This window comes from Cibotium barometz, chromosome 22, assembly GCF_041138505.1.
Source record: "Cibotium barometz isolate CiBa-2024 chromosome 22, ASM4113850v1, whole genome shotgun sequence".
Classification (NCBI taxonomy): Eukaryota; Viridiplantae; Streptophyta; class Polypodiopsida; order Cyatheales; family Cibotiaceae; genus Cibotium; species Cibotium barometz.
Genome location: NC_141067.1, coordinates 49,673,883 through 49,818,061, shown reverse-complemented (window position 1 = coordinate 49,818,061; position 144,179 = coordinate 49,673,883). Strand labels below are relative to the sequence as shown.

Here is a 144,179-nt window from a genome sequence, read left to right as displayed (position 1 = left end):
AACATAAGTAGGGTAGCAATAGGGCCAAAGAATCTATCTTGCATGATCTTCTCACTTGCTTGAATAATCAAAGGATTTGATATTACAGTAATTGCAAGCAAGGAGGTTTTTTTGCTGAGAGCATCTACTAAGATCATAGCCAATGAGAGGTTCTCCCACAGCATTGCACGGCGGTTGTAAGAGGCGTGGACATATTGCCCTGCAAACCACTTATGCTGAATTCTCTCCACTGGGTTAGGAAAATATAAATCCTCAAAATGGCGTGCGAGTCTTGTTCGGCTTATTCGAGTTGAAGCGGAAGAGATGAGATGCTCGAAGGCAAATGCAATCATATCTTGAGACTGGGTGAGGTCGGGAATACTAGATAAATAGGGAACTTCCATCTATAAAAACAATTTCTTTGATTAAAATTTCTTCATTAAAGAAGCTTACGGAATGAAAATACATTATGAAAATGCTTTTCTGAGTTCTCTTTATCATTTCAGATAAGAATTTATTTATCCTTATTAGCTTTCAATTTGGCTCTGATACCAACTCCCTCTGCCCCTCCGCGCGAGGCAGGGTTTCTCATTCGGGGCCTCGCCCTTGAATATCCGAGCACGAGACTAAGCTAGTGGTCACTCCAAAAAAAACAAAACCGAGAAAAATTCCCATGCCCAGAAAGCCGGGACGATTCCAACTTTATGAATTTTTTTAATAAAATAAATAAATTTTTCTAACGTGAACAATTCTACGCTATCCTTCAACTGAATAAATCAGATAGAAGGAAACTATCACTAATATAATTTGATCATTTTAGTAAATTCAACGCTTTTTCCTTGATCAAGGTCAGGCACAGCCGTTGATCCACTTATTTGAAAAATTTATCAGGGAATTGTCTAACTATCCGAATCTTAGCATAATTCTAATATTTTTCAGTTTGATTATTAAAACTCCACTAATTTCAGCCTAACCCCATCCGGCCCATGGGTTAGCCACCACCCTACCACTGGAATCGGTGGAACCAAACAAGTACTCACCCCCCATAATTGAAATGCCTTTCTTAACTTTAGCTTTAGAAAACAGATACGCACACACTCCTCTTTATTAAACTTTAATAAAAACAATCCTTGATAAAAAATTTATGGGTTATACATGTCATACTTAAAAATTTCTCATTGAGTCTTTATTTCTCAACAAAACAGTATCACTCTAGACTCTCCGTTTTGAGACCAGCGAGTCAACAACGAGATCTAGTAATAGATTACAAAAAACATAGGTCCATCATATAATATCTTCCTCAACATACGCATGGATGTCCTCGGCACCGCGAGCCCATGCATCGCCTGGTCAGAACCCTCCAGGATCCTCCTTAGGTGTCCTGGCACTTCACTCAGGGACCACTTCGTTGGCCCTCGTCCATCATACCGGAAGCGCACCATTTTAACCATACCGGGGCTGGTCAAGACCTCGGCAAGCCTTGCCGCGTGAGCTGTCCCTCGAACACTCCCCGTCAGCTATTGCAACCGAACTTCCCTTAGATAAACATATATGCCAAATGCTCCCTCCAGCATTCTGGCGTAAGACAGTCTTTTAAGAAGACAGGGTTTCTATGCAAGTTTACAGTTTTGATTTTGTTTGAATACCATGAGTATCTTAAATCCGTATCTCATTACTTCTAGATCCAGTTCTCAATTCTAAACAGAATTCCTCGAATTCTGTTAACTTGATCCTTAGATCAAAATCACAAATCTTAACTTAGTTTCAGATTCGGTGGGTGATTTGGGTACATTTTTCTTGAACTGGTACATCATCATTGATTGAAACTGATGAAGGAATTAGTTCTTGGTCAATAGTCTGAGTCAGAGTTTAGGACCTAAAATTATCTTTCTTGAAGGTACTATCTCAATTTCTCTTTTTTTTTCTAAAGTAACACTTTTAATATATAAAAAATTATCCTTTATTCATACTTCTATGCATGAAAATTAAAAATGATAAAAGTAACACTTTTGATATATATAAAAATTATCCTTTATGCATACTTCTATGCATGAAATTTAAAAATTGATAAAAGTAACACTTTTATGTTAAAATAATAATCTTTTATGCATACCTCTCTGCATGAAAATCAATTATGCATAATATAAAAATCAATTTCTCTATGATTACAATGAATATCTTTCAATTAATCTAGGATGATAATTCCTAGAATATGGTAGGAAGTCCTCTTTTCATGCTTTGAATGAAATGATTTTATGCATAATTTTTATAAAAATTTTGCCATAGCTCCGCTGCTATGACTGATAAATCTCAAATTTTCTAAGGGATAAAGCTTATCATTAAGAAAATAAATAGAATGATCCCTAATTGGATCATTAATCCATAATGTATTGAATCATCAATATTCATGAAATACATAAACTAAAAGCATAGAAAAAAGCCATTAATTTGGCCTCAAGCATAGATCAATCTTGGATTAAGGAAAAGCTTTATGAAAAGCTTCATTTGGATTGAGAATGGGTCATGAGTATGACCATTTCTTGAGTGAGAGAGAGAAATTACATAAAAATCATTAGAATTAAGTATAAATTAAAATTTATGTAATTCTTAATTATCATTAATCAATTTACTTCAATAGCATTCATCAAACTATGTAACTCTTCACTACCATTCATCAATTAACTTCAATAGCATTCAAAAAACCATTTCAATTAAGCTTCTCAAGCTTGAGAGGGGTTGAGAAGAGAGAAACATTGAGAAATTATAGAAAAGAATCAAAATTCACCATTTACCTTACAAATTACTTGATTCTTTATTCACGATAGAGGTCCCCAACCAATCAATTGGTTTAGTATGTTGATGGAGCCACCAATGGGGATTGAAGAAAGAGGGAAGTGTCAAAAACTAGTGAATTATTATTGAATTCACAGTTCTTGGCTTAGGTGGAGTAGAGTAACAATGCATTAAACATTGTTGATTTTCAATAAGGGGGAGGCTTCTATTTATAGGAAAAATTGAGCTCCTAACCAAACAAATTGATTCTAGAATTTTCCAAATCAGTTTGGTTGAATTTTGGACTAGATTTGGATCTAGTTTGGTTCCTTTTTTATTCGGTTTGGTTCCATTTTGATTTGGTTTGATTCAAGAGAGAGGAGAGATAAAAATATCACAATTTTTATGAGTTTAAAACTCATTCAAGCATGTGAAATATGCACCTCCTTTAATGGACTCCCCTTCCTTACATATGTGTCAAAATGGAATCATTATATCCAAAATATCTCATATTTTTAATATTGCTCATAGTTTTTTACTAATAAACCTTGTACATTTTGAACTCTTCATCTTATGTGAGCATTTACTCATTTTTGGATACCCAAAATATCTCATATTTTTGATATTACTCATAGTTTCTTACTAATAAACCTTGTACATAGTCAACTCTTCATCTTATGTGAGCATTTACTCATTTTTGGGTATCTTCTTTTACAAATTGGATTTATCTCCTCCCTAAACATGGATTGATGCTATTGGCCCATAGGAACCTTAATTGGACCATAATCCAAAAATTTCTGAAAATCTAGACCCTTAGGCTAAGGTCCTTTATACCTATTTCCAATTAATTCCAATTGCACATTGGAAAATTCTTTTTGAATTTCTGTTTCAAGGGAACGTATTTTAATAAGATGAGTTATTTTTCTATCCAAAAATATTCATAATCTGAATATTCTCTCTCTAGAATAATTTTCTCTCTCTAGGCTAAAACAGTTAGAAATAAGATCTTTTATATTTCTGAAGAGGGATTTGATTACACAGAAAGATGTTGGACATCTTGAGAGGCTGGGGAGGAATCTTACAACTTTGAAAGAGACAGGAGGATTTACTTAGATACTACCCTGGCTCGCGAGATGAGGACATCTTGAATCTTTTAAGTGGGGGAGATTGTAAGGTCCCTCCCAAGCCATGTATGTATGTGTCTATTTTAATATAGATTTCAATAAGGAAAGAGAGTGTAATTAGAGAACAGTGAGACAACAAGGCTAGAAACATTAGAAAAGTGTTAGAATAAAAATATTAGCTCCAAAAAAAATCCTAAAAGAAATAAGAACATAAGAATAGTTCTATTAAGAGATAAGTATCCCCAAAAATAGAATTTCGAATTTAGGTGATAAGAGGTCATATTTAGAGTACTTTTACACATTTAGAGTCCATGCATACTAAAAATGTGGAAAAACAACGCGTTTCTAAAGATGGTGTGTTTGTGGCTATATATACACATTTTTGCCTATTCTGCCCGCGATGGTTTGTAGACTAGATGTCTTCCCGTTCTTTTGATTGGTTATACGACCATATTCTGAGATTTTATCAGAGACTTATAACCGAAACAATTTTTTGTTTTTGTCAGGGTCTCTACATAGAGAAAACTGTGAGAAGGCAGCAAGTAGCCTCAAGGTAATCCTAGAGTTTGAGATGTATATATCCCTTCATTCTTATCTAATATCTTAGAAAAAAAGCTTAGATTGCTATGGTCTTTCGGAGGAAGAGACCAAAACTCCATAGCTTTTCTTTTAGAGAAAGAATAGTATACCGTAGTCCTATGTAAGAGAAGGCTATTTTAGGTACATAAACTCCACAATTGATTATAGACTTTTCTATGAGGTTGGTACAGAGATACAGTTGCATGGGTACACAGATGCTGATTGGGTTGGTAGTATTGAAGACATGAGATCTACCAGTGGTTTTATGTTCTCATTTGGGAGAGCTACTGTGAATTGGAGCAGTAAGAAGCAGCCAACATTTGCCTTGGTGTCGAGTATAGAGGCAGAGTACAGGGGTGCTGCTATAAGGCAGCTTGTGAGGTAGCTTGGTTTCCGAAGCTACTTGGTGACATGGAGAGCCCGTGGATAGGGCAGTTGTCATATATTGTGACAACATGAGTAGCATACAGTTAGCGAGTAACCCAGTATCTCATGCTAGAACAAAGCACATTAAAGTGCATTATCACTTTGTGAGGGAGAAGGTTCTAGCAAGAGATGTAGATCTGGTATATGTCAGCATAGAGGATTATGTAGCTAACATCTTCACAAAGGCATTGGGCACAGAGAAGCTCCACAAGTTTAGGAGCTTACTTGGAGTGCAGTATGTGGAGTTGATCTCAAGAGAGAGTGTTGAGATATCGAGCTCAACTAGTGCTACAACGGACATTAATGACCCGCTTGGGTGATAGCTTCCGCATCTACAGCACTGGCATGGCTGGTGAGATTATGGGTGATATGCGGCCAGTGGAATGACAGCCTGTGTGATAGACATTTTGGATTATTAGAGACTGGCATAGTTATAGCGCCAGCACATTTAGTTAGGTTCACATTATGGACCAACCCTTGTATGTTGTAGTAGTTGAGTACTAACCCATATAGTGTGTACTCTTATCTTTATGTTATGTTGGTTAAGTAGAGAAGAAGAAGATAGCAAAAAAATTAAGCTATCCATCTCTCTCTTGTGTCTTGCTCTCTCTTGTGTGTGTGTGTTTTGCTTGCTAGGGATTGAAGCTCTCCCTCTCCCCCACATTCTCTTTAATTTGGACACACTTTTCCTTGTTCTGGCATTCTTTCATAATGAGGCTTTAGCCTATATCCATTCACCAGTTTTCTTAGCCTTTCACCATCTAGACTTACCAGCTCAAAGGTTCCTGTCCCCATTTTTCTAACAATTCTGAATGGGCCAGTTTTCCAGGGGTGGGATCCTATTCTTGATGAGAAAAGCAGGACTGCATCTCCTTCTTCAAAGATCTTGAATTTCATCCATCTCATTTTCAATTTTCCTGGGTGTAGCTTTTCCAAAATTGGGCTTTTACAAAATTGAACCATAGTCGAACACTTTTAAAGTATCTCATAAAAAATAAACCTTGCCCAACATATGTACAATGGGCCAAACCATAAAAAATTAAATATTTAGCACACATGTGCTCGACTAGATAATCTTGTCCAATGTCCACCTCGGTTGTTCTCCAAACTCGTGATCTATACTCAACAAAGTCCACAATGTTAGATCAAAATTACTTTGAAATCACTCACAAAAATAATTCTAACAAATGGAAAACATTTACTAACGTTCTTCACACATAAACCATGTATGACATAATTAATTGGGTTCACTCCCATTATAAAATATTTTGAAAAATCTCACTCTCATGATAGTCCTCCTATTTGAGAAGACCACCGTCGTCGGTTATAGCTATCTGCACACACAGGAGATTAAACACATTAATCGTTCCTACATTGGATTCACTCATCACAATGTCTTTTACATGCATCACACATGTCTTAGAGTTGATCGAATTCACTCACCATTAAACTTACACAACCTTTACACGCATCACACATGTTTTAAAATTGATTGGATTCACTCACAATCAAATTCCCACATTACTTATGTGCATCACACATGTCACAGTTGGTCAGGATTTAAAAAACTTAAACAATACATAATTATGAGTTTTAGGCTTACCTCTCTAGGGGTAGAAATCATGATTGGGAGTACCGTCTTGTTTAGGTTGGTCGCCGTTGTCTTCTTCTTTAACCATATTCGTGATCGCAGTTTGATGCTTTGTCTTCTCAAGACACTCCTATGCATAATGCCTTTCTTTGTTGCACCTATAGCATGTAATCACATGAGGTTTTCAATCTCCACCACCATTGATTGTCTTCTTTGTAGCTTCATTTTTCTTCCCATTCACTTGTGAACCATTGTGCTTCCTTGGCAAAAAACATGGCAACATAGGCTCCTATGTTCTCCTTTTCGAGCTATCTTAAAATATCCCATTGTTGTTTGGCTTTACTCTTATATGACAGAGGTAAGAAATTCTTCTTGATCAATTTTTGAAATTCTTTCCATGACTCTGGTTTGTGTTTTCCCTGTCTAATAACATTCCACCAAAGAGCTGTACTGCCTACCAAATGATTAGTGGAACATTTCACCTTACTCTTCTCATAGAATTTCTCTAGAAAAATAATCACCATCAAGCTAGCTCAACCATGCGAGTATGATGTGTGCTTCCCTTTTTCCATCATAATCTTGAAAATTAAAAGCCTTTCTGCTGATCTTACGTCCCTTTCGAGACTCTTGAGCTTTGAGAGTAGCTCGTACAGTCCTTTGGATAGGGTCCTCTCCTCGTAATCAAAAGAATTAGATTCCAAAGATGCATGTCTTTGCTTCTTGCAATAATTTTTTTGCCAAGATCCTCTTTACCTCTTCTCACTCAACAATTGAGCTTGAAGTGCGTTTCATTGATCTTGGACAGTAGGTGGTTGTGGAATTGTAGTCATGATTAAAGAAAAGAAGGAAAAATATTGAGATAGTATGAATTGCGATAAAATAAATAAACTTAGCTATTATTTTCAATGTTCCATGTCAAGTCAAAGTCGATGGCATCCACCAATCAAGAATAAAAATAATAATCCAGTAATGCCTTGATGTTGACAATAAAAACTCGTTGAAAGAGTCTTTAAAAGAGTTGAAAGAAATGTCTTAGAGGAAAACCCAGTTAATCGTGCTGAATTTCTTTTCTCCCAAAATCTAAAAAATTAATAATATTTGATGTCCACAAACTGCACTTTGAAACCCTCTTTGATGATATGTGAAAGCTTTAAAGTTTTAACTTTTAAAGCTTTAAAGCTAATCTTTTAATTAACAGTTTAGTAACCTTATTAAATCTTTGTAAAAAGTTTCTCCAATGAATGGAATATGGCCCTCAAGACGATGCACAATAGAAAATCTTCCAAGTGCGTAGTGCCATTTGGAGAGAAAAAAAGAGAGCAGTGCGTAGATGAAGTCATCCAGGAGGGTAGAGAGGAAAAAGAAATATAATTAAGCTTTGAAAAGACAGATCCAAATTTTTTTAATCTTAGTCTCCCTCTCTTGAAATTGACGCAAAGAGCTTTCTTCCCATAAGGATAATTGGAATATCTTTGATTTGTAGGATTATACAAAGTCAACTTAGTGTAAGCTTACCAATTTTGAGAATGGGTTCTTGATCTCCTCAATGAGTTTATTTGATCCATCAGGATGTATTATGGAGAGAATTAGAATTGAGAAAGGCGATTTTGAGAGAATAAGGGTGGTTTTGGAAAACCATGGATGGTCTCTCCTCAAAAGGTGGCTTTATTTCTAGCCCTTGATCTTTAATCACATCCAAGGGTGTAAAAAATTCACATAACCATGTCTTCTTTTGCCCAAAAATCTTCAACACCTTCTCTTCCTTTATCTCTTATATTTTTTAGTAAACTCTCTCTTTTTCCCAAAGTATTTGTATTCTTGCTATAGGATTTTTACAGATTCTCTCTTCCCATGCAAGTATTTTGAATTTGTTAAAAAGTCTTCAAATTTTCTCCAAGTCAATTACCTTTGAGGAAAAATCAATTTCTTGATTTTTCTTCAAGTGTCTATGACCCAAATTCAATACTTGATTTTTTCGTGCTCTGATACCACTATTACAGGATCATGGTACATGGAGATTAGAGTATTCCACAAATTGAATAGTAGAAGAAATAAACCATAAACACCATAGTATAATTCATGAGAATAAAAATAAAAAAACACAAGATTGGGTGCAATCTTCTCCCCGACATGCGTGGCTCCACTCCCACACACGGTATTTAAATCATATTATCATAAATTCAGCCCTTGGATCCATAAATAGCATAGCTTTTTCAAAATTGAGCTTTTACGAAATTGAACCACCATAGTCTAATGCTTTTAAAGTATCTCATAAAAAATAAACCTTGCCCAACATATGTACAATGGGCCAAACCATACAAAAATCAAATATTTTGCAGACATCTACTCAGCTAGATAATCTCGTCCAATTTCCACCTTGGTTGTTCCAAACTCATGATCTATACTCAACATAGTCCACAATGTTAGATCACAATTACTTTGGAATCAGTCACAAAAATAATTCTAACAAATGGAAATCATTTACTACCATGCTTCACACATAAAACATGCATCACACATAATTAATTAGGTTCACTACCATGATAAAATATTCTGAAAAATCTCACTTCCATGATAGTCCTCCCATTTGAGAAAACAACCATTCTTGGTTATAACTGTCAGCACACATAGAAGATTAAACATATTAATCGTTCCCACATTGGATTCACTCACAATGTCTTTTACATGTGTCACATATGTCTTAGAGTTGATCAGATTCACTCACGATTAAACTCACACAACATTTACATGCATCACATGTGTCTTAAAGTTGATTGGATTCACCCACAATAAAGCTCCCACATTCCTTACATGTGTCACACATGTCATAGTTGGTCGGATTCTCAAAATTGGTAAGCTTAAACCATGTGAGATTGACTGAGTGTGACATGGACACTGTATTTGGAGAATGCTAAAAATCAAGGGAAAGCTTTCACCTAGGTGACACTATAAGTTGAAAAGCTAGTCCCAATTCGTTAGCTCTTTTCTACCATGTTTCTCGTCAATCTTTAGTTTTACATCTTGACTATCCGAGGTGGAGGAAATGTCTAGGAAAATGGGTTCCCCATACTCTAAAGAAAATTGTCTAGAGTTTGAGCTCAAGATAAAGGTTTCACCATTCTTAGACCCTAGGAAGCTTGTTGTAAATCCCAACTGGACAGCCAACTGGACATTAAAAGATATAAAACACTCACTGGAGTTTCTTGACTGTATAAACTCTAAGTATAGGTTCAAGCTTAATGGCATAGCTGTTTGTAGTTGAAGGGTTGAGAAAACCATATCTTGTTTGAAATGATTGTCCCCAAACCATTGTACGTTTTGAGCCACTATCATCAAGAGTAAACTAGGAGATTTCATTGTAATATTCTTATTAAAATTCTCAAATGAAATCAAACGTTTCAAATTGTCACTCCATTTGTCATCTTGATAATGAGTAAACACAAATGCAAGATGGGAGGAAGGTGATCATTGCAAAAGCTTCAATTACACAAAATTTTAGGATTTTGATAACACAAGGGAATAGGGTTTGTAATTACAAGTGAAAGAATTGGCTACAATGATACAAAATAGGCATGACAAAAAAAAAATTATATATCAACAAAGGCTTAAATGTTTATGAAGCCTCATGTTATTCTTCTATAGGTTTCTAATATGCATCTGGACCTATGGAACTCACTACTTTAGGTGCCTTATGTGGACCTGGAACTGGACCTATGGAGTTTGGTGCTTTAGGTGCCTTATCTACACTTGGACCTGTGGAATTTGGAGCCTCTCCCTGCAAACCTAAACTTGATTCCTTGTTACTAAGGGATTTTTCAAAATCAACATGCCTTTTTGCTCGTGAAGGCTTCCTTGTCTCACTATTCTTGTTGATTTGCCTAGTGTTCCTTGTAGACTTCTTCAAGTTTGTGAACTTGAGGGGAACACCTTTGTCCTTGGGGGTGTGTTTCACTGATTCCTTGGGGGACTTTGTATTTTGTGTGTCAAAATTCTTATGTGGGGAGAACATAGGCATCCCCTTGCTTTGTTTCTTCTTAGATTTCCTATGTGATGTACGCTTGCTTGGTGCAAGAGAGTGCTTGCCTGGTGCAGGAGAGTCCGAGTCCACTAGTGTGATAGCATTATTTAGAATGAAAAAGATGCATTTTCTATCACCCACCATACCCAAGACTCAGGATAGTCAATCATCTATAAATAAAGTCAAATTGGCCCAAAAGTAAGAGAATAACATCTGAGAAATGAGTATGGGAAAAGTGCCATTGGTGATACTTAGAGCCAGTGTCTGCTTACTATGTTGGGATTCTATGAATCTCTAAGAATTTGCAACTTTTCTCCATCCACAAGAAGTTGAATCTTGTTGAAGAGGAACCTAGAACAAATGAAATATGATAATCAAGCAATAATTAGAAGACCAAGATAATGGGGTCCTAAATAAAGTCATTTACCTCTTGTTTAAAAAACTTGTAAGGACTTTCATTTTGAAGATCCTCATACTTCTCTTATAGGAAATCGATTGTTGCCTTGCTTGCACTGTTTTGCAACTTCCCATTGATGAATTTGGCATTCCGCTTGAATCCTCCAACCATCAAAATCAGCCTCAATCAGCTCCTGTAGGTTTATTTGGCCATCTGCTACTATGAAAATGTGACACCAATATGCAAGAAACCTACTGAGATGTATATAAACCAAGTTTGCTTTGAAATCTGAAAATTTCATAAAAATCTTGCAAAGAATCTGCATATAATCCTCTGGAATCCTCTGAACCTGTTTAGATGCGATTTGATCCACAAACCATAAAAACTGATCACTATGCATCCTATAATGCATTCTTCGTTGCCCAATCAGCAACTTCAAAGTCTGCAACACATGAAAATATGAATTCTGAATCCTCCTCCCTGCACTTCTCAGTCTATGATCTGAATCTCCTTGAAAAGAAGAAGTTTCTAAATACTTCCAAAACATGGGGTGGAATTTTCTGAACACCTGAACACCTGGTAGAATTTTTGTCGAATCATTCGGTAAAATCTTTTTCTTAAAATCCTCCTGAATCCGATTTAACACTTTTGCATGATCTAAGATTGGATTAGCAATCCACAGACTATCCTCCACCTTTGAAATAGCACATTTGAGCTTTTCTGTCCTCTCCAAAACTAGGTACAAGTCTGCCTTGACAATCAAAAAATCCTCCAAGATCTGTTTTTTCTGTCTGAAATGATCTGACATTAGTTCTGAACTATACAAAGTGTCATCTACATATTTCACACCTTTGTGCAATTTTTCTAAACCTGACGGAATTTCCTCCTCAACATCCTTTGAAATTTGACTCTGAAAAAGTGAAATCTGATTTGAAAATAGTGAATTCTGATCACATTGCACCTTGTAATTTTAAACCCAACTTGCAACCACAAAATTAGAAACATATGAAAATCTGAATTCTGACAACCTGTCATCCACATCTGATAACCCATTCTGTAAGAATCCACTTCTATTGGCTCATTAGCTTTAAAACACACATCCTCTGACAAAAGTATGCAATATTGCATATGGTCTTAATTGGCATGGTATAGCTCTCCATACAAGTGAATAGCATGAATAATTGTACAATTGCATGCAATCAAGGTTCCTATTATGAAAGGCCCAAATTGATAAATAACCTTCTATCTTAGCATGACAAGGCTCATTTAAAGGTTTATGTAGAGTATTAATCAAATCTTACTCATGATTAGCATCTTCGTTAGCACTTAATTAGGCCACATTGTGCACTCTCTTCTCAAAAAAATCCTAAGAAGAAAACACACAGCCATTTTTTGCCTAATTGTAGCTGGAACAAACTTTCAAACATGAAGAGATGACATTATGGAATAAGCTTGAGAGGTTATGAAAGGTTTATGAAGCTTGAACCTCCTGATTTTCTAGATTTTTTTTCTCAATTGTTGGCGATGACCTGTGTGAGTTTGCCATGAGGAAGAAGGAGTGTATAGATGTCATTTTCCTCGATTATACTATCTAATCAATGTTAAATCCCTTCCACAAGTCATGAAAAGCTTCAATGGTAGGTATTTGGCTCCAATAGATGAGAAGATGCACATAGCTGTCGAGCGGCCTCACGGGTAGAAATCCTCAATGAAGGTTACCAAAGCTAGTCTCATTGTGAAGCTTATTACCTGGCAAGTCAATGCCCTAAGATATGGCAAGCTGTTGACTAGACATTTAAGTCTTGTATCACTCAAAAATCAAGCAAGATATAGGAGGAAAGGGGTAAAACATATTTGGATTAGCATTAATCTTGATTAGCAAATGTTTTCCCAATTTTGGTCTTGGGATTTGAAATTAGGAGCGGCCTCAAAATTTGGCCCTTAGCAAATGCATGGCCCCAAAAGCTTAGAAAATGAATCAAGAAGATTAAATTCACCCAATCAAGATCACCATGTCCCTCTTCTTGATCAAGAAAATAAAAAAATCCAAGAATTTCTCAAATTTTCTTGAAACCAAGAAGCAAGTGGATCAAAAACTAAGCTCTTATACCAATGAAAGAAAAGAGCTTCTAGATTAGCCTTGGATTAACCTAGTTATCCTAGATTAGGATTATTAGCCTAGGTTTAGAGAGAGAAGCGAGCAATTGAGTTATATTATGTTGGTTATCAACAAAAGGTACCCCAAATATGGCCTATTTGACATATATACATGACCACCCCTTTCACACTATTATAAGTGTTGTCCATGGACATTGATCTTGGGTCCATTATTCATTATATGAGACCATTTCACTTTATTACAAATAGAGGCCTTAAAATTTTAATCTTGTTATATTTTGTAAACTCTTATTATGCCTGTTATTTTGTTGTAAATATGGTGGCTCTTAATATGTCTATTATAATAGTATACAATTAATACTAACTTGTTTCTATTATAGATTTATTAATAAAAATTCTATTTACTAAATTTATTATTTTATTTAAATAAAAAATGTTTAAATATTAAATAAAACATATCAGAGATTGAAAATGATATTCATCCTCTCATTATTATTTATAAATCTTACCCTTTCACAAAGTTCTTGAGCTTCATCTTGTAATAGTTGCACCTACATCATTGAACATAGAAAAAATTTAACGTTAAGAAAATAATGATATTTTTACCATATTGAATAATATTTTCACATACCATTCAAAGATAAAACTTGTAATAAAATGTAAACAACACTTACCATTCTTTCTCTTATCTTGTTAAGTGTAATAACCATTCTATTTTCAATATCTTCAATCTCACAAAGATTCAAGGGCATGAGACTCTCACCCAACATGTAGCTGTAAAAGTTTTTAGAGGAGGTGTCACATGATTTTAAGAAAAGTGTCACATGCAAAATTTTACGCAATGTATATCCAAAGTTTTAGCACTATTGAGTAAACTTTCAGATCTACTAAGAGTACCTTTGTAGATTCTTTAAGTGGTCTATTTTCTCCCTTGTTGTAAGATCTTTGCACCTCCAATACTATTTTAACAACCGTTGCAAATAAATGAAGATAAAAAAGTTATTTAAACAAGAAAGGGAAAAAAAATATTGTGTGACTTTAGATACGTAAACATAGTTCTTAATGATCTACTACATGTTAAAAACAAGAGGGTTTCTTAATGGTGGACAAACAAATTAAGAAATAAGGGTAGATTAACAGTCACATAGAGTAACTCACACAAAGTGTTGATTAGCAATAAGAATAATGAGACTAACCATAATGAATGTGACTAAGCACTATGAGTAACTCATAAAGACAAGAGAACTTAGTTGAGAAAGGAAACAATTTTTTAAAACAAAATCTAGCCAAAGTTTACATGGTTTAGACCTAAGAGGAGTCCACACTCTCTCTCTCTTGTGTAGGAGAGACGTGTAGGAGAGACACAGCAAAGAAATATTTAAAGCTTCATTTGATTAGTAAAATGATTATATCCTTGGTTAGATCCCATAGTTGGTATTTATACTTCCTACCTTTATATACTACCACATATTGATGCACCCCATACTTGGGCAACTTCCCCCAAGCCCATGGCCTTGACCCTACTATTATAGATGGTCCATAAGAACTTTCTTATAAACCATCCCCACCTATAGGTTTCATCTGTGAAACCTTGCATCGATTAGATAATCCACATGGGTAGGATCTCCAATCATAAGTGCTTGGGTACCAATCATCCACATGGGTAGGATCTCCAATCATAAATGCTTGGGTACCAATCATCCAAAGGTGAATGAATGAATCTCATATTTAATCCAATTGTGAGAGCATCATTATACTTCGCAAGCATGGTTGTATATGATCTCCAATAGCTATAACCTTCATCATTTTCCCTCAAAACAACCCAAAACTTACTCTCCAAGAAAGTACATCAAGTTTGCTATCTTAGCAATGCAAGTATCTTCATCCTCAAGTGGTATGAATCTCTCTAACAATGATTTATAGGAATTTCTAGCAAGTTGAATCAATGTTGTTCCCCTACATTTACCTCACCAAATGCATCCAAAATTTTCTCACATGACCTTCTAAAATTGTGGCGGGTTTCCATGACACTTCTTAAGTAGGTAAACCCTTCTATTTGATGAGGTATTCCACATTCTGTAGCACCCTTTCTCTCGTACCCTCATAAGTGGGCTATTTCTTGTACAATACTTAATCTAATATTAAATGCATAAAGTTCATTCACAATTGAGACAACCATGTTGATAGTGTCATCCTTAGTCTTGCATGACTTGAAGTCTTCTTTATGCCACTTCTCACCACATTTATACCAAAGACCTTTGTTCCTCAACTAATTGTTGTGGCTACTATCAAAAGTTCCTCTATTTTCCTATGTTGGTAAGATCAATGCTAATAGAAACATTATAAAGCCCTTTGGCAACCAATACAATGGGTAGTTGATTCCCTTAATCTTATTCCTAGTGGTGGAAAGCATCCTAAATACATAGTTCAAACCATTTTATTTTGTAATTAATGAATCTATAACACAAAATGCAAATATCCCAACCTACTGTTAAAATTACAACAATGTGATGAGCTATGGTGGATCAAATGCTAGAATCAACATTATTAACAAAGAGATTAGAGAGTTAAGATGTGATTAGTGAGCAATTAATTGATAGCTTAATGTAGGCATGGATAATAAAAGCCCAACAAATTCTCATTAGGCCAATGCCTCAATTTATAGAGTTTACATCCAAGCATCCAATCCCACTGATTTCTCCTTGATTCACTCCACCTCTTTTGCTTGATTCTCTCCACCTCTCCCAGAATATCTCCACACCTCCTAAATCTCCTCATGCTACCCTTTATTCTCTCCTAGTAGATACTTCTCACCTTTTCACAGGTTCTCTCACATTTACACATTCTCTTTTACAGCCTCTTGCCACCAAGGGCTTGTTCTCGCACACACCCTATTCACTTGTATATTTCAACACCTCCCCTCAAGTGAATACTCCTAGCACACCTGGACCCTATACCAAGTTTTCCTCTTACTTGAAAGTCCGCGACCAGTGCCTCAAGTCCCTAAACTCATAGTCCTTGACACACTCTCTCTCTCTCTATGTATCCAAGGCTACTACAAGTGCCCGCGATACATCTACCACATGGCCTACATCATCGGTGGCTCAGAGGTGGTTTTACTCTGTTGGGGCAGGTTACATTGGGTTGTGGGGTTTCTCTCTCTCACTCTCTCAGAGATTTTCACATGGCTTCTCACTTCTTGGAGCCTCACATCTTCTCTTGTCTTCAATCTTCTTGTTGTGGGGCAGCTTCTCTTCACGCGTCCATGTCTTCCTTCAATGCTTCCTCTAGCTCTTTTTCTCGGTGTGGATCTTCCTCTTGGAAAGAAATGTTCTTCTTCTTTCATGGCTGGGGTCATGAGCTTGATCGCCGTCAGTTCTTGCTCCATGTGAGCAACATGTTTTAATGTATTGTTGACAGCTCTTTTGGGCTCTTGATGTTTATCTTGTGTCATTATGCAATGAAAACCCAAATCTATGTGGGAGGTCATGCCTCTTCCCTTATTCAGGACAAGGGTAGTGTCTGATCCCATTTTTACAATGATGTAATGTACCCAATACATAATGCATATAGTATTCATTCGTATGCACTTTCCCAAATGCAACTCTAGCTGTGAATAATCTTGAATTTGATTGTGATTTGCAGGCATTAACCAAGGGGTAAATGCAAAATGATGATTACCATAAATTTATCAGCATAATTTTACCACCAGAAATTACATTAAATCAAGGGTAACCAATTTGTACACGGAATGGTTGGAGTATCAAACCATCTCCGAATTGCAATCTGAAGTTATAGGGATCTGCATCAGATACCTAATTGGTTAATTTGAACCCTCAATTGCACCAAAAAATAGTGATTAGCACTGATTAACAAATTAATCATTTACTTTATCTGTAAAAAATAGAGTATGCGAGGAGTCCAGATCTGAGGCCTTAGAGTTCAAATGAGGTTGAATCCTTTCAAAGCCATCAATAGCAATCAGTCTAGTAGAGGATTAAGCCAAGAAACACAAGATTTGACCAAACATTGAATGTTTAATCTCTGTTTTACCAGTCACCTGCTTGGATCTCACTGTAGACTTGATCAAATCAAAATCTGTCTTCACCAGCTTGTAGAGCACCCTTGAAAACCTCTAGGGCCAAGAGGAATTAGAGCTATTTGATCTAGAGCAGCAAAAATATCAAATTATCTTAAAAAAAGATACACTTGCAGAATTGTGAATTTCGTGAGCTGTAGAGGACGATTTGCTGCGCCAATTTGCTTTGCCTGGACTGTGGGGAGGGGGGATTTTTTTTTGCGAGCTTTTTTTGCCGAGCTTTTTGGAGCAATGAACAAGTAGTCCGAGCTTTACAAAGGACCAAGAACTTACTATGAGCTTTGTAAAGGACCAAGAACTTACTTACATATAAATAACAAGCTTTGAAAGACCAACAATATAAATTTTAGTCTTTTAAAGATCTAGTCCATAAAAATATTAATTACAAAGTCTTTTGATCCACATCATACTTATTGATATAATTACATATATACATATACCTATCTAAATTCATGCACCTCATACATATACACATACAAAATATACATATACATACATACATGCAAGAGCTACCTGCATACTAACATATATACATACATACATACATACTTTCTTACTTACTTACTTAAATATAAAAAATAATCCTTTAAAGATAAAAAATGTATATACCAATCTTTAAAGTTCCAAACCATGAAAATCTCAATTACAAAGTCTTTTGATCCACATCATACTTATTGATATAATTATATATATACATATATCTACCTAAATTCATACACCTCGTACATATACATATACATACATACATACAAGAGCTACCTACGCACTAACTTATATACATACATACATACTTTCTTACTTACTTAAATATAAAACACAATCTTTTAAAGATCAAAAATATATATATCGATCTTTAAAGTTCCAAACCATGACAATCTCGATTACAAAGTCTTTTGATCCACAAACTATAGCAATCTTCTACGTGTCATCCCGACCTATCCTCTAATGAGAAATCTCCCAGACATGCTCTGGCTACCTCCATGTCATTCTCTATCCCCATATAGTACCTTTTTAACCCTTGGCATGCACGTCCCAAGCCTCCACATCCCGCAAAAACGTCCAAGACACCATCTCCTTCACTTGAGAAGGTCTCCACTAGCCACCTACAATGAAATGCAATCATAAACGTGCATCTAAGTATTTTGAAAAAGTAGCTATGAAAATGAACAGAATGAAAATTGTCTCACCTAAAGAACATAGGAGATCTTTCTGCACCACCTCGAATGTAGCGCTCCAAGACCATCGTGCGTTGGAATGAATGCTTCTTATTCTTCTCAAAAATGAAATTTCGTTGAGCGTTAAATAACTTCTTTAAAACATTTTGCCCAGCCTCGCGATCAATAATAGGGACATGGCAATTTACTCGATAGAACATACTAAGCGCCAATGTATCCACCTACCATAACGAGAAAACATTATGTTTGGATATCCATACCACATAACATGTATACATAAAGGGAAATATTTGAGAGATTATGACTTACCCGTTCTCCATTCTCATACAAATAATTGCTCTGATTGGAATGAACTACTGAGTTACAAAGTTGGATGTTACCTTTAGGTGAGACCTGCTATGATTGGAATAAACTCCTGAGTTTCAAAGCTGGATGTTACCTTTAGGTGAGAAGTGCTATGATTAGAATGAATGTGACTAAAAAAGCATAGTTTTCCTAATATAGTTTTTTTAATGGTTAGTAACTTCATTACTTGGAAAACACTATGTATGTGTAACAAGTGCAAAATAGAGAGGTACAACTAGTTACAAGCAATATAAAGAGGCCTCTTGCATTTCTTAGGCAAGAGATAACATTGATGTTAGATGATCCTCTAACCAAGATTTTAATCCACATGGTAAAAAGCTTAGGAGGAGATGTGAATACTATGTAACATGCAAGCAATGTATTACCCCCCCACATCCTTGAGATTGTGGGGTCGTTATGTACTAATCACCATCTTTAATTAATAAAAATACTTTTTAACTTTAATAAAATTTATGATTATATTTTAATTTTTAGATTCTTTGAAAATAGATCAGTGTTTAATGTGTAGATTCTATGAGAATTATAATTATAAGTATATCTCCAAGTCACTTTATTTGTAAGTATAAATATAAATATGAATGGTAGTAAATATAAGTATAGTTATGAGTAAAAATATTATAGACATAAGTATAGTTATGAGTATATCTATTAAGTATATTAGTATAAATATAGTACTAGTATGGTTTATTAATTTGCTCTACACTCCCTAGCTTCTACCCTCCTCTCATGTTATCACACTCATCATGCTATGATCGAGATGCCTTTTGATGAGTGGATTAGTAGAACTCCTTACCCTCACCCCTCTCATAGATCATATTTACCATAGATTCTACAAGACCATAGAGCTAGAGTGCTTGGTATCCAACCTAGAGACAGACAACTTTGTCTTGGCTACATTATTCTTAGGATGTGATGAGTTTGCCTTCTCCATCCCTAATTCTATGTCTAGGTGTGTCCTTGTAGATAGTCATTACCTTGGGTTTGGTAATACCCAAATGACGTATGGTTTCCCCCTGTGGGCTTGGTAATGCCCTTAAATCAAATCTTAAATGACTAGGCTCATGACGACGATGAGTTATAAGGATAGCCTAAATGCATTCTTCCAATATGCTTGGTTGGTTGTACTATAGGTCCATCTTGGCCACCCACCACCCTAGTAGGACTAGTCTGGATAGATTGAACAACCGATTACATCACCTTAGTCTAGATAGGTTACTTATGTTGACCACACATCAACTAGTCTAGATAGACTGAAATGTATTGTAGGTCCATCTTGGCCACCCTAGGACTAGGCTGGATAGATTGAACAGCCGATCACATCACCTTAGTCTAGATAGGTTACTTATGTTGACCACCCTACAACTAGTCTAGATAGACCGAAATGATCACATCATGCGACTAGGATAATAACAGACTAAACAAGAGACCATAGGCTTTAGCATAGCTTCTAAGTCCATCCTAGGTTACTTATGTTGACCACCCTGATAGACCGAAATGATCACATCATGTGACTAGGATAATAACAGACTAAACAAGAGACCATAGGATTTAGCATAGCTTCTAAGTCCATCCTAGGTTATGTAGGTGCTCACTTGGGCTCCACTTCAGGGTCCACAATCCAAAGATAAGGTTTCTTGGGAGGATCTCCTTCTACCCATGTGTGTGGTCTTATTGACCCACACTTACATGCATACTACTTGACAAAATGTCAAGTCTATCCCACAACAATTTGCAGCTACCTAGCATCGAAACTAGTCATTTTTGGGTGCTTGGGCATATAAACTAGAGCAATATGTCACATGCATAGTCACCAAAGGTGAACAAGACTTATTAAGTTCTATCCCCAAGGGCATCACTCTTAAGAAAACCTCCATATATAACTTGCATGAAGAGAGTACTAAAAAAGAGGTATGTCTACATGGTTTTTGTGAATACACATATCATTTCTTGTATGTATACAAAACGCGCTGGCGAGACTAATAAATAGGCCACATCCTATAAATATAAAAAGTAAATAGGACAATGGCGAACTAATAAATAGGATACCTCCTATAAATGGCCTAATTAAAAATAGGTCTCGCTATGCACTTATGTCATATCATACATTTTTTTTAGTGATACCCTTGGGGCTCTATCATTCTTCTCTATATATAATTTTTTATACCTTAATATGACATGTACTCTTAATGAGTATGCATGTCCATGTATGCATTACATCTTTTTTTGCTAAAACAAATGCCTACCCACAAGCATTTATAGGTAGTGAAAAAATGGTAACTACGAGAGGATCTGGGGAGCTATGACCAGTTGGGAAAAGAAGAAAAAAAAGTAGTCATGCATTCTAATTATCGCATCTGATTCCAGAGAAGATATGGTCTCTCTAGATGAGTTCAGCCCATTTCCATGTGGCAATCGTCAAGAGATCTCAACCATTGACCAAAAAGTGATGCAATCGTCAAGAGATCTCAACCAATAACATTTGCAATAGCAAGTTTCTACAAGAACCAGATATATCTTTGCTTGCCTTTTGTAGCCCAATAATCCTTACATTGACGAGACCCATCTTTGAATCATACTCCAATCAGGCTGTGAAAGACAAGGTCGACATTTTGAGCCTGTCCATTGGTCCAGGTGGCACGCCAGCTGGGGTTGCTACATACTTCAGCACCTTTGATATGGCAATGCTTTCGGCAAACAAAGCTGGTGTATTTGTGGCTCAAGCTGCAGGGAATGCAGGCCCTTATCCCCAGTCAATCTTGTCCTTCAGCCCTTGGATATGCTCAGTTGCCGCCAGTGTTCATGACAGGACCTATCCAAACTTGATGATTCTGGGCAACAATGTGACAGTCCAAGGAATAGGGCTTGCATGTATGTAATTCCTTTGCTTTCACTATCATCATCTTATGGTTTGATTAGACAGAGCAAGTACAAGAAGAGGGTTCTTAGGACAATACTGATGTGTGCGGATGGGTGGGCATGATCAGCAAGTACCCCTGGCAAAGGCATGTATAGTCTGATACTCGCAAGCGATGCTCTGGATAATGATAGTAGCACACTTCCAAATGCCAACGAATGCCAGGATGCGAGCTTGTTCAAGAAGCCAATGGTGCAAGGCAGAGTCTTGATTTGCAGCTATAGTATAGATTTCCTCTTAGGGGGATCCACATTGAGCAATGTTGTTAGCACAATCAAAAATTTGTCTGCTGTGGGTGTGGTGATGGTTATAGCAGCCAAACTCGATAGCCAGTTCAACATTCCATTAGCTCCAATCCCAATCCCTGCTATAATTGTCCCAACCACGAATGGCACAAAGGTAATCTCAATTTTAATAGTGCTAAAGCTGTTAATGTGTGTAATTAGATGATCATTTTATGCCTTGAAGATCTTGTCTAATTGGCATGCACAATGCAGGCTGTTTTGGACTACTACACTAGTGCACCCAATTTCACTGCAACCGCACAAATTCTGGGGGGTGCGAAGGCCCAATTCAGCCATGAAGCTCCCAAAGTTGCCAAGGGGACATGACTCTGCAAACGATAATTTCCAAGTAGCAGAAGTTTTGAAGCCAGACATAATGGCTTCGGGCAGTATGATATGGGCAGGCTGGTCCTCCATTGGGATGGACTCTTCAGCCTTTCAAGGTCAGTGTGCTTCACTATTTGCTGGTGCCCATGTTGGCTAGTATCTATTGACCCAATAATCCTTACAAGAACCAGATATATCACAGAGTCTAAGCCCTCTGATGGTGCCGCTTTCTTGGAACTTGGAGGTATCTTGTGTTGATCAATAGGTGTTCTTTCACAATTGCAAAGAGGAGAGAGGCAAGTGGGCAACTAGTACCATTCACTCAGCTCTCAGCCGCCACACGTCGAAGTCTGAGCTCTCAGCCGCCTCCTCAGCTCTCAGCCGCAACGTCCAAGTCTGAGCTCTCAGTCGCCTCCTCACCATCGCTGCCACCTCCACCACCACGTTGCTCCGGCCAGTCTCAGCTCTCAGCCACCATCACTGCCACCTCCACCCCCAGTTGCTTCGGCCAGTCTCAGCTCTCAGCCACCATCGCTGCCACCTCCACCCCGAGTTGCTCCGGCCAGTCGAGGCATCCGGCAGAGCCGGGGGATGGTCTGCGCCGCTAGATGGACACAAAGATGGATCATTCACATTTGAAATTCCTATTAAGGTTGACAAACTTGGGTTCACAAATTAAGAATAAAGGCCCTTGACCTCTTCAAGGAGAATTCGATTTAATTGAAAACTCTATGCTCATTATAAAATAAAAAAATCAGATTGGTTGCTTGCATTTCAATTAAAAATTTCATGTACGTAATGACATAAAGAACCAAGTCGGAAGATTTTTCCTATTTGATAGTGTTGCTTCATTAACATGAATTTATAAATCTTTTTAGGTTGAAAGGTTATACACATCTTGTCTAGCGCAGACCATCCCCTGGCTCTGCCGGGTGCCTGGACTGGCCGCTTTCCTGGAACTTAGAGGTATCTTGTGCTGATCAATAGGTGTTCTTTCACAACTGCAAAGAGGACAGAGGCAAGTGGGCAACTAGTACCATCAGCTCTCAGCCGCTACCTCCACCTCTCAGCTCTCAGCCGCCTCCTCACCATCGCTGCCACCTCCACCACCGCGTTGCTCCGGCCAGTCTAAGCTCTCAGCCGCCTCCTCACCATCGCTGCCACCTCCACCACCGTGTTGCTCCGGCCAGTCTCAACTCTCAGCCACCATCGCTGCCACCTCCACCCCCCGTTGCTCCGGCCACTCCAAGCACCCGACAGAGCTGGGAGATGGTCTGCGCTAGCACAGACCATCCCCAGGCTCTGCCGGGAGCCTGGAGTGGCTGGAGCAACGGGGGCAAGGGAGGCATCATGACCGGTTAAAGATGCTCAAAGATGATTTGATATGGAGGTTATTGTGTATATGTAAAGGTTATCTTAGGTATATGTACTCAACAATGCTCAGATATGTTGGGAACCCTAGTCAATTTTTCACTTTGATTCCAATTCCCAGATTACTCAATATCATCACACATGAAAGTCGGAACCTCCATCAACTACAGTCATCATGTATACTTTGAAAATACATTGGAAAATAGGATTCAATATACCATTTTCATCCATAGCATCTACATTGTCATCATTCAATCCATCTACCCTTGAGTATTAAGAGACTTAGCTAATTGATCGCTACAACAAAGCGGTCCCACACATAATCTTGCAAGCCCCCAATTCATGCGCTCTTACATATTCCTAAGGTTACTATAGAGGGAAGCTTGGACTTGAAAAAAGTGGCATGCATTTAGATACATAGAAAATAGTCCTATGAAATTGTAAGAGCATCTTTTTAGAAAAATTCCTTGTAAGATCAGTTACATTCTATATTATTTAAGGCTTTCACAATTTTTTTCTATTAGCCATAACAATCCATATTGGGGAGACCCTTAAACACCATTATTTATATGAAAGGGTATCATCGTACGGTCCTTGAATTATCATAGATCAGTTGACCTCTATACTCTTTAAGGCTTTCATAATTCTTTTATGATAGCCATAAGATCCCATATGGAGGCTATTATGTTTTTCATGAAGGCTGCCTTAGGCATATGTATTGAAGGATTCTTCAATATGGATGTTATTATATGTATTTGAAGGTTATCTTAAGTATATGTACTCAGGCATGCTCCAATATGTTGGGAGTCCTAGTCAATTCTCCACAATATTTAGATAACTCAATATCATCAAACATGAAAGTGGGAGCCTCGATCACTTGTGATGACCATGTGTACTTAGAAGGTACATTAGAAAAGTAGATTTATTACCATTTTTATTCTTACCATCTCCATTTTCATCATTCAATTCATCTACCCTTATGTACTATGAGACCTAACAAGGTGGTCCAACAAATGATCTTACAAGCCCCCAATTCATGTGATCTTATCATCGTGCATATTTCTAAGGTTACTCTAGAGGGATGCTTGGACTTGGAAAAAGTGGCATGCATTTGAAAGATATGCAATTGTAAGATTATCTTTCTAAAACTTCCTTGTTGTAAGATCAATTACCTTTTGTATTCTCTAAGGCTTTCATAATTTTTTACTAACAGTAGGCATAATAGTATATATTAGGAAAACCCTTCAACAACATTATTTACATGAAAAGGAATCACTTAATATATAGTCTAATATATCTATATATCCTGAAATAGATAAAAGGCTAGTCTCTTTGTAAATACACACACACACACATGTCTATATTTATATATTATATTGTATATATTATATTGTAAATACACACACACACACTAAAATACATATATCCTAATAGATTCTTAGCCTAAAATATATACAATATAATATATAAATATAGACATGTGTGTGTGTGTGTATTTACAAAGAGACTAGCCTTTTATAAAAATAATATTTACAAATAAATGTATATATTTGTATATTTTTTTACATATTTGTAGATACATATATATTTGTATATTTTTTATAAAAAAAATTTATCGTGACCATTCTCAATCGTGATTGCTCCACCTTGTTTTATCATTTCAATCGCCTTCATTCTCAATCGTGATTGCTCTACCTTGTATTATCATTTTAACCGCCTTCATTCTCAATCGTGATTGCTCCACCTAGATACCTGATCTTCTATTTTTGTTTCATAAACTCCACCTATTCCTTCGTTTTTATATTTTCATTTCACATTTTCGTCTCTCATGTCCTTTCTGCATCTTCGTATTGCCTTCCCTATGGAGCACACTGTCACCTTTGAGTGGGAGCTGTAGGTATTCAAGTAATAACCATGTATTAAGTTTGTCGCACCCCATGCCTTTTCATAGATAGCTAGTGTAGAACTCTGTCAAAACTGCCTCAAATTTCTCAATATCCCTATCTTCAAACCTAGATTTTTGCAAAACAAAGGTGCTAGGCAATCAAGTGCCAACCACGCTTTGGCCTTTACCACCCTTGCTCGTCCTGAAAATGGTTTTGGAATGGGAATTATTGTTTTTTTTCAAGCTTAGAATTGAAACCTTCTGTAACTTTATTAAACAACATCCTGTAAGACTTTGTGCTTATGCTAGCCATGTCACATATACTGTAAGATTCCTCCCCAGCCTTCGAGGTATACAGGAGTAAGAATCTCTCTCTCTGATCTTATAATTATTCCCTCTCTAAAATAAAAGAAAGTTTCTGTTTAAAAAAGGAAGACCCTTTCTCTAGAATACTTCTCAGGAGTCCCACCTGTTTTAAGGATTTAGAACAATGAGTTCAGAAGTGAGAATCGGTGTTTTGGATACCAAGGTTTTGGTTTTCATTCGAGTACGGCTCAAAAGAAGTTCTTTATCTCTTGGGGAGTATAAGAAGTTATCTCCCAGATATTGTGACCTTATATCTGAATTCAATGAAAGTAGATGACTTAGCCTACAAGTTTCTTTTATCTCCTCATCTCAAAATTCTTAATACCTTCTATAGAAAAATGTATCAATCTCAAATCATGGAAAGACGGTAAAACTTCAGTGGTGGCAAGTTACCGTTGGCTTCTAGGTTACGCTAGCTCCTTCCTTTATATAGTCGTAACTTTACTTGTCGCTCACAGTAATCTTACTCCCATCGATCTCCTTTCTTTCTTAATCTCCTTCATGGCTTGGCAACAAGAACTAGTTTTATCCATGATGATTTCTCACCTTCAAGACGCAAGAGAGTCTTTGAAGAAAGACTTTATAGAACAGTATGAGCGCTCACTTTTTCCTCACCTGAAAACTTCTGTAGCGCAGACCAAATGGCGGACCTATCAAAACATAACTAGGGTAACACCTTGGGGTCAGCAGCACTTTCGTAACAATGTCCGCTTGGCCATGGTTATTGAAGCTTTGGGTTTGGGTCCCCGATACTACTGCGTCATGAGATCAAGGCATCTTGGGTTTTCTAAGCGGGTCTTCTTACTGGCGTGTTTTCTTCCTCATGAGAAGATATGCCTTTATCCTGTTTTTGGCTTGCCTCTCAGAGGTCCTTTTGTTAGATCACCTCATACCACTGAGATAGGTGCGGCAATAACCAGCAGAATCATTCCCATAGATGAGTTATCCTATACTTGTGCAGCTTGTGAGTGCTGCTTTTGTGACCATATGATGGACGGGCTTATGAAAGTGTAAAGAGTTCTTCTATCTTTACTATATAAGTTTCGAGAATGAATAAAGTTTAAATCTTGTTCTATCTTGCTTTCTTTAAGACTTTTCTTGGTGGTTAATCTTGATTAAAATTTTTCTCTAAGTCTCATATTCGTGCATCTTGCGAAATTATCCCAGTTTGCGAGATGAGGACATCTCGTATTTTTTTAAGTGGGGTAGAATGTAAGATTTCTCCCCCAGCTCCTTTTTGATGTCTAGTATCTTCCCCTATAATCAATCCCTCTTCAGAAATATAAAGACCTTGTTTCTAACTGTTTTAGCTTAGAGAGAGAAAATTATTCTAGAGAGAGAATATTCAAATTATGAATATTTTTGGATAGAAAAATAACTCATCTTATTAAAATAAGTTTCCCTAAAACAGAAATTCAAATATAATTTTCCAATGTGCAATTGCAATTAATTGAAAATGGGTATAAAGGACCTTAGTCTAAGGGTCTAGATTTTTAGAAATTTTTGGATTATGGTCCAATTAAGGTTCCTATGGGCCTATAGCATCAATCCATGTGTAGGGAGGAGATAAATCCAATTTGTAAAAGAAGATACCCAAAAATGAGTAAATACTCACACAAGATGAAGAGTTGAAAATGTACAAGGTTTATTAGTAAAAAACTATGAGCAATAAAATTTTGACACATACGTAAGGAAGGAGAGTTCTTTAAAGAAGGTGCATATTTCACATAAGATGAAGAGTTGAAAATGTACAAGGTTTATTAGTAAAAAACTATGAGCAATAAAATTTTGACACATACGTAAGGAAGGGAAGTTCTTTAAAGAAGGTGCATATTTCACACAAGATGAAGAGTTGAAAATGTACAAGGTTTATTAGTAAAAAAACTATGAGCAATAAAATTTTGACACATATGTAAGGAAGGGGAGTTCTTTAAAGAAGGTGCATATTTCACATAAGATGAAGAGTTGAAAATGTACAAAGTTTATTAGTAAAAAACTATGAGCAATAAAATTTTGACACATATGTAAGGAAGGGGAGTTCTTTAAAGAAGATGCATATTTCACATAAGATGAAGAGTTGAAAATGTACAAGGTTTATTAGTAAAAAACTATGAGCAATAAAATTTCGACACATATGTGTAAGGAGGAAGGAGAATTCTTTAAAGGAGGTGCATATTTCACATGCTTGAATGAGTTTTAAACTCAAAAATAATGTGATATTTTTATCTCTCATCTCTCTTGAACCAAACCAAATCAAAATGGAACCAAACCGAATCAAAAAGTAACCAAACTAGGTCCAAATCTAGTCCAAATTCAACCAAACTGATTTACTTATATTTAATTCTAATGGTCTTTCTCTCTCTCACTTAAGAAATGGTCATACTCATGACCCTTTTCAATCCAAATGAAGCTTTTCATAAGGCTTTTCCTTAATCCAAGATTAAGCTATGCTTGAGGCCAAATTAATAGCTTTTTACTATGCTTTTAGTTTATGTATATTGATGATTCAATCCATTATAGATTGATGATCCAATTAGAGACCATTCTAATTATCTCCTTAATGATAAGCTTTATCCCTTAGAAAAAATTAAGATTTATCAGTCATAGTAGCGGAGCTATGATAAAATTTTTATAGAAATTTTTGTAGAGGTATGGATGTGAGTGTGAATGTGGAGGTGGATGTATGCATGGAGATGTGGATGTATGCATGTAGAAATAGATGTGTAGATGAGGATGTGAATGGAGATGTGGATGGATGCATGTAGATGTAGATGTATAGATGTAGATGTGAATGGAGATGTGGATGTATACATATAGATGTAGATGTATAGATGTAGATGTGGAGGTGGAGGTGGATGGATGCATGTAGATGTAGATGTATAGATGTAGATGGGAATGGAGATATGGATGTATGCATGTAGATGTAGATGTAGATGTATAGATGTAGATGTGAATGGAGATGTGGATGTATACATGTAGATGTAGATGTAGATGTGAATGGAGATGTGGATGTATACATGTAGATGTAGATGTATAGATGTAGATGTGGAGGTGGAGATGGATGGATGCATGTAGATGTAGATGTATAGATGTAGATGGGAATGGATATATGGATGTATGCATGTAGATGTAGATGTATAGATGTAGATGTGGATGTGGAGGTGGATGGATGCATGTAGATGTAGATCTATAGATGTAGATGTGAATGGAGATGTGGATGTATGCATGTAGATGTAGGTGTATAGATGTAGATGTGGATGTATGTATGTAGATGTAGATGTATAGATGTGGATGTGAATGTGGAGGTGGATGTATGCATGTAGATGTAGATGTATGGAGGTGAATGTGAATGTGGATGTGGATGTGGATGTATGCATAGAGATGTAGATGTATGCATGTAGATGTGAATGTACGCATATAGATGTGGATGTATGGATATGAATATACGATATGTGATGTGAGGGAATCTGAAGTGATGAGATGAAAATGATGTGATAGGATGAGTATACATATAAATGGAATATGGAATAAGTAATGTAGATTGATGAGGGATAATGTGGAAAAATGAAAGTTAAAATAGAAATTGTATTGTAAATTATTTGTAAATGCTGTTTGCAAATGCTGTTTGTAAATGATTGTTTTATGTCAAGAATGCTGGGGGGAGCATTTTGACCGTCTTGTGATTAAGGTCGTGATGATAAAGTTGCAACTGCTGACGGGGAGTCAATGAAGGACGTCTCGCGTAGTAAGGTCGACCGAGGTCTTGACCAGCCTCGGTGCGATTAAAATGGTGAGCTTCCAGTACGGTGGATGAGGGGCCAAGGAAGCGGCCTATGAGTGAAGCGCTAGGTCACCTGGTGCGAAGGATCCTAGAGGGTGCTGACCATACGGTGCTTGGGCTCTAGGTCGCCTAGATACCCACGCGTCGGGCATGGATCTGGTTAATTGACCTTGCTGGTCTTCAATGGATGAGTCCATGGCTCTTTATATGGATCTGTTGGTTGATCTTGCTGATCTTCAACGAGAGTCCATCTTGATAAGTGATTATATTGCCAAGTATTATGGGCTAGGGATTAGGAAACGGCCCCTGAGTGGACAGGTGGTGAGCGTCCTAGTTGCCAATGATGCCATAGATACTCTGATGAAGGAATGATGGGAAAATTAAGAATCAAATGGATAAATTGGAAGATGGTGATCAGTGATACTATGGTTTTATTAAAGGATTGTTTTAAACTGGTTGAATCTGTGAAAAGGCAATTTCATATTGGGTGTGTGAGTGGTGTGACTAGTTTTATTTTGCATGAACATCCGGCTATGGGACCTTGGAACTCTTTTCCTTGGTACCCAGGACAAAACCTAACCAAATTCTTAATTGGATCCCATCACTACAGTGGTTGGGCGATTGGCTAACCCATGGGATCGGATGGGGTTAGGCTGGACTGATGGATCCATAAATCGAGACTCAAACTTTTGTTTTTACGATAGAAAAAAATAAATCCCGGACAGTAACTGTTCTATGGATAGGAATCAACGGCTGTGCCTCTTGAATGGGGAAAAAAGCGTTGATCCCAATGATCCAAGTGCAAGTTTCTTCCTTGATCTGACCAAGTATCTTTTAGATGTAATTGGATCAACTTGATCAGAAATGATCTTGACTACGTTAGAGTAAAAAGTTATCCTGGTGGAATCGCCCGTGCTTTTCGGTAAAGGAAGTTTTTCCGGGTTCGATTTTGGAACAACCGATGGATTAGTCTCTTATCCGGATATCCGTGGGTGAGGCCCCGAGTGTGGGACCCCTGTCCCGCGCGAGAAGTACTACTTCCGCTGCTAGTATCCCGAATACAGTTGCTCGGTGGGAACAGGGATCTTACATATACCTTGTACATCTGCAGCAGGAGTGAATGCTTCACTCACCTTCTGCAAGGATTTCTTTGCTATGTCTGATCGAAGTCTTGCAAACTTAGGATGATGTATTGCTGACTCCACGATGTCTTTTGTCATAACTTTGCTAAATATATCATAACCTTGCTCTTTTGGACCCACATCTATGACCATCCTGAAGCAACAAGGATAGCTATTGCAGTCCATCATTCATCTAACTATACCACTCCCACACCCAATCTCCCATCTCCAAAAAAGGAACTAAAGATTAAAATGAAAAGTGAGTGCTCAAAGAAATTATAGATCGCATAATACCTGCAAGCTTTTACACGACGCTTCCATTGGCCACCTCCAACATTGAGTTCTTCCAATGGTTTGAACTGTCTCTTGCCTAATCGAGCACCCAATGGCATGTCTTCCAAATATTGTCATTTTTTGTTAAGCTTTTCAAGTTGTTTTCTAAGGTGTGCATTCTCACTCTCCAAAGTGAAATTATTGATTTCTCGAACTGCCAAAATTTTATTCTCTTTAATAGTGGCCTGCATCTTACGAATAGTCTGCTTCTGCTGCAAATGATCAATCTTTTTTTGTAACCCAGAACAAACTTTTGCTTTGTCCTCATATGAAGCTTGCAAAGCTGTTGTGATCGATGCCAACAAGTAAAAATTCGCGTCTTCAAGCATTTTTATTCTGGCATCATCTCTATCACTCAAATGTCTTTCAAAGTTACATTGAATAATACTTTGACATTGGCCAAACAATCTTTTGCAATATCCAAGCAATCCATTTTCACCCTCACACAAAAACTTGAAGAAACTTATTAACCCAAAGAATGATGGAGATTGAGAGGAGGTTGGATCTGGTGGGTAAATACTACCATCCAACCATAGGTCCATATTTTTCTTTCCTTCATTTCGAAGCTCAATAATGTGGACTTTGCATGCTGGCCTAGACCAATTTCTCTTACAGCAGCAAGGAACATAATCGGCTTCTACTTGGAAGTGAATGTCCACCTTTTTCTTCTTTTCTTTCACACGTTCCATTGCATTATTTTGTGCTTTAACAATACCAAAAAGCATCATGAACTCACACTTTAACCAAAAGAAACCAAAGATATTACACTTATCTCCCGTGAAGAAGATTGCTTCATTAAAACCAAAAAATAACATCACTATTAAATAATACCTCCTTGTCCCCATCAAACAAACTTGTTGGTATCCTGGATGCACCAAAATGTACACAATACTTGTAAACACAACCCTCACTTGAAAAAGGTAAGAAATGAGATTGTTATTCATGCACAAGCAGGTATGGCGCATGAAGAACAAATTCTTTTCCATCCTTTTTCAAAACTTACTACCTCAGTCTCTCCTCAAACCTTGATGTATGATGAATCAATGTTCCATTGAATGTGCCACGAACTTGGAGGTAGACAAGCACTCATGAGATGGAGAGGAAGACTGTGGCGTGAGAAAGACACGGGAGGCTATGAGCTTCCAAAATGGAAGGAATGTGAATGAGAAGATTCGAGCATGGCCTATTGAATATGGTAGGTTTATGATACTTAAGCTTTATCATAGCCCATGCTTTAGCCTCAGTAGCCATAGCTTTGGAATGGCTCCAAAGGCAAGAAAGCATGGGGTGTGGCTCCAAAGGCAAGAAAGCATGGGGTGTGTCAACACATCCATGCTTTCTTACCTTTGGAGCCAAGAGAAGCTATGGCTTCATAGGCCAAAGCATGATCTTTGATTTCCCCTCCACCATCTCTCTACATGTACAAGTTTAAATGTTGAGCCAAGGCCTCCATGTGACTGGCACACACCCCACCATGTGGTCCCACAATGAGCACATCATCATCATATCCATAACCTATGTCACTCCCTCTGGGGACCGTTTCTCACCGATTTCCCTCTCGGTGGAATAGCAAGACAGCAGTCTAAAGTAATAGACCAGTCAGGCAATAACATGGGAGGCAAGTAGCCACTCACCAAAGCTTCTCCGTCTCAACTGTTGCAACTTTAACAGATAGGTCTCCACGACCTCATTCACAAGACGGTCAAAATGCTTACCCAATATTTTTGACATAAAATAGTCATTTAAAAACAGGTCAAATACAATTTCTATAACGAACTCTCGTCTTTCCATATTGTTTCACATCAATCCTCATTTATTTCATATGTATTCCCATTCTCATCACATCATTTTCTATCTCATCACATCTTTTCTCATTTATCCGCATCAAATCTCATCCACTCGCATCTACCCATATCCACATCTCATCACATCATATGCATTCACATCATACATCAAATCTATCTCCATTTACATCACATCATATTCATTCATATCCATCACATTCAATCGTTCATATCCACCATATACATTATCATAACCATCCCATCACATACATTCTATCCACATTATATCACATCACTTCTATCCACATCATATCTCATTCATACACATCGCATCTCATTCATTCACATCCATCCAATTTTTCTCATGTATGACTACTCACATCTATCCATACATTCATATCTATCACTTCACAGCCACATATATTCATGTCACATCACATCTCTTTACATCACATCACATTCTTTCACATACATATCCACATCCATTCTTTCATACTCATTCACATCCATTCTTCACACATTCACATCCATTCTTTCACATACTCATTCACATCCATTCTTCACACATTCACATCCATTCTTCACATACACATTCACATATCCATTCTTCACATCCATTCTTTCATATACTCATTCACATCCATTCTTTCACATACTCATTCACATCCATTCTTCACACATTCACATCCATTCTTCACATACACATTCACATATCCATTCTTCACATACACATTCACATCCATTTTCATCACGTTCACATCCATTCTTTCACATACGCATTCACATCCATTTTCATCACATACACATTTATATCTATTCTTCACATACACATTCATATCCATTCTTTCACATTCTTTCACATCATCTCATCACCTCTATTCACATCACATCCATCCATTCATTCACATCTATCTGATTCACATCACATCTCTTCACATCTATTCACATCACATCGATCCATCCATTCATTCACATTTATCTGATTCATATCACATCTATTCACCTCACATCTCATCACCTCTATTCACATCTATTCATAGAATTTAAGAGAATTCTAATTTTGATATAAAAAATCTTTACGCATCTATTTATGCATAAAAATCAATTTTAATGAAAATAACACTTTTGAAATAAAAATAATTCTTTTATGCATCTTTTTATGCATAAAAATTAATTTTAATAAGAATAACACTTTTGAAATAAAAATAATTCCTTTATGCATCTTTCTATGCATAAAAATCAATTTTAATGAGAATAATACTTTTGAAATAATTCCTTTATGCATCTTTCTATGCATAAAAATTAATTTTAAAGAGAATAATACTTTTGAAATAAAAATAATTTCTTTATGCATCTTTTTATGCATAAAAATTAATTTTAATGAAAATAACACTTTTGAAATAAACATAATTCCTTTATGCATCTTTCTATGCATAAAAAAAATTAATATCAATGATATCCACCATGCATATTCATAGGTGAATATGTACATGGAGTAATCAGAATATTTCTTTTAGATGCAAAAATGGTGAGAATTACTCTTTGGAATACATAAAAACAAACTTTCTTTTCCACAAAATTCTGAAAAATTTTACCATAACAACCTTTGATGGTTAACTATTTCTCATTTTTATCATTCTTCAATTGACTTAAATTAACCCAAATTAGATTCATAGAAATCTAATCTACACAATTTTTTAAATTCAAGAGAGTAAACAATAAGAAGAGTTTAATTAATCTTTTAGTTAATCTTTCTAGGATTAAGAAAGACTGGAATGTAAAGAAAAGAAGGGGGTGGCCTTTTCATCAAGGCATAGCATTTGAATTTAATTCACTGCAAAACATAAAAATATGTGACTGACAAACAAGAATATGTAACTTAATTCATTTATATCAATTAAGACTCATCCAAAGAAAATTTCAAATTTATGCAAACAAAACAAAGATGAAATATTTAGTGTCTAACCTTGAATTCCTTTATTATTGACAAAACAATGATGCAATATTTAGTCTCTACCCAGCTTGAATCCCTCTATTATTAACAATATCATTTGATTAAGGCTTTCCTAGAAGTCTCTCAATGTCCTTGCATAAGGTATGATAAAGAAGAGGTTAGAAAAAAAGTAACTATATTGTATCTTACTCGCTAATTAATATGTGGGAACATGGAATCACCAAATAATCCATCACATCAAATAGAGGTAGTTAATAAAGCTTTAATAAGAGTAGTCACATACTAGAAGAATATCCTTCAAGAAGAATATTCTAGTCCATATTTACACATTTTGGACGCTTTCTGTGGCTTGGATGCATTACATCTATGAGAGGGATAGCATGTCGTATTACTCCACATTGGATGGAAACAACTCCAACCTAAAACCATGGAGATAATGGTGAAATATTAGAAACATGGTTCATTAGCTTTTTCGACTTGTGAGCATGGAAATAATGGAGATGTTTAGAAACATGGTTCATTACTATATTAGATTTTATTAATTAAAGTCTTCAAAATACAAGTAGAAGACATACGTACCCAAGATACAGAGAAGTCACAAATTTATCTTCTTAGGTTGATTTTGGAGATTCTTGGGTTGATTTAGCAACTTCTATTTCTATAGAGTGGGTGGAGGATAAGTTGTCACTTGAACACTCTTGGATGGTATGAGTGCTCAAACCCAATAAGGGAACATTGTCCCTTATAGAAATAGCCTTGGAAAGCTACATATGTCAATAGAACGTTCATAAGATCACCTAAGTTTCTTCATCACACAACTTTGTTAAACAGTGAATCATAACTTCTTACCTCTAGTTTGAGAAGATTGTTTTCTTCTTGAAGAAGGACTTCCTACAATCAAAAATTCAAAAACAAAAATGCAACACACTACACAAATTACTTTCAAGATTTTTAACAAAATCCACATCTTTACTAAATTTCAAGATCTTCAACAAATTCTACATGATGTTGAAGCTCTCACAACCAACCACATTGATCACCCACTCATGTCACTCAAGTCACACATTCAAATCATGTTCATTATGAAAAATTATTAGAATCCCATGCACTTTCCTAAAATCTCATCCACTTCATACCTCTAATGCATGCCTAGTCGTGCGCTCACTGTCTTGCCACAATAGTTTGGTATTGGGAACATTAAAAGTATTATAGGTATCATTTTCTCACATAGATAAAGCAAAATAGAAATGTAATACACAAACTTATTTGAGACAAGAGCTAGTGAGGGTATGGTTTACTCAAAAAATTATGGTGCATATAGAGTTTTTAGTGGGTATGCTATGGCACATCAGTCTATAGTATGATAACTCCTCATAAGGTAGTAATTGGTTGTTGTCATGATTCTAGCCACTTTGCAAGGTAATGCCTTAGGTGGGTATCAAACTACTCTAAGAACTACAAGAGATAAGCTAATGACAAGTGTTTCTATGTTCATGTCTATGGGTGGCATTCTAAGGGCATGCTAGTCCTTAGCTTAAAACTCAAAGTTGTTTTCCAACACTAGAATATTAGGGCCCCTATATGCTACAATATAGAGTAAGTATTCCTAAACATGTTGTAAAATCAAATTAAGCCTAAGAACCAAGAACCTTAGAGCATCTAGAAGCTATACTCTTAAAATGATTGTAATCAAAGACCAAGGATGTTTTTTTATAATTATTAACAATATATTGGTTTTTAAAAAAACTAGCTTTAGGTCCAAGATCCCCTCATAGTTGCCATTTTTCACCACCCATAGTAGGCACCTTTTATTCACTTGTCGGCGATGTCATTGAGGAAAACATTATCAGGTTTGAACTAAGGACCTCCTAGTCTTAGGCATATACCTTCACAACTTGGGCTATCACCTAATTGGCCACATAGTAGTCTTTTAGAAAAAAATTTACCTAAATGATGCTTGTGAAAAATATGGCTTGGAAAATAGGTCTATAAGGAAAGTCTATAAATCGGGATGACATGGATCTTCTTACAGATTCCCCCTAAAAGAAAATGAGATGGATACGACTTAATATAAGTTTTTTATATTTTATATTTTTGACACTCATACCACATGAGAAAAGAATATGTAACACAATTCATCTTTATGGCTATATGTACAAATAAGAAGTCTCTCACTAAAAATAGACATCTAAAAAGAATATGCAACACAATTCATCTTAATGGCTATATGTACAAATAAGAAGTCTCTCACTAAAAAGAGACATCTTACTAAGATGTCTATTTCTAGGAATGTAACATAGTTGGACCTAAGGTTGTTTTGGAAAATTTTTATATAATATTTTTAGATACTATTTATTTCACTCATGATAAATTTATAGTCCCTAAAAACATCATCTTTTAACCCATTTCATTCCCTCAATGGCATATGTTACACATGATGGTCAAGTGTTATTTACCATGCAATATTCAAGTTAGAAGAATATTGAAAGAAAGGAGCTTCTAGATTACCCTTGGATTAATCTAATTAGACTTGGATTAGCCTAGATTAGGATGATTAGCCTAGGTTTAGAGAAAGAAGAGAGAAATTGTCTTGTATTATGTTGGTTATCAAAAGGTACCTCAAATATGGCATATTTGACATATATGCACGACCACCCTTTTCACACTATCATAAGTATTGTCCATGGGAATGGTCCATTGTCCTTGGGCCCATTATTCATATAAGACAATTTCACTTAACCATCCCCACCCAAAAGGTTTCATCCTCGAAACCATTGATATGTACAACCACAATCCACATGCATGGAGTATATGTTAATGGACTCATGTCAAATATGAAGCTCATGCTCACATAATATATGGGAAGCCCAAATTGCATGTATATGGATATAAAATAGTTAATAAACCCTCAAAAAACAGGCCATAACATCTACTCCATAATGGCGTGAAAACCTTGAGTAGCTTCCAAACATTATGCATCGATCCAATTTCCAAGGGTGTAGGGATGCTCACGGTGAATTTACGTGAATTTCCAAGGGTGTAGGGATGTTCACGGTGAATTTACGTGAATTTCCAGTAAGTTATCTAACTATTCTTGACCCTCCTTGGAGTTCCGAAATGCATCCAATAACCCTTAAAATACTTTCAATGTACAGGAGGATTTCCAAAAAGCTTCTTTCTTAGGTAGCCCTCACCATTTGACCAAGTACTCCACTAATGTACAGTTGCGAAAAACTCTTTCTCTTGTACCCAAAATTGCTTCCGACACATACTCAATCATCCCCTGCTTATTCACTAGAGATGATTCATCTTCCAAGGTAATATTTGAGTATGACACATGAAACACATCATGAATCTGTGAGGTTAATGGAAGTGCCAATTGATAAGCAATTTCACCAACACGCCTCACCACCTTGTATGGCCTATAGTAACGATGAGCTAACTTGGTATTTGTGTTGTCCTTGAGAGAACCATATCTTGTTTTGGGAATCCTCAAGAATACCTAATCACCCTTGATGAAATCCGATGGCCTCCGATGAGCATTTAGCATAATAATTCACTCTTTCTTGAGCTTGCTTCATATTAGCTTTTCATTGTTGCAAGAGTGCATCCAACTTTTCCATCTCCTCTTTTGCATTATGATTCACCCCCTCTTGCTTTCTAACCATCATTGACATATTCAGTTTATACCCATAGAGTGCCTCAAAAGGTGACATGCCAAAGCTCTCATGATGCATACTAGTATGATATCCTCAAAATGAACTCATAATCTTCACATCCTAATCACACTAACAATTTGTTAGGACACTCCATGCAACTTGAAAACATGATCCAAAAACTATTTTACAACCATGGATGCTGAAAATTTTACCTCAAAAGAAATAAAATGAGCCACTTTTGTCAAAAGCGATCTACGAGGAGGATGCAAAGCTAAAGTACATGACTGTAGAGAGAGTAGGTACTTTCCTGTTAGCATTGAGATTGGAGATTCAAGTTGCAAAAGAGACGATGACATCCTTGCCTCCAAAGATTCTATTGAGAAATCCAACCTTGTAGTGAAAATATCAACACAACCAGGCACTTTGGAGATGATTGGAGGGGGTTCAGATGAACTGGATTCTATCTTAGCATGACAAGGCTCATTTAAAGGTTTATGTAGAGTATTAATCAAATCTTACTCATGATTAGCATCTTAGTTAGCACTTAATTAGGCCACATTGTGCACTCTCTTCTCAAAAAAACCCTAAGAAGAAAACACACAGCCATTTTTTGCCTAATTGTAGCCCGAACAAACTTTCAAACATGAAGAGAAGACATTATGGAATAAGCTTGAGAGGTTATGAAAGGTTTATGAAGTTTGAACCTCATGATTTTCTAGATATTTTTTTCTCAATCGTTGGCGGCAACCTGTGCGAGTTCGCCATGAGGAAGAAGGAGTGTCTAGATGTCACTTTCCACCATTATACTATCCAATCAATGTTAAATCCCTTCCACAAGTCATGAAAAGCTCTAATGGTAGATATTTGGCTCCAATAGATGAGAAGATGCACGTAGTTGTCGAGCGCCCTCACGGGTAGAAATCCTCAACGAAGGTTACCAAAGCTAGTCTCATTGTGAAGCTTATTACTCGCAAGTCAAAGCTCTAAGATATGGCAAGCTGTTAACTAGAGATTTAAGCCTTGTATCACTCAAAAATCAAGCAAGAAATAAGAGGAAAGGGAAAAAACATCTTTGGATTAGCATTAATCTTGATTAGTAAACTTTTTTCCAATTTTGGTCCTGGGATTTGAAATTAGGAGCGATTTGAAATTAGGCACCATGTCCCTCTTCTTAATCAAGAAAATAAAAAAATCCAAGAATTTCTCAAATTTTCTTGAAACCAAGAAGCAAGTGGATCAAAAACTAAGCTCTTATACCAATGAAAGAAAAGAGCTTCTCGATTAGCCTTGGATTAACCTAATTATCCTAGATTAGGATGATTAGCCTAGGTTTAGAGAGAGAAGAGAGCAATAGACTTATATTATGTTGGTTATCAACAAAAGGTATCCCAAATATAGCCTATTTGACATATCTACATGACCACCCCTTTCACACTATCACGCAATAGACTTATATGATGTTGGTTATCAACAAAAGGTATCCCAAATATAGCCTATTTGACATATCTACATGACCACCCCTTTCACACTATCACAAGTGTTGTCCATGGACATGGTCCATTGACCTTGGGTCCATTATTCATTATATGAGACCATTTCACTTTACTACAAATAGAGGCCTTAAAATTTTAATCTTGTTATATTTTGTAGACTCTTATTATACCTGTTATTTTGTTGTAAATCTGGTGGCTCATATTATGTCTATTATAATAGTATACAATTAATACTAACTTGTTTCTATTATAGATTTATTCATGAAAATTCTATTTGCTAAATTTATAATTTTATTTAAACAAAAAAATATTTAAAATGTTTAAATATTAAATAAAACATATCAAAGATTCAAAATGATATTCGTTATCTCATTATTATTTATAAATCTTACCCTTTCACAAAGTTCTTGAGCTTCATCTTGTAATAGTTGCACCTACATCATTGAACATAGAAAAATTTAACGTTAAGAAAATAATGATATTTTTACCATATTGAATAATATTTTCACATACCATTCAAAGATAAAACTTGTAATAAAATGTAATCAACACTTACCATTCTTTCTCTTATCTTGTTAAGTGCAATGACCATTCTATTTTCAATATCTTCAATCTCACGAAGATTCAAGGGCATGAGACTCTCACCCAACATGTAGCTGTAAAAGTTTTTAGAGGAGGTGTCACATGATTTTAAGAAAAGTATCACATGAAAAATTATATGCAATGTATATCCGTTTTAGCACTATTTAGTAAACTTTTAGATATACTAAGAGTACCTTTGTAGATTCTTTAAGTGGTCTATTTTCTCCCTTGTTGTAAGAGCTTTGCACCTCCAATACTATTTTAACAACCATTACAAATAAATGAAGATAAAAAAGTTATTTAAACAAGAAAGAAAAAAAATATATTGTGTGACTTTAGATATGTAAACATAGTTCTTAATGATCTACTACATGTTAAAAACAAGAGGGTTTCTTAATGGTGGACAAACAAATTAAGAAATAAGGATAGATTAACACTCACATAGAGTAACTCACACAAAGTGTTGATTAGCAATAAGAATAATGAGACTAGCCATAATGAATGCGACTAAGCACTATGAGTAACTCATAAAGACAAGAGAAACTTAATTGAGAAAGGAAGCAATTTTTTTTTACAAAATCTAACCAAAGTTTACATGGTTTAGATCTAAGAGGAGTCCACACTCTCTCTCTTGTGTAGGAGAGAAACACCAAATCAAAGAAATATTGAAAGCTTCATTTGATTAGTAAAATGATTATATCCTTGGTTAGATCCCATAGTTGCTATTTATACTTCCTACCTTTATATACTACCACATATTGATGCACCCCATACTTGGGCAACTCCCCCCAAGCCCATGGCCTTGACCCCACTATTATAGATGGTCCATAAGAACTTTCTTATAAACCATCCCCACCTACGGGTTTCATCTGTGAAACCTTGCATCGATTAGATAATCCACATGGGTAGGATCTCCAATCATAAGTGCTTGGGTACCAATCATCCAAAGGTGAATGAATGAATGTCATATTAAATCCAATTGTGAGAGCATCATTATACTTTTCAAGCATGGTTGTAAATGATCTCCAATAGCTATAAACTTCATCATTTTTCCTAAAAACAACCCAAAACTTACTCTCCAAGAAAGTACATCAAATTTGCTACCTTAGCAATGCAAGTATCTTCATTCTCAAGTGGTATGAATCTCTCTAACAATGATTTATAGAAATTTCTAGCAAGTTGAATCAATGTTGTTCCCCTACATTTACCTCACCAAATGCATCCAAAATTTTCTCACATGACCTTCTAAAACTATGGCGGGATTCCATGACGCTTCTTCACTACGTAAACCCTTCTATTTGATGAGGTATTCCACAGTGTGTAGCACCCTTTCTCTAGTACCCTTATAAGTGGGCTATTTCTTGTACAATACTTAATCTAATATTAAATGCATAAAGTTCATTCACAATTGAGACAACCATGTTGATAGTGTCATCCTTAGTCTTACATGACTTGAAGTGTTCTTTATGCCACTTCTCACCACATTTATAGCAAAGACCTTTGTTCCTCAACTCATTGTTGTGGCCACTGTCAAAAGTTCCTCAACTCATTGTTGTGGCCACTGTCAAAAGTTCCTCCATGTTTCTATGTTGGTAAGATCAATGCTAATAAAAACATTATAAAGCCCTTTGGCAACCAATACAATGGGTAGTTAGTTCTCTTAATCTTATTCCTAATGGTGGAAATCATCCTAAATACATAGTTCAAACCATTTTATTTTGCAATTAATGAATCTATAACACAAAATGCAAATCATCCTAAATACATAGTTCAAACCATTTTATTTTGCAATTAATGAATCTATAACACAAAATGCAAATATCCCAACCTACAAGTATTGGCAATGCCCATTTAATGAATTGATAGTGAAGAGACATGCAAATTGTATGTGAAAATGACACAATGTATTGTAGAAATGTTACTAGCAAGGATGCAAAAGTAGATAACAATGATGACAATGATACCAAAGAAGTTAATGATGAGATCAAACATGCAATGTCAATGATGACAAAGAAGTGATGATGAGACAACCTTTTTACACTTATGGAATATGCACACCATGTCGGAACAAAAAATTTATGTCGTTACACTACTTGAAACCTAAAATTCAATAAAGACAATTCAAACGAACACTCCCCTAGGATGTTTGTTGAAACATTATAGCATGCAAATAGGTCATGAAATCTGACAAAAATGGCTTGAAAGTTTTAAAAATCATGTTACTTTATTAACCAATAAATTTATTAACTTATATGATATACCTTCTCCACCTCAAATGATAGCTCAATCTAAGACAATTAGAAGAGCATCTTGAGAAGGTGATAATGAGAGAAAATGAGAAAGGTGAGAGCCAAAAGCACCTACTCAGAGGATAGCTCAATTTAAGACAATCAAAAGAGAATCTTGAGAAGGTGATAATCAGATAAAACGAGAAAGGTAAGATCCAAGAGCACTTACTCTAATATCAACTATTATGCAATGCCCAATCATCATGTGAATGATTCGCTAATTCCCTATTTTTAGCACTTGGTGCTAATGAATTAGCTATAGTCATGGTTGACTCTTTCTTCTTCTCCATCTCAAACCTTTTTTTCTATATATATTAATATAACAAGTTGGATTTTGACAATAGTTGAATTTTCCTTTCTTCTTAGGATTATCACCCGGGCCCTTCTTGCCATCCTTGCCAGAAGACTAGGTTGATTCCTACTTTAGCTTATAACCACCTTGAGAGAAGGCTTTACCTTTACCTTTAAAACAGGCACTCCTATACTAATTTTCTTTTATCGATATTTATCTTCTTACAACAATACTGCAACCAACTCATCAAACATAGGAGAATTTTGGTTACCCTTTATCATAAGAAGATTTGTGGATGAAAAATCTTGGTGTGAATTTGATAAACCCTACACCAATCTCTCTCAGTTCTTTAATACTTGTGAGAAGCTCATATATCAAGTCTCCTTTATTAATATTATTGCACTCTAACTGCATGCTTGCGTAAGAAGGCTAGCTGGAGGCGTGGCTCATTACGCACCTAGTAAAGGAAAGCAAGCACATCCCCCAACGTACTTGGTAGCTTTACATCAGTAAATATAAGGAGTAATGGTTAATTTCATGGAAATTTCAAGCAATGTATGTGCATATGTTAGTCGTAACCTCTTTGGAGATGCCTATTATTTTATTTTGGGATGTTGTATTCTTACATGCTCCCTTTTATATCATCTACAAAGATTAATGTGTTTAATCAAGCTGTGTGAGTTATTACGCTGTCTGCCAAAATTAATGTGCTTAATCAATCTATGTGCACTAGTCTGATATGGTCATGATTAATGTGTTTAATCAGATGTGTGCACTGACCATTACTATTTTGGATGTAGGCGAAGAATGAGTGGTGGATTATGTGTTAATCGTGGGTGAAACATGTGTTGGACCACTATGAGATATTTTGGAAGACATGTGAACACCTTTTATGATTTCATATTTAGGCATCTATATCTTGGTAAGGCTAAGATCGTATACCTTTGTACATACCAAATAGTACTTTATACTTTTGGTAGGCCCAATACTTTATATTAATACTTACTATCTTTTAGTAGAGCTTGCATACTCATAAACTTAAACGCACTTACTTGTGCTTTATTTTTGGAATTATCTTTTTAAAAATTAAGCACTTTTTCTAATACATATAAATAAAGAAAAGCTCTTGCTTGTGCTCCGTTTTTGAAATTAGCTTTTTGGAAAGTAAGCGCTTTTTCTAATACATATAAATAAAGAAAAGTACTTGCTTGTGCTCTGTTTTTAGAATTATCTTTTTGGAAAGTAAGCACTTTTTCTAATATATATAAATATGGGAGACTTGTTTTACAAGGATCACACTCTAATGAGGAGGGATTCAATCCACTCTTGTGTTGACGGTGACTTCTACTCCATTCTCCATGTTTTTCTTTGTTTGTTCAATTTGGTTTATTAAGGTTTATGCAAATATATGTTCTAATGTAATTTTTGTGTTGAGGAATTAGAGTCTCCTTCTCTAAGTGACTTAGAGGTCATGATAGTGGTATCAAAGATTTGGCGGCCACTTAAGGAGAAAGACTTTTGAAGAAAAAGTTAAAAAAATCGAGGTTTATGCAATTTTATTTGGTGCAAGGAAGGCCAAACATTTAATTTTTACAATATCTAAAGCTTTTAAAAATCAAGGAGGAATATTACGAAAGAGGAAAGGCCTTCAAAAAGCTACAACAAGGGTACAAGTACTTGGACAAAGAGAGGACATCATCAAAGATCCAAAGGATAAAGAGAACTAACTATGAGGTCAACAAAAAAATCCTATGAAAATTTTATGGAAAAAATATTATGATTTCAAAAGAATAAACATGAGAAATTCTAAAAGAATATTTTTTCATGGTTATTATCTCAATATAGTGTACACAGTTTTTTTCATGCTTTGGATTAGAACATAGTTTACACAAATTATTGTTTCTTTCTTTTAAAACACTTCAATTATTGTCTTTGGTGTGGTATAAGCTATAAAAACATCTGGACATCATTAAGGATAAAGCGAAGAAGGCTGTAAAACCTCTAGGCAAAAGCTTGGATGGTTTATGGGAATCTTATGAGCCGTTAGATTAAGATCAAGATCAAGAACTAGGGTTCAATACCAACGTTTTCACAACAACTTCTACAAAACCCAAAAACCACCTCTTTTTTTGTAAAACCACTTTCTTCAATTCTTAATTCCTTAATAATCAAGCCATATGGATGTGATTTACTAGTAGGGCAAGGGCTCCAACCTCCTAGTCTTGGATTCTAGAGTCAATTTCCATAATCGAGGGCCATAATAACTTTTTATTGATTTTTCAAAAAAAAAAAAAAGAAGAAGAGATGAATCACAAAATTCACCCTCCTATGCTACGTGGGGTTCTACATTAAAAAATTTAAAAAAATGCTTTAAAAAATACACCGACTGCGCATCATTCGCCTGCTAAAATTCTCGTCACTGCCAATTAATTATTTTCCCCTCATCCACCTGGTGATCACCTAGCCTCCTACTAGCAGCATTACATCACCTCATGTGAATGGCATGCCATCTCCATTGTCTATGTAAGCGCTACGTGCTACTGCCATACGCTTTCTTATAAAGCTTTTGGTAAATCATAATTAATCTTTAAATCTAAACACGCTTTACTATTCTTTTGTTAGAAAAGCATTTGATCTCCAAACCTTGTATACCAAATCTTGATATTAAAAGCTTTCTATTGCAAGCTTGGTGTCCTCTATTCAAAGCTTACCAATCCAGTTTTCCAAGTTTTAACCTCCCCTTCACACTTTATGACAAAAACAAGAAGAGATAAAATCTAAGTTTAAAGGCTTCCAACGATCCAAGGGTTGAAAACAAATAAACTTTAGAATTATTTTAAGCAAAAATGTCCAAAAAAAACATGTTTTAAATTAGTGATATATGTGCCCAAATGAAATTGGAGTGTAATATGATACAAAATAGAAGATTATCAATGGCCTAATCAGATATTTAAACCCTTAAAGATTAATATTAACACTACATTAACTGTACACTCTATTTGTAGGTAATGGTTTGCTATAAAACAAAGAGTACATTGAAGATTTGAATAGGTTAGAGAGCAAATCAAGCTATAAGAGTTGATGTGATCATGGATCAATGATAGCTAAATATTCTTATATCTTGTACCCATGCCCTTATCATCTCTCTTGATTCTAGGTATACCTCCCCCTGATCTTCTTGTTGATTAAATACACATCATGTGCATGCCCACTTGACGTAGGTGTCTTCATCCTAGGAATCTACCATGCATGTTGAATACCTTTCTAGGTTTACATTGCTTCCTAACATTTACTAGTTTGATTTCCACATAAACTTAGCAACACTTCTATCTCTAAGGTGTATCCTCTCCTTCATCACTTATTTTCTAACACTCCCCCCCCTTAACTGTTGAATTCCTATCAGCATACATGTCTTAGGTCTACACTCTTACTCATTTTATAAAGTGGTCCACCTCACTTTGAATCTTGGCTACAATTTTGACTTTGACTTGAGTCTTCACACTATTAGGTGGAAAAAGGGTTACAAGTATGGGTGAGATTCATGCTCCTCATTACTCCCTTTTAAAAGAGCATATATGAGTCCTAACTACCTTCCTAGGAAGTATTAATATCCTTTTCCTTCTCTTTAGTCTTATCATGTCTACTTCAACTCAAAGTCCATGCTAGGAGTCTTATCATGCCTAGTGGGAACACCTTTCTAGGTTTATAATTTACTAGTGCATTTTCTCATAACCTTAGCAACACTTCTATCTCTAAGGTGCATACACCCCGTCATTTCAAATTACCCTTGATCACCTACTTTCTAACAAAATAGTCATATCTCCTCTATAGTGTCTATTGACTATCTTGAAGAAAACAAAAACGAGTGTGCAAAGACTTATAGCTCTAGGGTTTTAATCTTTAATATACACACATAACTCAAGAACTTCTTAAAACTTATTGGTTGAAAAATTTATATAGCATTTTGTACATAATATTAAACTCGTTGTAGTGTAGCTAGTACTTTTCTAGTTGTTTTTACTACAAAATATCAACCAAGCATAAGCAAGGTTCCATTTCAAAGTTGGGAAAATTTTGTGAAATGTATATGGACATTTTCAGCAAACCAAAAGGCATAATAACATACTTCAAATTCAAACTTGGAATTATTGAGATCAAAGAAATGAGTTAATGTTAAATTCATGTAAGATGTTTATAGTATTTAGACATGGAAATATTAATGTTATTCATATAAGATGTTTATAGTACTAAGACATGGAAATATTACGTAATATGATAACTAAAATCCATATAGCAAGATGAGTTTTAAATTGTTCACACTTTTAGAATCATTTTAGATAGAATATGCACAAAGTTAAATATTTCTTAAAAATTATAAGCCTTCAATATCCAAATGAGAACACATGCACTCATATAAATAAATTTAAGCATCAATGATTAAAATTTATATAAATACAAAGATAGAAATAAAAACTAAAAATTTTACAAAACTAATACACAGTTTATTTCTAATGGATGAATACAAATTTAAAGATATAGAGGAAACATTAGAAAATAAAAGAGACTAATTATTATGTATTTTTATTGGATGAAATATAAGTGTTATCGTCTTAGTTTTACCTACCTCGACATCCTGAAGAAGACACTCTTTGGAGTGTTTTTTGTCTGCATGCTCTCGATATCTGTCCACACCATTCGGCATGCTAGAGATATTATAAAGAAATAAATCATTATGTTATGATCTAGTCGTGATTAAAAAAGAATAATTTAGCTAATCTAATAACTTTAGATTTCTTAAAACAAAGGAAAATCCTAATTTAAATATTTAATAGTTTTGAAAAGAGCATAAAATCTTTTCTAATGGTACTTCATTTTGAGTGCTAAGACTTGTACTATATTTTAAAAACAAAGTGTTCAAGTATATGAATAATGTAGAAATTTGTAACCTTAATAGTCTTACTGTGTAGGGGTAAAAGCATGCATAAACACCTATGATTCAAGATAGAAAATTTTACATCAATGGAAAGTCCATGTTGTTTTTTCAACTTCACAGAAAACCAAGGTTGATCTAGATTCCATGTGAATCTACTGACAAAGCTTCATAATATCAACCTAATCATCTCATAATACAAACAAAAACAAGTATGAAATTTCACCCATGTCATCAATGTGCAAGTGTATGTATAGTGTATACAAAAAGATATGGCACTTTTGTAAACAAATCTTATTTGATAACCATTAAAAAGTATTAACATGGTACCTCATTGGAAATTTATATTTCTTTGGATAAAAAGAGTTGATATGAGCCAATTTAACACAACTTAGACAAATACTTTAAAAGACATTCGATTAAGTGCATGCATAAACAAAGAAGTCTCCCTTTGAGGTTGTGAGTTGATATAAGCCAATTTAACACAACTTAGACAAATACTTTAAAAGACATTCGATTAAGTGCATGCATAGACAAAGAAGTCTCCCTTTGAGGTTGCATATGGTTGTCTGATTCCCACAAGGAATTATGGTGTAGACCAGGTTGTTCAAGGTTTGGACTAGCTATTGTGACAAGTTCTAGAAGAAATATAGAAGGCACAGACAAAGAAAATTGAAGATGGTAACAAACATCATCACGATAGCACTTTCAAAAAAGAGATTGTGTTTTTTTGAAGACCATGAATCAAAGGCTCAAACATCGTAGGGAAGTTGCTTCCAAATTAGCTCCAAAGAGGAACGACCCATTGACTAGGGTTTTATTAAGAAGCTCAGTGATGTAGTTTTTAAGCTAGAACTACCAAGCCATTGGAGGATGCATCTATTCTTTCATTCAAGAAACTTTATATAGTATCATGTAGCACTCTATTGAACGAGGATAAACTTGAGTTGGTGGATGACAAATGCTTACATGAGGTCATACTACTAAAGAATGTCGTTTTACACTAGTACAAGTGGGGTTCTAGTCAAACATAGCTCTAGCATCTCCTCAAGTTTTAAAAGGCTACCTAATCCAATAGTCAGTTAGGTTTTATGAGGATCAGTTAGGTTTTATGAGGATCAGTTCAGAAGATCTTTCCCATTGTTGAGAGCTTATCAAAAGGCCAAGTAGCTGAGGACATCTGTAATGCATGTACGAGAGAATGTGACACCTATGAGTATGCATGACACACTCATACATTGGATAGCAACTCACATGCAAAGTTTGACACTCCACATAACATGTGGCACTACCTTGTGGTAGTGGGGAAGTGGAAATCAAGTACATGTGGCCAAGAGAACTACTTTTGGCTAATTAGGAGCATTGGTGCATATAAATACGTGGGCCCGTAGCTAAACCATCATATTCATCTTCTTTTCTCAATTTTGGACTTCACATAGCATTTATATGTTACAGTAGATGATGAGTGTATAATAGGTCGTAAAGCTCAGATTACATCTTATACTTGAGTTTAGTTTGTACTACTTCTTCCTTTTGCATTATATAGAGTAGTATTTTAGGACTCTGATGTGTGCTATATTTCTACAAATATAGATAAAGAATTTAAGGAGGGACTAAGGATAGGGTATAATATTAGAGTAATGAGAAAAAAATGAATTATTGTAATGATAATAAAAATGCAACTTGCCCTCAAAGGGATGTCCACATCCCTTTGAAGTTTGCACGTTGTAGTCTACCACTTGCTCCATGTAAACACTCAAGTGTGTCATCTTTGGGACATGTAGGTAGTCTTTTTCTACTTTCTTTTCCTTGCCTTGTAAGATGTAGTTTATGGTAATATAAATAATGAACATTCACCCATCGGAGAATGCTGTGAGTTTTCTAAGTGTAGACAAAGGCTACAAATTCAATTCATAACTATTGAATTTCTATACATGTTTTGTGTGCCATGAAATTTCCCTACTTCTATTTTGTGAATAAATGCAGAGATAATGACATTATATTTCTGATTTATTCACTTAGGCTCACCTCAATAAACATCCATACGTACTTTTCAATGCTCAATAATGAGGTTCTGATCTTCATGGTTATTAATCTTTTTTTTAATCTACAAATATGACTATTGATCTTTACAATGAATTACAAAACTATGTCACATAGTATTTTGGTCAAATATAGAAACTACATTAGGTAAGAATTCTCATTGAGATGACTTCAATTTCAAATTTCATCTAAAACATACAAGGAAAAATAAGTAAAAATAGGATAATAATCTTGAGTGTAAAGAAAATGTAAATATTGTTTTGACCATGCAATAATGGTCTCAAGAACATCTTCTTGCAAGATAAGATAAGATTTTCCATGTTGATTTCTATAGCTCACACACCTTTGTCTAATGTCCTACATATTATTATAGAAGTGTTTACTTACTGTTAATGTTTCAAGGTCAAATTAACTATGGACAAAATATTTCCTATGATAATGATAATGCATTCTTCTTTTCAAACTTATGTTAATAATATCATGATTTTTAGTAGCCCCTTAACTCTATGTCCAAGATTCTAATTCTTAATGAATGCATGACATCATGAGTATTACACATTACATTTTGATTGACTTAATTTTATGAGTTTAAAATCACAACTTATAATATTACCATTCTATTGAAGAGATACAATTTTTGCATGCACATCACATCATTTTGTACCCTAGTTCTTATAGCTCATGTGCCTTTTTCCAATGTATTACATATTTGTAGTGAAGTGTTTTTGTCAAGGTTAGTGTTCCAAGACCAAAGAAATGATGATATGCTATATATTCTTATACAACTGTTTTTCTTATAGTTAGTGTTGCAAGAACAAAGTTTAAATGACTGCATGACATCATGAGAATAGCTCATCGCATTTTTATCTACTTAAGCTCATCACATTTTTATCTACTTAAGCTTTGCAGCTTACAATCACAATTCAAATTATAACAAGCTATTAAAACAAAACACTTACTTTTTAAGTAACAAAATGGTATATATAGCTCTCCACTCTTTATACTTCTCTTTGGGCACCTTAAAATAGTCTCATAAGAGAAAATCAAATTCTTTATCTTTCGTAGTTTTTTTTTTGTCATGCTTATTTTGTATCATTGTAGCCAATTCTTTCACTTGTAATTACAAACCCTATTCCGTTGTGTTATCAAAATCCCAAAATTTTGTGTAATTGAAGCTTTTGCAATGATCACCTTCCTCCCATCTTGCATTTGTGTTTACTCATTATCAAGATGACAAATGGAGTGACAATTTGAAACGTTTGATTTCATTTGAGAATTTTAATACGAATATTACAATGGAATCTCCTAGTTTACTCTTGATGATAGTGGTTCAAAAAGTACAATGGTTTGGGGACAAGCATTTCAAACAAGATATGGTTTTCTCAACCCTTCAACTACAAATAGCTATGCCATTAAGCTTGAACCTATACTCAGAGTATATACAGTTAAGAAACTCGAGTGAGTGTTTGATATCTTTTAATGCCCATTTGGCATTTACAACAAGCTTCCTAGAGTCTGATAATGGTGAAACCTTTATCTCAAGCTCCAACTCTGGACAATTTTCTTTAGAGTCTTGGGAACCCATTTTCCTAGACATTTCCTCCACCTCGAATAGTCAAGACCTAAAACTAAAGATTGACGAGAAACATGGTAGAAAAGAGCCAACGAATTGGGACTAGCTTTTCAACTTATAGTCACCTAGGTGAAAGATTTCCCTTGATTTTCAACATTCTCCAAATACAATGTCCATGTCACACTTAGTCAGTCTTCTTTTCTGCCACATATTCTTTGTCTTTTGCAAGTCCAAGGGACTAAAACAAGCCACAAAGATGTGAAGAGGTACAAACCATGTAAGCCTTACCCTTCGTGATATCCTTCCTGGTGTCATTGTGTTATGAATAATAATATTAACTATTTATCTAGGGTGACCCAAGTGTGATCATTAAAGAATTAATTGGTTGTGAATGAATCCGGCCAACTCTAACACATGTAAGGAATGTGGGAGTTTTATTGTTGTGAGTGAATCTAATCAACTTTAAGATGTGTGATGCACGTAAAGATTGTGTGAGTTTAATCATGAGTGAATCTGATCAACTCTAAGACATATGTGACGCATGTAAAAGACATTGTGAGTGAATCCAATGTGGGAATGATTAATATGTTTAATCTTCTATGTGTGCTAACAGTTATAACCAAGAATGGTTGTCTTCTCAAATGGGAAGACTATCATGGGAGTGAGATTTTCTAGAATATTTTATCATAGCAGTAGTGAACCCAATTAATTATGTAAGATGCATGTTTTATGTGTGAAGCATGGTAGTAAATGATTTCCTTTTGATAGAATTATTTTTGTGAGTGATTCCAAAGTAATTGTAATCTAACATTGTGGACTATGTTGAGTATATATCATGAGTTTGGAACAACCGAGATGGACATTGGACGAGATTATCTAGCCGAGTACATGTGTGCTAAATATTTGATTTTGTATGGTTTGGTCCATTGTACATATGTTGGGCAAGGTTTATTTTTTATGAGATACTTTAAAAGCATTGGACTATGGTTCAATTTTGTAAAAAGCCCAATTTTAAAAAAGCTATACTATTTATGGCTCTAAGGGCTAAATTTATAATATGATTTAAATACCATGCGTGGGAATGGAGCCACGTATGTCGGGGGAGAGATTGCACCCAATCTTGTGTTTTTTCATTTTTATACTCATGAATTATACTATGGTGTTTATGGTTTATTTCTTCTACTATTCAATTTGTCGAATACTCTAATCTATATGTACCATGGTCTTGTAATAGTGGTATCATAGCACGAAAAATTCAAGTGTTGAATTTGGGTCATAGACACTTGAAGAAAAATCAAGAAATTGAATTTTCCTCAAAGGTTATTGACTTGGAGAAAATTTGAAGACTTTTCAACAAATTCAAAATACTTGCATGGGAAGAGAGAATCTGTAAAAATCCTATAGCAAGGATACAAATACTTTGGGAAAAAGAGAGAGTCTAATGAAACATCTAAGAGATAAAGGAAGAGAAGGTGTCGAAGACTCTTGAGCAAAAGAAGACATGGTTATGTGAATTTTTTACACCCTTGGATGTGATTAAAGATCAAGGGCTAGAAATAAAGCCACCTTTTGAAGAGAAACCATCTATGGTTTCCCAAAACCACATTTCTCAATTCTAATCCTCTCCATAATACATCCTTATTGATCAAATAAACTCATTGAGGAGATCAAGAACGCATTCTCAAAATTGGTAAGCTTACACTGAGTTGAATTTGTATAATCCTACAAATCAAAGATATTCCAATTATCCTCATGGGAAGAAAGTTCTTTGCGTCAGTTTCAAGAGAGGGAGACTAAGATTAAAAAAATTTGGATCTTTCTTTTCAAAGCTTAATTATATATTTTTTCCCTCTCTACCCTCCTCGATGACTTCAACATCTACGCACTGCTCTCTTTTTTTCTCTCCAAATCGCGCTACGCACTTGGCAGATTTTCTATTGTGCATCATCTTGAGGGCCATCTTCCATTCATTGGAGAACCTTTTTACAAATATTTAATAAGGTTACTAAACTTTTAATGAAAAGCTTAGTTTTAAAGCTTTAAAAGTTAAAACTTTTACCTTTTTTAAAAAAGGTTTAAACTCAAAAGACTGACAAAAGCTTTAAAATAAAGCTTTCACATATCATCAAAGAGGGTTTCAAAGTGCAATTTGTGGACATCAAATATTAGTAATTTTTTAGATTTTAGGAGAAAAGAAATTCAGCATGATCAACTGGGTTTTCCTCTAGGACATTTTTTTCGACTCTTTTGAAGACTCTTTCAACGAGTTTTTATCGTCAACATCAAGGCATTACTTGATTTTTATTTTTATTCTTGATTGGTGGATGCCATCGACTTTGACTTGAGATGGAACATTGAAAATAATAGCTAAGTTTATTTATTTTATCGTAATTCATACTATCTCAATATTTTTCCTTCTTTTCATTAATCATGGCTACAATTCCACAACCACCTACTCTCCAAGATCAATGAAACGCACTTCAAGCTCAATTGTTGAGTGAGAAGAGACAAAGAGAAGATCTTGGCAAAAAATTTATCTCGCAAGAAGCGAAGACGTGAATCTTTGGAATCTGATTCTTTTGATTACGGGGAGGACCCTATCCAAAGGACCGTATAAGCTACTCTCAAAGCTCAAGAGTCGTGAAAGGGACGTAAGATCAACAAAAAGGCTTTTAATTTTCAAGATTATGATGAAAAAAAGGAAGCACACATCATACTCACATGGTTGAGCCAACTTGATGATTATTTTTCTAGAGAGAAATTCTATGAGAAGAGTAAGGTGAAATGTTTCACTAATCATTTGGTAGGTAGTGCAGCTCTTTGGTGGAATGTTATTAGATAGAAAAAACACAAACCAGAGTCATGGAAAGAATTTTAGAAATTGATCAAGAAGGATTTCTTACCTCCGTCATATAAGAGTAAAGCCAAACAGCAATGGGATATTTTAAGATAGATCGAAAAGGAGAACATAGCAGCCTATGTTGACATGGTTTTTGCAAACTTTATTGTAACTTCAAGCTATAGAGAAGGTGCATGAGAGAGAGCAAAGAAGGAAGTTCATAGCAGGTCTGAAGCCAGTTATTAGAGCAAAAGTGAACATGTTTCATCCTCGTTTCCTTAGTGTGAGAAGAAAAATGTCTTTCCAAGGGACACTATAGTGACAGATCCTCATATTCCTCAATTTCTCAATATAAAGATTTTGAGAAGTTTCAGCACAAAGATGAAGCAGGAAAGCACAATGGTTCACAAGTGAAGGGGAAGAAAAATGAATCTACAAAGAAGACAAACAATGGTGGTGGACATTGAAAACCTCATGTAATCACATGCTAAAGGTGCAACAAAGAAGGGCATTATGCATAGGAGTGTTTTGAGAAGACAAAGCATCAAACTACGATCACGAATGTGGTTAAAGAAGAAGATGACGACAACCAGCCTAAACAAGACGGTACTCCCAATCATGATTTCTATCCCTAGAGAGATAAGCCTAAAACTCATAATTATGTATTGTTGAAGTTTTTTAAAATCTGACCAACTGTGACATGTGACGCATGTAAGAAATGTGGGAGTTTGATTGTGAGTGAATCCAATCAATTTTAAAACATGTGTGATGCATGTAAAGGTTGTGTAAGTTTAATCATGAGTGAATCCGATCAACTCTAAGACACGTGTGATGTGTGTAAAAGACATTTGTGAGTGAATCCCATGTGGGAACGATTAATGTGTTTCATCTCTTGTGTGTGCGGATAGTTATAACCGAGGACAGTGGTCTTCTCAAATACGAGGACTATCATGAGTGAGATTTTTTAGAATATTTTATAATGGGAGTGAATCTAACTAATTATGTGTGATGCATGGTTTATGTGTGAAGCATGTTAATAAATGTTTTTCATTTGTTAGAATTATATTTGTGAGTGATTTCAAAGTAATTTTGATCTAACATTGTGGACTTTGTTGAGTATAGATCATGAGTTCGAAACAACCGAGGTGGACATTGGACAAGATTATCTAGTCCAGCACGTGTGCTAAATACTTAATTTTGTATGGTTTGGTCCATTGTACATATGTTGAGAGGTTTATTTTTTATGAGATACTTTAAAAGCGTTTGATTATGGTTCAATTTTATAAAAGCCTAATTTTGAAAAAGCTATGCCTATTATGGCTCCAAGGACTAAATTTATGATAATATGATTTAAATACCGTCTGTGGGAGTAGAGACACGCACGTCGGAGGGGAGATTGCACCCAATCTCATGTTCTTTGATGTGTATGCTCTTGAATTATGTTATGGTGTTTATGGTTTATTTCTTCTATTATTCAATTTATGGAATATTCTAATCTCCATGTACCATGGTCCTACAACACATTGCCTTCTGGATGTCTTGTGAAATCTTTACTTTTAAGCTTGCCAGTGTTGCTATATCCGAGACCTCCCAATTAAGCAAATTGAGGCATGGCATGAATAGATCTTCAAGCTCACTATATGAAACTGCCTTTGTGAGACAAAATGAGAAAAATTTTACCTCAAATGTAATGATTTTTGGGTTGAAGAATGGTCCAAACACATTCCAAAGGATGATTTAAGAAATATTATATGATTATTTAACCACTTTCATGACAGTCTTCGTGGATGACTTCAGTGTGCTTGAAAAGAAAATAGACCACATAACACACCTCTCATGATGTGCCTGGGAGAAGTTCAACAAAACTAGACTAAGCCTAAATCCTTCCAAGTGCACCTTTGATGTATAATGAGTGGATCCCTCTTAGGACGCATAGTATTTGCAAAAGGACTAGCGGTAGATCTGACCAAGGTCGCGATTATTGTGAAGCTACAGCTGTAAGATTCCTCCCCAGCCTTCGAGGTATATAGGAGTAAGAATCTCCCTTTCGGATCTTATAATTATTCCCTCTCTAAAATAAAAGAAAGTTTCTGTTTAAAAAAGGAATACCCTTTTCCTCAAATACTTCTCAGGAGTCACGCCTATTTTAAGGATTTAGAACAATGAGTTTAGAAGTGAGAATCGGTGTTTTGGATACCAAGGTTTTGGTTTTCATTCGAGTATGGCCCAAATGAAGTTCTTTATCTCTTGGGGAGTATAAGAAGTTATCCCCCAGATATTGTGATCCTTATATCTGAATTCAATGAAAGTAGGTGACTTAGCCTACAAGTTTCTTTTATCTCCTCATCTCAAAATTCTTAATACCTTCTATAGAAAAATGTGTCAAACACAAATCATGGAAAGACGGTAAAACTTCAGTGGTAAGTTACCGTTGGCTTCTAGGTTACGCTAGCTCCTTCCTTTATATAAGTCGTAACTTTTACTTGTCGCTCACAGTAATCTTACTCCCATCAATCTCCTTTCTTTCTTAATCTCCTTCATGGCTTGGCAACAGGAATTAGTTTTATCCCTGATGATTTCTCACCTTCAAGACGCAAGAGAGTCTGTGAAGAAAGACTTTATAGAACAGTATGAGCGCTCACTTTTTTTCTCACCTAGGAACTTCTGTAGCGCAGACCAAATGGCGGACCTATCAAAACATAACTAGGGTAACACCCTGGGGTCAGCAACACTTTCGTAACAATGTCCGCTTGGCCGTGGTTATTGAAGCTTTGGGTTTGGGTCCCCGATACTACTGTGTCATGAGATCAAGGCATCTTGGGTTTTCTGAGCGGGTCTTCTTACTGGCATGTTTTCTTCCTCATGAGAAGATATGCCTTTATCCCGTTTTTGGCTTGCCTCTCAGAGGTCCTTTTGTTAGATCACCTCATACCACTGAGATAGGTGCGGCAATAACCAGCAGAATCATTCCCATAGATGAGTTACCCTATACTTGTGCAGCTTGTGAGGACTGCTTTTGTGACCATATGATGGACGGGCTTATGGAAGTATAAAGAGTTCTTCTATCTTTACTGTATAAGTCCCGTGAATGAATAAAGTTTAAATCTTGTTCTTATTTTGAATCTTGCTCTCTTTAAGACTTTTCTTGGTGGTTAATCGTGATTAAAATTTTTCTCTAAGTCTCATATTCGTGCATCTTGCGAAATTATTCCAAGTTGCGAGATGAGGACATCTCGCGTTTTTTTAAGTGGGGTAGAATGTAAGATTCCTCCCCCAACCCCCTTTTTGATGTCTAGTATATTCTCCTGTAATCAATTCTTTTTCTGAAATATAAGAGATCTTGTTTGTGACTGTTTTAACCTAGAGAGAGAAAATATTCTAGAGAGAGAATATTCAGATTTTGAATATTTTTGAATAGAAAAATATCTCTTATAATTCAGATGAGTTTCCCTGAAGCAGAAATTTAAAAAGAATTTTCCAATGTGCAATTGGAATTAATTGAAAATAGGTATAAAGAACCTTAGCCTAAGGGTCTAGATTTTCAGAAATCTTTAGACTATGGTCCAATTAAGGTTTCTATGGGCCAATAGCATCAATCCATGTGTAGGGAGGAGATAAATCCAAATTGTAAAAAGAAAATACCCAAAAATGAGTAAATGCTCACATGAGGTGAAGAGTTGAAAATGTACAAGGTTTATTAGTAAAAAACTATGAGCAATATTAAAAATATGAGATATTTTGAGAATAATCATTTTATTATGACACATATGTAAGGAAGGGGAGTCCCTTAAATGCTCACATAAGATGAAGAGTTGAAAATGTACAAGGTTTATTAGTAAAAAACTATGAGCAATATTAAAATGATTCCATTATGACACATATGTAAGGAAGGGGAGTTCTTTAAAGGAGGTGCATATTTCACATAAGATGAAGAGTTGAAAATGTACAAGGTTTATTAGTAAATAAACACATATGTAAGGAAGGGGAGTTCTTTAAAGGAGGTGCATATTTCACATAAGATGAAGAGTTGAAAATGTACAAGGCTTATTAGTAAAAAAACTATGACACATATGTAAGGAAGAGGAGTTCTTTAAAGGAGGTGCATATTTCACATAAGATGAAGAGTTGAAAATGTACAAGGTTTATTAGTAAAAAACTATGAGCAATACAATTTTGACACATATGTAAGGAAGGGGAATTCTTTAAAGGAGGTGCATATTTCACATGCTTGAATGAGTTTTAAACTCATAAAAATTAAGATATTTCATCTCTCCTCTCTCCTCATTCAAGTCTAGTTCCAAAAAGTTAGCTTAATTGACCTAAAAATGGTCAAAAAGTGACCAAACTGACTTGGAAAATTCTAGAATCAGTTTGTTTGGTTAGGAGCTCAAATTTTCCTATAAATAGAAGCCTCCCCTTGTTGAAAAAAATATAGTCTCTTATGCTTTGTTACTCTACTCCACCTAAGCCAAAATATATAGTCTCTTATGCTTTGTTACTCTACTCCACCTAAGCCAAAATATATAGTCTCTTATGCTTTGTTACTCTACTCCACCTAAGCCAAAGCATATAGAGTCTTAGGCCTTGTTACTCTACTCCACCTAAGCCAAAGCATATAGAGTCTTATGCCTTGTTACTCTACTCCACCTAAGCCAAAGCATATAGAGTCTTAGGCCTTGTTACTCTACTCCACCTAAGCCAAAGCATATAGAGTCTTATGCCTTGTTACTCTACTCCACCTAAGCCAAAGCATATAGAGTCTTATGCCTTGTTACTCTACTCCACCTAAGCCAAGAACTGTGAATTCTTTAATAATTCACTAGTTTTTGACACTTCTCTCTTTCTTCAATCCCCATTGGTGGCTACATCAACATACTAAACCAATTGATTGGTTGGGGACCTCTACCGTGAATAAAGAATCAAGCAAATCATAAGGTAAGTATATTGAATTTTGATCTTTTCTATAATTTCTCAATGATTCTCTCTTCTCAACCCCTCTCAAGCTTGAGAAGTTTAATTGGTATGGTTTTTTAAATGCTATTGAAGTTAATTGATGAATAGTAGTGAAGAGTTACATAATTTAATAAATGCTATAGAAGTTAATTTCCATTTATGTTTAAATTCTAATGGTTTTTATGTAATTTCTCTCTCTCACTCAAGAAATGGTCATACTCATGACCCATTCTCAATCCAAATGAAGCTTTTCATAAAGCCTTTCCTTAATCCAAGATTAAGCTATGCTTGAGGCCAAATTAATGGCTTTTTGCTATGCTTTTAGTTTATGCACATTGATGATTCAATCCATTATGGATTGATGACCCAATTAGAGATAATTCTAATTGTTTTCTTAATGATCCAATTAGAGACCATTATGGATTGATGATCCAATTAGAGACCATTCTAATTATTTCCTTAATGATAAGCTTTATCCCTTAGAAAAAAAATTGAGATTTATCAGTCATAGTAGCGGAGTTATGGCAAAATTTTTATAGAAATCACGCATAAAATAAATTCATTCAAAGCATAAAAAGAGGACTTCCTACCATATCCTAGGAACTATCATCCTAGATTAATTAAAAGAATATTATTATGCATGGAGATATGGATGTTTGCATGTAGATGTAGAGGTATGGATGTGAGTGTGAATGTGGAGGTGGATGTATGCATGTAGATGTAGATGTATAGATGTAGATGTGGATGTGGAGGTGGGTGGATGCATGTAGATGTAGATGAATAGGTGTAGGTGAGAATGGAGATGTGGATGTATACATGTAGATGTAGATGTATAGATGTAGATGTGAATAGAGATGTGGATGTATACATGTAGATGTAGATGTGGATGTGGAGGTGGGTGGATGCATGAAGATGTAGATGTATAGATGTAGATGAGAATGGAGATGTGGATGTATATATGTAGATGTAGATGTGAATAGAGATGTGGATGTATACATGTAGATGTAGATGTATAGATGTAGATGGGAATGGAGATGTGGATGTATACATGTAGATGTAGATGTATAGATATAGATGTGAATGGAGATGTGGATGTATGCATGTAGATGTAGGTGTATAGACGTAGATGTGGATGTAGAGGTGGATGTATGCATGTAGATATAGATGTATAGATGTGGATGTGAATGTGGAGTGGATGTATGCATGTAGATGTAGATGTATGGAGGTGAATGTGAATGTGGATGTGGATGTATGCATAGGGATGTAGATGTATGCATGTAGATGTGAATGTACGCATATAGTTGTGGATGTATGGATGTGAATATACGATTGTGATGTGAGGGAATCGGAAGTGATGAGATGGAAATGATGTGATGGGATGAGTATACATATAAATGGAATATGGAATAAGTAATGTAGATTGAGGAGGGATAATGTGGAAAAATGAAAGTTAAAATAGAAATTGTATTGTAAACTGTTTGTAAATGCTGTTTGTAAATGATTGTTTTATGTCAAGAATGCTGGGGGAGCATTTTGACCGTCTTGTGATTAAGGTCGTGATGAGAAAGTTGCAACTGCTGACGGGGAGTCAATGAAGGACGTCTCGCGTAGCAAGGTCGGCCGAGGTCTTGACCAGCCTCGGTGCAATTAAAATGGTGAGCTTCCGGTACGGTGGATGAGGGGCCAAGGAAGCGGCCTATGCGTGAAGCGCTAGGTTACCTGCGAAGGATCCTAGAGGGTGCTGACCATACGGTGCTCGGGCTCTGGGTCGCCTAGGATACCCACGCGTGCGTCGAGGAAGATATTGGAACAAAGTTGGAGTTGTTTTCTGAAATCGAGCATGGATCTGGTTGATTGACCTTGCTGGTCTTCAATGGATGAGTCCATGGCTCCTTATATAGATCTGTTGGTTGATCTTGCTGATCTTCAACGAGAGTCCATCTTGTTAAGTGATTATATTGCCAAGTATTATGGGCTAGGAACTATCGAAACGGCTCCTGAGCGTTCTAGTTGCCAATGATGCCATAGATACTCTGATGAAGGAATGATGGGAAATTAAGAATCAATTGGATAAATTGGAAGATGGTGATCAATGATACTATGGTTTTATTAAAGGACTGTTTTAAACTGTTTGAATCTGGTTGAAAAAGGCAATTTCATATTGGGTGTGTGAGTGGTGTGACTAGTTTTATTTTGCATGAACATCCGGCTAGGGGGCCTTGGAACTCTTTTCCTTGGTACCCGGGACAAAACCTAACCAAATTTTAATTGGATCCCATCACTACAGTGGTTGGGCGGTTGGCTAACCCATGGGATTGGATGGGGTTAGGCTGGACTGATGGATCCGTAAATCGAGACTCAAACTTTTGTTTTTACGATAGAAAAAAAAAATCCCGGACAGTAACTGTTCTATGGATAGGAATCAACGGCTGTGCCTCTTGAATGGGGAAAAAAGCGTTGATCCCAATGATCCAAGTGCAAGTTTCTTCCTTGAACTGACTAAGTATCTTATAGATGTAATTGAATCATCTCGATCAGAAATGATCTTGACTACGTTAGAGTAAAAAGTTATCCTGGTGGAATCGCCCGTGCTTCCGGTTAAGAAAGTTTTTCCGGGTTCGGTTTTGGAACAACCGACGGATTAGTCTCTTATCCGGATATCCGTGAGCGAGGCCCCGAGTGTGGGACCCCTGTCCCGCGCGAGAAGCGTTACTTCCGCTGCCAGTACCCCGAATCCGTTGCTCGGTGGGAACAGGGATCTTACAGTTGGTATCAGAGCATTTGGTTAATAAAGATCAACTGAGAAGACAAATATGTTAAAAATTTATCAAGAAACACAAAAAGGTTATAATTGTGTGATATAATTCATACAATTTGATATTCGTAATTTTGGTAATTGGGTCTTCAGATGGAAGTACCGCAATTATATAGAAACCCTGACTTGCTTGAGGCCTAGACATGATAGTATTTACCTTATAATTCCAAGGGCCGTGACTACCCGTATATACCGAGAGTATACTGCAGCTCTTTACTGACAGTATATACGAGTAAATCTAAGACTTGAAATTATAAGCGTTAATGCTATCTAGATGATGATTTCGAATGTGATTGATATGATTTTTAATTCTGTTTGAGAATGAATGAATTGATTTGGATTCTGATTGAAAATGCTGATTGAAAAATGTTGATTTTTTAAAAATTAGTTGAAATATAATGAAACCACAATGAGGGGGAATGGGACGAGTCCCTGTGATGATATTCATAACTAGAATGATGATAACGAATTCAGCAAATCACTATGAGATTAGTGGATTGTGCTGTCAGATTGCTACTGTTAATACTTGACCGGTAGATCAAGTTAAGGGATGTCAAATTGAGAACTTGCTTGACTGAAATTTCCGTGTGGAGGAATGTTCCGAAGAAAACTTTTCGGTCTAATGGACCATTATCATGTTAAAGATATGAATGATATAATCTGAATGAATTGTTATTTAATGATGAGTTCTATATAAGGGATATTTACCCTAGTGTTCTGTTGGGTTGACTAGAATATAAGGAACCCAGAATAAAATTGGATCTTAAGAAAAAGAGCTGTCCTCTACCTTGCGAGATGAGGACATCTCACACTTTTTAAGTGGGATAGGATGTAAGATTCCTCCCCAGCCTTCGAGGTATATAGGAGTAAGAATCTCCCTTTCGGATCTTATAATTATTCCCTCTCTAAAATAAAAGAAAGTTTCTGTTTAAAAAAGGAATACCCTTTTCCTCAAATACTTCTCAGGAGTCACGCCTATTTTAAGGATTTAGAATAATGAGTTTAGAAGTGAGAATCGGTGTTTTGGATACCAAGGTTTTGGTTTTCATTCGAGTATGACCCAAATGAAGTTCTTTATCTCTTGGGGAGTATAAGAAGTTATCCCCCAGATATTGTGATCCTTATATCTGAATTCAATGAAAGTAGGTGACTTAGCCTACAAGTTTCTTTTATCTCCTCATCTCAAAATTCTTAATACCTTCTATAGAAAAATGTGTCAAACACAAATCATGGAAAGACGGTAAAACTTCAGTGGTAAGTTACCGTTGGCTTCTAGGTTACGCTAGCTCCTTCCTTTATATAAGTCGTAACTTTTACTTGTCGCTCACAGTAATCTTACTCCCATCAATCTCCTTTCTTTCTTAATCTCCTTCATGGCTTGGCAACAGGAATTAGTTTTATCCCTGATGATTTCTCACCTTCAAGACGCAAGAGAGTCTGTGAAGAAAGACTTTATAGAACAGTATGAGCGCTCACTTTTTTTCTCACCTAGGAACTTCTGTAGCGCAGACCAAATGGCGGACCTATCAAAACATAACTAGGGTAACACCCTGGGGTCAGCAACACTTTCGTAACAATGTCCGCTTGGCCATGGTTATTGAAGCTTTGGGTTTGGGTCCCCGATACTACTGTGTCATGAGATCAAGGCATCTTGGGTTTTCTGAGCGGGTCTTCTTACTGGCATGTTTTCTTCCTCATGAGAAGATATGCCTGTACCCCGTTTTTGGCTTACCTCTCAGAGGTCCTTTTGTTAGATCACCTCATACCACTGAGATAGGTGCAGCACAATAACCAGCAGAATCATTCCCATAGATGAGTTACCCTATACTTGTGCAGCTTGTGAGGACTGCTTTTGTGACCATATGATGGACGGGCTTATGGAAGTATAAAGAGTTCTTCTATCTTTACTGTATAAGTCCCGTGAATGAATAAAGTTTAAATCTTGTTCTTATTTTGAATCTTGCTCTCTTTAAGACTTTTCTTGGTGGTTAATCGTGATTAAAATTTTTCTCTAAGTCTCATATTCGTGCATCTTGCGAAATTATTCCAAGTTGCGAGATGAGGACATCTCGCGTTTTTTTAAGTGGGGTAGAATGTAAGATTCCTCCCCCAACCCCCTTTTTGATGTCTAGTATATTCTCCTGTAATCAATTCTTTTTCTGAAATATAAGAGATCTTGTTTGTGACTGTTTTAACCTAGAGAGAGAAAATATTCTAGAGAGAGAATATTCAGATTTTGAATATTTTTGAATAGAAAAATATCTCTTATAATTCAGATGAGTTTTCCTGAAGCAGAAATTTAAAAAGAATTTTCCAATGTGCAATTGGAATTAATTGAAAATAGGTATAAAGAACCTTAGCCTAAGGGTCTAGATTTTCAGAAATCTTTAGACTATGGTCCAATTAAGGTTTCTATGGGCCAATAGCATCAATCCATGTGTAGGGAGGAGATAAATCCAAATTGTAAAAAGAAAATACCCAAAAATGAGTAAATGCTCACATGAGGTGAAGAGTTGAAAATGTACAAGGTTTATTAGTAAAAAACTATGAGCAATATTAAAAATATGAGATATTTTGGGAATAATCATTTTATTATGACACATATGTAAGGAAGGGGAGTCCCTTAAATGCTCACATAAGATGAAGAGTTGAAAATGTACAAGGTTTATTAGTAAAAAACTATGAGCAATATTAAAATGATTCCATTATGACACATATGTAAGGAAGGGGAGTTCTTTAAAGGAGGTGCATATTTCACATAAGATGAAGAGTTGAAAATGTACAAGGTTTATTAGTAAATAAACACATATGTAAGGAAGGGGAGTTCTTTAAAGGAGGTGCATATTTCACATAAGATGAAGAGTTGAAAATGTACAAGGCTTATTAGTAAAAAAACTATGACACATATGTAAGGAAGAGGAGTTCTTTAAAGGAGGTGCATATTTCACATAAGATGAAGAGTTGAAAATGTACAAGGTTTATTAGTAAAAAACTATGAACAATACAATTTTGACACATATGTAAGGAAGGGGAATTCTTTAAAGGAGGTGCATATTTCACATGCTTGAATGAGTTTTAAACTCATAAAAATTAAGATATTTCATCTCTCCTCTCTCCTCATTCAAGTCTAGTTCCAAAAAGTTAGCTTAATTGACCTAAAAATGGTCAAAAAGTGACCAAACTGACTTGAAAAATTCTAGAATCAGTTTGTTTGGTTAGGAGCTCAAATTTTCCTATAAATAGAAGCCTCCCCTTGTTGAAAAAAATATAGTCTCTTATGCTTTGTTACTCTACTCCACCTAAGCCAAAATATATAGTCTCTTATGCTTTGTTACTCTACTCCACCTAAGCCAAAATATATAGTCTCTTATGCTTTGTTACTCTACTCCACCTAAGCCAAAGCATATAGAGTCTTATGCCTTGTTACTCCACTCCACCTAAGCCAAAGCATATAGAGTCTTAGGCCTTGTTACTCTACTCCACCTAAGCCAAAGCATATAGAGTCTTATGCCTTGTTACTCTACTCCACCTAAGCCAAAGCATATAGAGTCTTAGGCCTTGTTACTCTACTCCACCTAATTAGAGACCATTCTAATTGTTTTCTTAATGATCCAATTAGAGACCATTATGGATTGATGATCCAATTAGAGACCATTCTAATTATTTCCTTAATGATAAGCTTTATCCCTTAGAAAAAAAATTGAGATTTATCAGTCATAGTAGCGGAGTTATGGCAAAAGTTTTATAGAAATCACGCATAAAATAAATTCATTCAAAGCATAAAAAGAGGACTTCCTACCATATCCTAGGAACTATCATCCTAGATTAATTAAAAGAATATTATTATGCATGGAGATATGGATGTTTGCATGTAGATGTAGAGGTATGGATGTGAGTGTGAATGTGGAGGTGGATGTATGCATGTAGATGTAGATGTATAGATGTAGATGTGGATGTGGAGGTGGGTGGATGCATGTAGATGTACATGTATAGGTGTAGGTGAGAATGGAGATGTGGATGTATACATGTAGATGTAGATGTATAGATGTAGATGTGAATAGAGATGTGGATGTATACATATAGATGTAGATGTGGATGTGGAGGTGGGTGGATGCATGAAGATGTAGATGTATAGATGTAGATGAGAATGGAGATGTGGATGTATATATGTAGATGTAGATGTGAATAGAGATGTGGATGTATACATGTAGATATAGATGTATAGATGTAGATGGGAATGGAGATGTGGATGTATACATGTAGATGTAGATGTATAGATATAGATGTGAATGGAGATGTGGATGTATGCATGTAGATGTAGGTGTATAGACGTAGATGTGGATGTAGAGGTGGATGTATGCATGTAGATATAGATGTATAGATGTGGATGTGAATGTGGAGTGGATGTATGCATGTAGATGTAGATGTATGGAGGTGAATGTGAATGTGGATGTGGATGTATGCATAGGGATGTAGATGTATGCATGTAAATGTGAATGTACGCATATAGTTGTGGATGTATGGATGTGAATATACGATTGTGATGTGAGGGAATCGGAAGTGATGAGATGAAAATGATGTGATGGGATGAGTATACATATAAATGGAATATGGAATAAGTAATGTAGATTGAGGAGGGATAATGTGGAAAAATGAAAGTTAAAATAGAAATTGTATTGTAAACTGTTTGTAAATGCTGTTTGTAAATGATTGTTTTATGTCAAGAATGCTGGGGGAGCATTTTGACCGTCTTGTGATTAAGGTCGTGATGAGAAAGTTGCAACTGCTGACGGGGAGTCAATGAAGGACGTCTCGCGTAGCAAGGTCGGCCGAGGTCTTGACCAGCCTCGGTGCGATTAAAATGGTGAGCTTCCGGTACGGTGGATGAGAGGCCAAGGAAGCGGCCTATGCGTGAAGCGCTAGGTTACCTGCGAAGGATCCTAGAGGGTGCTGACCATACGGTGCTCGGGCTCTGGGTCGCCTAGGATACCCACGCGTGCGTCGAGGAAGATATTGGAACAGAGTTGGAGTTGTTTTCTGAAATCGAGCATGGATCTGGTTGATTGACCTTGCTGGTCTTCAATGGATGAGTCCATGGCTCCTTATATGGATCTGTTGGTTGATCTTGCTGATCTTCAACGAGAGTCCATCTTGTTAAGTGATTATATTGCCAAGTATTATGGGCTAGGAACTATCGAAACGGCTCCTGAGCGTTCTAGTTGCCAATGATGCCATAGATACTCTGATGAAGGAATGATGGGAAATTAAGAATCAATTGGATAAATTGGAAGATGGTGATCAATGATACTATGGTTTTATTAAAGGACTGTTTTAAACTGGTTGAATCTGGTTGAAAAAGACAATTTCATATTGGGTGTGTGAGTGGTGTGACTAGTTTTATTTTGCATGAACATCCGGCTAGGGGACCTTGGAACTCTTTTCCTTGGTACCCGGGACAAAACCTAACCAAATTTTTAATTGGATCCCATCACTACAGTGGTTGGGCGGTTGGCTAACCCATGGGATTGGATGGGGTTAGGCTGGACTGATGGATCCGTAAATCGAGACTCAAACTTTTGTTTTTACGATAGAAAAAAAAAAAATCCCGGACAGTAACTGTTCTATGGATAGGAATCAACGGCTGTGCCTCTTGAATGGGAAAAAAAGCGTTGATCCCAATGATCCAAGTGCAAGTTTCTTCCTTGAACTGACTAAGTATCTTATAGATGTAATTGGATCATCTCGATCAGAAATGATCTTGACTACGTTAGAGTAAAAAGTTATCCTGGTGGAATCGCCCGTGCTTCCGGTTAAGAAAGTTTTTCCGGGTTCGGTTTTGGAACAACCGACGGATTAGTCTCTTATCCGGATATCCGTGAGCGAGGCCCCGAGTGTGGGACCCCTGTCCCGTGCGAGAAGCGTTACTTCCGCTGCCAGTACCCCGAATCCGTTGCTCGGTGGGAACAGGGATCTTACAGTTGGTATCAGAGCATTTGGTTAATAAAGATCAACTGAGAAGACAAATATGTTAAAAATTTATCAAGAAACACAAAAAGGTTATAATTGTGTGATATAATTCATACAATTTGATATTCGTAATTTTGGTAATTGGGTCTTCAGATGGAAGTACCGCAATTATATAGAAACCCTGACTTGCTTGAGGCCTAGACATGATAGTATTTACCTTATAATTCCAAGGGCCGTGACTACCCGTATATACCGAGAGTATACTGCAGCTCTTTACTGACAGTATATACGAGTAAATCTAAGACTTGAAATTATAAGCGTTAATGCTATCTAGATGATGATTTCGAATGTGATTGATATGATTTTTAATTCTGTTTGAGAATGAATGAATTGATTTGGATTCTGATTGAAAATGCTGATTGAAAAATGTTGATTTTTTAAAAATTAGTTGAAATATAATGAAACCACAATGAGGGGGAATGGGACGAGTCCCTGTGATGATATTCATAACTAGAATGATGATAACGAATTCAGCAAATCACTATGAGATTAGTGGATTGTGCTGTCAGATTGCTACTGTTAATACTTGACCGGTAGATCAAGTTAAGGGATGTCAAATTGAGAACTTGCTTGACTGAAATTTCCGTGTGGAGGAATGTTCCAAAGGAAACTTTTCGGTCTAATGGACCATTATCATGTTAAAGATATGAATGATATAATCTGAATGAATTGTTATTTAATGATGAGTTCTATATAAGGGATATTTACCCCAGTGTTCTGTTGGGTTGACTAGAATATAAGGAACCCAGAATAAAATTGGATCTTAAGAAAAAGAGCTGTCCTCTACCTTGCGAGATGAGGACATCTCGCACTTTTTAAGTGGGGTAGGATGTAAGATTCCTCCCCAGCCTTCGAGGTATATAGGTGTAAGAATCTCCCTTTCGGATCTTATAATTATTCCCTCTCTAAAATAAAAGAAAGTTTTTGTTTAAAAAAGGAATACCCTTTTCCTCAAATACTTCTCAGGAGTCACGCAGATTTTAAGGATTTAGAACAATGAGTTTAGAAGTGAGAATCGATGTTTTGGATACCAAGGTTTTGGTTTTCATTCGAGTATGGCCCAAATGAAGTTCTTTATCTCTTGGGGAGTATAAGAAGTTATCCCCCAGATATTGTGATCCTTATATCTGAATTCAATGAAAGTAGGTGACTTAGCCTACAAGTTTCTTTTATCTCCTCATCTCAAAATTCTTAATACCTTCTATAGAAAAATGTGTCAAACACAAATCATGGAAAGACGGTAAAACTTCAGTGGTAAGTTACCGTTGGCTTCTAGGTTACGCTAGCTCCTTCCTTTATATAAGTCGTAACTTTTACTTGTCGCTCACAGTAATCTTACTCCCATCAATCTCCTTTCTTTCTTAATCTCCTTCATGGCTTGGCAACAGGAATTAGTTTTATCCCTGATGATTTCTCACCTTCAAGACGCAAGAGAGTCTGTGAAGAAAGACTTTATAGAACAGTATGAGCGCTCACTTTTTTTCTCACCTAGGAACTTCTGTAGCGCAGACCAAATGGCGGACCTATCAAAACATAACTAGGGTAACACCCTGGGGTCAGCAACACTTTCGTAACAATGTCCGCTTGGCCATGGTTATTGAAGCTTTGGGTTTGGGTCCCCGATACTACTGTGTCATGAGATCAAGGCATCTTGGGTTTTCTGAGCGGGTCTTCTTACTGGCATGTTTTCTTCCTCATGAGAAGATATGCCTTTACCCCGTTTTTGGCTTGCCTCTCAGAGGTCCTTTTGTTAGATCACCTCATACCACTGAGATAGGTGCGGCACAATAACCAGCAGAATCATTCCCATAGATGAGTTACCCTATACTTGTGCAGCTTGTGAGGACTGCTTTTGTGACCATATGATGGACGGGCTTATGGAAGTATAAAGAGTTCTTCTATCTTTACTGTATAAGTCCCGTGAATGAATAAAGTTTAAATCTTGTTCTTATTTTGAATCTTGCTCTCTTTAAGACTTTTCTTGGTGGTTAATCGTGATTCAAATTTTTCTCTAAGTCTCATATTCGTGCATCTTGCGAAATTATTCCAAGTTGCGAGATGAGGACATCTCGCGTTTTTTTAAGTGGGGTAGAATGTAAGATTCCTCCCCCAACCCCCTTTTTGATGTCTAGTATATTCTCCTGTAATCAATTCCTTTTCTGAAATATAAGAGATCTTGTTTGTGACTGTTTTAACCTAGAGAGAGAAAATATTCTAGAGAGAGAATATTCAGATTTTGAATATTTTTGGATAGAAAAATATCTCTTATAATTCAGATGAGTTTCCCTGAAGCAGAAATTTAAAAAGAATTTTCCAATGTGCAATTGAAATTAATTGAAAATAGGTATAAAGAACCTTAGCCTAAGGGTCTAGATTTTCAGAAATCTTTAGACTATGGTCCAATTAAGGTTTCTATGAGCCAATAGCATCAATCCATGTGTAGGGAGGAGATAAATCCAAATTGTAAAAAGAAAATACCCAAAAATGAGTAAATGCTCACATGAGGTGAAGAGTTGAAAATGTACAAGGTTTATTAGTAAAAAACTATGAGCAATATTAAAAATATGAGATATTTTGGGAATAATCATTTTATTATGACACATATGTAAGGAAGGGAAGTCCCTTAAATGCTCACATAAGATGAAGAGTTGAAAATGTACAAGGTTTATTAGTAAAAAACTATGAGCAATATTAAAATGATTCCATTATGACACATATGTAAGGAAGGGGAGTTCTTTAAAGGAGGTGCATATTTCACATAAGATGAAGAGTTGAAAATGTACAAGGTTTATTAGTAAATAAACACATATGTAAGGAAGGGGAGTTCTTTAAAGGAGGTGCATATTTCACATAAGATGAAGAGTTGAAAATGTACAAGGCTTATTAGTAAAAAAACTATGACACATATGTAAGGAAGAGGAGTTCTTTAAAGGAGGTGCATATTTCACATAAGATGAAGAGTTGAAAATGTATAAGGTTTATTAGTAAAAAACTATGAGCAATACAATTTTGACACATATGTAAGGAAGGGGAATTCTTTAAAGGAGGTGCATATTTCACATGCTTGAATGAGTTTTAAACTCATAAAAATTAAAATATTTCATCTCTCCTCTCTCCTCATTCAAGTCTAGTTCCAAAAAGTTAGCTTAATTGACCTAAAAATGATCAAAAAGTGACCAAACTGACTTGGAAAATTCTAGAATCAGTTTGTTTGGTTAGGAGCTCAAATTTTCCTATAAATAGAAGCCTCCCCTTGTTGAAAAAAATATAGTCTCTTATGCTTTGTTACTCTACTCCACCTAAGCCAAAATATATAGTCTCTTATGCTTTGTTACTCTACTCCACCTAAGCCAAAATATATAGTCTCTTATGCTTTGTTACTCTACTCCACCTAAGCCAAAGCATATAGAGTCTTAGGCCTTGTTACTCTACTCCACCTAAGCCAAAGCATATAGAGTCTTATGCCTTGTTACTCTACTCCACCTAAGCCAAAGCATATAGAGTCTTATGCCTTGTTACTCTACTCCACCTAAGCCAAGAACTGTGAATTCTTTAATAATTCACTAGTTTTTGACACTTCTCTCTTTCTTCAATCCCCATTGGTGGCTACATCAACATACTAAACCAATTGATTGGTTGGGGGCCTCTACCGTGAATAAAGAATCAAGCAAATCATAAGGTAAGTATATTGAATTTTGATCTTTTCTATAATTTCTCAATGATTCTCTCTTCTCAACCCCTCTCAAGCTTGAAAAGTTTAATTGGTATGGTTTTTTAAATGCTATTGAAGTTAATTGGTGAATAGTAGTGAAGAGTTACATAATTTAATAAATGCTATAGAAGTTAATTTCCATTTATGTTTAAATTCTAATGGTTTTTATGTAATTTCTCTCTCTCACTCAAGAAATGGTCATACTCATGACCCATTCTCAATCCAAATGAAGCTTTTCATAAAGCCTTTCCTTAATCCAAGATTAAGCTATGCTTGAGGCCAAATTAATGGCTTTTTGCTATGCTTTTAGTTTATGCACATTGATGATTCAATCCATTATGGATTGATGATCCAATTAGAGACCATTCTAATTGTTTTCTTAATGATCCAATTAGAGACCATTATGGATTGATGATCCAATTAGAGACCATTCTAATTATTTCCTTAATGATAAGCTTTATCCCTTAGAAAAAAAATTGAGATTTATCAGTCATAGTAGCGGAGTTATGGCAAAATTTTTATAGAAATCACGCATAAAATAAATTCATTCAAAGCATAAAAAGAGGACTTCCTACCATATCCTAGGAACTATCATCCTAGATTAATTAAAATAATATTATTATGCATGGAGATATGGATGTTTGCATGTAGATGTAGAGGTATGGATGTGAGTGTGAATGTGGAGGTGGATGTATGCATGTAGATGTAGATGTATAGATGTAGATGTGGATGTGGAGGTGGGTGGATGCATGTAGATGTAGATGTATAGGTGTAGGTGAGAATGGAGATGTGGATGTATACATGTAGATGTAGATGTATAGATGTAGATGTGAATAGAGATGTGGATGTATACATGTAGATGTAGATGTGGATGTGGAGGTGGGTGGATGCATGAAGATGTAGATGTATAGATGTAGATGAGAATGGAGATGTGGATGTATATATGTAGATGTAGATGTGAATAGAGATGTGGATGTATACATGTAGATGTAGATGTATAGATGTAGATGGGAATGGAGATGTGGATGTATACATGTAGATGTAGATGTATAGATATAGATGTGAATGGAGATGTGGATGTATGCATGTAGATGTAGGTGTATAGACGTAGATGTGGATGTAGAGGTGGATGTATGCATGTAGATATAGATGTATAGATGTGGATGTGAATGTGGAGTGGATGTATGCATGTAGATGTAGATGTATGGAGGTGAATGTGAATGTGGATGTGGATGTATGCATAGGGATGTAGATGTATGCATGTAGATGTGAATGTACGCATATAGTTGTGGATGTATGGATGTGAATATACGATTGTGATGTGAGGGAATCGGAAGTGATGAGATGGAAATGATGTGATGGGATGAGTATACATATAAATGGAATATGGAATAAGTAATGTAGATTGAGGAGGGATAATGTGGAAAAATGAAAGTTAAAATAGAAATTGTATTGTAAACTGTTTGTAAATGCTGTTTGTAAATGATTGTTTTATGTCAAGAATGCTGGGGGAGCATTTTGACCGTCTTGTGATTAAGGTCGTGATGAGAAAGTTGCAACTGCTGACGGGGAGTCAATGAAGGACGTCTCGCGTAGCAAGGTCGGCCGAGGTCTTGACCAGCCTCGGTGCGATTAAAATGGTGAGCTTCCGGTAGTACGGTGGATGAGGGGCCAAGGAAGCGGCCTATGCGTGAAGCGCTAGGTTACCTGCGAAGGATCCTAGAGGGTGCTGACCATACGGTGCTCGGGCTCTGGGTCGCCTAGGATACCCACGCGTGCGTCGAGGAAGATATTGGAACAGAGTTGGAGTTGTTTTCTGAAATCGAGCATGGATCTGGTTGATTGACCTTGCTGGTCTTCAATGGATGAGTCCATGGCTCCTTATATGGATCTGTTGGTTGATCTTGCTGATCTTCAACGAGAGTCCATCTTGTTAAGTGATTATATTGCCAAGTATTATGGGCTAAGAACTATCGAAACGGCTCCTGAGCGTTCTAGTTGCCAATGATGCCATAGATACTCTGATGAAGGAATGATGGGAAATTAAGAATCAATTGGATAAATTGGAAGATGGTGATCAATGATACTATGGTTTTATTAAAGGACTGTTTTAAACTGGTTGAATCTGGTTGAAAAAGGCAATTTCATATTGGGTGTGTGAGTGGTGTGACTAGTTTTATTTTGCATGAACATCCGGCTAGGGGGCCTTGGAACTCTTTTCCTTGGTACCCGGGACAAAACCTAACCAAATTTTTAATTGGATCCCATCACTACAGTGGTTGGGCGGTTGGCTAACCCATGGGATTGGATGGGGTTAGGCTGGACTGATGGATCCGTAAATCGAGACTCAAACTTTTGTTTTTACGATAGAAAAAAAAAAATCCCGGACAGTAACTGTTCTATGGATAGAAATCAACGGCTGTGCCTCTTGAATGGGAAAAAAAGCGTTGATCCCAATGATCCGAGTGCAAGTTTCTTCCTTGAACTGACTAAGTATCTTATAGATGTAATTGGATCATCTCGATCAGAAATGATCTTGACTACGTTAGAGTAAAAAGTTATCCTGGTGGAATCGCCCGTGCTTCCGGTTAAGAAAGTTTTTCTGGGTTCGGTTTTGAAACAACCGACGGATTAGTCTCTTATCCGGATATCCGTGGGCGAGGCCCCGAGTGTGGGACCCCTGTCCCGCGCGAGAAGCGTTACTTCCGCTGCCAGTACCCCGAATCCGTTGCGCGGTGGGAACAGGGATCTTACAACAGCTGCCCAAGAATGCCAAAGAACTTGCCGGATTCCTTGGACTAATAAAGTGACATAGAATATCCATGAGGTTCCTAGAAAATGTGAAAATACTCCTGCATAACCTGATGGTGAAAGATGCAAAATATGTCTAGTCAGGATCTTATACGGAGGCATTCCGAAATCTCAAGAGGAAACTGTCATCATCAACATCCATCCTCCAACAACCGAACTTTGATCTGATATTCCACATATTTGTTGATGCCTTTGATTTTCCATTTGTAGTGCTTTGATGCATAAGGTTGGTTCATACCAATTAACTATCCAAGCAAGAGATTATCTAAGCCAGAAGTAACTACTCTATCGCAAAAAAGGAGTCATTGGGGATTATCTACTTGATCGAGAAGTTCAAGCACTATCTATTGGGAAAGGAGAGATTGATGGGAGTGTTGGATCTCTATGCCTAACTCATGATAGTGCACATGAGGGACTATGTTTCATGGAGTGATGATGGGGCTTTGGAGGAATGCACTATGATTAGAAAATTCCTCGAACTCATGTATTTTTATGTAGAGCTATGCTCATAGGAGCTATGCTATTGCATTATGTTTTCATGTTCCATGTATGGATCAAGGAGGGTGTTGGATATGCTCCATCACATGCACACATTAACATCCTCTTGGTGTAGTTCAAATCTCAAAGGTTATTGAGGCATTAGTCTTGGCCCTTTTACTCTTGTTAAAGCTCATAGATGTACCACAAAAGACACACCTTACATTGGAGATATTCTTGGCTACACGCCTACATTCGAGATATTCTTGGCTCCCAATCAAGCAAGCAGTGGAGATAATCATGGAGATAATTATGAAAAAGGTTAGTACTTAATCATCATTAAAGCAGCCAAGCTAATGCGTGTATCTCTGCCTATTTAAAAAGACATCAAATCAATGCAATGTGTGGTCTCTATTTTCAATCATCTGTAGTATTATTATGTTTTCATTTAATGCTAATTGTTATTATCATCCTCCTTAATCAAGACTTACATGTTGCATGGTTGTATTGAGAAGTGAGAGAGAGTGATTCCCTTGTGTGGTGGTGTGAGCAACTCTACGGTGAAAGCGAGGAGGTGGAGCTTGGAGGATTCGAGCTTCTCAAGTGAGCTTGAAGACCTCAAGGGACACAAGTTCGAAACATTGGTAAGTGCCCTATGACAGTTGTGTTCTATTGTTCTTCCCTAAGGTAAATGCATTGAGTTTCCTCTTGGAGGTGTGGTAGCCCATAACATAGACATGTTTTGTGTACCGTGAAGTCTCACTTTTTTTGTTATGAAAAAATGGTGAGATAATGGCAGTATTTTCTCGATTTATTTACTTAGTCTTACCTTAGTAAACATCTATTCGTACTTTTTAATTCTCTTTGAAAGATCTATGGTAGGTGAAAAAATGAGGTTCTGATCTTCATGGTTACTTTTCTTCTTTATTTAATTTACAAAGATAATTATTGATCCATACAATGAAATGCAAAACTATGTTACATAGTATTTTGGTCGAATATAGAAACTATATATGATAAGAATTCTCATTGAGATCACTTTAATTTTAAATTTCATCTAGAACATGCAAAGAAATTCAAGTAAAAGAACACACAATAGGATAATAATCTTGATAGGATAAAGAAAATGCAAACATTATAGTAATGATCTCAAGAACATTTTCTTGCAAGATATACTACATGTCACAAAATTTTCCATGTTGGTTTCTACAGCTCACACAACTGTCTACTGTCCTACAGGTTCTTATAGAAGTGTTTACTTATTGTCAATGTTTTAAGGTCAAATTAATTGTGGACAAAATATTTCCTATGATAATGATAATACATGATTCCTTCTTTTAAGATTTATGTCAATATTATCTACGATTTTAAGCAACCCCTTAACTCTTTATGTTCAAGATTTTGATTCTTAATGAATGCATGACATCATGAGTATTACAAATTACATTTTGATCAACTTAATCATATGAGTTTAAAATCACAACTCATAATATCACCATTTTGAAGAGATACAATTTTTTCATACACATCACATCATTTTGTACTCTAGTTCTTATAGCTCATGTGCCTTTGCAGTATGCTACATATTTGTATTGAAGTGTTTTCGTCAAGGTTAGTATTGCAAGATCAAAGAAATGATAATACATTTTGATCAACTTAATCATATGAGTTTAAAATCACAACTCATAATATCACCATTCTGAAGAGAGAATTTTTTCATACGCATCACATCATTTTGTACTCTAGTTCTTATAGCTCATGTGCCTTTGCAATATGCTACATATTTGTATTGAAGTGTTGTCGTCAAGGTTAATGTTGCAAGACCAAAGAAATGATAATATACTAGACCTATTCTTTCTTTCTTTTTCAAGTGGCCTTTGGCGCAAGATCATCCCATAGTTACCAAATTTCACTGCCCATAGGCAGCTGCCCGTAGGTCCTTATTTATCCACCCGTAGGTCCACCGAGGAAGCAAAAGGGAGGTTTTGAGCCTAGGACCTCTTGGTCCTAGGCAAACACCTTCACCAGTTGAGCTATCACCTCATTGGCAATATACTACATATTCTTATGCAAGTCACCTCATTGGCAATATACTACATATTCTTATGCAAGTGTTTTGCTTATAATGACCAAAGTTTTAATGAACGCATGACTTGATGAGAATAGCTCATCACATTGAAGCTTACAATCACATTTCAAATTATATCAAGCTATCAAAACAAAGCAATTCCCTTTTAATTGAAAAAACTGAATATGTAGCTTTCCACTCCTTAGACTTCTGAAAATCAAGACGCAAATTAAGGCCCAATATTTATATTTTGAGTGAGATTACTCATCAATAAAATCTTGATAAACTCCACGAGTTCACGAACCTTGAGCAAGGACACGTGATGTGCAAATTTATGGCTATGCAAACATTTTCATAGTCACTGGAAAATATTATTTTTAACAAGAGATAGCAGCTTTCCTTGGGGCTTATTAAGGGAGAAAGGAGAAAGCCGTTTATTTTTACTCTCCAAAGCTAATTTCATCTAATCTTGAGATTCCAAATATTGGTTTCTAAAGCTTTAATTCACGATACAATGGAGAATTTACCTGGAGCTGGCGAACTCGAAGAGCTTTCCAGTGGCGGCGACGTCCACCTCCGCATCGAAGAGGGCGGAGAGCTCGTAATCCTCCTTTCGTAGTCTGTTGCGGCGCTTGGAGAAAGTGAGCCGGCGGTTGATGGGCTTCTCGATTCGACTGATGGGGTTGGTGGCGCGGCCCTGGGTGGCGGACAGCGGCCCCGATGATGGTCGGTTTTCCGCAGGCGCAGGATCATCAACCAACAGATAAAGGGGAGGAGCCATATCGGCGGCTGCAGCTGCTTGGGAAATAGTGGTGCGGGACGACGTCATTTTGGCTTGGCCGATCTTGCAAGTGAGCGCGGCAGGCTGCAGGGAGTGTTAAAAAAAGAGCAGGTCGTGTGTTTTATTTCTATGAGAATCGCAAGATTTCCTGTTTTGAGGAGGGGGAGGACGGGTTACGGTAAAAAACTAGAAGGGAAAGCACTCCTAGCTCCGTCACGAAGGTGAGATCATTAATGGCGAGGCTGGCACGGGTGGCCCAGCACCACCCTCTTAATCCCTTACGGTTTCCAAATTCCGACGTGCTTGACGTACCTGACGGTGCTGAGTACACTGCACGGGCCAGCTCTAGATTGTGCTACAGCGCACTCATACACGAACCAACTTTTATTAAAGCCTACTTTTTATTCTCTCTCGCTCTCTTTCTCTCTCTTTTCATCCACTCCCTAGTTACATCTCTCTCTCCAGGTCTGCCCCATCTCACTCTCTCTCAAGCACATTTTACACATAGATGCAGATGTACGCACATGCATGCATATACACACACTCTCTCTTTCACTCACTCACTCTCTCTCTCTCTCTCTCTCTCACACACACACATACACACACACACATGTACACACTATACATACACTAATGCAAACACATACTCTCTTCTCCCATACAAACTATCTCCTATGTAGAAATTCTCTCTCTCTCTCTCTCTCTCTCTCTCTCTCTCTCTCTCTTTCTCCTCCACTCTCTCACACACACATACATGCGTGCGTGCGCGCTATCTCTCTTCTCATACACACTCTCCCACATATAGAAACTCTCTCTCTCTCTCTCTCTCTCTCTCTCTCTTACATACATTCATGCACACACATAAACACACTTCTTTCTCATGCACATGTGCACTCTCTCTCTCTCTCTCTCTCTCGCTCACACACACACACACATGTAAATATATATTATTTATAATATTATGTTTTATTATATTTAGAGACGTATATCTATATATACATGTATATTTGTAAAATAAATAAACACATATACATATATATTTTTAATTAATATTAAATTTTAATACGTGGAGATACATAATGAGGTGTGTTCACTCTTAAATAAGTGTATCTTATATACAATGTCTTTTGTCTTCTCTTTTGCATAGATATGTGTGTGATTGTGTGTGCACATACACACGTATGTGTGATTGTGTAATGTTTTCACGTGTGCATTTATCGTGCAAGTGTCTTAATTGTGTGTATGTGTTAGTGTATATTATTGTGTGTGTGTGTGTGTACATGGTGTGTATATTTTTATTTATGTGTATCCATAGCGAGTGTCTACATGTACGTGTGTGTGAGCATGTGGATACACTCGTGTGTACATCTATGTGTGTGCACATATGCAGGTGCATATGTGTGTGTGAGTGTGTGCACGTCCATGTGTGTACACATGTACTTATGTATGTGAGTGTATTTATGTGTTTATGTGCATGTATACACATGTGTGTATGTGTGCAAGTGTACATATCTCTATGTGTTGCACGTGTGTCCATGCATGCGAGTGTGTATATGTGTTTGTATGCGTGTGTGCACGTATCATGTGCTTGTGTATATGTGTGCATGAACATACATGTGTGTGCGTCGATATACATATAAATCTATTTATATATACATGCTTACATACCTATAGATACACATACATACATAATATATATACGTGTGTGTACGTATATTCTCTCTCTTACACATGCACATAATATATATATGTGTGTGTGTGTATATTCTCTCTCTTACACATGCACATAATATTAGATATATATGTGTGTGTGTGTGTGTAAAGAGGAGGGGGGAAGGGTGGGCAATTTGCTTTCTAATGTATTATATATATATATATATATATATAACCCATTCAATGAGTAAATGGTTTGATGGTGATAACTAATTGTGAACACCAATGCATCTACGCGTGTGGGAAAGAAACCCCCAAACACTTATCTTCTCTCCTCCTTTCTTTTTGATGATGGTCGGTTTTTCGCAGGCGCAGGATCAACCAACAGATTAAAGGGAGGAGCCATATTGACGGCTGCAGCAGCTGCTTGGAAAATAGTGGTGCAGGACGACGTCATTTTGGCTTGGCTGATCTTGCAAGTGCGAGGGTTTAAGCGCAGCAGGCTGCACGGAGTGTTAAAAAAAGAGTAGGTCGTGTGTTTTATTTCTACTAGTATTGAACCCGCGCATTGCTACGGGGCCGACCAAGGTTCCAGAAAAGAACTATTCCCTCTCTACAACCATCTCTCTCTCTGTATCTCTCTCTCTCTCTCACACACACACAAATGCACATGCACATGGCCCTCTCCCTCTCTCTGTCACGTACACACTCTCAAATGTTGAAACTCTCTCTCTCTCTCTCATTTGCACACACATATACACACCTGTTCTCTCTCTCTCTCTCTCTCACACACACACACACACACACACACTCTCTCTCTCTCTCTCGCTCACACACACACACATGCCCACACTCCCTCTCTCTTCTTACACTCTCCCACACATAGAAGCGCTCTCTCTCTCTCTCTCTCTCACACACACACACACACACACACACAAACACACACACTCTCTCTCTCTCTCTCTCTCACGCACACATACACATATGTAAATATATAGTATCAATAATATTATGTTTTAGATACATGTACCTATACATAGACACATATACTTATACATATATACATGTATTTAAAAATATAAATACAAACATCAACATAATTTCATTAATTTTGATTAAATTTTAATGTGCGAAGATGGGTGATAAGCCATGGTCACTTTTAAATATATAGATAGATATATCATACACACGTCGAAACACACACACACACATATATATATACATATACATACATACATATGTATGTATGTACTTATAAATATAAATAAAAACACACACATGTATACACATATATACATATATGTTTTTTATTTAATTTATATTTCTGTTTATATTTTAAAAAAAAGAGCAGGTCGTGTGTTTTATTTCTATGAGAATCGCAAGATTTCCGGTTTTGCACGGAAAATACAAGAAGGGAAGGAACTCCTAGCTCCGTCACGAAGGTGATCATTAATGGCGAGGCTGGCACGTGTGGCCCAGCACCACCCTCTTAATAACCTTACGGCGGTTTCCACGCTCTTAATAGCTTACGGTTTCCGACGTGCTTCGAGTACACTGCGCATTGCAGTGCACGGGCCGGCTCTGGATTGTTCTACAGCGCACTCACACTCTCATACAAAGGGGTGAGCGCACTCACACTCTCATACAAAGGGGTGAGGACTCCTCCTTGTAATAGATAGATGAGAATCGCAAGATCTCCGGTTTTGAGGAGGGGGAGGACGCGTCACGGGAAAAACTAGAAGGGAAAGAACTCCCATCTCCGTCACGAAGGTGATCACTAATGGCGAGGCTGGCACGTGTGGCCCAGCACCACCCTCTTAATAGCTTACGGTTTGCGACGTGCTTCACGTAGCTGCCGGTCCTCAGCTTTATCTTACACGGGGTCTAAGGCATGGGATCAAGGGCGCCCACCAAAAGACAACCCCGTCGCTTGATTTCGTCCGTTGATCCTGGAAAAATTAATCTCGGGATAAAAATTAATCTCGGGATCCCGAGATTAATTTTTAAGTTTTGAATATCGGGTTGAAAAGGCGGCGAAAGGGTACACACAATCATTAAAGGCTGAGCATTCAGAAAAGATTTCATTCTCTTAAAGAATATTTGGTGGAATTTAATGCCAAGACCTATGGAGTAAATGCCACGAACTACCAAACTAATCTCGGGATCCCATAATCTCGGGATCCCGAGATTAATTTTTACAGGAAAAAGTTTCCTATTGCGCTTTTCTTTTTTTCTCCTTCATTCTTCTTCATGTTTGTTGTAGGGTTCTTACAAGAAGCTAAGAGGCCCATTATGGTGGTATATCTACATACTCATAAGGTACTTCACTAAATAGCATTCGTTGTTCTGTTTACATAAATGCAACAATGGATTATGTATTTGAAGAGGAGAGTAGTGATGACAACACTTCGAATGAATCTAGTGAGGATTTTAGTGATGAAGAGCTTGGGTTAAATGACACCCTAAACGAACATGAGAGTGTGTCAAATGATGAGGGTCCTCATAATGACACCCACCATGGGCATGACTCTTATCAAAAAAATTGGGTCGATCCACTTGCACATGTATCTCAAACTTATTTATATTTTAATAGAAGTACGTATGAATTAATGATAAGAGCATTACAGCATGATGTTTCCCTATCATTAGAAGATCTCAAGGTTTGTAGTCCATTGCTTGATTTGAAAAAGTGGCGAAGATTGAAAGATGCGTTGGTCCTTAGAACTAAGGAAGACAATAGTCATTGTCTTTGTCTAAAAGACACGCCTAATCTGAGGATCTCATGTATTGAGGATTGGGAGAGTATTGTTGTTGGAGCACATCAAAGTGAAAGTGATAGTGCTCACCGCAGTCTCAGTGATACAATAGACAAAATCAAGTCAACATGGTACATTGGTATTCAAAAGCATGGAATTCCCCAATCCTACATTAAAGAGTTTATCAATGCATGCGGATGTAAACGCCCTAAATGTAATACCGTTCCACAATCTCAGGATCTTTCAAAAGTAATAAGCACTACTAAATTTAAGGTACAGGAGCAGTTAAAGAGTATAATGATTGAGTACAATGCTAGATTAATAATGGTGAGATCAACAAAGACATATGGTTCTTCTAAGACCATGGTAGACTACATTTGTCATAGAGGAGGCAAGCCAAGAAGAAGTGGAAAGCAAAAGCGCCTGCGAACATCCAAGAAATGTGGTTGCACATTCAAAGTGCAAGTGGAGTATATAGAAGGGATGGAAGATGTTCATTTATTTGTATATCCATCACATAACGGTCACACACCGGGCACAAGAAGTGATTTATATCACCTTCCAGTTCATCCATCAGTGATTGAGTGCTGCATTCAAGATTTGTTTGATGTGGGAAGCTCTAGACATGTTTCTCAAATATCATTATCTAAACAGCGACTCCATATGGAAAAGGCTTCTCTTTTGGATTGCAAAATCTATAGGTTTTTCATGATTCCTCAAGAAATTGCCATGTTGTCATATCAAGTCCGTCACCAAGGTACTATCTTCTCCCTACAGTTTACAACCTTTGTCATAATGTTTTTGGATATTCTCTAAATTGAATACATTGCAGCTAATGTGTCAACTGATGATTGGACATCAATGTTCATGGAGGCTTTGGCTCTACAGCAACAAAATAAGGTACCACTAACTATTATTATATTTAAATCCAATATAGTCATTGATACCGAAAGTATTATTATATTTAAATCCAATATAGTCATTGATACCGAAACTATCATCAAGTTCGCTTCGTTTCTAAATGTGTAGGTGGTTTACTGTCAACCATATAATCCCCATGCAGAGAAGATCAAAGAAAGGCCTTTCATACTTATCATTCAAGATGATTGGATGTTACAAATGGCTATTCGATTTTCTCACAATAATGCATGGGCAATTGATAGTACTTTCAAAACCAACATTTATGGATTGCCTTTATTTGCTGCAGTAATACCAAATCAACTTGGTGTTGGCATGCCAATATGGTTTATGATGTGTTCATGTGATCCAGGGTCTCATCATGAGGTCATTGCTCTAGAGATGACACTAAAAATAATTATGCAAAGGATGGGTAGTGTAAGGCCTAGTGCTTTGGTTATTGATAAATGCCAACAAGAACTTGAGGCTATAACCCAAGCTGTAAATGAAGATCCTCACTCTTGGATTCTCGATGATAATGGGATTCCAAGACAAATTGCATGTCATGTGCTACTTTGTTGGTTTCATGCAAAGAAGGCATGGGTGGAGAATCTACTTCCACAAGTATGCAAGCACAACTTTCGTCGCTCTTCTTTGGAGTTTGTTGAAGTAATACTTACTTATCCTAACCCATTTTGATATCCAGGTCCCAAAAGAGAAGCGAAATGAAATTTATTCTTTGATGTCTAATTTAATGCAATGTGCTACCATAGAAGATTTTGAGGGACGCTACCAAGATCTCCTGCGAAGGTATTCATCTCATCCTAATGTGCTTCGATATGTCACAAATGGTTGGTGCGGACCTAATTGCATGTGGAAAACACGGTGGCCAAAATTTGGACGAATGTTCAACTATGGCAATGTTGATACAACAAATTTGATTGAAAGATTATGGCAATATATCAAATACACTCTTCTAGAAGCTCGTATTAATCGATCAATTGTCGAGCTACTACATGCGCTCATCGGTGATTCAAAGACTGGCAACCGCATGGGTGGAACATTAACAAGGTTCTTTAGGCAAAAGCAAGAAATAGGTGAGTCGTTGATATCGAAGTCCCATCTATTTAGTCAAAAGCATGGAGTTGAATGTTATGATTTACATACATTAAGCCATTTCTTATTTATTATGCAGCTGACTCAGGTCGATTTTCAACCCGTGGCTCCTCAAAAAGACATACCTCAAGATTGCATGCCGGAGAGCAATTATTACAGAGATTCAAGGACAATCCATCATGTGTGGAGGTAGTTAACTCTATGTCATTATTGTTCAAGATTCAAAGTGTCTCTACTCCGAGCTTATGGTACCATGTGAATTTGCAAAGCAACTACTGTGATTGTCCTGATTGGAGCTCCCAATGCAAGCACATTTATGGTATTCGCTTGATAGTATTACAACATTTTCCAGAATTACAGCAATTGCTTCCTACAGTGGATAATGGAGATGAAAACCCTTTTGAAGTGGTTGATGATGTCAATACTGCAACGTGTCATGATACACATGACCATGTGACAATAGAGGAATTGTCCAAGCATATTGGAAAGCTTAAAGAAATCCTCTCCACAATTGAGCAAGTAGCGCCTACAAAAGATCCAAGGGAGATGAAAGCTGCTCTAGCACAATTGAGGGCTACTGAGGATCTACTCTTATCCGTGATGACACCAGGGAAAATCAACATGCCAGCTCGAGGAAATGTCCGACTTATTCAAGCGCATGTGACTCAAACGCGTCTTGGCCACGGAAAACCACGCAATGAAGATGATGATGTGATTACTATGGATGTTGTAGCCTCTTCAAGTCAACCAAAAAAGCCAACATGCCAAAGTGGTGTTCTTCGAAAAAGGCATCAACGTGGTAGAAGTCGAGTTCGTTTTGATAGATTTCCTCGCATATGGTGTCCACATTGCTGCACCAAAACACTATTGGTGGATCCTATAGCTATCTTCTCATGCCATACCTGCCATGCATTACTACCTTTGTCTAGGAGACATGTTAGTGAAGGAGCAGAGAAGTGTCTTCTTGGAAAATCTATTCAAGTATGTAATGATAATGATAGTTTTATGGGTATCATTTCTTCATGTCAGTATGGGTCTTCCAAAGATGAAGAGAGAATATTCATATTAAGTTCTAATGTTGCACAATTGCAACAAATCAGGGCATCTCAATTTAGAATCATACTCATGTACACTGGACATGTACCTCAAATTTTGGATTTCATCTAAACATATATTTGACTTGATCTCAATTTTAAAGTTATATGTGCATCTTTTGTCTCTCTACTAATTTCAATTCTATTACAAAGGTTACAAGTTTAATTCATCGTTGGTTAGGGTACTTTGCTTGCATAGGTCTTGTTTAATTATGATTATGACCTCTCTACAACTGGTTTTGGTTTAGGGTCTATAAGTATTAAACAAGACCTGGTTTTGATGACTGTTCTCTGGAAAACTTAATCTCGGGATCCCGAGATTAATTGTTCCAGAGAATAGCCATGAGCATTATAGTGGTTCTGGAAAAATTAATCTCGGGATCCCGAGATTAATTTTTCCAGAGAATAGCCTTAAACAACATTAAGACTCTGGCAAAATTAATCTCGGGATCCCGAGATTAATTTTTCCAGAGAATAGCCTTGAACAACATTTAGGCTCTGGAAAAATTAATCTCGGGATCCCGAGATTAATTTTTCCAGAGCCTAAATGGATCCCGAGATTAATTTTTCCAGAGCCTAAATGTTGTTCAAGGCTATTCTCTGGAAAAATTAATCTCGGGATCCCGAGATTAATTTTTCCAGAGCACAACATTAAGGCTCTGGAAAAACTAAACTCGGGATCCCGAGATTAGTTTTCACAGAGAACAGTCATCAAAACTAGAACCAAGTTTAATACTTATAGACCATAACCAAAACCATGTGCACACTTATTACCCTAACCAGAAAGACCATAATCCTCACTAGACCATAATCATAGTCCTAAAGAGACCATAATCATAAGTAAACAAAACCATAGTCATAGGGGGATCGTAATCATAGTTGTAGAGAGCCCATAATCATAATTAAACAAGACCTATGCAAGCAAAGTATCCATAACCATAACCATATTTGATCATAACCATAACCATACTTGAGACCAACAACATAACCATATTTGAGACCATAACCATATTTGAGACCATAATCATAATCATAATTTAGTGATTTCCTCATTTTGGCTTGATTTCATGCTACCTTTGCTAAATCACTCGTACAAGTCTTTTCCATTGATAGTTTTCGCCCAAAAGTATATCTGTAGAACCAATTGAACATTTCTTTGAGGTAATTTATACGAGTCTTTCCTCCTCCATGTCGGGAATTCATTTTCTTGCCATAGCTTCCCTGCATTTTCTATGAAATGAGAATGCTCAAAAAAAAATTTTAATATAAAAATTAATTTGTGCATAAACCTTCATTTTCTAATGATAAAAATTTGCCATAGCTTCCCCGCATTTGCTATGAAATAAGAATGCTCAAAATTCTACTTTTAATATAAAAATTAATTTATGCATAAACCTTCATTTTCTAATGATAAAATTTTGCCATAGCTTCCTCACATTTTCTATGAAATGAGAATGCTCAAAATTCACTTTTAATATATAAATTAATTTATGCATAAACCTTCATTTTCTAATGATAAAATTTTGCCATAGCTTCCTCTCATTTAACATAAAAATTAATTTCTGCATAAACCTTTTTTTTCTAATGATAAAATTTTACCATAGCTTCTCCACATTTTCTATGAAATGAGAATGCTCAAAATTCACTTTTAATATAAAAATTAATTTATGTATAAACCTTCATTTTCTAATGATAAAATTTTACCATAGCTCCCCCACATTTTCTATGAAATGAGAATGATCAAAATTTCACTTTTAATATTAAAATTAGTTTATGCATAAACCTAAGCATAAACATAAACATTACTTCATCGAAACAACAACATAAATCAAGAAGGACATGGTTTTAAGAGGAAACCATGAGATAAAATGCTTGCCAAGCATGTAGAGAGGTTGGGAAGAAGATTAACATCTAAAAAGAGAGTAAACATCATTGTTTAGGCTAATGATTGTGTCAAGTTTCAAGTATACAGGCATTTTGCAATGCTAGCCTGCAACCTATTGCCCACCATTTCACACAAAATGCTCTGTTGGATAGTCATGCTGATAACCGTTGTAGTCGTAGTAGAGCCTCTCACCCTTGGGTATGTCTCTGATTGCAATGAGCAGAGCATGAGCCTCCCCATCTGTGTTGAACCTCACACATCTCAGGTTCTGTTTCTTCCTTCCATCTCTGTAACATGAACCCAACTCTAGTGCACATCAAGGGACAGTGGCTAAGATTTTAACATTTGAGCTTGTATCACTTTTGGACATATTTACTTAAACCTAGACAAGTGAGATGGGCATTGCTTACTGAGTATGATTGTTGATGCCGGACACAAATCGAGCAATGTTACCCCTTTTGTCCGGGCAAATCACGAGGTCGTTGGTGGAGCATTCAGCAAAAAGCAAGCCCATGATACTATCACCTTCATCATTCTCTCTGTTGCACATGTAGTCTACATCCCCGGTATACTCAGCTACAATGGTTAAATCCTTGATGGGGGCATCTGCTTCAACCACAAACCTGCATGAAAAGAGGTCACCCTCCATCAGACGACAAAGTTTGACTTCTTCTAACCCAAAGCTTAATTCTGTTGCCCTTGATGACAAGTCCATTACCCTTCTCGAGGATCATAAGCCAACATTAAGGGAGGGCAAGCACCCCTGCTACACATCTCCTTGCAGAGATCAAATGCAGCTTTGTCATCTTTGCTCATGATCTGGAATCGTTTAAGGGACAATATATGTACAATTTCAGCAAAACAATACATAAAGCTTAAGTAAGAGTTTTAGTTTGCAAAACAATACATATAGGTCAAGTAAGAGTTTAATTTGCAGAAGCAAGAAAGAATCAGGACAGCAGACAATCAAGGGCCCAAAATTGAATGATCATAAGCAGCAGAGGTTTTAGCTCAGATCACAAGAAACACAGTAGAATAGCAAAAATAGCAGTATGATAACAATGAAACACGCGCAAACATAAGGTGCATAGAGCCAGGAATGAATTCAGAACAGGAGGATATTAGCAGAAAAAAGGAGGGATTAGATCAATTCATACAGGGTTTAAGAGCCAATTTGCAGGCCGAAAGGAGGCATAAGATCAAATCACGATGGAGCCCATGAAATATATTACCTGCATTCCACCTTTCTCAAGGCTGGGATCATTGGCCGATTGCGGGGGGCGAGTCCGGCAATGTAAGTCAGGTTATCGCTGTACTCCACCCCTGAGATGGTCATGGCGGTCGCAAGTGAAGCCATCTGCTCTAGCCTCCTTGAGGCGTCACTTGAAGGTGTGAAAGGAAGCAGCCTCCTGCTTTTTTTCTTCACACACAAGCTTGACCCTGCCCTTCTGCGCTTCTTCCCGCCTGCAGCTTAGCCCGAAAAAATTAAAAAAAAAATTCACATTTGAGCTTGCTACTTCACCCATCTGGAAAACCCATATCAGTGATTGAAATGCATCTAGGCCCATCTCGAAAACCCACCTCTGATTGAAATGCATTGATTAAATCTAGCATATCTGGAAAACCAACCTTAAATCGATTGAAATGGCCTCCGAATCTTAAAGAAATCAATGATTTTCATCTGCACCAATGGAAATCCTGGCCTCCCACATAAACAACCCAAATCAGATTCTGCCAAAACTAAGAATTTTCACAGCTCAATTAGACGCAACTTCCAGCTGAAACCTAGACGAAGTTAGGCATGGATTAATGTTTCCATTGCCGAATTCAAACCACCAAGCAGTCTGCACAGATTAATGTATCTTAAGGGGCGGGATTGGATGCACGATTTCTGCATCCAATCCACTCCTACAGGCATAGCGGGTGCAATAAAATACGAGGGAATACAGCGATTTGAAATTGGCCCAAACAATGTTGGCAAACCTGAGATGCGTTTCTCCTTCGAGGCGCAGACGGCGTGCTGCACAAACTCCATGGTGATGGAGAATATCCGCTTGCTCTTTTGCCGCTGTTGGGCAGCCATAGCTAGTAGCTCGCGCTCGCGCTCTCATCTCGTCTCCCCTCCCCCGTAGCCTCTGTTCGTCATCTTCAAATCTTCCCTTTTCCCACTCAGGCGGGCGCCCACCCAGTCAGCGTCCGACCTCCCGAGATTAAAAGCTAATCATCGGCTCACATTAAAAGGCGCCCCCCCTTTCTCTATATGCCGTTGATCCCATCCCTCCCATCCCGTGTGACTTATAGGGGAGGGCTGCCGGTGCTGAGTACACTGCGCATTGCATACTGCACGGACCAGCTCTGGATTATTCTACAGCGCACTCACACACTCTCGTACACGAACCAACTTGGCCAAGCACCCAACCGCCTGGCGAAATTTAGGGGGCAACTTGCCCGCGCCACTGCCTGGGAGTTTGATGCCTTTGCAACTTTTTTTTTTTCAAAAAAAAAGGCGTGATTTGAATTATAGCCTTTGCAACTTGCAGTGGTAGAGTCGCTAGTGCACTTATTTTAACGCGGCGGCGACTTGAACGCAAGGGTGCTTCCATAACTTCCAACCCGCACCAAATTTCAAAACTTATAATATTAGTATGGAGAAACTGTACAAAAGGTACCAAAAATACCATGGGCCAAAGACTATGAGCTAGAGACTATTCCAACTCATTAGCTTACATAACATATCCTGTCGATCATCTTCCCACACAAATGAGGATAGGCTCCAAGACACAGCTGCATGCATGCAATCATCATAGCTTCAGTGGTGCATCCTTTAGGGGCCAACCTTTCCAACACATACTTGCCAGTCCACACCTTGACCACTGGTCTGGTCCCCTGGGGATTCTCAGTGAAGGCCACAAATGTTTCATTAGGGTGCTTTTCCTTGAGGTACCATCTTTTGGTCTCACAATACTATTTCTAGATACCCATATTTCCCATAAGCAGCCATATCTAATAACATTAAAAACTAAGTTAGTGACATCTTCAGATTCCACCCCCTACCTAGAACCCAGTCCCCCTAGCGACCCTGAACACCTAAGGACTTGGCTACCTATTTTCCAATTCTAACCCAAGAGTCCCAGATAGTAGAGCGATCCAAGAAAGCATGCCTTCCATCTTCCAGAGCTGATCTGCACCTGGGGTAGCAACCTAAAGTGAAGCTCCTTTTTGAAGGAGTTTAGACCCAATGGGAAGGGCTAGAAAGCAAAGTCTCCATAAAAAGACCTAAAATTTCAAGGGAATGTTTGACTCCTAAATGAGTTTCCACCTCTTCCTCCAAGTTCCTGCTCTCTAGTTTACTTTCCACGCTCTATTGCAGACTTCAGTATTGAGTTCAGTTTTCCTCAATTCTAAGTAAAGGACCTTAGTTGTCCCTTTATCCAGCTTTATACAAACCATTGAACCACATCCAGTCTTTTAATCAACAAGAGTCATCAAAAGCAGTAGGCACCCATACTTTTTGTACTTTTGCCATCATATGTCCAGCCAGATGCCTTTCTCTAGATAGTAGGCCAAAGACTTGTGACTAGATGATCCAACTCTTTCCAACCTGCCAGAGACCAGTCCCAATAGTTAGCTAGTCTTCTTAGTCCGCTATTGTTCAGTTTCTTTGCAAGAGCAATATCTAGAAGAGCTAGAGGAGGTTTAAAGTTATTGGACCACCAAATCCCTAGGATGAGAAAATAATTTCAAGTACCTTTGGGGTAGCCATCGCAATAGGACAGGTTCAACACTTCCTTCCATTTGCCATTTAAAAAGCTACAAAAAGGGGATTTTGAGATCTGGATGGGAGCAAAAGAGAATAGTTTGTTTCTCCAGTTAAGTCTCAACCAGCTACTTTTCTGAAGGACAAAAGAGTCTTTCACCACATCTTTGAACATTCTACACCATATTTCCTCCTGAAGTAGACATTTGGGGAGAGGAAGAGCAATTGTGGCAAGAGCATGGGTAGGGAGATGCAAAATCCCCTAGGCCTCCATCCATTTTTGTGACAAGTTTACTTTGTCCCAAGCTAGCCATGCTGTCACTCTCTTGTTACTGCTCCTGTTTCTCCATAAGAAGTTCCTAACAGGACCTATGATTCTGTACCATTGAGCTTCTTAAAATTTCTTTAAAAACCTTCTCAAATTGAGAGAAAAAGGAAAAACACTTCCTCAAAAATTTCAAGATTTAGTTATATTTAGATTTTCTAGCATTATATGGTAGTGATGTGTGTGAACACACTTAGGACCGTCGGGGTACTTTTTCCCTCACTAGGAGGTTTTTCCCCCGTGCGTATACGTACACCTTCTTATCTACTCATTTTAGGGTGTTGTGTAATTATCTTTTGTATCTGTCACACATTTGTTCATTCTAATCTAGTGAGTTCGTATGCTCTCAAGCTTCCCTATCTTGTGTGTGTGCATTGCTGCAATCCTAACCCTAATTCCAACAATTGGTAGATCAGAGCTAGCTTCCTTGACACTTGGTCTAGTAGTCGGCCTCCCTCCTCATCATCACACGACCTTGTTTTTCTGTCTCTGATTGAGATACCCTCTTAGGAGAAGAAGGTATATACTATAATGTGTGATGTATACAAAGTATACGATGGTTTCAGGGTCCGCGGCGTGATTCGGGCGCATTTTGGGCACCGCAAGGTTTCTGGAGACGTTCTGGAGAGGCATCATTTTGGATTGGTTCTGCTCGATTTTGGGTGTTTGGACTGTGCACCAACAAAGATTTGGTGTGCAGTAGCATCTATAGTGTCTTCATCAACATTGACCATCATACTTTCACCAGTAACACTCTATTCTCTACTTTGTGTTATTTTTCATACACTTTGCAGGTGATTCAGTCAGTTGGTAGCCATGCAGGGTTGCATTCAGTGAATACTGAGTACTTGTAGTGTGTTGAAATATTTTGCATTTGGTAGACAGTCGTGATGTATTCAACATGTTGTCTGTTTTGAGGACAAACTTGATGGGACTAATTACCCATTGTGGTCGTATATGAGGCATGTACTAGATGCTAAAGACCCTTGGAATGTGGTCAATGGTAGTGAAACTCGTCTTGTTTCACAACTACTAGTGCAACCAGGTGCTGCAGGTACATTTGAAGAGAATTTGATACAGATGTGGCTTCTCCACATGCACCACGAGTACCTCCCACTGCTGCTCAAATGAGATGGGATGGAAGAGATGCACACGCATATGCATTGCTTGCACTTTCTGTGAAGCGAAGCACTATTCCTCATATTCAGTCATGTAAGACTTCAAAATAGACATGGAATGCACTTACCAAGTGCGCAATGAAGCACGTGTTACTTATCTGCACAAGCAATTGGAGTCTGAGCACATGAATGAGGGAGACTCAATGGACAACTTCTTGACCAAGATCAAAGATTTTAAGGAGCATCTCGCTAGTGTGGATGAGATATATCCTGATAATACATTAGTGCCAACAGTTCTCAATGCATTGTCAGATTCTTATTAGAGTTTTGCCTCTACCTTAGACTCATGATGAAGGGAAATCCAAATGCCCTTACATTTGATGAGCTGGTTTCATAACTCTTGCAAGAAGAGCAGTCTAGGCGAAACAAATCTGTTATGCGTGTTGGTGACCAAACTTTTGTTGCCAATCAGAAAGGCAAAGGTAAAGCTTCTTCGCATGGTGGCTATAAGCCAAAATCAGAATCCTCATGCAAGGATGCAGAGAAAGAAGGTGAAAAGCCTTAAAAAAAGGGCAAGTGTCACTATTGTAGGAAACCAGGGCACTACATAAATGAGTGCAAGAAAAGGCTAGAGAAGGAGAAAAAGAAATAATCGGGTATGGTTGGCTAATGCATCTGCACCAAGTACAGAAAAGAAGAAATCTGTAAGTTCTGCTCAAGATGATTGGGCATGGACTATACATTGTAGTTATGACCCTTTTGTTCATGATGTATACCTGTCAATGGTAGAATCGAATGCTTGGTACTTTGATAGTGGTGCTAGTAAGCACATTACTTCACAAAAAAAAAAGTTCTAATCTTTGGAATCTATCGCAAGTGCAGGAACCATCACATGTGCGAATGGTTCCTTATATACTGTCAAAGGAGTTGGTAGAGTTGTTCTCACTACTGCAAATGGTACTCTTTCTAAAGTTTTATATGTGCCAAGAATTAAGAAGAACTTGCGGTCAGTTTCAGCCTTAGCCTTGTGAGGCTTGATGGGGTGAAATTTGTGGATACCAGATGTACAATTCTGGATAGAAATGATGGTTATTCTATCATTGCCTCAAGTACCTTGTTTCATGGCTGATACAAGATGGAGGTATTTGAGAAGTTGCAGCATAATGCTTGCTGAGTCACTATGACTTGTGCTATGAGTGATACAGAATTATGGCATGCTCAATTTAGCCATCTAAATTATGGCAGTTTATTACACCTTCAAAAGCATGTATGGTGTCTGAGTTGCCAACTCTTGAGACCCCTGCTAGACATGTATGTGACGGGTGTATTCTTGGTAAAATGCATCGGGCGTCATTTTCAAAGGATGGATCTGTGAGAGCTATTAAGAAATTACAGCTTATACATAGTGATGTATGTTGTCCTATGAGAGGACACCATGGAGAATATCTCTACTTCGTCACATGATTACTCCAGATATAGCTGGGTGTATCCATTAAAGCAGAAGTTATAGGTTTTTATATGTTTTAGGCACTTTGTATCCATGGCTGAAAATGCATGTGAATGTAAAGTTTGCACCCTTCATTCAGATCGAGGGGGGGAGTATAGGTCCAAGGAATTTCAGGCATATATGGCTGAAAAAGGCATAAATGTATAGTGCCATATACACCCTAACAAAATGGTTTGGCTGAGAGGAAGAATATGTCTCTCATGGAGATGGCAAAATATATGGTAAAAGCCCAAGATTTACCTCATGGTTTTTGGTTAGAGGCAACTATGTGCGCAAACTATGTGTTGAACAAATGCCCTACCAAGGCCTCGTAGTCTAAAACTCCTTATGAAGCTATAAGGCCAGACTTGTTGCAAAGGAGTATGCACATTAAAAGGGCATTGATTATGATAAGACCTTTGCACCCACATGTCGTATGACTACCATTAGGTGTCTCATTCCTTAGGTAGCACATCATGGGTGGAATGTACATCAATTGGACATTAAGACTACATTCTTGAATGGTGATTTATATGAGGAGGTGTATGTATCGCAGCCTCCTAGTTTTGCTATGAAAGGAGAAGCGTCTAAAGTATGCTGGTTGAAAAAGGCTCTTTATGGCCTTAAGCAGGCTCCTAGAGCATGGTATGAGAAGATTCATGCATACTTGATTACAAAACTATTTTTGCAACAGTCCAACAGAGAGTACCCTCTATGTGAAGATAAGTAAGGATAAATTTTATGTCATCGTTCTATACATTGATGACATGCTGCTCTCACGAGACCCGATATATATCATATTTCAGCCTTTAAGGCAGACTTGCAGTCATCGTTTGAGATGTTAGATTTGGGGCCCTTGCATTATTATTGGGGGATTCAATTTATGCAATGCAATGATGGCATTTTTATGCTGCAATCTAAATATATACAGAAGCTATTGAAGAGGTTTAATCTTGAAGACTGTAAACCTGTGGCTAGAACTATGGAGACAGGTACTCGACTTAGTCTTCAAGATGCATGAGACTCTTTTGATGCTAGTTTGTATCAGCACGCTATTGGATCCCTTCTTTATATGTACAAGGCCACAGATATACATTATGTGGTCTCACAGTTGAGAAGATTTATGCATAGCCCAAGTACAAAGCATTGACAGGCTGTTTTTAATAGGGTTTTTTGCTATTTATAGGGCACTCAATATTTTGGATTATTTTCTCCAAAGAGGGGTGAGTCACAACTGCATGCTTTCAGTGATTCAAATTGTGTTATGACACACGACTAGTGGGTTTTTCTTTTGCCTTGGTGATTCATGTATATCATCGCTCCACAAGAAGCAGCCTATAGTGGTCACGTCTATCTGTGAAGTTGAGTACAAGGCAGCTTTTACAGCTACAGTTGAGTGTGTGTAACTCAAACGTTTTATGGTCATAAGCTTTGGGCTTACTGCCTTTTCACGATTGATCGACCATACCTTGTACAAGCTCACATCATCACTCCAAGGGGGATTTGTAGCATTATATGGTAGTGATGTGTGTGAACACACTTAGGACCGCCGAGGAACTTTTTCCCTCACTAGGAGGTTTTTTCCCCCGTGCATATGTACACCCTCTTATTTACTCATTTTTTAGTGTGTACTTATATTTTGTATCTGGCACATATTTGTTCATTCTAATCTAGTGATTTTGTGTGCTCTCAAGCTTCTCTATCTTGTGTGTGTGCATTGTTGCAACCCTAACCCTAATTTCAATAGATTTAAGTATAAAGAAAAAACATGTTCAAAATTACAATATCCTCTTGAATTCATGATAAAAGGATTGATGTAAGGCTCAGTAAATGGAATTTCTCGAACCATTGCTTAAAGGGCCAGCACAGGCAAGGATTCACTTAATTAGTAGGAGGGGCAATGATTCACTCTAATTAGTAGGTGAGGTAGGAGAGGCAAAGTTTCACTTTAATTGAGAGGTTCCTCCTTTCTCACTAGAGCCTTCAAAGCCCCATTGAAATTTTAAAAAACAAAGGTCCTAGGCTACATTTATTCTATCTAATCTCCCTCTTTAATTTATGCCTCTAATGCCTCTACTTTCTTTGAAAACTATTTTCTTCCAATTTACTACATGGAAGAGAAAAGTGTCACTATACAAGTTTCTAAAAATTCATTAAAAAATTCTATGGAGTAAAAATATGTATAAAGAAATTGTGATTATTAAAGGTTCAAATAACCAAGCAACAATGGTGACCCAATCCCAGCCTCTCGCATCTACGTCATGAGAGAGAAGAGTGCTTGATAAAAATATTAACGATGAGATGGCTAGCTCAAGCGCTGCTTTGTCCAAACACCAAGTCTCCCTCTCGCTCTTGAATCAGTAACCCCAGCTCTCTACACAATGCATCTTCTTCTCTCCAGATGGTAACTTGTTTTCCTTGGCCGACTGTCCTACATATGTCTCAATTTCTCTTTCCTCCTAGACTACTCTAATGCAAGGGCATTTGTGGCTCAAACCCATGTACCTCCTCATTGTAATTGCTAATTATGCACATAAGGCAGACCCACACTTTCTCGTATGCTTGAAACATCGTGAAACTAACCTAGCCTCATTTCTTTGTTTCCCTGTTTCTCAACCTTAGTCGGACTAATTTAATAGTCTCCCTCTTCCTCTAATTAATTAATTGATTCTCTTTTTTACTCATTGTAGGCCCCTATTTTTAGTTTCTAGCCTCCAATGGAGTTCACTAAATCTACCTCTAATGGAGTTAACTGAATCTGGTTCGCTTGTCTTGTCCTCAATCTACCTCTAATGGAGTTCACTAAATCTGCCTCTAATGAAGTTCACTAAATATGCCTCTAATGGTGTTCAATGAATTTGTTTTGCTTGTCTTGTCCTAGAACCAAAAAGGTTACCCCTCTCTCCAAACCCTCAAGAGGGACCTCCTCGTCCTCTTCCTTGCCCCTTCCCCCCTCCCCATATCACCTTGGGAGATGACGCATCTCGAACCTCTCACCTACATTCTCATCATAATTCTTGATCATAATTCTTGCTGCATATTTGACTAGATATACCTTACACCACAAAATACCAAAGAGTTAGACCTAAATTTAGAGAATGCATAGTGTTATTCTTTGTTGTTTAAAACTCACAATTATCTACTATAGAAATGTCGTTTGCATTGTGCATCACAAGCCCATTGTTCATGCACAAGAAAAATGTTGACATTTGAAACCATCGGTGAAGCTCACACTCTGAAAAACAATGGTATTGGATAATTGGAAGTGATTTTGAAGGTCTTCGATTGTATTTTAATGTTGTTTTACATGCTTTTCAGATTTAGGCTAATTTTTATTGCATTAGAGTAGAGAAATTGCAAGAAAAAGAGCAATTTAGGAAGAGGGTTTATGCTTGAAAAGAGAGAAATCTCTGATTTTTGCATTAATCCAGTGTTTTTTGTTGTTTTAGGTGCATAATCTTGCGCAGAAAGTGTATAACGTCATTAGGAATGAAAAACATTACGTAAAACCTCCACAAATTGCTTAATTTTTGCTAATTACTTGTTAGTTTTTGGTTTTTAGTAGGTAATTAGTAAACTTGAAAAAATAAAAAAAACACATAATTGGACTCAAGAAGTGATGAGAGTGCCAAAGGGATTAGTCATAGTCCAATTTTATCATCAAATCATCAATTCAGACCCTAACCTATACACATTAAGTATAGATTAAGCTTTTGAAGCCCCAAATTCCCTCTTCAAATTAGGGAAATTAGAGACCAAAAACACCCGCACTCTCACTCATGAAATATCGCACACACTCGCACTCCCACATGCACACACTCGCACTCTCAATCTCTTTTTCAATTTTTTGTGTATTCCTCTTCTTCATGTCAAAAGATAAAAGTAGCCCTTTTGGATCTTTCTTGATCCGTGTTCTATATTTTTGGCGATGTTCCCCTTTTTGGAAAAAAGCATGTTCGGGAAGCTTTCTTCACACGCACGATCATCATTCCCATGAACACTGGGAAAACAACCCTTTTCCATGATGCGCCATTTGCGCCTTGGTGATCTGATGAGAATGCTCAATAGCTCATCTCGAACATTCCATTCACCTCTTCGACTTTGTATCTCTTCGTTCGAGGCTAAATCTTTATCCTTGACCTCCATTTAGGACTTGCAATGTCTCGACACAAAAATCTAGGCACATTTTTAGCACAAAACCACTCAAAACTCACTTTCGAGTCACCAAACGGATGTGAAATAATGTGAATCACAAAGATTTCACTTCAGCAAAGTTGTTCTATGTACAAAACGAAAAAACTCTGTCATACAAAACTTCTCCTAATTCCAACTCTAACCTAATCAAAACTCACCCACAAAAATGGCAACTACGCGAAGGACCAAAACCAAAAATTTCCTGTAACACAAAATTTTGTCAAAACATGTTAGATGTCCTAACAAAACATTCTACACACTTTCTACAACATGAATTCATGAAAAACATTTATACAAAATTATGAAGCATCACAACACGTGTCATAAAGGTTGTCCATGAATGGGGACTCTAGTTGACTTACATCCAATTCAGAATTGAAAGAATCTTCCCACATGTGTACGAAGGATGATGAAGGGACCTAGGTTGTCTTTTTCCTAGTGTAGATAGTAGTATTTTATTATTTTTCTAGTTTGAATTTTATAACCTTGGTTTTCCTACTTTGCTTGTAAATTTTTTATAAATCCCCCCTCTTTTTCTTTGTATTTTCTTCCCATTAAAAAAGAATCCCTATTATTTATTATCTTGGTAATTTATTTATTTTTAATAAAACAAATTGATGTCGGCTACACATCACTACTGCCGCCTGGCTTCCTCTGCACAACCTATAGAAGACAAAAGGAAAAATAGAAAAAAAACCACCTTTGCGTGTCCTACATTAAGGCCCTACCCCTGCCCCTGTGCCATGTGACCCAGCCCCTCCCCCTGTGTGTTTCCTGAGCCTGGCCCCCTAGCACCTCCATGTGCTTGACCCGTCCCTCCCCTTGTATGTCCATGACCTCGTCCACACGCTCCAGACCCCACCCACTTTCGTGTCCACATGCTCTCGATCTTGCCACCTGCCACTTGCACTGGGACCTTAGGCTTCTTGCACACCTACACACTCGACCCGCTCCCTCCACAGTCTCAAACGTGCCTCCTCCACGTTTTTAAAATTTAAAATTTTATTTATTCTTTTGGTATTATTGTTTTATTAGCTTGATTTTATTTTTATTGCTATTAATACTATTATTTATTATTTCATTTACATTGGATTACTATTATTAAAAAAACTAGTATTTAATTAAATATTAATTAACAAAAATTTATTGTAGTTTTATTTTTACTATTAGTTTAATTTAAATTTATTCAAATGTAAGTTATAAAAAAAGAAAAATTCATTAGTTTATTCAATAAAGTAATTTCTAGATATATATATATATATCCTTTTAAAGAAATTTATATATAGGTTTGCATAAATATATAAATAAAAAATAATATGTATATATAATAAGTATTTATAATTACCAAATTAATAATTAAAAAATTTAAAATCAAAACTAAAAAACGTAAAAAATTAAAAACACCAGTTCAACCGTTCAAAGTCTATTTTGATTATTGTTACTTTTTATTTTATTCTTTTTCTCCTAATTCTTTCTCTTTCTCTTTTTCCTTTATATATATATACATATACATGTATATATATATATATATATATATATATATATATATATATATATATATATGCATGCATGCATGCATGCATGTATGTGTGTGTGTGTGTATGTATGTATATGTATATAAAAACACACAAAAAAATAGCAAAATAATTTATTTTTTTAAAAAAAAGAGAAAACACAAAAATACCTTTGCCTGCTATTAGAAATTCTTGAAGAAGGTGATGCAGTGGAACCTCAAAGAGGGGAAAACTAGAGAGCTAAGCCAAGTACCCCAAGCCGCACGTGAAGAGGACGATACTCCACCAACCACCAAATCTAGGAAAAAAGTAAGGAGCACTTCATGATGTACCACCGATCAGGGAGAGTCCTAGACTACGATAAAAAAGACTGTAGTGCCTCATATATACTTACACACACACACACACACACACACACACACACACACACATATATATATAGGTATGTATATATGTATGTATGTATGTATATATATATATATATATATATATATATATATATATATATATATATGTATGTATGTATGTATGTATGTATGTATGTATGTATACATACATACATACATACATATATACATACATACATACACACACACACACACACACACACACACACACACACACACACACACACACACACATATATATATATATATATATGTATGTATGTATGTATGTATGTATGTGCATATGTATATAAAAACACACAAAAAAACAACAAACAATTTTTTTTAAAAAAAAGAGAAAACACAAAAACACCTTTGCTTGCTAACTAAAAATCTTGAAGAAGGTAATGCAGAAGAACCTCAAAGAGGGAAAAACCAAAGAGGTAAGCCAAGAAACACCCCAAGCCGCATGCGAAGAGGACGATACTCCACGGACCACCAAATCTAGGAAAAACGTAAGGAGCACTTCATGATGCACCACCGGGAGAGTCCTAGATTACGATAAACAAGACTTTAGTGCCTCAAATCACGTTGCCTCTGATTCCTAGAGCATCAAGTCCCACCAAACAACTAGTACCCTTAGGGGCTGCACTACTAAGAAACCCTATGTATCACGTGCATTCAAGGGGTATTTAAAAAACCCCATACCTATGAATATTTAATGAATAAAATGAACCCTGTTTTCTTTATGGACTTATGGGTTTTTTTTCAAAATTGATTAAAAACCCTCCCTTCTATAAATGTATTTCTATACATTTACCTTAAATTTTTGAATTTAAAAACCCCTTCATTTGAACTCACGTGCTATACTTACAAATTTTTAGGTGAAACCCCTGAGCTAGTACCCAAAAAAGTGCCCTTCTTTTGAAACAATAACTGTCAATTGAGTCTACTTCGAGTGAAGAATCTTTGTACGACATGAGTTAACCAAACTCAGATCTAGAAGGAGGATTGGTGGACCAATCCGAAATGGAAAGTGCCAAGATCCAACAGGCACCAAATTCACCCACCAACTCAGTAATGTCGTGAAAAGAGCTTCTACTTGCCCTATGTTTGTGGGAGAAGTTCTAGTGTGGACACACGAGTGGGAATCGCTAGGTTCACTCAAAACAAAACATTGCCTACACTATCCAAAACCACAACTTTCAGAGAAGGGTGATACAAAATCCAATAGAGCCATTGCCCACAAGCAACCTAGCCCAATCGACCTCACCGTCGTCGCAAGTGAGACAACAACCTAGGGTCACATCCACATTACCACATCAAGACCCACTAGTCGTAGGGTACCTCCCCAAACAAGATGGTTCCATGTAGTAGAAAACCTAGTGATGCAAGAGTAGAACAACCTATCCTAGTATCCCAAAAGGGGTAATTACCCATTGCACAACCAACAACCGATTCCTATCCATTTGGAAGAGGAACAATGGACAAGGCAAAGAGAAAAGAAACTGCTACTGAACTCATTCCTCAAGCTAGCATGAGAACGACCCAAGCACCCATGATGATTGCATTAGATGCCAATAAATAGTACATAGGTCTCTCAAACATAGGACCAGTGCCCTTGAAAATAGCACAACCCAACCCCATGGGGTACGAGACCATAAATCTAGGAGTAGAGAGTAATGCGCACTCACGTCCCTATGAACCACTGCCATGCAGATACATAGAAGATATGTTGATGTTGGCAAGGGAAGTAGTAAGTATTAGCCTTGGAAGTCCTGGTGTGAACAACCCTACAACACATGGACACTTTTTACCTTGTGTTGGAAGGGGTTTTTTCCCCGTGTGAACACACTCTAGTGTGTTAGCCATGCTAGGGCTAGGGCTAACTACTAGTACTTTGTACTCCACTCATTTCATATTATTATATCAAACTCATTTCATATCATTCTATCGAGCACTACTAGCTATTGCTTCTGGTGTCTCTTTCACTCTTTGAGCTCGATACAACTATGTGTGTCAGTGTGTGTGTACAGAGCATCTACTCCCTCATCCAACCTTGGTATCAGATCTTGGTATCACTATGTGTGTCAGTGTGTGTGTACAGAGCATCTACTCCCTCATCCAACCTTGGTATCAGATCTTGGTATCACAATAGTGTATCATAGATTTGTTTTAGAGCTTAGGTTTCAGTGCCTAGGTTTTAGAGCTGAGTCAAAGCTTGGTTTTAGAGACATTAGCTCCACGTCATTATTCTATGTTACATTCCATTAATCTATGACACTATACATCTCGAGTACACTCATGCCCTTTTGTACTTTGGTGGTGTCATTAATCTTTGCCACCATACATTTCGGGTAAGCTCTCATACTTTACATAGATATAGGGTTTTTGCCTCTTTCTATATAGTGGTGTCATTCATTTATGCTACCGTACAATGGTGTCATTCATTTATGCTACTGTACATTCTGCACAACCTTGCACACTTTGACTACATATAGATTTCAAAAGCTTTTGGCATTAGATTTCAATATCCATGATTTTTTGTTGCTTTTGTTGTTGCTGCTATTGTCTAAGTACTGGCTTTCAACTTTCGGCATTGGACTTCTGCGTCCGTTGATTTTCCCCGGTTAGTCATTTAGCATTCCTTTCGATATAGGACTTTTGTATCCGCATTGATCCAGGAAAAAAATAATGAGCATATCCTATGCTCAATGTAGAGATGTGTTGGTGAACCAATTTTTGATAAAAGGTAGGGTCTATAGGAAATTTTGGCAAATCTTTGAAAATTTTGAAGATATATGCTCACTTTTAGTGTATATTTGACGATTTTCCTCTAAACTTTATCCAAAAATGTTACCTTGGGCTAATATATAAAAAAACTACGAATTTTTTCTAGCCTAAAATATCCCAAGATTTTTTTAAGACCCTTGAAAAATAGCATTTGGACTTAATTTAGCCCCTAATTTTTTTCCTACTGTCAATTATGCTCGGCTAGCCATTCAACTGCATCCGTTAACTTTAGTCAGCAATTCAGCCTTTGGCTTTCCTCATTCATCATTTGACTTTAGCATTCACACGATTAGTATTCAACTTCAGTTTTGCTCAATCGATAATCAGCCATTCAGTTACTTTATTGGTTTTTCTTAGTCATCCTTTTAGTACTTGCCTTTTTTCTTTCAATAGTCAGTCAGCACTCGCTTTCTACATTTAGCGGTTGGCTTTCAGCTTTCAGCCTTCAACTTTTGGCATTCAACAGTTGGCCTGGTTTACTTTCTTGGTGAGGTTTACCAATCGCCTTTCCGCATTTGGCCTTCCACTTCGGTGTTTCACGTTTGGCATTCAGGCATTTGACATATGACACTTGTCATTCCACATATGGCCTTCAGCATTTGGTGGTTAAGTTTCAACTTTTATAATTCAACCAACTAATTCCATGTCTATCCGTCAGTTGATTTAGCGCCCGTCTAGTCAAACTAATTTAGATTTTGTTTGTCAACTGATTTCATGCTCATACATTAGTTGATTCAGCATCCATTCATCAGTCAATTCAAATTCTGTCCACGCCCGTCTCTGATTCCACGTCCTTCCATCAGCTAATTCTGACCTAATGCCTCTGCCTTGATCTTCGAACCTCTTGATTCCACGGTAGTTGCTGCTGACTTGCTGATTTCACGTCCACTTTTGACCTGCTGGGTCCACACTAGCTTTCGAGACCTTTTGATTCCACATCAGCTTCGAACGTGTTGAGTCCACGTCACCTTGTGACGCGCTGATTCCACGTCACTCAATTCCACCCTCCACTTGCTAATTCCACATCGGCCGATTTCACCTGCATCTTTCAACCGACAGATTGTTGTTTTTTTGAGTTTGCAAATACATGGAGCAAACATTTGAGGTACTCTGAGTCACTTGAAGCTACTACTTGTGTCAGATATACTTCAGTTTGCACACATTTAAGTGGCTAAACCGAAAGTGCCATAAGTCACAAACCTAAGAACCTGTCCAACGGAGGAGAGTGTGAAGAGTTTGTAGATATACCATTCTCCACGCCGCCTTCCCAAACAACTTGGCCAGTCTCGCGGTCTCGTAGAGTAACTGAATGCTCCTCAAACTCCACCCGAAAGCTAGTCTTGCATACCTCATGCACTTACAATAGATGAAAACCAAGTGCTCGGACCTAAAGAACACGAGAGGAATGCTTACCCCACTTGCCCCGTTGGGAATGATCTCCTTTCGGCCCTCACTGTGTAGCGGAATTGTGAAATTATCACCAATGAAAATGCGACCTGACTACCATTTTAGATCCAAAAAGAAGTCGCGGGATCATTTTACATCCATTCACATCCATTCACATCATTTCACATCCATTCTTATCTAAGTGAATTATATTTATAATCATTTCCATAATTCATCTAAAAAATTTATGCATAACCTTCTTTATTTTTCAGGCAAATGAATAATGCTCAAAACTCCACTTTTAGCATAAAATTTATTATGCAGAAATTCATTCTCTAAAGATATAAATTTTTCCATAGCTTCCCCACATTTCTAAGAAATGATAATACTCAAAATTCCACTTTTGATATTGTTGCCATATATATAGGCAGTGATGTGTGTGAACACACTTAGGACCGCCGGGGCACTTTTTCCCTCTTTAGGAGGTTTTTTCCCCCGGCTTGTATATACGCCCATCCTTCTAGGGCTAACTTATCTTTGTACATTGACACAATCTAATACACTTTGTGTTGTGTGCATTCTTGCTTCTTCTTCTCCAAGCTTTGTGTGCTTTCCTGCAACCCTAATTCCAACAATTGGTATCAGAGCAAGCATCGGCTCCCAGGGCAACACCGCCAGCACCCTCCGACTCACGTTCTCCGATTGAGGTGAGTTTTCACGAGCGCTTGCAGGTCCCTATACTCTGCCAATAAGCCCGCAAGGCATTTGCGTTCTCAGAATTTGCATCTGAGGTCGTTTCGGGCTCCGTTTTTGCATTTCAAGTTCTGCACAGGTGTTTTCGTCATTTTCTGCAGAAATTTCGACAGTGCAGTTTTCTGCAAAACAGGCATACGTACTCTATTGTGGACCGTGCTACATAGCACGAGTTGTTTTCTGTTCAATCTTTGCTTCATTACAGGCAGCTTTTGCATCAGTTTCAGTCAGTGGCCATGGCTGATAACAGCAATGATGTATTTCGCATGTTGTCTGCAGACAAACTGGATGGAGATAGCAACTACCCACTTTGGGCATACATGATGCAGCATGTTTTGGTTGCAAAAGGAGTGTGGAACATTGTGCAGGGTATAGATGTACGTCCAGGTTCTGTGGATGTAGGATCTGTTGAGGATGTTGCAGGTTCTAGCAGCTCTACTATTGCTGCTGTTTTACCCACTGCTGAACAAGCTCGTTGGGATGGTAAAGATGCGCAGGCTCATGCCTTGATTGCACTTTCTGTCAAACGTAACATCACCCCACATATTCGTTCAGCTAAAACAGCAAAACAGGCTTGGGATATTCTAGCTGGTTTGTATGCAGGTCGTAACGAGGTAAAAATCGCTTACCTGCGTAAAGAGCTAGAATTGAAGATTATGCAAGAAGATGATGACATGAATGTTTTTCTTGCTGAGATTAAAGATCTCAAAGAACAGTTGATTTCTGCAGGTGAGATTATTCCTGATCATTCTCTTGTGCAGACTGTTCTTGATGCTTTACCTGAGACATATCAGACTTTTGCTTCCACGTGGAGACTTCTTAATGAGGACAGACCTGATGCTGTCAAGTATGATACTTTAGTCAACAAGCTCTTGCAAGAAGCGCAGTCCAGGAAAAATAGGGCCAGGCAGCGTGCAGTTGATCAAGCATTTATTGCTGCCCAGCAATAGAGAAGAAGTGGTAAGGCAGCCCCTTCCACTGTTTCTTCTCCTATTAGTAGGTCTGCAACTTCTTCTCCTTCCACAGGTAGCAACAATAAGTCTGAGAAGGCTCTTGATAAAGGCAAGAAAAAGACTAGGTGCAACTATTGTAAGGCAAATGATCATGTCATTAAGAATTGCCCTAAGCTAAAGGCTAAAGAGGCAAAGAAGAAAGAGTCAAATGCAGCCACAATAGCGGATGCTTCTACAAATGCAGATTCTGCAAATGTTGTGCAGGATACAGAATGGGCGTTTAGCGTGTATTGCCAGTATGACCCATCTGTACATGATGCATGTTTGGCAGTTTCTGTTGACTCTCATGTTTGGTATTTTGACAGTGGTGCTACAAAGCACATTACCTCGCATCGTGATATGTTCACTTCTCTTGAGGCTGTCCCTAATGGGAATACTGTCACATGTGCCAATAATGCTTCTTACCCAGTGAAGGGCATTGGTAAAATTATGCTTACTGCTGCAAATGGCAGCGCTTTCACACTTTCAGATGCTTTGTATGTGCCAGGGATAAAGAAGAATCTATTGTCTGTCTCTGCACTTGCTAGACTTGGATTTGTGATCAAATTTGTGGATGACAGATGTACTGTTCATGATTTGACTTCTGGTGATACGATTATTGTATCTGGCACCTTGTTTCGTGGGCTGTACAGGCTCAATTCTTATGACAAGTGTGTGGAAGATTCAACAAATGCAGTTTCTGATGAAAAGGCAGTTTCAGATGCAAAACCATGGCATGCTCGTTTTGGTCATCTGAACTTTGCTAGTTTGCTGCGTTTGCAGAAATTTGATATGGTTGCTTCATTGCCCCCTCTTGAGGCACCATTGAAACATGTTTGTGAAGGCTGTATTTTGGGCAAAATGCAGCGTTCAGCGTTTCCAAAGGATGGTTCTGTGCGGGCCACTCGCAAATTGCAGCTTGTACATAGTGATGTATGTGGGCCTATGCAAACTCCGTCATTTGGTAAACACTTGTACTTCGTGACTTTCATTGATGATTACTCAAGGCATGCATGGGTATATCCACTGAAGGCAAAGTCTGAAGTGTTTTTGTGCTTCAAACAGTTTTTTCTTATGGCTGAAAATGTATCCAATTGTACTGTGGGCACCCTCCGTACTGATCGAGGGGGGGAGTACATGTCTAAAGAGTTTGATGCATTTCTGGCTAGTCGTGGGATAAAACACCAATGTACAGTGCCGTATACCCCTCAGCAAAATGGTATTGCTGAGAGGAAGAACAGGTCACTTATGGAGATGGCACGATGTATGGTCAAGAGCCAAGCTTTGCCACATGCGTTTTGGCTTGAGGCTGTCATGTGTGCTGCATATGTACTCAACAGGTGTCCCACTAAGGCCTTGCAGTCTATTACTCCATACGAAGCTTGGCATGGCAGGAAGCCTTCTATTGGTCACTTGCGTGTCTTTGGTTGCTTGGCCTATGCTTTAGTGCCTGTGCAACAACGCAGAAAATTGGATGATAAGGCTGTCAAATGCATTTTTGTTGGTTATAGTGCTGAGAGCAAGGGTTACAGATTGTATCATCCGCAGTCAAAGCGTATCTTGATTAGTCGAGATGTTGTTTTTGTGGAAGATGCTGTGCAGCCCTTGTTATCATGTACCAAAGAGACAGGTGTAAGCTCACGGGATGTATTTGATACGTTGTTGCCTCTCTTTACAGGTGGGAATTCAAATGTAAGTCCTAATGAGGCAAATATTCAGCCTATGCAGATTTCAAACGACATCATAGATCAGCCTATTTCTGATGCAGATTTACAGGATGTAATTCATGAGGATAGGGCTGAAAATGAGCAGGCTAGAGGTATGCCTAAATGGCTGGTGCAAACCTTGCGTGATAGTAAGATTGATGCACCTATTACTAGTCGTACTCGTTCAGGTTTTCAGCATGCCTCTTATGCATCAGATTGTTATGCTTTGACTGTGTCTAGTATGTGTGAAGAGGAAGAACCTCTTTCATTTGATGAGGCACAAAATTCAAAAAATTGGTTGGCTGCAATGCAAAGTGAATATGATGCTATAATGAAGAATGGTACGTGGTCTTTGTGTGATTTGCCTATTGGTAAAAAGGCCATTGGATGTAAGTGGGTTTTTAAATTGAAACGAAAGCCAGATGGTAGTGTTGATCGCTATAAGGCTAGACTTGTTGCAAAGGGTTATGCTCAAGAAAAGGGCATTGATTTTGATGAGACCTTTGCTCCCACTTGTCGTATGACTACCATTCGTAGCATTTGTGCATTGGCAGCTCATAATGGTTGGAATGTACATCAGTTGGACATAAAGACTGCGTTCTTGAATGGAGATTTGCATGAGGAGGTGTATGTATCGCAGCCTCGTGGTTTTGTTCAAAGAGGGCAGGAAAACAAAGTGTGCAGGTTGAAAAAGGCTTTATATGGTTTAAAGCAAGCTCCACGAGCTTGGTATGAAAAGATACATGCATATTTGACTGCACATGGGTTTCAGAATAGTCCAACAGAAAGCACTTTGTATGTTAAACGTGTAGATGGTGTACATCTAATCATTGCTCTCTATGTCGATGACATGCTGCTCACAGGACCAAATGAGAGTCATATTGCTGATTTTAAGGCTGATTTGAATGCCTCTTTTGAAATGTCAGATTTGGGGCATTTGCATCATTATTTGGGGATACAATTTAAGCAGTGTGATGGAGGTATTGCTTTGTGTCAGACAAAGTATATTGAGACATTGTTGCGGAGATTTGGCCTTGAAGACTGTAAGCTTATTGCTACTCCAATGGAGACAGGTTTAAAGTTGAGTCTTCATGATGCTGGAGATCACTTTGATGTCACACTCTATCAGACAGCTGTTGGTTGCCTCATTTATGTATGCATTACGAGGCCGGACATTCAGTTTGCAGTCTCACAGGTGAGCAGGTTTATGCATAGCCCAGGGTCTCAGCATTGGAAGGCAGTTAAATGCATCTTTCGCTACTTGAGTGGCACCATACATCTTGGGTTGTTTTATCCCAAGGGGGGATCGTTGCCGCCAAATTTACATGCTTTTTCGGACTCAGATTGGGCTGGTTGCTATGACACAAGAGTGTCCACAAGTGGTTTTTGTTTCATGCTCGGTAGCTCATGCATATCTTGGTTGAGCAAGAAGAAACCTACTGTGGCCACTTCTAGTTGTGAAGCTGAGTACAGGGCAGCTTTCACAGCTACGGTTGAGTGTGTGTGGCTCAGACGGCTTATGGCTGACTTGGGTGTTGGACAGGAGTCTGCCACCTCTATCTTCACTGACAGTCAGAGCGCATTGGCAGTTGCGAAAAACCCAGTTTTTCATGCTCGCACAAAGCACATTGAGGTGCATTATCACTATGTCAGGGAGAGACTCTCAACAGGAGAGTCTCTCAGCAGGGAGAGACTCTCAGCAGGAGAGATCAGCTTGGCCTATGTGCCAACACAGGACAACCTCGCCGATCTTTTCACAAAGGCGCTTCCTCGTGAGAAGTTTGAAGCTTTCCGCAAAGCTTTGGGCTTGCTCCCCTTTGTGGATTGATCTACTTCGGGCATGGCACTCCCCTATACATGAGTGCCAGCTCTCGTTCACACCATCACTCCCAGGGGAGATTTGTTGCCATATATATAGGCAGTGATGTGTGTGAACACACTTAGGACCGCCGGGGCACTTTTTCCCTCTTTAGGAGGTTTTTTTCCCCGGCTTGTATATACGCCCATCCTTCTAGGGCTAACTTATCTTTGTACATTGACACAATCTAATACACTTTGTGTTGTGTGCATTCTTGCTTCTTCTTCTCCAAGCTTTGTGTGCTTTCCTGTAACCCTAATTCCAACAGATATAAAAATTAATTATGCATAAGGAATAGGGTTATAAGTATGGGCGAGAGTTATGCTCTGATTACTCTCTTTACAAGAGAGTATATGAGTGAGGTCATTTGGAGGGCCTTTTAGAAGAGAGAGTATATGAGTGAGGTCATTTGGAGGGCCTTTTAGAAGAGAGAGAAAATAGCTACCGACAACCAATGAGAAAGCAGGCAACGTAACGTTAAAAATAGCTATATTTATTTAAAAATCCTTAAAAAGTTTTTATGTATATTCCAAAAACAATCATATTCATCTTAAATATATAACTTTTTTGGAGAATCTGATAGAAACTGCATTGAAGACGCTTGCCCAAGTATAGATGGAGAATTTTTCATCCTCGATATACTTCTTGAGGAGGGAAATTTTAAAGTGAACTACCTTCGTATGTATTCTTCTTCTCGCTTTCCTCTCTTCATTCTCCTAGCTATGCACTCCTTTCCCTCATCCTTCTGCTCTAATCTTTCAGTTATGTATATTTTCTAAATAATGGCTACAAACCATCGGTTCATATTATGTCGGTCATACTGTGCATCGGAGGACATTGACGAAACACTTCAAAGGCCAAGGAGACCTAGATCATCAGTGTTTTCTGTACTTATCTCCAACATAGTCAATGAATAGAACCAATGGACATAAGTTCAAATAACCAAGGGAACCTGGGTGCCTATGCAACCAAGAAAGTGAAAACATACAAGTAGCAAGAACATTTTCATAACATCATGGAAGGGTAGAATCAAAGACCTCAAGATAGAGAGCGGAAGGACAACTATAAAGGAGGTGCTTGTGCAACATGTCTTTATGCACAACGAGCTTGTACTTAGCAGAGAGGATCAATCATCCTTGCAACCACATAAAATAAATTGTAATCCTCTGAACCTCAAAGCAATTCATTATTGTTATCAGTATTAATACAATTGATCATTGAATTATTGTTCTCATTTTCAAGTTCAATTGTTTGTGTATGCAGATGTGTATCCCTCATCATATGAAGAGTGGCAACCAATTGAGTGCATGATTGGGATCATGACTATGGTACATGCCCACATTGGGTAGCTCCAGTATGAGGGGAGGACTAAAAGAAGTCTTGCTGATGCAGGTATTTTTTTAATGACCACTTTTACTATTTGCTGGACAAAGCCAATACCCATGGATGCTTGGAAAAGTTGCCTCTCCAAGCAGATTGGAACCACATAGATTGGCCAATTCCTGATTCATGCATTATAGAATCTGTTAAGAGTAAGCTTTACAAAGACGTGCAACGATCACTACGAGGGGGTAGTCCCACACGGATAGTGAAAATTGTGCTCTACCTACCAATAGCTGTCTTTGTGGAGCTTTTCAATGTCTGTGAGGTTAAAATTGCAAATACTATGCTCATTTGCAAAAATCAAGATTCTATATTCTTGGCAACTTTACTTGACAAGAGCTAGGATAGGAAAGTGCATGAAGAGATCCATTGCCAGATCGCATCAGAGACAGTGAATGTTAAGTACATGATAGCAACACAGACATTCATCATGTCATATTAATACAAATGGTCTCATTACATCAAAGGAGAGCTAGTTCCAATGGATCAGGAAGTGGCCAGTTTAGAGGGCAATAACGTGGTAGATATTGAAGTACATGATGCCTTGCTCACAGTCATTTCACTGCGGAGAGCTATGCACTCTACAACATTTCAGGAAAGATATCATAGACGAATGCATAAATGAAATGCGAGCATAGTTTTCTTTCTTTCACAATGGAAGAAAGGTGCAACAGAGAAGAGAAAAGATAAATATTTACAAAGATTTGCTGAACAAAGTACTTATCATTCCTATGTAACTTCAATTACCCATGTACTTTTGATCCAAGACAATGTACTTTTTCATATTATCAACAATTTTTATTGCAAGACAATGTACATCATTTTTATATTATCAGTACTTATTTTTTATATTAGCAATGAAAGAAAGCTTGCAATGTATACGAGTCATCACTCTGATTTAAAAGAAATTACTTCAATTAAATGGATTATTTTTTACATATTCTGGAACTGTGCCAGAAAAATTGTACAAGCCTTTTAAATAAGGAATTAGTGTCTGTTCCAAAAACCTATCATCTACATCTCCATCAAAGGTAGGGGTGATATACAAGTGTGCTCTGGATTAAATATCCCCTTCTCAAGGGTATCATCTATCAACAAAGTATTATGTATGTCAATAGGTAGATGGATAATGGCAAAGGGCTTAGTGTATAGCGGCACTCCCTCTTTGCTTGGATGAAACATACTGGGATGCACTTCACAAGCCCTTTGATCGTAGATAAAATAAAAGTCACTTGGCTCAAAACTTGTTTCTGTGCAAAGCACTCTGATCATAGGTTCCAAATTCTGCGAAGCCATTGAGGACCAAATGGCAGCACGGAAAAAATAGAGCACAAACTTGACAAAATCTGCCACTCCTAGCCTCAGTATTATTTGCATATACCCTACACGAAATGTTCTCACCCCACTAATATTGAAAGGAACATATTTCCTTCTGATAAGCAGACCATTTACGTCTAGAATTATCAGTCTCTGAATTCAGAAAACATTTCAATTAGTTTGATAAGAAATGTTACAAAGCTTCACCACTTAAAATTGTAGTGGGCATGCCTTTAAAGAATGTTACAAATAAATTGTCTAATGGCTCACATCAATCTTTTGAGGTGTATGTTCCACATCTTCATCTGTGTCCTTGAGAGCTCACCTCCCTCCTCCTCTTCCAACTCGTTGTTTTGGTCTTCCAAAACATTCTCATCCTTCTTCTCCTCCTCACCTATATTCTCCACACCTCACACTTCTCTTCCCTACCCTTCTCAACCTTCTCATCTTTCTTCTCCTCATCATCCATCTTCTCCTTCTCACCCTTCTCTTACCTGCCTTCCTCAACCTCCTCTTCTCTGCCCTCCTCCTCCTCCTCACCCTTCTCTTCTCTACCCTCCTCCTCCTTCTCTCCTTTTCCGTCCTCACCGTTCTTCTCTTGCTCAACACTCTCTTGCTCAACACTCTCCTCCTTCCCCTGGTTGGTGGGCTCTGGCTGAACAGTTCCGTACTCAACGAGAACCTCAACCTCATCTGGGAAAGTAGGTTCGTTCTGTGGGGTCTTCTCCTTAGTACATTTTAAGATCATCCATATCATGGTTACTCTATAGCACTCCACAAAGAGGTTGTATCTTTCAATATTTGACTGTGGTGAAAGGGAAAAAAATCATCAAGTTTAGTAGAGCATAAATTTATGATTGCTCAGGGAGAAATTATGAACAAGTTTTATTACTTGGTCCATGTAGGGTTATGTTGAAACAGGCTGTCTAGTAGGTACTCTGCATGTATAATAGTTCTCCAGCCACATGAATAGCCATTTGTTTGATATGGCACATATATTTCCTTGATTGCAAAATAAAAAATGCCTTCAACAAGGCAAATAGGGCCAATAGCTGCTGCAAGCATTCTCTTAATACAACTGTCAAGGCATACAAATTTAATAAGACACCAGAAATTGCAGAAGGACTTGGTAATTTAGAGTAACATAAATGAGCAAGACTCACAGTCTCAATTCAGGGTGTGCCTGGTATGGAATTCAAAGTCTAGACAATCTTCTTGTCTACCTCCAAACAGACAAGGCTCCAATGATTGCTGAAACATTAAAAACCAGAGTTAAAAACAAGACATTAAATCAATCGAAATTTTAAATAATATCAAAAATATGAATATTTACCTTGATTCATATGGAAAAATAATTGTGTTGACTTCCTTGAAGTTGCAGTAGGTAAACCATCTTTTTATGTTATCTGGTGGAGTACTTTTGATCCTTATTAGCAGAGGAGCCAATTGAGAATTAAGAATAAAAACTTCAGTCTGGGAGACTCTGTAAGGATCTTACACTTTACCAAACTGCCAAATAAAAAAATAAACAGTAACACCAAAAATTATCAAACTTGAAGCAAATAAATACATTAGACTCAGATGAAGAAGAACTTACTTTAGACAAACATACAAAATAGAGTCAGATATCTGATCTCTCTCTTGCTTCAGTATATTTAGGTCCACCAAGTCGAGACTAAGTTGTCTCTCCCCATCGTCCAGGGCTACGAAGACATATATACTATTCTGAAATTTTAACAATTCATGTAAATTAACAGCATCTAATTCTGTAGTTTCCTCCTAGTACAACTTGTCCCTTGAAAGCTCAACCTTCTAGGCTTCTCCATGGCCATTGCATTCTTCTGCTTAAGTGCTTCCTGCTGTAACTTGGCCTCCTGTTCAGCCCTGGCACTTGTATTAACTTCACGTGTAACCTCTGTGATCTTTATGTCATCGCTCTGCTTCCTAATAGGGGGTATCATAAGAATATCTCTCATTTTACGATCAATTATTTCGGCAGCGATGGCAGGAAACAGAAGCTTCTCAAATCTCCATCTAACTCTCTTAAGATTCTTTGAATCTTTAACCATGATGGTGATTCTATGTGCGTGTGGAGCAACTATACATATATCGTTGAAATATTCTAGAATAAAATCTTCGTCTACCTCTTGAAGATAAAGCAAGCATGTTTTCTTCCACCTCATCTGAAGAGACCATTGATTACAAACTGATCTCACTAACCTCTGGAAAGGAGCCTTAGGAATACAGAGCTCAATACATTTTTGAGCTTTCCTAATCTCCCTTAAAAAAAAGTTACCCTTTGAGAAAATCTACTACACCTGGCCTGTTTCAAAATATGCATAGGCTTTCCCTTTCTCCTCTGTTTAGTAGCAGCTTTCGTACCAACATCGGGACCCTTGCCCTACCTACGGGCAATTCTCTTAGTCCTCGCATACAAAAAACTGCACATTTCACCATAAGCACACACACACACACACACACACACACACACACACATCCACATATACGCTTTACATTTCTATATAAACGCAGGTACAAGCATATGAGCAATTGGTCATGATAGCCTAAAGACGCGATATCCCGTTTGCAAACCTCTTAGATTTTCATATTCGCATCAAATGGCTATGAAGGTGCAAGCATGAAAATATATGTATATAAGAATAAATAAATAAATAAATAAATATATATATATATATATATATGTATATGTATATGTATATAAATAGATACGTATATATACGTACACACACACACACACATATATATATATACGTATATATACTTATGCTTGCGCCTTCATAGCCATTTGACGACGCGAATATGAAAATCTAAGAGGTTTGCAAACGGGATATCGCGTCTTTCGGCTAATATGGCCAAATTCTCTTGTGTATGTGGGTGTGTTTCTCTATATACACATACACAACTATATTCATAGGTAGAATCATATAGAAATATGGTGCATATAGCCGAAAGACGCGATATTCACTTTGAGTAGCTACTAATTTAGGATCTTTTAATTTCGACTATTCACTTAGAGTATCTAGAATATATGCATCTAATAGCCATTTAACGCGAATAAGAAAAAATAAGAACACTGGAAACGGGATATCGTGCCTTTCGACTATCATAAAGATTTTGATATATATATATAAATAGATATGTATATATATGTGTGTGTGTGTGTGTGCGTATATATACCTATGCTTGCGCCTTCATAGCCATTTGACGTGAATATAAAAATCTAAGAGGTTTGCAAATGGGATATCCCGTCTTTTGACTATCATGACCAAATTCTCGTGTGTGTGTGGGTGTGGGTCTCTATATACACATACACAACTATATTCATAGGTAGAATCGTATAGAAATATGGTGCATATAACCGAAAAATGCGATATTCACTTTGAGTAGCTACTAATTTAGGATCTTTTAAATTCGACTATTTGCTTAGAGTAGGTAGAATATATGCACCTAGTAGCCATTTAACGCGAATAAGGAAAAATAAGAAGACTGGAAATAGGATATCGCACCTTTCGACTATCTTAAAGATTTTGGTATATTGTGTTGTATGTTAAAATATATTTAAGTATATTTCTTTACAAGTATGATGATACAATTGTCGTTGTACATATATGTATATAGTAAATATACATATGTTTTTATGTACAGGGACGACTGTATTGTCAAATTTTTAAAGAAACAAGCATAAATAATGACGTCTTCACTGGACATGTGTTACCCTTAAGAAATAATCAAACAAGTGCACTTCCGATGCATTCTGGTTTTTAAAAGGTATATTTAATCCTCTTCTTGTGATGGTAATATGATCTGGAATACGTACCTGGTAAGAGATTTTGTTGAGCTGAAGCATTGGTCGTGAGAGGCAGATGGAGTATTGTCGTGAGGCTGCTGGAGCGGGGTTCGTGAGCTAGAGCATTGGAGGCTGAGCTGAAGCGTTGGTCGTCAGCTTAAGTCGGATTTTGAGACAAAAAGCCAAACACGCGTTCACGGCGGATTGTAAGAAATAAAATGACATAAAATAATAGAAAAATGCACTTTAAATGCGACACGTGTGGAGAGTACTTTTTGTCACATGTCATTGTTTTATTCATTGCATGCAGATTGACTGTTTAACACAAATATCGAAGCACTCCACATGTCACGTTTTTACTCATAATTCATTAGTTTTTGACCTTCCATCTTCTAAAGATTGGTGGCCACACTCTTGTTTCAAACAAGAGTAGACCCCTCAAACCATCAAGCCAAAGGAAAGCTCTCAAATTCTCCTTGTAAGTTGGAGATTCTTCTCTTTTCTATTTTATTTTATGGTTTTTATGATTTTTATCTTCTCTAAAATGATTATGATGTTATGCCTCATTGAAAAAAGGCCATACACATCCATATCCATATCCATACATCCACATCCACATTCATACATCCATATCCACATCCACATCCATACATCCATTTCCACATCCACATCCACATGCATACATCCATTTCTACATCCACATTCATACATCCACATCCACATTCCATATCTACATCTATACATCCACATCCATACATCCTCATTCACATTCACATCCATACATCCATATCCACATTCCACATTCATACATCCATATCCACATTCCACATTCATACATCCACATCCACATTCACATTCATACATCCATATCCACATTCCACATTCATCCATCCACATCCACATTCACATTCATATATCCATTTTCACATCCTCATTCATACATCCACATCCACATCCACATACATACTTCCATACATCCACATCCATACCCATACATCCACATCCACGTCCATACATCTATATCTACATCCATACATCCATTTTTACATCCACATTCATACATCCATATCCACATTCACATTCATACATCCACATCCATACATCCATTTTTACATTCACATTCATACATCCACATCCACATCTACATTCATACATCCACATCCACACCCACATTCACATCCATACATCCATTTTCACATTCCACATTCTTACATCCATATCCACATTCACATTCACACATCCACATCCACATCTACATTCATACATCCACATCCACATCCACATTCACATCCATACATCCATATCCACATTCCACATCTACATCCATACATCCACATCCATACCCACATCCATTTACATCTATCTGATTCCTATCATAGTTTATCACATCTATTTATATAATGTAGGAGAATTCTAATTTTTTTGATATAAAGATTCTTTACGCATCTAATTAGGCATAAAGGTAACTTTAGTAGGAATAACACTTTTATAAAAATCCTTTTATGCATCTATATAGGCATAAGTTTAATTTTAAGGAAAATAACACTTTCGAATTAAAAACAAACCTTTTATGCATTTTACTATATGCATAAATTCCATTTTAATGAGAATAACACTTTCAAAATAAAAATAAATCTTTTATGCATTTTACTATGCATAAATTCCATTTTAACGAGAATAACACTTTCAAAATAAAAATAAATCTTTTATGCATTTTACTATGCATAAATTCCATTTTAATGAGAAAAACACTTTCAAAATAAAAATAAATCTTTTATGCATCTAACTATGCATAAATTTAATTTCAATGAAAATAATACTTTTGAAATAAAAATAAATCTTTTATGCATAAAATCAATATTGATAAGAATAACTCTTTTGAATTAAAAATAAAATTCTTTACGCATCTTTCTATGCATAAAATCAAAATTGATAAGAGTAACTCTTTTGGAATAAAAATAAAATTCTTTATGCATCTATTTATGCATAAAATCAAAATTGATGAAAATAACTCTTTTAAAATAAAAATAAAATTCTTTATGCATCTATTTATGCATAAAATCAAAATTGATGAGAATAACACTTTTGGATTAAAATAAATTCTTTATTATGCATCTTCATTTATGATGAAAATCACACTTTTAATATAAAAAAATATCTTTTATGCATATGTTTATGCATACAAATCATTTATGATGAAAATCACTCTTTTAATATAAAAGAATTTCTTTTGTGTATCTATTTATGCATAAAAATCATTTATGATAAAAATCACACTTTTAATATAAAAAAATATCTTTTATGCATACAAATTATTTATGATGAAAATCACTCTTTTAATATAAAAGAATTTCTTTTATGCATAAAAATTATTTATGATGAAAATCACACTTTTAATATAAAAAATATCTTTTATGCATATGTTTATGCATACAAATCATTTATGATGAAAATCAATCTTTTAATATAAAAAATTTTCTTTTATGCATAAAAAATTATTTATGATAAAAATCACACTTTTAATATAAAAAAATATCTTTTATGCATATGTTTATGCATACAAATCATTTATGATGAAAATCACTCTTTTAATATAAAAGAATTTCTTTTATGCATCATTTATGCATAAAAATCATTTATGATGAAAATCACACTTTTATAATCAAAATAACAATTTCAATATACTTCCTTCGATGCATGGAATTTAATTCTAAAGAAGTAATACTTTTTTAATAAAATATTTTTAGTATGCATTTTCTTATACCTAGGATGAAAATTAACACTTTAAGAATACATATACGATGGGAATTACTCTTTTTGAATTAAAAAAAATTTAAAACTTATTTTTCACAATTTTAGAAATTTTTGCCATAACCTCCTTTGTATGGCTGACCATTTTTCAATTTTTAATTCTCTAAAATTAATTGGAAGTTCACCAAGAGTATTTAAATCATTCTAATATAAACATTTTCTACTTATCAAAGAGAAACATTATGAAAAACTTGATTTTATCCATTAATCATTCATCTAGGATAAAGAATGGTTGGATTTACTAAAGAAGAGAGGGGATGTGGAATTGGATGTATGATGTGGATGTACGAATGTGGATGTGTATGTAGAATAATGAATGCGAATGTGTATGTGAAATGATGTGTCATCGATATGAGTGAATGGATGAGATGTGATGACATATGAATTGGGATGTGAATATATGATATGTGATGTGAATGAATCTGAGGTGATGAGATGGAAAATGATGTGATTGGATGAGAATGAGTACACACATGAATGGAATGTGGAATAAGTTTCTCCACCACTTAGAGTCTAGCTCTTTTGCGAAATCCATGTAATAAAGACAGGGTGACCTTGCGTTAGCTCCCTTGCTGCAACTGAATAAGCACTTGAGTGTCTTGAGGTCACCTGCAAGATGCCATTGATCTTGGAAGTCTCCCTTGTTGTCGACGCTAATGATTCTATTTCCCTTCATATATTTGCTAATTAATTTAGGAATGGGTTTATGATGAAACACCCAAAACAATGTTTCATGATCTTCTTTCTTGGCATGTACAGATAAATAGATAATGTCAACTTTCTTCCTAAACAAGAGAAAAACAAGTCTGTAGATAAATGCAATATGATTTACCTCAAATGATCCCAGCCACCATATATTTGTTTCAGATTGTACGCTGAAATATTGCGGATTATCATCCTTCATGCATTTATTGAGTGCTCTATTGATTAGTGTTATTGTCACTCTTTCTATCTTCATTTTGATAATCTCACATTCAACAAGCTTGATGATAAATTAAAGCACACCCCCTGTCTCCTCATAAATAAGTGATATCATAGAACTCTACCATTCTCTTTTGCAAAAGCTCCATATCTAGGAATATATTGTTGAACTGATTGTATTGAATGCTGCCACTTGCTCCATTGAATGTGGTCCTAGGGTTTACCAATGTATTGCAATACCTCTGCATTCAGCTTGTTCCGAAATCTCCAGACATCTATAGGAGTTGGAACTAGTTTCCCTTTGATTCCCTTGGCATCAAGAACTGAAGATAGTGACTTCTGAATAGCATTGTAACCTATTGGACTGACTCCATTACTGTCCATAGCAACATGTATTTCTGTATTTCTGTTGTGGAGACTGCATTACTACTGACAAATTGTTCTATTATATCTCTTTTAACCACCTTGAACTTCTTTTCCTGCAACATTTCCTTTGTCATTCTTGATGTAAGCAGAGGTTTAAATTGCTTTGCTGGATGCATATTCAGATTAATATTTTCCTTTTCAGGATGTAGTACAACCCTGTAGTTACAACAATGATAATATCTGACATTAAGAACATAGTCAATGATAATTTCTAACATAAGCATACCTTATTGGTTGGATTCTTTTCTTTAAGCCACCTAATGATAAGTTCTAACATCAAGAACACAAAATAAACAGAGCTTTAAATACATCTCTTACCTTATTGCTTGGATTCTTTTCTTTAGCCCACCCAATCTAGGCTTCAAATTCTCATACTTTGTCGTAGTCCAACGCTTGTTTCCTTTTGCCTCAACTATTTCTGTAGTCTTGTAAGCTCAATATCATTTTCTCCATTCTCAATTTTAGTGCCTTGCATTCTTCTGTTGAACGAAGAAGTTTAGCTGCTTGGTATTGAGAGTATTGCCTTTCACTATTTACATAGGCAGTAATGGATTGACAATATCCTAGCAATCCATTGACTCCATCTCCTGTAAAATGTTATAGAGTTGTGGGATTAGAGAATGGAGGATGGGAAGCAGTTGTAGGGTTGATAGGATAGATTGATCCATCACACCAAAGATCTATGTGCTACAAACCAGACCCTCTCATGTTTGCCTTATCATTTAATGAGAGCATTGCAGATTGTTTTCTGTGCTTTTGAATGGGCTCATACTCACTATCAAGATCAATGTGGAGATGATATTTCATGTTATTATTGTTGAAAGAACGGTAGAGGAGGAGGAGACACACACACAGGAGCAAACCCTAATGTATATTGCAAACCCTAACCATAGAGGGAAGCCATGTCCACTCTCACACAAAGCATAATGCACTAATCCATAATCCACACAACACACAATGAGTTGTGTCCACACTCTACTAACCCTAGCTAATGTCCACACACTATGACCAGCTGGACACGCGGTCATTTATGTCTCACACATGTTCCTACCTAATCTGCCAGCACATAGCATAGCTGGCTCACACTGACATCGAGCTTGAATCTCAACAGCCCCTCTCAAGCTCATGATGTACTGCCGATGAAGATGTAGATGAGCTTGGGATATCAAGACTCTCAACACTCCCTCTCAAGCTCATCCCATGTACTCCCAACATAGTCCGGAAGTACTCAAACTTCTCCCTGCTAAGTGGCTTCATAAAGATGTCTGCCACCTGCTCATCAGTCTTCACATAGTGAAGATCAACTGTACCATCCAGCACCTTTTCTCTGACAAAGTGATAATGGACCTCTATGTGTTTGGTCCTCGCATGAAACACTGGATTCTTTGCAAACTGTATACTGCTCATGTTGTCACAATGAATGACAACTTTCCCATCAAGAGGCTCACATAAATCTGCCAAGAGACTCTTTAACCATATAGCCTCACAAATAGCAATGGCTGCTCCTCTGTACTCAGCCTCTGTACTGGATAAAGCAACTGTAGGTTGCTTTTTGCTACTCCAACTCACCACAGCACTTCCAAGTGTAAAAGCATATCCACTAGTAGACCTCCTGTCATATGCGCTACCTGCCCAATCAGCATCTGTGTAGCCATGTATGTCCAAGCTTTTACCACTCTCATAAAATAGACCATAATGTGCTGTGGTCTTCACATATCTCATGATGCGTCTCACTGCATCCAAATGTGGTTTCCTGGGGCTCTGCATAAACTGGCTCACTAGCCCCACTGCATAACTCAAATCCGGGCGTGTGATAGTCATATATATGAGACTACCAACCATCTTCCTGTACATAGAAGGATCATCCAATTCCTCGCCATAATCAGCCCGCAACTTCACATTTTGCTCCAATGGTGTACTCATAGGCTTACACCCTGTCATGCCATACTTTGCCAACATATCCAATGCATATTGGCACTGTACTAACCAAGTACCTGCATGATCTTTCACCACTTCAATTCCAAGAAAGTATCTCAACTCACCAAGATCTTTCATGTCAAATTGCCCACTCAAAGCTTTCTTGACATGCATCACATCTGCACCATGATCACCTGTGATAATCAAGTCATCCACATAGATGACTAGTAAAACAATCCCATGCTGTGTCTTCTTCACATAGAGTGAAGAATCTGCTGTAGAAATCTGAAAACCAAGTGAGATAAGATATCTGCTCATCTTATCACTCCAAGCACGTGGTGCTTACTTCAGACCATACAATGTCTTTTTCAACCTGCATACGTGAGTGGGATATCTAGGGTGTACATACCCTTCTGGCTGTGCCATGTATACTTCCTCTTGTAGATCTCCATTCAGAAATGCATTCTTAACATCCATTTGATGCATTTCCCAGCCATTAGCTGCAGCCATAGCAATGACTGCTCTCACTGTGCCCATCTTAGGCACTGGACTAAACGTCTCATCATAATCCAATCCTTGGGTCTATGCATAACCCTTTGCTACCAATCTTGCTTTATGTCTCTCAATAGAACCATCAGATTTGCACTTCACTTTGTAAACCCATTTACATCCAATAACATTCTTGTCCTTTGGTAATGCAACCAAATCCCATGTATCATTATAGACCAATGCGTCCATCTCCACATCCATTACTTTTTCCCATACATGCTCTCCAACAGCCTCTGTATAGCATGTAGGTTCCACATGCTTCACCATAGATGTCATGTATGCATAGTGCATAGCAAAATCTCTATATGTCAATCTGTCAACAGGATATCTGACTCTCTGGGATCTCCGCAATGCCTGCGGGTCACTCTGTACACCTGTAACTCTAGCATGTGGTGGCACATATCTATCCTGTCTAGCACCAAGTGTGCGTAAAATAGGTATGCCAAGCTCCTCATCCAAACTCTCAGAACTAGATGACTCATAACCTGTGATTCCAATTCCTTCGACTTTCTTTTTGCCTTTATCCATAGCACTACTCCCAGTGCTTACACTCTCATGCCTCAAACGTCCTGACCATGGACGTACACTGCTACTCTCAGCTTCTGCTGCTGGCCCAGACATAGTAGTAGAACTAGAACTTGCTTGTGGTGGCAAGTTCACATGAACATCAGCCTCAACAAGTGACTCAATAACACCCTCATCTTTTGCTTTGTACCAACTAGCAAGCTCATCAAACACCACATCACGTGAGATGACTACTTGTCTAGTTTGAGAGTTATAACATTTGTATGCCTTTCGATCCTGTGCATATCCAACAAATACACATTTCTTTGCTTTAGGATCCAACTTCCTTCTTCTTTCATCAGGCACATGTACATAAGCTATGCATCCAAAAACTTTAAGATGTCCAATGTCTGGCCTGTAACCTGTAAGCCGCATCTCTCGCGTGCTTCCATGAATGGTTGCTGTAGGTGTTTTGTTCAATATATATACTGCAGTAGCACATGCTTCTGCCCAATAGTAATCTGGCATGCTCTTTTCATTGAGCATTGCCCTAGCCACTTCACATATGACTCTGTTCTTTCTCTCAGCCACACCATTCTGCTGAGGTGTATACCTGCAAGTCAATTGTCTTCTTATTCCATGCTTCCTCAAGAAATGCTCAAAAGCCTTTGAGGTGTATTCACCACCTCCATCTGTCCTCAGACATTTAATCCAACAGCCATACTACTTTTCAGCAAAAGCTTTGAAATCCATGAATTTTTCCAACACTTCACTCTTCTCTTTGAGAAATTATATCCATGTCATCTTGCTAAAATCATCTATGAATGTAACATAGTATAAACTGCCTTTGATAGATGGGTTTTGTGCAGGATCCCATACATCACTATGTACGATCTCAAGTGGCCTGTTACTCATATTTCCTTCTCTAGGAAACCTCAATCTTGCCTGCTTCCCAAACTGACAGGCTTCACAAACATGCATATGTCCATCATATTTGAACCTAGGCAATCCATTGACAATGCCTCTTGTTTGCATGTTCTTTAATCTCTGTATATTGACATGTCCAATCCTCTTATGCCACATATCAATGTCCTGTACCACATTCCTGCTCTTTGAGAACATGGCTGATTTTAGCTCAGGAATTCCAGCATCCAGCTTAAACAATCTTCCTTCTTTCTTGCCTTTAGCAATCACTCTACATCCATGTTTAAAATCTTCAACGAAGCATCCATGCTCATTGAAGCGAACCTGTAATCCCTGTTCCACCATTTGACCAACTGAGGCCAAGCCTTTAGTGATCGAAGGCACATACAGCACATCTGACATAGACTTTGTTTGACCATTGTGCATGACCAATGGTACACTTCCAACATGTGTAATGACATGCTGGGTATCATCACCTGTTTCCACATAGCCTTTGACATCCATTGGCTTCATATGCTCAAACCATTCACCATGGCATGTCATATGATTTGATGCTCCTGAGTCCATATACCATGTATCATCATTCTGAGCATTTGTTGTCATAGAACCCACAACATGCTTCATGGCAAACAAATGATTTGCAGTTCCATCATTGCTACTTGATGCATAGTTAGCACCATGTTGTGCATAGTTTCCACCATAATGACCACCACATTGTGCTCTTCCCCCTCTCAAATCATTCTGTTTGCGGAAACAATCTCTCGCCATATGACCATATTTGCCACAATAATGGCATTCCACATCTTGCATAGAATTTTGTTAGCCTTGCCAATGTCCTCGACCACGGGGGGTACCTCTGCCTCGCTGAGGTGCATATCCACGACCACCGCAAGCACCATAAGAAGGCTGAAAATTCTGTTGTGGAGGTCTATCCTGACATCCACGACCATTACCACCACGTCCACGTGATGCGAATCTCCCCCTGCCTCTAAAGCCTCTCTGCGAGTAGAAAGCCTGATTTCTGCCATCATCATGGCTAGTAGATGTATCCAGAAATGAATCACTGAGCTTGATTTCCTCAACCAATAAGAGTGAAAACAACTCATCGAAGTCGGGTAGACCTGTACTCCTCACTGAGATAGATGTATCAAAGGATTTGTATTCCTTGCCAAGACCACGCAAGGTAATATCCACCAAATCATCATCAGGCATGGGGGCATTTATTGTGGCCAATGCATCTGCAAACTTCTTGATTTCTTGCACATAATCATGTATGCTCCTTTTATTCCTTTTCACATTGTGTATCTGCTGTCGCAATTGAGACTTGCGAGCACTCGTATCTGTATCAAACATCTTGACCAAAGTATCCCATGCATCTTTGGGATTCTCAGCATCCTGAATGTGTATGAGCATAGCATCAGAAATGCATATAGACAAATAATGCAGCACTTTGAACGCTCTCTCTGACCATTGCTTATGAGCAATAAGCTGCTGCTGTGTAGGTTGTCGAGGTAGCTCAGGCTCTGGCTCAACACCTGTAATGAGATTCCAAAATCCTTTCCCTTTCAAGAAACTCTTTATCCTGTACTTCCATGCCTGGAAGTTCTTCCTATCCAGCTTTTCACCAACAATCTGAACTGGATTGTCCGACATGTTGCTCAATGCGTACACCTTCCGCACACTTCAAATCTGTAAATGAACCTTCCTCAGCTCAACCACACTCCAATGAATGTTCCAGATACTCCAAGATAGCCAACAAACTCCAAATTTGATGTAGAAAATCAACTTGTAATCATCCAAGATGAACTGACTCACTCAGTGCGGAATACCCTGTATTGACACGCCTTCCAAGGCTCCAAATCGCAATGTAATGGTGCAATCAAGTATGGGAAACTTTCATTGACACCTAATGAACCTCAATGTTTAGTATCAACACCATCTGACATGTGTACATATCAATTTTTAAAAACCCCTTTCTCTGTTTTTGGAAAAACCAGAAAAACCAGTAGAAAATTTGCTCTAATTCCTTCAATATTTGTCCAAATTGGGCAACCAGGCATTCATTGGCTTAGCATTAGTGTCCATCAACTCCATGTAAGAGGAATTTGTCCAATTGTAAAACACCAAGGATTAATTGCTCAATTAAAAATGCTCTGTTTCTCTGCAACCAATGGACAGCCTGTTTTAATCAGCTCATTCCCAGCTCAATTAGGCATCATTGACCAAACAAATCACATAGCCCTCTTCTCCAAAGTGTAAAGCATCCAATTGCTAAGGAAGTTGTGGAAGATATCAAGTACCGAATGAGAATTTGATCTCCTCGTAGTCAAAAAACCAGAAAACTTCTCTGTTTCTCTGTTGCTGGCTCCGCCGCCTGCTGTAGGGCTCTTTGGGAGTGGTTGTAATGCTATTTGATGATGATAATAGATGCCCAACACACCTAGGTACATGTGCAATCCACCAATGCTTTGATTTATACCAAATACATGCTCCAAATGCTTCAATTTTGGGCTTCTTTTTCACTGTTTTGTGAGGGCTCAAAAAACAGAGATTTCCATACATTTAAATGCTTCCAAAATGCTCCAAAATTTGTTCAAGGCTTGCATATGGGTTGCCATTACATCCCTCATTGTCAAATACATATGTCTTTTGCCAGAATCACTTGTATTTCCACCATACATCAATGCTTTCAAGCTTTAATGGAAAGCTTCAAAAACCAGAATTTTGCTTTGCTTTGATTTGCTTTGCTTTGCTTTGTTTTTGCCTGTATTACCTGCAATCCGCTCAAGGATGTTTAGAGGACCTTACCCGATAGGCCAAGCTCTCAGATCTGATAGTATTTGGTGTGCTCCAAGCTTCACAGCTCCAATGGCAAGCTTCACTGCTTCTCTTCATAGCTTCTTCTTCTCCCTCTTCACTCACTCACTCATAAACCCTAATAAACAGCACAAGGCTCTGATACCATGTTGAAAGAACGGTAGAGGAGGAGGAGACACACACACAGGAGCAAACCCTAATGTATATTGCAAACCCTAACCATAGAGGGAAGCCATGTCCACTCTCACACAAAGCATAATGCACTAATCCATAATCCACACAACACACAATGAGTTGTGTCCACACTCTACTAACCCTAGCTAATGTCCACACACTATGACCGGCTAGACACGCGGTCATTTATGTCTCACACATGTTCCTACCTAATCTGCCAGCACATAGCATAGCTGGCTCACACTGACATCGAGCTTGAATCTCAACAATTATCTACTTCGTTAAGCACGTTTGTAGAATGGTTGCTTACATTGTTGCTCTCCATGGACTACACGTGTAAGGGTGAGGATAGGGTGATAATATCTTGCTTGTACTATCAAGGGGTTTATTAGAATTTTAATTCTAAGCGCGGAATGCTTCATTAAAGAACCCTATCTTGGTGTAAAAGATATGAAAATAACTACAAGATGACAAGAATTATATTAGAATAAGGTTATATTAGGATTCGAATTTATGAAAAGCTTGCAGCTATTCACATAAATGCAAGAGTAGAATAATCAGATCTTAAAATTCAGTTGTTTTATATTTGTACATGTTTTCTAGAGAGAGAAAATAGGAGTTCGTGAATTTCTTAGAAGGCCCTACAGATGATCTCCAAAATGTCCTAATGTGTCTATCTTACAAACAACGATGACACTTCATCTTGGTCTTGCTTCTTACTCCTAGTCTTGATCATCCTTTCAAGAAGAATTCTTGTTCTTCTATTGTAGGTGAAACTCTAGATTTGATCCTTTATTCTTCCTTCACCATGATTGTAGCTTCTATGCCTTTAAACTTTGGATCGATATAAGGCCACAGATGGCCCAAACTCTTCACTTGTCATACTCTTTAACAAGTGCTCTTCCTTCACGATGAGTGTAGCTTCTATGCCTTTAAAATTTGGTTCAAAAATATTTTTCAAGGTAGCCCACCAATGGCCCAAACTCTTAACCTGGCATGATCTTCAATATGTGCACTTCATTTGTAATCTTCTTCTTCCATGAGGGAGCTAATACTAGCTAAATGTTGCATGGTACTCTTCATTTTATTGGCATGTGTAAGAAAATAATCATTTACTTTTATGTCCAAACAAAAACATTATATTTTAAGGTTGATTTTAGAGTTATTTCCCTTTTCCTCCCCAAATAAAGTTTCCAATTCATCTTGTGCCTCTTTGGAGTTTTCTTCTACTATAATGTTGTGTATGAATGTATCACATAATCCCATTGCAGTGATGATGAATAAAGATTTTTATCTCTACTCTTCTATCTTTTCATCTCAACTATGGACTCCAAGAAATGCTCCTCTATCTCATTTACAATTCCCCACAAACTCTCTCTTGTGACTAGATCCTCTATTTGTACTTGCCATGTGTGGATGCCATGTGTCGAAGCCCTTAATCATGAACTTCTTTAGTAATAATTATGTGGCCATACTTATGAAAATCAAGAGGGTCTTAGCACATTTGAATGATTTCAAGGCTAATATCTACCCTTATAAAATCAATATCTACCCTTAGCACACTTGAATGATTTTAAGGCTAATATCTACCCTTAGCACACTTAAATGATTTCAGGGCTAATATATACTCTTAGTGCACTTGAATGATTTCAAGGATAATATATACCTTATAAAATCAATATGAGTACAAATATGATAAATGAAAGCCCAAGCTCCACTACTTATACAATAATCCAATTTTAAGCAAAAATGTTAAAAAAACATGTTTTGGATTAGTGTGGTTTGAGCTCCCAAATGATGTTGAAGTGTTAATAGGATGTAAAACATAGGAATATCAACACCCCATTTATAGATTTGAACCCTCAATGGTTGACATTAACACTTTACTTAAGCGCATTAATAACTCTATCTGTAGGGATTTTATATCATGCATTGAAGAGTTGAGTCAGAAATGATAGTTAAAGACTCCTATAGCTTCAATTAACATGATTTATACTGCTTCGTGAGTTTAACATAAAAATCTGGAAATGCCTCCCTAATTATATGTGAACCGCTTCAGATACTTGATGTGAGGTGATGTATATGATATCCTTATAAAGGGTTGCCCAAATTTTTAGTAAGAACCCTCCAATCAATTGATTTGAAATGATTTGAGTGAATGGGTGGAAGAGAGAGAAAAAATATATTAGCAAATTAATTAATGCTTGATGGCATTTTCTAGTTACGCATCTTAGAATGCATACATGGTTAAGGGATGGTGGTAGGCTATGATACCAACTTGAAATTAGCAAGTTAGGAGTCATTAGGTATGGATAGTAGTAGAGTATATTTTAAATTTTTGCATAATCTAAGTATAAGAAACATAATAAACACTAATGATGACAAGATAATGATAATGCTAGAGAGTTGATCCAACATGCACAAATTCTATTAGATGAGGAGATTTGAATAATTGATTAGGGATTAGCTTGATCCTCACCTACACATATTAATCATCTCCTTTGATTTTACGTTCACCTTGCTTAAATTTTAGGCTCACTCAATGTTGATCAAAGGCTTTTGTGCACAACACATGCCCACTTGAAGTAGATGCATTTTGGTGGGAAAAACTTTTTAGGTTTACAATTTACCAGTGTGTTTTCTCATAACCTTAGCAACACCTCTACCTCTAAGGTGCGTCTGTTGGGACAGGTAACATTGGGTTGTGGGGTTTCTCTCTCTCTCTCTTTCTCTCTCTCAGAAAAGATGATCTGACTCCACTTCCTTAGGAGTCTCCATGAAGTTTGCCGATGTCATTCCTTCTCCACTGGGTTTGCTGTAACAGTCTCTTGCCCGTGTGTCCTGGCTTCCCACAGTTGTGGCAAGTGAAGGTCCTTCCTCCCACTCTGCCTCTTCCTCGTCCTCATCCTCGCGTGAGAATCCTCCTTGAGTGAAGAATGCTTTTTCCTCTCCAGCTGTTGAGTCCAGCCATTTCTTCTCTTTGACCTTGGTCTCTTGCTCTAGTAGAGCTCCTTCTATCTCATGTAGCTTCAATTCAGGTACATTCTTTAAGGTTGCTACTGTTGGATATATCACCCAAATCCATTCAAAGGTTGAAAGGGGCTATATAACCTTGATTACTTTACTCAAGACACATCCTCAAAAGGGCGCCTACTTCAAATATAGCCTAGAGGGAATATTGCTCATTTATGGCATACCCACATGGGGGAGATGGCCTCTTATGCTTGTAAGACATCATAGGTGATGTCATGTGGTCATGTACTACTTGCCTATATAAGAGGCTCTTGCTAATGAAGAATGTAACTCGTGTGTTTCCATGATTATGCCTAAGTCATGTCTCATTAGTATCTCCTAATCCACTCTTAATCATGTTTATAATCATGACCTAACCATGACTATAACCATGTTTGATCCTCCTTAGATTTGCTAATCCACTCTCAATACCAAGATTTGGTATCAGAGCTACGTTAATACAACCTCATCCCTCTCATTAAGCCATAATTTGCCTCATCATTAGTGTTTAATTAGCTTAATCATAAGCTTATCCCTTCCTATTTCATAGCCTGAAATATAGGGTTGCCTTGGAGCATCCACAGCTCACACTCGCCTCCACGAATTCGTACGGGATTCAAGCTATGCATTCTCAACATCATAAAGAAGCTGCAGCTTGGTGGAATTAGGCGGATCTTGCGCAAAGATGCCAGCATTGCAGACGAAACCAGCGCTAATTTTTTTGGGGGAAATCAGTCCACCGATTGAACCAGTGCAAGATTCACTAATTTGCCTTGGCTTTGGGGGTTTTCAATAGCTGCAAACACGCCTGTGCAGTCATTTTCTTGAATGGTTTAGTGGTTTGGTGGCTTCAGGTCTGACATAATCTCAGAAAGCTCATTTGATAACAGTTAAAGCATGAATGATTAACTCACTTAATCACTAGTAATTAGTGCTTAATCTGGCCTCAAGTCATTGCTATTGAAGGTGCTAAAGGCATTTGGTGTTTAGACTTAGGCTTCTATCTCATTCAAGGACATCTAGTGACACAATTTTTCAGAAATTGTTGAGCTTCATGTATGTGGTGATATTTCTATATGTTGATGATGTTGTAATTTACATCATTGTTTAATCACAATGACTGAACCATCTGATGCTAAATCATCAAATATTCAACATTTGAGGCCTAAGAAGAAAAGCAGAAAGCCGAGGAGACGGGTAAGAAACAATGTCTACAACTCAAGAGCAAACAATGTTTTAGGAGGGCATGATTGGTCTGAATTTTTCATAAATAACCTTCATCTATTTGGTGAAGGTATCTAATCTTGTAAAAACATTAGACACTGCCCTTGAGGGATACTCAAGTGGTAAGACCTTGCTTTATCATCATGTCTACATCCTCATTTCATGTTGATAAGTTTAATGGGGTAGGCTTTCATACCTGGCAAGTTAGAGTAAGATTTATTCTCATGAAGAAAGGTCTGTGGGGAGTTGCTAGTGGAAAGGAGAAAAAACCTACCACTAGAGATGGTGAACAAGGATGGTTACCTAGGGATGAGAAAGCTTTTGCCATAATTGCATTAGGTCTAAGTGACAACTACATACATCATATCTCTAATGCAAACAACTCAGCTGAAGCATGGGAAATCTTAGAGAAATTATTTGGGGCAAAAGGGAAGCATTCCAAGATAGGGCTGAAAATCCAATTCTTTAAACTTGAAAAGAAAGCTTCTGAGTCTTTACCTACTCATCTTAATTATATGAAAAGCCTAATGTCACAACTTGCAACAATAGGAGCACCAATAGATGAGGAAGATGCCATTGCAGTTTTATTGAAAAGCATGCCTTATGATGAATATGGGCACTTAGTGTCAACTCTCATGAATCTTCCGGATCCTACTTTAGAAGCCATTGAAGCTGCACTCCTTGAGGAGTACAAGAAGAAGCAAGAGAATATAGGGATAATGGAAGGGGCATACTTCTCCAACAACAAGTCACACTTCAAGAAGAAGAACTTCATCGACACAAAAGGAAAGAAGAAGACTTGTGGATTCTGCGGCAAGGACAATCATATTGAAGAAAATTGTTTCTTCAAACAAAAGGCACAAAAGGCATTTCTCGCAAGTCAAGACAAAGAAGAGCTACAAGAAGAGGCCTCCGAAGAGGCCAATTTTATCGAAGAAGAATGGGCCTTTTGAGTAAAATCAAGGGATAGCCCATACCATGTTTAAAAACCTCTCCATCCTAAACATAACTATCTCATTGTAAGCTTTACTATGGTATTCTAGCATCATCCATCATTGCTAGCATTGTAAACCTAACTGGAATAAGACCTACGGGCACCAGCATGGTCATCATAACTAGTTCTTGTGTGTTGTAACTAGAACCTAGAATTGCCATCATAAAGGTAGCATTGTCATGGATTTGGTTGAAGGAGGGTTTGTTGGATATATCACCCAAATCCATTCAAAGGTTGAAAGGGGCTATATAACCTTGATTACTTTACTCAAGACACATCCTCAAAAGGGCGCCTACTTCAAATATAGCCTAGAGGGAATATTGCTCATTTATGGCATACCCACATGGGGGAGATGGCATACCCACATGGGGGAGATGGCCTCTTATGCTTGTAAGACATCATAGGTGATGTCATGTGGTCATGTACTACTTGCCTATATAAGAGGCTCTTGCTAATGAAGAATGTAACTCGTGTGTTTCCATGATTATGCCTAAGTCATGTCTCATTAGTATCTCCTAATCCACTCTTAATCATGTTTATAATCATGACCTAACCATGACTATAACCATGTTTGATCCTCCTTAGATTTGCTAATCCACTCTCAATACCAAGAGCTACAATGTTTTCATATTCACCTTCGTCCACACACTTCAGAAGCAATGTTAGTGCCTCATCATCCTCTACCTTCTTGCCAATGGCTGCCAGTTGTTGCTTAATGCTTTTGTATTTGTTCTCAAGTGTGTGATTAAAGGTTCACTTTCCTTCATATCAAGTTTGTAGAACTGCATTAATAGATTTATCTTTGAATTTTTTGCTTGAGTGCCAAATAATTTATTTTCATCCCATGCATCTTTTGCCCATTGTATTCCTGTGATTTGGTGAATGATTTCATCATTGAAACTGAGTGCGATGAGTCCTAATGCTTTCTCATTCCTTCTCTTCCACTGATTTTCCCCACTCACCTATGGACATTCATCTCTTCCCTCAACTAGCCCCCACAGATTTTTCCTCATGAGCAAATTCATGGTTCTTGTTTGCCATGTATAAAACTGCTCCCCACATTAAATTTGGCTCTCTTATGCCGTGCTCATGATAATGTGAAGGGGGTCTTACCTCTTGATCTAATTTCAAGATTCAAGGGCAGTGTCTACCCTTTTATAACTCAATCTATTGTTTAGGTGATGATTACAACAAGTTTATCAGCATAAATTCACCAAAAATTACATAAAGCCAAGGGTAACAAATTTGTACTGAATGGTTGGAGTATCAAACCATCTCTGAATTGTAATATGAAGTTATAGGGATCTGTATCAGATACCCAATGGTAAATTTGGACTCTCAATTGCACCAAAATGTAGTGATTAGTGTTGATTAATCACTAATTAGCAAAATAATCCTCTGTTTTGTGTGCAAAAAACAGAGTATGTGGGGAGGCCAGATTTGGGTCCTTAGTTTTCAAATCAGCTCAACTCCTTTCAAAGCCATCAATAGCAGTTAGTCTAGTAGAGGATCAAGCTAATAAACACAAGATTTGACCAAACATTGAATGCTTAATCTCTATTTACCAAAGTCACCTGTAGATTTGATGCAGAGCTTGATGCCACTTCTCCTTGAGGAATTTCATAAATTTGACATCACAGCATGTAGAGCACCCTTAAAAACCTCTACGGCCGCCAAAAGGAATTAGACCAATTGCTTATGTGGAAGAGAAGATCTCAGTTTTGCTTCAGAAAAACGGTGCTTGAAAAATCGCGATTTGCAGCAGCTTCTCCTGGCGGTTTGGCGATTTGACTTGTTGGCTGAAGCATGGATAGCCTGGCTAGATGTGGCTAAGTGGGTTTGGGCTAATGTTATGGCAAGAGGGAGATCAAGCCCCCTCCGCAACTGGGGGTACAGAGGGTAATTGAAAAAAGAGCTAAAAATTTGATTATTTCTTAATCCTAATTAACTAGGTGATTAGCAACATAATGAGCTCATATATGATGGATTCTATGCTAGGCTCTGATACCATGTTAAATTTATAGCAATGTGATAAGCTATGGTGGATCAAATGCAAGAATCAACATCATTAACAAAGAGATTAGACGATGATTAAGATGAGATTAGTGAGCAATTAACTGATAGCTTAATGTAGGCATGGATAATAAAAAACCAGCAAATTCTCAATAGGCCAATGCCTCAATTTATAGAGTTTACATCCAAGCATCTAATCCCACTGATCTCTCCTTGATTCACTCCACCTCTTTTGCTGCTTGATTCTCTCCACCTCTTCACTTTTCCCAGAATATCTCCACACATCCTAAATCTTCTCATGCTACCCTTTATTCTCTGCTAGTTGATACCTCTCACCTTTTCACTGCTTCTCACTCATTTACAGATTCTCTTTTACAGCCTCTTGCTAAGCGCTTGTTCCCGCACACACCCTATTCACTTGTATATTTCAACAAAGCTCCTCATCAAGGCTCTTCTCAGAGCCGCTACAGTCACCATCCATATATGAATGACGTGTTGATAGATCAGGCACAAAGGGTTGATCTACATTTTCCTTTCCTTTCCATGATACATGTGTACCTACATTTCTCCTCAACCTTCGTGACCATGGGCTAACATTGGATCCATTGCTAGAGGCCTCTCCAGGTCCACTAAGCACCTGTGAATTGCTGCTCTATATGTGGTGCAGCATCAGCACTTCTTACATCTACATCTTTTGTTACCTTCAACTGCTGGTGCATACCAATTACTCATCTCCGTAAAAACATCTCCGCTTACTCGCATCTCACAACTGGTAAGGTTATAAAATCTATAACCTTTCTACTCCATAGCATAGCCAATAAATATGCATTTCTCTGCCTTTGGATCCAACTTTGTTTTGTCACTTTATCAGGAACATGCACATATGCAATACACCTGAACACTTTCAAGTGAGACACATCCAGTCTTATGCCTGTAAACTTTTGTTCAAGAGTCATACCATGAATAGCTACTGTGGGTGTCATGTTCATAATGTACACAGTAGTTGCTATTGCTTCTATCCAAAAATAATGTTGCATACTCTTTTTAGCCATCAAGGCACTTGCCATCTTTGCAATGTGCTTGTTTTTTCTTTTTGCAACACCATTTTGTTGTAGAGTATACCTGCATGTAAACTGTCTCTTGACTCCCTGCTTTCTCAAGAAATTGATGAACTCATTGGAGAAATATTCTCTCCCACATTCTAATCTCAGGCATTTTATTTGCATGCCTTTTTCCCTCTCGACCATGGCTTTAAATCTCTGAAAGTGAGCAAACACCTCACCTTTCTCCTTCGTGAAGTAAACCCACACTTTCCTAGTGTGGTCATCAATGAATGTAACATCATACCTGCAACATGCAATTGTTGCATTCTTGGTCAGTCCCCATACATCTGAATGTATGACATCTAATGGCCTTGCACTCACATGCTTTTCATGTGGGAAAGCATGTTTGGCCTGCTTACCAAGCTCGCATGCTTCACATATTTTGTGTATACCATCAACCTTAAACTTTGGCAAACCTACAATAATATTTTTTGCTTGCATAGACTTTGTTGTACATTCACATGACCAATGCGCTCGTGCTATATGTCAATATCTACAAACAATGACATGTATTCCATGCGCAAACATGGCTGCCTTTACTTCAAGCATGTTCACATCCAAAGTAAACATTCTACTGTTTTCGTTACCCTTTGCAACCAAACGACACTGATTTTTAAAGTCTTCCACAAAACATCCTTGAGGATTAAACCTGACTTGTAGAACTTGCTCAACCATCTTTCCAACAGAAACCAAGATCTTTGTAATATTTAGAACATGAAGTATATCTGCCAAGTACTTCATTTTTTCATCCTGCATAGACAATGGAACTTTACCAACATGCACAATAGGATGCACAATATCATCGCCTATTTCTACATAACTTGGTTTTTCCATTTTCTACATGTCTCTAAACCACTCATCATGATTGGTCATGTGGTTAGAGGCACTAGAATCCACATACCATGTATCTTGAGATCTTGACACATCTCCTGATATGGAACTGAGCATGTGCTACATCACAAAAAATTTCTCACTTCTATCATCAGTTCCCTATGTACTAGATGATGAATAGTTGCCTTGTTGCAACTTTCCACTTTTAATGTAATTCTTCTTTTTATAGCAGTACTTTGCCATGTGCCCTGGTTTGCCACAATAATAGCGCTCTATGCTATTTGTATTTTGATTTCTTTGCCAACCACCTCGGCCTCTTTGGCTCGCCTTGCCTCTAGACTGCTGGCCTCTTCCACCTGTGTATTGCTATTGTGAATCATTAGACTATTGTCTAGAATTATAATTTCCTTTTCGTCCAGCACCTTCGCCCCGACCACGACCTCTACCTAAATTGGAGTAAAAGGCATGTTCAAATGTGTTCTTGCTTTGTGAAGAAAAGTTCTCACCTAAAGACTTTTCTTCTATAATTAACATAGAAACCAAGTCCTGAAAGTTGGGAATATTCTCAATGAATGCAATGGAGGTCTTGAGTGGCTTGTACTCTTTGCTAAGCCCATTCAAATAGACACCAAGTCATCATCTTCATCGATACATTGATAGACCGAAGAGATTCAACAACTCCCTTGATCTTTAAAGCATACTCATTGATTGACATGATTTTCTTTTCCACATTATGTATCTCTTCCTTTAGCTAAAATTTCCTTGCCTTTGTGTTGGGGTCTAGAATATTTACACCAAATTCTACCACACACCTGCTAGAGCGTTGCCATCATGTTTGTCTCCTATCATCGTGTCTGTGACACTAATGGAAAGCCAATACATGAATTTCCTTGAACCCTAGTTCCAATCCTTGAATGCCTTTATGTCTATTGGAGTGGCATTCTCTTTAGACAAATCAGGAGGTTCCTCATTATCTCCTTTGGCAGTCCCAAAATCCTTTACCCATAAGGAAATTGGTTCCTCATTATCTCCTTTTGGCAGTCCCAAAATCCTTTACCCATAAGGAAATTGGTCATTCTAAACTTCTAGGCATAGAAGTTGTTCTTATCTAGCTTCTCACTGACAATATGATTGATTCCATCACGAGACATGTTTTCAAAAAACTGTAATAGACAATTTATGTATGCAACCTGTAACATAGTAGTATCTTCTATGACTACTCTTGAGTGGTACTTCAGCACAACCTGTAGGTCAACAGATTTGACCAAAGTACATGTACATATACCCAATATCCACAATACATATACAATTACTATTTGCACTCCCAAAATGCACTGCTGTGCTATAATAACCAAATTTTGACTAGAGACAGTTCTCAACTAGAACTTCCTGAAAGTGTCAAAAATACCTTGCGGTGACATAATGAAGATCGAGAAGTTCCCAAAATGCGATTCTCACCAAAAAAAATTAAGTATAAAATACCAATATAAAGTCCTATGTACCACACATGCACCTCCAAGCCTGCAAAGACATCTCCTCAATCGGAGATGCGTAGCTGCCGGAGCTACTGAGGGGTGTTGTACATAAACCAAGAAGGGAAAGAGATGGTAATGCTCTTACCCATGTACCACTTCCTTGCTAGATTGTCCTTGATTCTTTCTTGCCTCCTTATCTCTCACACAAATTGAAGCTCTGATACCATAAAGAGAATGTTCTGAATTCGGGCATGGATTTGGATGGTTGACCTTGCTGGTCCTCACCGGATGAGTATATGGATCCGTTGGTTGATCTTGCTGATCTTCAACGGAGATTCCATTTTGATATGTGAATATATTGCCGGTTACTATGAACTAGGAACTATCGAAAAGACCCCTGAGTGAACAGGTGGGTGAGCATTCTGGTTGCCAATGATGCCATAGGTACACCGATGAAGGAATGATTGGAAATAAGGATTCAACTGGAGATTTTGAGGATTGTGATCAATGACACAATGATTTCATTAAATGATTGTTTTAAAGATAGCTGATGCTGAGAAAAAGGCAATTTCATATTGGTGGTGTGACTACTTTTAAGTTTGCATGAATATCCGGCTAGGGGGCCTGGGAACTCTTTTCCCTCGTACCCAGAACAAAACCTAACCAAATTCTTAATTGGATCCCATCACTATAGTGGTTGGGACAGTGGGCGGTTGGCTAACCCACGGGACTAGATGGGGTTAGGCTCGACTGATGTGGATATTGAGACTCAATTCTGTTATGGTACGATAGATGAAGTAAATCCCGGACAAAAATTGTTCTATGGAAAAGAATCAACGGTTCGGTCAGATCAGTTCAGTTAGTTAAGGCTTTTGACTATGTTAGAGAAAAGTTATCCCAGAGGAATCGCCCGTGCTTTCCAGGAAAGGGAAGTTTTTTCGGGATTGGTTTTGGAAGAACCGATGGATTAATATCTTGTTCGGATATCCGTGGGGGGCAAGGCCCCGAGTGTGAGACCCTTCCCCGCGCAAGAAGTGCTACTTCCGCTACTAGAACCTCTGAATTTGTTGCACGGTGGGGATAGGGACCTCACAGCTTGAGTTCTTTGTAAGCAAAATACACACACACACACACACACACACACACACACACACACAAGAAAGTGCAAGACAGAAGAGAGATGGATGACTGATTTTTCTTATATCTTCTTCTCTTCTCTACAACCATAATCTCAGCAACCATGCTAATGGCATAAGTGTTTAAGCTATCACTCAGGTGGGTCATCAATGTCCTCCGTAGCACTAGTTGAGCTCAATATCTCAAAAAAAATTTGCCAACTCCATCCCCGCCAAAAAGTCCTCTGGATCCTCTCTAGCATGCCCATAGAACACCGGATATGAAAGTATAGCTACCATCTACTCTATTGATAACTCTCCACATATATAAAAAACCATCTCCAGACTCAGTGAGTGAGGGGGCCACCAAAACAATGATGTGTCCGAGAGAACCTACCTATATAGCCCGTCTGAAGCACACCACCATAAGAAGGAACTATCACCAACACCACAACACCAAAAGAAGGAACCAGTACACCCAAAGTTGATGTCCCCTAATCCTTAGATGACTTAATGGTACACCTCAACAATCCTCAACCTCCATGTCTGGACAACTGCTTACTTCAATTATCCTCTTAGGTTAGTAGTGACCCCTCCAGCACCTCTGATGTGAGATCCCTCTGCCCCCTTCACGCACCAGTCGGATTCCTGGTTGCTAGGATTGGAAGTAGCTCCCTCTTGTGCGGGGCAAGGTTTCCCACTCGGGGCCTCGCCCTCGAATGTCCAGACACGAGACTAATCTGGTGGTCATTTCAAAAATCAAAACCGAGAAAATTTCCCATGCCTAAAAAACGAGGGCGATTCCATCTTTTTGATTTTCTTAACGAATTTTCTAACGGGGTCAAGAGACTAAACTATCCCTCACCTGAATAAACCAGATCGAAGGAAAAACTATCACTGACATAATTTGATCATCTGAGGAAATCAACGCTTTTTTCCTAACCAAAATCAGGCATAGCCGTTGATCTACTCATTTGAGAAATTCTTTAGGGTTTTAGTTAACTACTCAAATTTTGAGCATAATCCTATTATTTCAATTTAATTATTAAAACTCTACTGATTCCAGCCTAACCCCATCAGGCCTATGGGAATTGGTAGAACCAGACAATTACTCACCCACCCATAAATGAATGCCTTTCTTAACTTTTGCTTTAGAATACAGATACGCACACACTCCTCTTTAAAACTTTAACATAAAAATAATCCATTGACAAACAGTTATTGGTTACAGATATCATAACTCAAAATTTCCATCTAATTCCTTGTTTCTCAAAAACAGTATCACTCTTTGAGACCCACTGGTCAGCAACAACGAGATCTAGAAATATTACAATAATCATTTCGTCCATCATACATATCTTCCACGACATATGCATGGGTGTCCTAGGCACCACGAGCCCGTGCATTGCCTGGTCAGAACCCTCCACCCAGGATCCTCCTTAGGTGTCTTGGCACTTCACTCAGGGACTACTTTGTCGGCCCTCGCTTATCATACCGGAAGCACACCATTTTTCAACCATACTGAGGCTGGTCAAGGCTTGGGTAGGTTTTTGCCACGTGAGTCGTCCTTTGAACACTCCCCGCCAGTTGTTGCAGCCAAACTTCCCTTAGAAAAACACAAATACCAAATGCTCCCTCTAGCATTCTAGCATAAGACAGTCCTTTAAGAAAACAGCGTTTCTACGCAAGTTTTCAGTTTGATTTTCTTTTGAATACAAGGAATAGTTCTCGAATCAGTATCCCAAAACTCTTGATTGGCATTCAGAATTTCCTACCAGAATTCCTCGAGTTTTGTAACCTTGATCCACAGATCAATTTGAAGGGTCTTAAACTTAGTTTCAGATTTGGCAGGAGTTTAAAGAGTATTTTCCTAAACTAGTCACACCTTCTTTCCTTGAAACAGGCGAAAGGTTTTGGTCTTGGTCATAGTCTGATTCACGATTCGAGTCTGATAAGATTTTTCCTGAACTTAACTTTCTCGAAAAGGTTTGGTATTTCAGTTACCATTTTACCAAATTTCTTTCTTTGAAAATACACTTAACTGATTTCTAAATTAGTTACGAATTCCAATGAAGAATAAAATGATCATTTATCCGAATATTTTGATCTCGATAGATTTCTTGAATTTTCCATTTACAAACCGTGTGAATATAAAATGAAAGAATTTTCTCTCTTAAAGTATTTAATTATTCATTTACTCAATACTGATAGAATTTAAATAGACATTAAGAGAATTAAGATTTTGATTTAAAAAATCTTCATGCATCTATTTATGCATAAAAATCAATTCTGATGAAAGTAACACTTTTATAATGAAAAAAAATTCCTTTATGCATCTCTTTATGCATAAAAATCAATTCTGATGAAAGTAACACTTTTATAATAAAAAAATTCCTTTATGAATCTTTTTATGCATAAAAATCAATTCTGATGAAAGTAACACTTTTATAATAAAAAATTTTCCTTTATGCATAAAAATCAATTCTGATGAAAGTAACACTTTTATAAAAAATTTTCCTTTATGCATCTTTCTATGCATAAAAATCAATTCTCATGAAAGTAACACTTTTATAATGAAAAAATTTTCTTTATGCATCTTTCTAAGCATAGAAATTAAATTAAATGAAATTAACACTTTTATAATAAAAATTTCCATTATGCATCTTTCTAAGCATAGAAATTACACTTTTATAATAAAAATTTCCATTATGCATCTTTCTAAGCATAGAAATTAATTTCAATCAAAATAACACTTTTATAATAAAAATTTTTATTATTTATCTTTCTAAGCATAGAAATTAAATTCAATGCAAAAAACACTTTTATAATAAAAATTTCCATTATGCATCTTTCTAAGCATAGAAATTAAATTCAATCAAAATAACACTTTTATAATAAAAATTTCCATTATACATCTTTCTAAGCATAGAAATTAAATTCAATGAAAATAACACTTTTATAATAAAAATTTCCATTATGCATCTTTCTATGCATAGAAATTAAATTAAATGAAAATAACACTTTAAAAATAAAAATTTCCATTATGCATCTTTCTAAGCATAGACATTAAATTCAATGAAAATAACACTTTTATAATAAAAATTTCCATTATGCATCTTTCTATGTATAGAAATTAAATTCAATGAAAATAACACTTTTATAATAAAATTTTCATTATTCATCTTTCTATGCATAGAAATTAAATTCAATGAAAATAACACTTTTGTAATAAAAATTTCCATTATGCATCTTTCTAAGCATAGAAATTAAATTCAATGAAAATAACACTTTTATAATAAAAATTCCATTATGCATCTTTTGCATAGAAATTAAATTCAATGAAAATAACACTTTTATAATAAAAATTTTCATTATGCATCTTTCTATGCATAGAAATTAAATTCAATGAAAATAACACTTTTATAATAAAAATTTCCATTATGGATCTTTCTATGTATAGAAATTAATTTTAATAATTAATATCAGTGATATCCATGTATATTCATAGGTGAATATGTACATGGAGTAAATTAGAATATTTCTTTTAGAATGCACAAACGGTGGGAATTACTCTTTTAGAATAACATAAAAATAAACTTCCTTTTTCACAAAATTCAAGAAAATTTTGCCATAACCTCCTTTGTATGGCTGACCATTTTTAAATTTTTAACATTCTATTTTTAATTTAAATTAACCCCAATTAGATATAAAGGACTCTAATCTACATACTTTTTGAATTCCAAGAGATAAACAATAAGAAAAGTTTAATCAATCTATTTGTTAACCATTCTAGGATAAAGAATGGCTAAATTGTAAAGAAGAGAAGGAAAGGCCTTTCCATCAAGACATAGCATCACATTTTAATCTAATCAACTATAAAAAACAAGAAAATAAAAAAACTATAGATTTGAAATTGAAAAGTAGAAATTTTAGTTGGTAAGCTTTCCTTTGGCTTGAGGGATCGAGGGATTGAGGGATTGAGGGTTCTACTCTTGTTTGGATCAAGAGTGGCCACCAATTACTTTGGAGAGGATTAAGTCAAAAATAATTGAATTATCAATAAAATTTAATGTAATTGGCTCTGGGTAGGAGTAGAGTAGCAGTGCATAAACACTATTAAGCTTTTATAAAAGGGGGAGGCTTCTATTTATAGGAAAAAGTGAGCCTCTAACCAAGCAAACTGATTCTAAAATTTTCCAGATCAGTTTCATCAATTTTTGACCATTTTTGGGTCAGTTCAGCTTACTTTTTGGATCCAATTTTGAAATAGGAGAGAGGAGAGATGAAATATCTAATTTTATTGATTTAAAATTGGAAAGTAATGATGAGAAAAAGGTTCCTACTTCATGAGGGGAGATCCCCACTCTGAGGTGTCAAAAATCAATTTGTTCACTATTTTCCTTGGTCCTTAGTCCACTCTTCATCTTATGTGAACATTTACGCATTTTTAGGGGGTTTTTCTTTTATTCTTCAAATTATCTCCTCCCTACATTTGGATTAATCTTATTGGTCCATAGGAACCTTAATCTAAAATTTTTAAAAAATCTGGACCCTTGGGCTAAGGTCTTTTGTGCAGATTATAAATTATTTATAATAGTAATTGTTCTATGGATAGGAATCAACGGCTGTGGCTCTTGATGGAAAAAAAAGCGTTGATCCCAATGATCCAAGTGCAAGTTTCTTCCTTGATCTGACCAAGTATCTTTATAGATGCAGTCGGATCAGCTTGATCAGAAATGGTTTGACTACGTTAGAGTAAAAAGTTATCCTGGTGGAATCACCCGTGCTTTCTGGTAAAGGAAGTTTTTTTCGGGTTCGGTTTTGGAACAACCGACGGATTAGTCTCTTATCCGGATATCCGTGGGTGAGGCCCCGAATGTGGGACCCCTGTCCCACGCGAGAAGTACTACTTCCGCTGCCAGTACCCTGAATCCGTTGCTCGGTGGGAATAGGGATCTCACAGTTGGTATCAGAGCTAATTGGCTAATAAAGATCAACTGAGAAACCAAAAATGTCAAAAATTTATCAAGAAGCACAAAGAAAGGTTGTAATTGTGTGATATAATTCATACAATTTGATATTCAA

At 37.1% G+C, this 144,179-nt stretch overlaps 3 protein-coding genes, 2 long non-coding RNA genes and 1 pseudogene across 5 annotated transcripts; 2 read left to right on the top strand and 4 right to left on the bottom strand.

The window, feature by feature from the left end:
* Positions 1-17,954: 17,954 nt before the first annotated feature.
* LOC147626687 (uncharacterized) lies at positions 17,955-18,992 on the bottom strand. The gene is made up of 3 exons (XR_015268689.1): positions 18,659-18,992; positions 18,291-18,499; positions 17,955-18,206 (listed from the first exon to the last, which is right to left on the bottom strand). It is a non-coding gene; the product is annotated as an uncharacterized LOC147626687 (long non-coding RNA).
* A 2,023-nt stretch (positions 18,993-21,015) lies between these two features.
* LOC147626686 (subtilisin-like protease SBT2.2) lies at positions 21,016-22,169 on the top strand. The gene is made up of 4 exons (XM_086816856.1): positions 21,016-21,087; positions 21,230-21,512; positions 21,629-21,957; positions 22,056-22,169. The coding sequence occupies exons 1-4, from the start codon at positions 21,016-21,018 to the stop codon at positions 22,167-22,169; spliced, it is 798 nt and encodes a 265-aa protein (XP_086672982.1).
* A 12,807-nt stretch (positions 22,170-34,976) lies between these two features.
* LOC147626685 (uncharacterized) lies at positions 34,977-35,656 on the bottom strand. The gene is made up of 3 exons (XR_015268688.1): positions 35,614-35,656; positions 35,344-35,528; positions 34,977-35,183 (listed from the first exon to the last, which is right to left on the bottom strand). It is a non-coding gene; the product is annotated as an uncharacterized LOC147626685 (long non-coding RNA).
* Positions 35,657-37,954: 2,298 nt separating this feature from the next.
* On the bottom strand, positions 37,955-78,314 carry LOC147626684 (MADS-box transcription factor 23-like). Its single transcript, XM_086816855.1, has 6 exons — positions 77,854-78,314; positions 47,703-47,760; positions 40,693-40,754; positions 40,473-40,572; positions 40,309-40,350; positions 37,955-38,119 (listed from the first exon to the last, which is right to left on the bottom strand). The coding sequence occupies exons 1-6, from the start codon at positions 78,153-78,155 to the stop codon at positions 37,955-37,957; spliced, it is 729 nt and encodes a 242-aa protein (XP_086672981.1). The 5' UTR covers positions 78,156-78,314.
* A 3,896-nt stretch (positions 78,315-82,210) lies between these two features.
* LOC147626683 (uncharacterized) lies at positions 82,211-85,696 on the top strand. The gene is made up of 4 exons (XM_086816854.1): positions 82,211-83,416; positions 83,546-84,037; positions 84,120-84,510; positions 84,609-85,696. The coding sequence occupies exons 1-4, from the start codon at positions 83,378-83,380 to the stop codon at positions 85,694-85,696; spliced, it is 2,010 nt and encodes a 669-aa protein (XP_086672980.1). The 5' UTR covers positions 82,211-83,377.
* Positions 85,697-87,573: 1,877 nt separating this feature from the next.
* On the bottom strand, positions 87,574-89,591 carry LOC147626682 (putative Histone-lysine N-methyltransferase ATXR5; annotated as a pseudogene).
* Between the last annotated feature and the right edge of the window lie 54,588 nt (positions 89,592-144,179).

Bases quoted from the DNA above. Each gene is read 5' to 3' on its own strand.
- LOC147626686 (XM_086816856.1), top strand. From the start codon at position 21,016: ATGGTCTCTCTAGATGAGTTCAGCCCATTTCCATGTGGCAATCGTCAA. The intron at 21,088-21,229 runs GTGATGCAATCG...TACTCCAATCAG, and splicing joins TCTCAACCATTGACCAAAAA to GCTGTGAAAGACAAGGTCGA. The intron at 21,958-22,055 runs GTAATCTCAATT...TGCACAATGCAG, and splicing joins CAACCACGAATGGCACAAAG to GCTGTTTTGGACTACTACAC.
- LOC147626684 (XM_086816855.1), bottom strand. From the start codon at position 78,155: ATGACGTCGTCCCGCACCACTATTTCCCAAGCAGCTGCAGCCGCCGAT. The intron at 40,573-40,692 runs GTACTCTTAGTA...AAACTTTTACAG, and splicing joins CACTTAAAGAATCTACAAAG to CTACATGTTGGGTGAGAGTC. The intron at 38,120-40,308 runs GTAAGATTTATA...TTAACCTCACAG, and splicing joins CTCAAGAACTTTGTGAAAGG to ATTCATGATGTGTTTCATGT.
- LOC147626683 (XM_086816854.1), top strand. From the start codon at position 83,378: ATGTTCATGGAGGCTTTGGCTCTACAGCAACAAAATAAG. The intron at 83,417-83,545 runs GTACCACTAACT...CTAAATGTGTAG, and splicing joins CTCTACAGCAACAAAATAAG to GTGGTTTACTGTCAACCATA. The intron at 84,511-84,608 runs GTGAGTCGTTGA...TTTATTATGCAG, and splicing joins TAGGCAAAAGCAAGAAATAG to CTGACTCAGGTCGATTTTCA.